Consider the following 144,179-nt stretch of genomic DNA (forward strand, 5'->3'; position numbering starts at 1 on the left):
GGAGAAAGGTACCTCCTTCTTTGATGGCCCCGTTCTTTCCACTGGGATCTCACTCACAGAGATCTTTCATTTAGGTCTTTTTTTTTTTTTTTCCCCCATGGTATCTTGGCTTTCCATGCCTACAATACTCTCATGGGCTCTTCAGCCAGATCCAAATGCCTTAAGGGCTGATTCTGAGGCCAGAGTGTTGTTTAGGACATCTGCCATTCTATGAGTCTGCTGTGTATCCCGCTTCCCATGTTGGATCTTTCTCTCCCTTTTTGATTCTATCAGTTAGTATTAGCAGACACTTGTCTTGTTTGTGTGATCCCTTTGACTCTTAGACCTATCAGAGCCATCAATTGTGAGCTGAAATTGATCACTTGGACTAGTGAGATGGCATTGGTACATGCCACCTTGATGGGATTGTGTTGGAATCCCCTGGCACATTTCTAACTCCACCATTTGCGGCAAGTCCGATTGAGCATGTCCCCAATTGTACATCTCCTCCCTCTCTTTTTCCACTCTTAAATTTAACAGGGATCACTTTTCAGTTAAAATTCAAACACCTAAGAATAATTGTGTGTTAATTACAGAGTTCAACCACTAGTACTAGAACAACAACAACAAATACTAAAAAGGATAAAGTATTACATTGTACATCTAGAGTCAGGACAAGAGCTGATCAGGTCATGGGACATGTACTCCATAGAATACTATACAGCAGTAAGAAACAACGAAACCTGGTCATTTGCAACAAGATGGAGCAATCTGGAAAACATCATGCTGAGTGAATTAAGCCAGTCCCAAAGAGACAAATATCATTTGTTTTCCCTGATTGGTGACAACTGAGCACCAAAGGGGAAACCTGTTAAGTGAAATGGACACTATAAGAATCAATTACCTTTCAATATTATTTCCTTTCTTCACATTTCTAAATATAGTCACATATTCATACATCTTTGTTTTATCTTCTTTCTTTGCTGTGCTCTCTGTTCTAGATCTATGAGTTTATATATTATTCCTAACATGAAGAGAGAGAGAGAGAGAGAGATTAGATATAGACATATACTATTATATCAATGGACATAAAAGGACTTCAGAAAGTTTGACAAAAAATGCAATTAATAGTTAAGTTTATTTTGTTGAAGAATTTTTTGAAATTTAATCACAGTTTTTTTCATGCTCATTCTTCCTATCAAAGATGATTTTCAGAGTTTACATGGGAAGTCATTAGTATTCTACCTGATGATGTTTATTTGGTTCCCTCTGAATGCTTTTTGTTCCATAATTTTTTTGAATGGCCAAAGAAATGTTTTCTTAATTTTTAAAATTTTATTTAAGTTATACAAATTTCATGTATTTCATATTTAGAGATTTAGAAACATAGTGATATTTGCCACTCTGCCCTTCCCCCCCACATCATCCAACCCTTCTTCTTCCTCCTTCTCCCATTCCCATTCGCAATTTTTACAAGGATTTACTTCCAGTTTACTTAATGATCATAAAGTTAACCCTACACTAAGTAAAAGAGTTCAACAAATAGTATGAAAAAAAGAAAAAACTCTTCCGCAACAGAAGAGATAAGGGCTGTAAACAATCATTGAACCTCAAAAAGGCCATTTCACTCTGATATGTTACATTTTAGGTACTTTGGTAGTTCCCTGGGATCAGGGAAAATATATGGCATCTGTCTTTTTTAGGATTAGCTTATTTCACTAAATATAATGGTTTCCAGTTGCATCCATTTTGTCCCAAAAAACAGGGTTTAATATAATTTTTATAGCTGAGAAGTACTCCATAGTGTATATATACTATAATTTCTTAATCTAGTCAACAGTTGATGGACATCTGGGTTGATTCTAAAGCTTAGCTATTGTAAATTGAGCTTTAATTATCATGGGGGTACAGATACCTCTTTAATATGTTGATTTCCTTTGCTTTGGATAAATTCGCTGGAATGATATAAATGGATCATACGTAGATCTATATTTAGCTTTCTCAGGTATCTCCATACTGTCTTCCACAGTGGCTGCAACAGTTTACATTTCCATCAACAGTGGATTAGGGTACTTTTTCCTTAGATCCTTGCCAACAATTGTTGTTTGTTGATTTCTGTATGAGAGCCATTCTAACTAGGTTGAGGTGAAACCTCTTTGTGTTTTTGATTTGCATTTCCCTGATGGTTAGTGTTCTTGAGCTTTTTCTCAAGTGTCTGTTGGCAATCATTTCTTTTTTTGAAAATGACTGTTCAAGTCCTTTGCCTATTTTGTAACTGCTTTGTTGCTGTTGAATTTTTTGAGCTCTTTAAAAATTCTGGATATTAACTCTTGGTCAGTTGTGTAATTTGCAAATATTTTCTCCCATTCTGTCAGTTGCCTCCTCACTTTGCTGAGTGTTTCCTTAGCTGTGTAGAAGCTTCTCAGCTTGATATAATCCCATTTGTCAATTTAGGCTTTAATTGCCTGTGCTTCTGGGGTCTTTTCCAACAAGTCTTTCCCTATGCCAACATCTTGCAGAGTTTCCCCAGTGTTCGCTAGTAATTTGATGGCACCAGGTCATAGATTTAGGACTTTGATCCATTTTTAGTGGATTTTTGTAAGGTGTAAGGTAGGGGTCTAGTTTCATACTTTTACAAGCAGAAAAGAGACTGAAGAGACTGTCCTTGTTCCAGAGATTGATTTTAGCTCCTTTGTCAAAAACAAACCCTCTGTTGTGATACCTTCAATTTTGATTTTGTTGTGTAAGGTCGTGTTAGCTTCTTGGTCTCTCTTGTGTACTATATTAATTTTAGCATCCTTTTTTTCTAAATATGCAAAGAATGTCATGGGTGTTTTGACTGGGATAACATTGAATCTGGAAATTGCTTTCTGTAGTATGGACATTATGATGATATTGATTTTTCCAATCCATTAACATGGAAGAGTTTTGTATTTTATATGTCTTTTACTTCTTTCTTAAATGTTTGTAATTTCTTCATGGAGATCTTTAACATCCTGGTTAAACTTGCTAACTTTTTGTAGCTATGGTGAATGGGATTGATCTTAACAGATCTTTCTCAGCATGGCATGTCTGTGTATACAAAGGCTACTGATTTTTGCATTGATTTTTTATGTTGACACTTTACCAAATGTTTTTATGAGCTCCAAGTCTGTTAGTGGAGTCTTTTGGATCCTCTATATAAAGAATCATCTCATCTGCTAATAGGGATATTTTGAAGTAGTCCTTTCCAATTTGTATCCTTTTGGTTTCTTTTTCTTGCCTAATGGTTGTGGCTAAAACTTCCAGTCATTATATTAAATAGCAATGGTGAGAGTGGACATCCTGGTCTGGTTCTGGATCTTAGGTGGAATGCTTCCAACTTTTTCCCATTCCATAGCATGCTGGCCATGGCTTTGTTATAAATTGCCTTGATTGTGTTGCACAATGTTCCTTGCACCCAAGTTTACATCACAAAAAGATGTTGTATTTTATCAAATGCTTTCTCTTCATCTATTGAGATAACCATATGCTTTTTGTTTCCTAGTCTTAAAAGAACTCTGTAAAGGACACTCATTTTTCTTCAGTTAATTATAATTACAATAGTGCCTTACACTTGGTGGAGATTGCATTAAAATGAATTTTACATTTTTAGAAAATTTTATCTCCTGATTCCATTTCCCACCAAGGTTGAGTCCCCTGATATCTGCAAGTCCGTTTTCTGCAACATAATCCATAGCACCTGAGGAAACGAGTCTGGATGCTGAATTGTACACTACAGCACTGACTTTTTAGTCCTTGAAAATGCTGAATGTCTTACCACATGTTCTTCAAACTTGCTTTATAATCTGTATGAATGCATTTCTCTAGATGGCTAGTTCTTTGTCATATTTAAGCTTTAATTTGGATCAACTTCATGAAAAGTAGTAGAACATTTTTGCTGCTATAGCTAACTTAGCACCATCTCGTCACCCCATTTCCACTTCTTATTATACATATTTACACTTAAATTATAATAATTATAATAATCACACTGTGTGTTGCTTCCTCCAGAAAATATATCCTTTAACATTAGGTCTGATAATTTGTTTACTGTGTTTTATTCTTTTCTAGGTAAGCCTCTAAAATTTTTACCCATATGAAGCAATGTATTACCTAACTAATATACTATAGTAATATGAAAACACTGGCATAACAAAATAGCTATTTACCTGTAATTTTTTGAAAGCAAAATCAAGGGAAAAAATGCAATTGCATCATACTCTAAGAAAGAGGTTGTAGCATCATTGATTTAATTCTTTTTTTTTTTTTTAGATTTACTTTATTTATTTGAAAGAGAGAGTTATATACAGAGAGGGAGAAAGAGAGAGAGAGAGAGAGAGAGAGAGAGAGAGAGAGAGATCGATCTTCCATCCACTGGTTCACTCCCCAAATTGTGACAACGACCAGGACTGGGCCATGCGGAAGCCAGGATTCAGGAGCTTTCTCCCACATGGATGCACTGGCCCAAGGAGCTGGGCCATCTTCTGCTGCTTTCCCAGGCACATTAGCAGGGAGCTGAATCAAAAGTACAGCAGCCAGGACTTGAATGGGTGCCCACATGGGATTGTGGTGCTGCAGGCAGTAACTTAACCTGTAATGCCACAACACTGGCCTCCAATTTAATACTTAATAGGTTTTTTACCGTAAAAATGGATGTCTCCACTCTATATTTATTCAACACACATACAGAAAACCCTAAAAATACACTTATGCAAAGTAAGATGTTGTGGTTTTGCAGAAGGAAAATGTTCCTAGTAGAGATAGTCTTCATTTCTGAAGATTATTTTCTGCCATTCCTATATGATTTTCTCATGCAATTTATGTGGTTAGGAAGTTGAACTGGATTCCTAAGACAAATCACACGAATTTTTCAGGTAAAATTTAGGAAACTATTTCTCATAATTGCTCAACTGTTCTTTGCCTTTTAGCTACACATGTTGCATGAAGTAATGGGAATTATTTCATACTATTGGAGATTACTTTAAAAATGTAATGGTTATAGATTTGCACTAACAGAAATATAGCTAGTGTTTAAATAGTCGGATATGTTCTAACTGCTATAATTGCTTTGAGACTAGCATAGCTTGAAATGATTATTAGCCAAATTGTTTCATTTGTTTTTGTTTTGCTCCATTTGGCATCCTACTGCAAGCTTACATATTTCAACTTGTAAATATGCCATTTATCTGTTCAAGAAAGGAATTGACCTTTTATGAAGGTTATCTCCAGGGAGAAAGAATTGGGGAGGACACATCAATAAACATTTTGGCTCTACGGTAGAATACAGATTACAGGACTATTTGAAAAATTATTTTTCATGACAGTAAAGGGATACTTATTTGGTATAAAAATAAAATAAGATAAAGGCCTGGGCATTCTCTATCAAAATATATAGAGTATTTCTTAATAGGTAATTTTAATGATAGAATGCTTGGCGATGGAAAAATGAAATGTAGAATGAATAGGAGGTTAATCCCATTATTCAAATCCTCAATAGTGTATTACTGTAAACAAAACATTCCATTTTTTGTATCTTTTTAATAATTTAAATTTCCATTTTGTATAACTTGTATATTATCATGGTGATTTTTGTTCCAAATCATTGAACAGCTCACTATACATTTAGATTTATATAGTCCAGCAATCATTATTGCATGAGTATTCTCTCGAATATAAAAAAGTAATGAATAACTAAGAATAAAAATAGACATTCTTAATGAGTAAAATTCCATGTTGTGGACTTGAGGCTTTATTCTAAAACTACGATGTAAAGAACTTTTGTAGAATTATTTGATATTCATAAAATTTACTTTGTATTCTTAATTTTTAAGTGCTTTGAACTTCATTTAACAATATTAGAATAAAAGAAGTTAGATGAGATGACAAATAAGATGCTTAAAACTCAAGTCAGCATGTCTGGAATTGACTCTCAGCAGACTCTAGAAGGTAGCAGTTGATGATTCAGGTTGTTATGATCTGTGTCACACATTTCAGAGACTGGAAATGAGTTTCTAGTTCCAACCATTCATCAGACCATACTGGCCATTTCAGACATCTGGGAAATGAATCAGCAGATGGGAACACTATCTCTGACTCTGTCTCTTTCTCACCATCTCAACTAAATTTTAAAAAGAAGAGATAAAAACAAAAATAGGCATTTATTACTAACCAATAAACAATACTGTATCTTTGTGTCAGAATTAATTCTTTTAATAAATGCTTATATCTAGGTTACAAATGTCAGATAAAAATTTAGATTTATGAAATCTTTCTTTTTAATAGTACTAATATATGTATTTTAGAATTCTTGCTGTGAATACTGAATATTCAGGATATATAGTCTATGTCACCTTTTCACGCTACATTAAAATGAGGCTGATTAATAAAACACAGTAGTATCAGATCCTCCTTTTGAGTTTCTGGTTCATTGAACAAAACAACATAACTTTTAGTACTTGTACATTATCTTACAAGAGAAGATTGTGTGTATCTATCGTAATGCTCATTACAGCAAAATGAATAAGACTTTAATTTTTGATCATTACAAAAAATAACTTTGGTTTGATCAAAAGTTAACCAACTATTGGCCTGTATATTAGGCTTTTATCTTAAGAAAATATTATTCATGTTTTCTGAATATTGAAAAAGAAAAAGATTTTAATATTAGAAACACATTTTACTTGATGAGAAAAGAGGTATATTGATTTAAATTAAAACATTTATCAATATTTTAAAGTAAGTTTGGTACTTACAAGCAGCTCTAATTTGGAGAAAAATGCAAGGTGAGATTTCTTAATTTCTTTAAGATACTTTTTGGATTTTGAATACAAATCTCACAAAATAATTGTAGATGATAATAACTGTATTGGTAAAATAATTTATCTTGTTGGGTTCCATTAAGATGACAATATGAAAAGGCAGAACATGAGTATCAAATTATGTTGAAGTTTAAGGATGTCTAATCTCACCTAATGGCCAGTGTGCTGAACTTATAAGGAAAATATTCATGATGAATAAAAAATGTTGTGCTTTAAAACTTTACTGTTGAAGTGAAATGGACACTATAGGAAACAATGACCTGATCAGCTCTTGTCCTTGTCCTGACTGTTGATGTACAATATAATACTTTATCCTTTTTAGTATTTTTTGTTGTTGTTGTTGTTCTAGTACTAGTGGTTGAACTCTGTAATTAACACACAATTATTCTTAGGTGTTTAAATTTTGACTGAAAATTGATCCCTGTTAAATATAAGAGTGGGAAAAAGAGAGGGAGGAGATGTACAATTGGAGACATGCTCTATCAGACTTGCCCCAAATGGTGGAGTTAGAAATGTGCCAGGGGATTCCAATAGAATCCCATCAAGGTGGCATGTACCAATGCCATCTCACTAGTCCAAGTGTTCAACTTCAGTTCACAATTGATGGCTCTGATAGGTCTAAGAGTCAAAGGGATCACACAAACAAGACTAGTGTCTGCTAATACTAACTGATAGAATCAAAAAGGGAGAGAAAGATCCAACATGGGAAGCGGGATACACAGCAGACTCATAGAATGGCAGATGTCCTAAACAGCACTCTGGCCTCAGAATCAGCCCTGAAGGCATTCGGATCTTGCTGAAGAGCCCATGAGAGTATTTTAGGCATGGAAAGCCAAGACACTCTGGCAAAAAACAAACAAACAAACAAACAAACAAACAAATAAAAACTAAATGAAAGATCTCTGCAAGTGAGATCCCAGTGGAAAGAACGGGCCATCAAAGAAGGAGGTACCTTTCTCTGAAGAAAGGAGAGAACTTCCACTTTGACTATGACTCTATCGGAATAAGATCAAAGTCAGCGAACTCTAAAGGCTTCCATAGCCTTGGCAACTCATGACTAGAGCCTAGGGAGATTACTGACACCGTAAACAAGAGTGTCAAATTGTTAAATCAACAACAGGAGTCACTGTGTACTTACATCTCATGTGGGATCTGTCCTTAATGTGTTGTCCAATGTGAAGTGATGCTATAACTAGTACTGAAACAGTATTTTTACACTTTGTGTTTCTGTGTGGGTACAAACTGATGAAATCTTTACTTAGTATATACTTAATCAGTCTTCTGTATATAAAGATAATTGGAAATGAAAAAAAAAAAAACCCTGGTGTTAAATTCGAAATCGCATAGAAAATTAATCAATTAATCAATTTTTAAAAAAATATCATGTAGGATCTCTGTCTTTAATGTGCTATACACTGTTATTTAATACTATAACTAGTACTCCAACAGTATTTTTTCACTTTGTGTTGCTATGTGGGGGCAAACTGTTAAAATCTTTACTTAATATATACTAAACTGATCTTCTGTATATAAAGAGGATTGAAAATGAATCTTGATGTGATTGGAAGGGGAGAGGGAGCGGGAAAGGGGAGGGTTGTGGGTGGGAGGGAAGTTTTGGGAGGGGGAATCCATTGTAACCCATAAGCTGTACTTTGGAAATTTATATCCATTAAATAAAAGTTAAAAAAAAAAAAAAACTTTACCAGTTTTGGCCAGTGGTATGGCATAGTTTGCTAAGCCTCCACCTGCAATGCCATAATCCCATAGGGGCCCTGGTTCCTGTCCTGGCTGCTCTCGTCCAATGCAGCTCTCTGCTATGGCCTGGGAAAGCAGCAGAAGATGGCCCACGTTGTTGGGACCCTCACCTGTGTGGGAGACCTGGAAGAACTACTGGCTCCTGGCTCCTAGTTCCTGGCTTCAGATCAGCCCAGCTCTGGCCATTGCACCCATTTGGGGAGTGAATCAGCATATGGAAGACCTTTCTTTCTGTTTCTCCCTCTCTCTGTAACTCTACCTCTCAAATAAATAAATAAAATCTTTAAAAAAAACTTCGCCAATTTGCATTCCTTTTGCTGTATTTTATCAGAATTTTGGAAATCGTATGCAATAGTGAACTAGAAGCCCAAGGTAATAATGTTCTTGAACAACTTCAAAGAGAGAAATGATCATAAAGAAGCAAATAATAATAAAATAATTATTTTCCTATATTTACTAAAACTAATGAAAGTGTGCTCAACTTTAGAAATAAATGCTGTAGCAAAGTGTCAAAGAATAAATCATTTTCAGAAAAGCATGTGGAATGATTAAAGTACTTAAAAGGAATAGTGAGAATGCTCAATAAAATGAATCTCTAGGTAAATAATCTCTTGATATACAATATGTTTTGTCAATTTTAAACTCAAAAAAGATGATATCATTAAAACAAGTACTTGAAAATATTCCCTGCACCTACTGAGAAATGTAAGGCATCAAGCTGTATTAACAACATCAAAAATTAGATAAGCAAAAAACTTTGAGAATGCCACCTGCATGCTCATTAATGAAAAGAGAGCAAAAAACTATAGAAGAGCTTAAACATGTAAGAATAAAATGAGATCTAACAGGGCAGAGTGAAGAGATGTACTGAAAGATGTTCCCAGCCAGAACAGGTCATTTTCTTTTCCCTCAAATCATACTAATACACACACTGGAGATAACATCCCATAGCTTTTTTTTTTAGGAAATAGTTCTCACTGGTTAAGTATTCTAGTCTGTTAATATTCACAAGTGAGAGTTATTTGCTATCTGGAACTACAAATAAGAAATAAACTTGATCCATTGCTTATGGAAATAAATGAAATAAACCTACTATTCTAAATTTTATTAAATATATTAACAATACAACATGTGCATTTTTGAGTATGGATTGTATATCATGTAGTAATTACTCATTTATCATTTTTAGAATTATAGTTATTTGGCTCGTTTTCACTACACATATACCCAACTGTGATATAGTATGATTTTTGCTTCATTTTGAGTAAACAAATAATATTAAGCACTTAGTTATTAAATTAGATGTGTTGATCATATTTGTGTTTTCTTTAAGATCACTCCATAGAACCAATGTTTAGCACATATTTGGTATCATAACACTTGGTCCTGAGAATGCACTGCTGAGAAAATAAAAGAGATGTGATATCTTGCCCTCATAAAGTTTATCATCCTTCAAGGAAGACAGATAACCAAAGTTAAAAGTTGTCTAAATATCTTAATATACATATTTGCTTTACTGAGTCCAAGGGTCAGTCCTAATGAACAACCCATTATTTACCTTGAAATATTTATGATGGAATTGAGCATCCCAAATTTAAAATCTCAATACCATCTGAAAATATTTGACTTGTATTTCAGAATAGCATTTACAATTCTTAACACTATATTTGTTTACACACTTTTCCTTGTAATTGGCCTTTTGTAATTTAGAGCAGTTCTCATATTTAATCACTTTTGTGAGTTAAGCATAAAGTTTTAGTTATGTTAGGTGAATACATTCTAGAGATTTGTTATGCAGCACAATGCTTAGAGTTAACAATACAGTATTGTGCACTTCAAAGTTGGTTAAGAGGATAGGTCTCAGTGTTTCTGTCATACACAAACACACACACACACAAAGGAACACACACACAAAAGAAACCTTTTGGGGCGGGCACTGTGGCTCAGCAGATTAATCCTCCGCCTGCGGTGCCAGCATCTCATATGGGCACTAGTTCTAGTCCTGGCTGCTCCTCTTCAGATCAGCTCTCTTTTGCAGCCTGGAAAAGCAGATGGCCCAGATGCTTAGGCCCCTGCACTCGCGTGGGAGACCTGGAGGAAGCTCCTGGCTCCTGACTTCGGATCAGTCCAGTTCCAGCTGCTGCGGCCATTGGGGCGTGAACCAGCTGATGGAAGACCTTTCTCTGTCTCTCCCTCTCATTGTCTGTAACTCTGTCAAATAAATAAATAAATAAAATCTTTTCTTTTAAAAAAGGAAACTTTCTGAGGTATTAGTTAGTTCAATTACCTCAAATGTGTGATAGCATCAAGGGTATTCGCATACCTCAAACTCATCAAATGTTGCAGATTCAGTATGTGCAACTCTATACACCAGTTATTCCACAACAAAGCTGTTTAAAGGGAGTTACAAAAATTATATCTGTTAGTTAAGGCTGAGTGAAACTGGAATACAGTAGTGCTAATGTTGATTTATAGAATGAAAATAAATATGTTATGTACACTGCAGTTTAAAACAAAATATTTCTTCCTGCAGAAATATAATGTATTTGTAGATTGGAAGAACAGATTTTTATGTAGAGCACCAGGTACCATGGACACTCATTCAAAGTAGTAAGCCAAGTTTAGAAACTGCAAATGAGTTGTTCTGCATATTACATCTGTTAAGAAAATAACATATCCAAATTTAGAAATAAGCCAAATGATGTGGTTTATTCTTTTAGTTTCATGCTGATTATTATCTAGTAGGTCTAAATGAAGATTATCTGATTACCTCTGGCTGTGATTTTTTTTTTCGATTTTCTTTGTGTTGATGTTTATTTAAAACAAAGCAACTGATTCATTTCCAATAACAATGTAAGTATTTCTTGTCTTCTACAAAAGATAATAAAACAGGATAGTTTAAAATTCTGTAGGATCTTCACTGTTATTTAAAAATTATTTGTTGGTTAAGATACTATTTGAGATGTCTACATGCCATATTGAATTGCCTTGGTTCAAGGTCCAGCTCCACTCCCAATTCTAACTTTCTGCTAGTGTGTGAACCGTGGGAACCCGCAGTTGATGGCTCAGGTGTTTGTGTTGCTGGAACCCACATTAGATATCTACATTGGATTTCTGGTTCACAGCTCCGTCTTGGTCCAGCACAATTCCATGTTGGCCATTTGTGGCAGAAGATGGGAGTTCTCTGTCTCTGTCTCACTCTTTGTTTCTCTGCTTCTCAAATAAATAAAATAAAATAAATTTTAAAAATTTATTGTGTCATCTGGTGTACTTACCTGTATTCCACCTTCTTAAATAATATCATCTTAATGGCCCCCTCATTAGTAAGTTTGTTCATTTATCTTTGACGTATGCTATTTTTGTTCTTACGGTATTAATGCATCTACCTTTTGTCATTTATAATTTAACACCACATTTGAAACTTTCTTGTCTGTCCAGAAACTTACTCCTTCTTCTTTTGACTAACTGCTCCATCCCCACACTAAATATGTTCAGGAGGTAGGACCTGAATTTCTTGTATACTTTTTTCTTGGTCACCAGAAGACATATGTTCCAGAATATTCCAAATGTAATATTACATTTTACTGGTCTTAACTTTGTGCATGTTAAATTGACTAATGTTTATCCTTTACTGTTCTTTTAAAATTGTTTCCTTTTAGGTGTAGAAGAGGAAAATTAATTTGGGTTACAGAGACCTAAATGAAAATAAGGAATTCCACTGTGTTTTCCTCACTGCCTTGAAAAGTGGAGGAAATAATTAAAGAGAGAAAGGGAAAGAACACATTTGAGTGATTTCCTTAAGTGGATCATTTTTTTCCTGACATTCCTACATTACAGCTGGTTTTCCAAAATCAAGGAAAAATTTTTTTTTGCTAAAAGGGAATCTGAATGACAATACTAAACATGGATATAGAAAATAAATTCACTAAATATGGGCATTTTTTTAAGGGAAAAGGTTTATTGCCGGGTGGTGGAAACCTGACAAGCTGATATAGGCATAATTTTCATGAAACTATAGAGATCTAAAATCATTAAATTCAAAATCCACAAGAATTTTAATGATCTTTTTATCAAGTAGTCAATATGAACAGTTTTTCCAAGTTTTTATTGTGATTTAATAATAAAATTACAAATTATGAGATTACATTAACTACTCTGAGATAATATTAGAAGTTTTGTTGAGAATTAGGAAATCTAATGACAATAAAATTCAAAACAACCAATGCATTAATAATTAGTAACTCAGAAATGTCTTTGGTCATTAAAGATCTTACTATATCATTGGAAGAAAAACTGAATCATGGCCATTCTGAATATTAAAAAAAATCACTTCACTGTAGCATTTCATTTGTAATGGTAGCATAGTATTTCGTGAACAGTAAACTTTTTTAGATTTTGAAGCCATGGTGGTACAGATTTAATTAGAAAATACTAATAAATAAAATGCCAATTGAAAATAAAACATACAACCAGGGCCCAGTGGTGTGGCGTAGTGGGTTAAAGCCCTGGCCTGCAGCGCTGGCACCCCATATGGACGTTGGTTATAGTCTAGGCTGCTCCTCTTCCAATTCAGCTCTCTGCTATGGCCTGGGAAAGCAGTAGAAGATGGTCCAAGTTCTTGGGCCCCTGGACCCATGTGGGAGACCTGAAAGAAGCTCCTGGCTCCTGACTTTGGATTGGTGCAGTTCAGGCTGTTGCAGCCATCTGGGGAGTGAACCATTGGATGGAAGACCTATATCTCTGGCTCTACCTCTCTCTGTAACTCTTTCAAATAAATAAAATAAATCTTTAAAAACAATACAACTGCTTAAAATAATTATGAAAATCTATTTTGTTAAGAGTGTATTTTGTTTTCATTATAAGTCATTGGGGAAATAACTAATGCTAGAACAAAATTATTTATAATACATTTTATTTTATCTGAAATAAAGAATGACAATTTTGCATGGGGGAAATGCTCATTGAATGAATTTTTCTTTAAAACATGCTGAAGATAGTAGAGCTTTCATAACCGCTGTCTGTCTTTGTATCTGAGCCACAGATGAGCTCATCTTTCTGTTGCTACAAATGCATAAGCTAAAACTGTCATCATTGGTTTTAGTTGTGCCTTTCCTCACAACTCAAAAAAAACAGTGAGAGAAAAGGGGCAGGGGGAGAGAATCTTTCTCCAATAGTTCATTCCCCAAATGCCTGCAGTAGCCAGGGCTGGCGGCAAGGCCTATGCCAGCAGCCGAGAATTCCATCCAGGTCTCTCATGAGAGTGGCAGGGGCTCAAGTACTTGGGCCATCACCCACTACCTTCCCTGGGTACATTAGCAGGGCACAGCATGGACAGCAGAGGAGAAAAACAGAAAATAAACTTCCAAGATGGCATGTGAGCCTCCAACGCTGAGGCGTAACCTACTGATCCACTGTGCCTGCCCCAAGGAAAAGTCTCAATCGTTGAACTCTTTATGTGTGTGCTGTTTTTTGTCTTATAGTGGTACAACATTTGTATACCATTAATTCAAATGTACACCTCCAAAACACTAGAATGAATCTTAAAAACATGTAAATTGTATTACCATGATTAATTTTTATGAAGGACTTCACCACATTTTGACTTCTGGAGAGCAAATATAATACATCATTCATCATTTTTTTTTATCCACAAGCATATGTATTATATTATTAAAAAGGTTCTAAAAGCAGGAGTTTAGGCTAATGGGTGAAATGGCTGTGACCCACCTTAAAATACTTGTGTTCAATTCCTGCCCAGGGTTCCCAATTCCACCTTCCTGCTAATGCAGCTTCTGGGAGACAACAGGTCATGGATCACGTAGTTGGGTTTCTGCCAATTGCATGAGAGACTTGGATTGGATTCCTGGCTCCCAGATTTGGTCTAGTCCAGTCCCAGCTGAATGTGAAGATAGAACATTCTCTCCTCTCTCCTCTCTCTCTCTCTCATATATATCTGTGTATATGTGTGTGTGTGTGTGTGTGTGTCTGGCTTTCAAATAAAAAAGTAAAAATAATGAAAAGAGTTAAATTCATCTCTAATTCACTAATTAATCTGTAGTTCTTCAATTTATTCTTCTGTGAGGAGGTGAGCTCTCAAACAGCCAGTCACATTGGACCCCAGGCAATAGTTCATACATGTTATGCTGAACTCTCTTTCCATTCTATTCTTTGGCATACCTTTTATACCTTTTACATGGTATTGCATAAACTAAGGAAAAAAGGGTGATTCTATTATGCCTAGGGGATCTGTATGTTTTTAACCAATTGTCTTTCTGATGCATCTCCTGGAAATCCTTCAACTTGCATCAATAGCTGCTTAGAGAACTAAAAAGATTCACCACAGTACGTTATATAAGATCTTTCTGAAAGCTTAGAAAAGTAAGTATTAAATTTGTTTAAACTGTGTTCAGTTTTCCCACGTTTCTCACAATGTTAAATACTCCTTTAGTGTTCACAAAATATTTATAATATATTTTCTTCCTTTAGTAGTTTTACCACTTGTTTATTTTTATTTCTCAAAAGTTAAAATTTTAGCTTTTCTATGGAACATTAGTATATGAGGGAACATCACAAAGTTAGTGGAAATGGAATGAAAAGGCAAGTTTATTTTGACGTAAAAAAATAAAATCTATGCATTTCAGAGCTCTTCAAAAAGTTTGTGGAAAACACATGTTATGAAAAATCTATACATGTATTTCAAAAGTGTTTGCACCAAATAAACATATTAATTCTTTTCTCTATTTTCATATATCAATTATTTTAGAATGTTCATTACAGAATGGAATATATTATTAAGTGAAAAAACATACAGATATTATATATAAAGATATAAATGTTAAATTGTTTGAGTTTTCAGGTTGTTTGTATTTGTGGCACTTATTCTTTACAGTAATTTACATATAATCTAATTATTCCATAATAATGCTTAAATGTTTTCTTAATATATATTAGTTCCTAACTGGATTTTAAAAACGATTTGTTTATTTGAAACATAGAGCAACAGAGAGATGGGGGAGGGGGAAAGGCAGAGAGACTGACACACACAGAGACAGAGAGAGGGAGATCTTCCATTGTCTATTTTAGTTCCTTTGTGGCTATAACAGCAAGTCTAGGCCAAGTAGAAGCCAGTGGCCAGGAACTCCGTCTGGGTCTCCCAGTGGATTACAGGGACCCAAGTACTTGGGCCATATTCTGCTGACTTCACAGGAGCATTAGCAGGAAGCTGGATCTGAAGCAGAGCAACTAAGACTTGAACTGGTACTCCCATAATGTATGCTGACACTGTAAACCTGGCTTAACTTGCTATGCTACAAAAGTGGCCACTATTTTATGCTACAAAGGTGGCCGTGATTTTTAAATGCTTTTCTTTGCTGATGCATTCAGTATGTCAGTAATTATAATATTTGGTAAGAGTACAACAAATATAGCCTCTTCTTTGATGCAGTAATGAAAATCACTTGGCTACATATATCTTTTTCCTCAGAAAATAACACAGCCAGATGTTAATGCCTCCACATCAAACAGGCTAAATCTTTATTTCTCAGTAAAAGCATCAGCTGGGAATGAAATATTTTACATTACAGTACGTGAAAAAAAAAAACAAACTTGTTATCTCTTCTCAGAGAAGATATGTGAGAGAATTTAAAGACAGAAAGCAGATCTTACTCTAATTGGTATCTCCAGTGCACAGCATATTTTATGGGCACCAAGGGAATTAGGCCCATGACAGATTCCACATATTCACCTGCTGTGTAGCAAATAAAACAACAGCTTAACATTGAGTAGAATTGGCATCACACATAGGCAAGCCAGACAATCTTTTAAGTGAAATCAATTTACTTAGATTTGTCCAAGTCTTTATTAAAAGCTGTCACTCTGAAAAAGAAAAAAATATGCATTCCACGGTTTTAGCCACTTTAGAAGAATGTATTGCTGTCAAGTGAATAATTAGAATTATACCTGGTTCTACCACTAGGTGTCACCTAACCTCTGGAAACGATTTGCTCCCTCTAAATTCCACCCTTGGATTTGATCTCTATAGTTCCCTTCAGCACTAATATTTATGATTACGCATCTAGAACTAACACAGAAAATAGGCCTTTGGATGGATCAATCAGCTTCCCCAGGAAACCTCTTCCTGATGGACATAATCCAAGCAATCTGCAGTTTTGGCACTAATTATTTTCTCGCCTGGCATGTTCTTGCCCAGATTGTCTCTGTAGCCAGCTCCCTCACCAAGAATAATTCCCTGATTATCTGGGTACTGTGTATCCTTGACCATCCTGCATAAAATTGTCCACCTGCTGTCAACCTCTCCACACCAGTATTCTCTGTTCCTTTTTACTATATCCTACCTTTTCAAATTTTGTGACACTTTTCTTCTTTTATTACACTGTATTACTTACATATTAATGGTGGTTATGTTAAAGTATTTGTATTTTGGAGGCTGGCATTGTGGTGTTGTGGGTAAAGCTGCAGCCAGCAAAGCTAGCATCCCGTATGGGCACCCATTTGAGTCCTAGATGTTCCATTTCCCATGCAGTTCCCTGCTAATGCGCCTGGGAAAAGCAGTGGAAGATGGCCCAGGTACTAGGGTCCTTGCTACCCATGTGGGAGACCCAGAAGCTTCTGGCTCCTGGCTCCAGACTCGCCTAGAGTCGACTGTTTTGGTCATCTGGGGGAGTGAACCAGCAGATGCAAGGTAACTCTCACACACTCTTTCTGTCTCCCTCTCTCTGTAACTCTTTCAAGTAAAAATAAATAAACTTTTTAAAAACAAAGTATTTGTGTTCTCCCAAGGAAGAGAATCTTCAATGATGTCTTTGGAGTATGTGCACTGTCTAAACTAGTTCCTGCTCTTAGCCACTACTGGGTAAACATCTATGAAATTAATAAAAGCTTCAAGGGTCATCTTGATTTACTTGTCTATTGCATTTTAAAGTAATCTGAAAACAGAGTACATGTCTTGAAATAACAAATCTATCCTGTCTCAAACAAAAAGAACATGGGAAACTGGAAAATATTTAAGCTGACTTGGATAAATAGAAATGGAGAAAACTGCCTCGTACATATTTTCAATTTAAATTTGCAAATAGAATCCTGTTTTTCCCTAAGGAAGTTCAAAAAAAATTTTGAAGGAGGAAAAATGAAAGAGGCAGAGCATAGGGGATATTTAAAAAAAAAAAAAAAAAAAAAAAAAGCTCTCTCTTTTGGTTGGTGTGAAGATATGGCAAACCTAACTCATGGAACACCTCCATTTCCACCCGACTCTGCCATTCAGGGGGAACTTTGCCATTTCTGAATAATGCTAGATGCTAACAAACATAGCTTGAAAAATGACGTAGGAAACACAGAATGACTTACTAAAGCTGATCCAATATTGAGTAGGGATAGTGATGGGATACTCAGCTAAACTCAGACTTTGAAGGGTTTGATGTATTTGACTCATTGGATTATGATTTTATTTTAAAAGCACAGGTACTAGCCAAGTGATTTTTATCAAACATGCCAATTTAACTATTCATACATTCTAGAAGTAAAGATAATATTTTATTCATTTATTTTTAAAGAAAGAGTTATCTCTCTCTTTTTTTCTAAAGATTTACTTATTTATTTGAAAGACAGAGTTACAGAGAGAGAGAGAGATCTTCCATCATCTGGTTCACTCCCCAAATGGCAGCAATGGCCAGAGATGGGCCAATCCGAAGGTGGAACCAGGAGCTTCTTCTGGGTCTCCCAAGTGGTTGCAGGGACCCAAGCACGTGGGCCATCCTCTGCTGCTTTCCCAGGCACGTGAGCAGGGCGCTGGTTCAGAAGTGGAGCAGCTGGGATTCAAACCGGCCCCCATATGGAATGATGTTGCAGAAGGTGGTGGCTTCACTCAGTATGCCACAGTGCCAACCTTGCAGATAATATTTTCAAAAGTTTTCTAAATTAATGAGGTATCTACGACAATTTAGACAACACAGTTTACATGAAATCTATGCTGTGTATATTAACTTGTAAATGTGGAATAAAGAATGAAAAACCACTGTTTTCCTCAACTAGATTTTCCTAATCACATCAGCCATATGGATTACTATCAACATAGAATAATACAGTATTAAGCAACAGATCACAACATTATTGTAATTTTAATGTTCTAATATTATCAAATGAAGTACTTCCTAGCCATCAAACCTTCCAAATAACTTTCAACTAGACTGATTTACTGAGTGACCAGATCTATTCATATTTTCTGCAGAGCACATATACTTCCAATAAACATTTTATTCTCTGGCTTTTCTATTGACTGCTCTTTGGTCTAAACAAATTACGAATGAGCTGTGATACAGCTCATTTACTTATCTTAGTAGTTTATCTGGACCACTGAGTGATTGATTCACTTATAAAACATTTGTACAGATTGAGTAGAGTGACCAATATTAGCTGAAATTACCTAGGGTGGCATCCAACCAAAACAAGTCTGATGGATCATTTCACACTTAGGAATATAGCATCACCCTCATATATTTTCATAGAAAATATTGAAACGTTTTTTATTGATAGCCCTTTTAATACAATGTGGGGCCAATTGTGTCAGTGGTCATTCAACTTATAAAATTCACTGCATGAAAAATCACTCAAACCTATGCTAAAACAAAAAGTGTTAATGATTAACAGTCACATCAGAATCTACTCTAATCTGTGTTCAACTAAAGTAACTGCAAAATGGAATACTGATGAGCAGAATTCCCTTGTTTGAGAAGTCTATTATCTTCACTTTCTTATTCAATGGCTTATGGAAAACACAGAATTCTGCTTTATGTATAGTTCAAGGGCATACTATTGGCACATACAGCATGCCAATGAAAATTGAATTTTGTCTTACCTGGATTTGAAGATAGTATATTCAAATTTTGATATTATTTATTAATGTAAATTTATAGTGTAAAATTTTTGTTCATACAAACTAAAACATTTTATAAATTTTGCTTAAATTCAGACAATTTGATTTCTAGAAAAAAGAGAAATTCAAAATATTGTCAAGTAATACATATGTGCCTGGCAAATAATAGATATGGGCATAATATCTGCTAATGCAGAACATCTGACATATATAAAATAATATACTTGAAAATGCATACCATTTTAATTTTCATACAGTGTGCATTAATTTACAGTTAATTTAAGATATACCATCAGCTTATCATAAAACTAGAATTGAATCAATATGATGATAAATATGCATTTCACTATGAAATCAGAGGGTTCCATTAAGCCAAATGTTTTTATTAAATTTTACTAAACTAAATGAATAGGTACAATATTACCAAATTCTATATTCAAGAAAAAGCAGACTGTAATCTTAGAATTTTCTTAGAAAATTCTTAGAATGCTCTGAATCATTTTCTGTTTTTAGCAAATTTCATTTGTGCAAGAAATTAATTACAACTTTGTAAAGATTTATTTACTTATTTTAAAGGCAGAGTTACAGGGGAGAAGGAAAGATAAAGAGAGAGATATTCCATTTGTTGGTTCACTCCCCAATGGCTGAAATGGCCCTGGCTAGGTCAGGCTGAAAGACCTGGCCATCTTCAGCTTCTTTCCCAGCCCATTAAGCCGGAATCTGGTCCTTAAGTGGAGTAGCAGGGACTGGAACCTACTCCCATATGAGAGGCCTGCAAAAAATGTTGCATCCCCAACAGAGGTTTAATGATAGAATAAAATTACATCAGTGCAGATATTGATATATCAATAACATTTCATGAATATTAATGCATTTTAATGTCTCTAGAGCTCCACGAGGATTAACACCCCAGGAAAGTTTACACAACTCCAAAATATGCAAAACCATCACCACATGCCAAATGATAAGATCTGAACATTTCCTCTTTTTGACATTCTTTGTAAAACAGTTCCTCATATGAAGAGCTGAGTCTCAGTCATGATTTTGCAAACAGATCATGCCTTAACACTCTTTTCATTCCTACCAAGCTTGCCAGCTCTTCTTTAACTGATGATTTTGTCTCTGAACCTCGCTCCTTCGCTTGCCTGAAGAGGTACATGTTCTGCTGCGGTGCTCTCCTGGGAGCGTCCATCTCAGTCATCTTTGATGTGCGTCAACAGTCCTTAGAGCAGTCCTGCTCTTTGTTGCTGCTGACAAAGTTTCTTAAAATCTGTCTCAGAGTCCCTTTTAATTTAACATCTGCAGAACTGTTTCACATTCCAATTAAGAGTACCCTCTTGATGATAATGTACTGCCACGTATAGTTAATGTTTATACTGTTTGCTTTCCAGTAAGTATATCAAATCTCCTATGGACAATAAAGGAAGAATTTCCTAATAATTTATTCAGTGGCTAGTAACGGACTTCTTAGTTTGGGTACAGAGAGAGCTCTTCCTTCAACAGATACATGCCTGCACTTAGAAATCTGTAGTAAGCTCTTCTCTCTCAGGTGGATTTGTTAAGTCTTCAGAGCAATGCCCAGTTCCCAGTTTAGTTTCCAATTTAAGGGCTGGCTCTTTAATATTATACCTCCACAGAAACCTTTTTTCATTTAGGACTTTAGTGTCCATGGGACTCATTCATCTAATTTACGTATATCTCAGTAGCAAACCAAAGCGGGTTCAAACACTTTCATTTCATCCATGAAAAGCATAATGTGTGATTGAATTTTCATCATTGGAATATCTAAGCCTCAGCCTCAACCAAACCAGAGGCCATGATACATTGACTTTAATGACTTCAGCATTTACCAATGGATACTGTAATTAGCTAGCCTCTGATTTGTGCTGTAAGAAAGTTGCAAATGATACCCTAAGTAGAATTATTTCCAGGTGTGTTAGAACCAGGAGCAGTAGGTGATAATGAGGAATTTTTTAAATAATTCCTAGGGTAACAAATCTTCATTCCTTAGTCTTTGATGATGAGGTTACTAAGACAAAGCACAGCACCCTCCCCCCACAACCCTTTTCCCCAGAAAATTCCCGATGTATAGAAGGAAAGGATTATTAAACAGTCGTGACCATGACATACTGCATTGTTGCATTTGTTATGCGTTTATAGCTTAGGTTCTTAGATAATAAATATATCCTACATTTTACATAGGAATTATTTTAAAATATGATAATTATTTGAAAATGTTAATTTCTCTTCTTGTCTCTCTCTTCAATCTGAAGATTTTTTTGTGTGGCTCTTGGCTATTGGAAGAAATCTGAAAAAAAAAAAAAAAACTAACCTTATGCAGTTGAGAAGTTGATTTCACGAGACAGATTGAAGCTGGCATTGGAGAAAGGTGGCAAATATTGAAGAGATACTGATCTAGAGATAGTGGAGTTTTCTAAAGCTATTTAGAGAAAGGAGCAATTATGGGAACTGTCATTATTAATGCAAATTTTAGGGCAGATAGAGAGGCTTTCCAGGAAATATTTGCTGCTCATTAGTTTCCACAAATTCCTTGGAGCTACAGAAGACCTTTATAAAATTCTCACAATGGTTATCAGTCATTTCTGGTATAAATTACATGCAATAAATTTTACAGAGTTTAAAAGTGCAGCTCAGTAAGTCCTGGAAAATGGAATGCTCTTGTAACTACACTCCAAATCATAATATAGGGTACTTCTAACAGTCATTCAAGAGTTTGATCAAGATGTTTTTCAATCTATCCCATATACTGACAGTCCCCTGTAACCCAGCCCTGCAACACACATGAGACAGAGCAAAATAGTTGTCAGCTTTTATTCTTATTGGTTAGTTTTCTCTGCCAAAGTATCTGTTGGATTAAATTATGCTTTATATACTCTTGTTGACTGATGTTTATAAATCAACATAATAGTATTGAGATTTGTCTGTGTTGTCATGTGTATCAGCATCTATTAGTTGTTAAATGTTGAATAATATATCCATTGCATGGTATACCACAATTTATCCATTTCTTAACAAAACATTGACTTTTCCTTCAAGTTTTTGGCTGTTATGGCTCTTTAATTGTGACCTTTCATGTGTCAGTCCTGTATAGTCACATGTTTTCCTTTCTCATGGGTAAATACCTAAGAGTGCAGTTGTTGAGCTATATGGTAAATGTATGGGTAACCTTATGATAAATTGCCAAACTGTGATAAAAAAAATTTATAAAATTTCCTTTCCATCAACACCATATAAGAATGTATAAGAATTACATGCAACACATCTCACCAACATTTGATACGATCAGAATATATACATATATATATAAATAATTTGGAAAGCAGAGAGAGAGATAGAGGAAGAGAGATCTTCCGTCCTCTGGTTCAGTCCCCAAATGCCTGAAATAACCAGGATGGGAACAGGCCAAAGTCTGGAGAAAGGAACTCCATCCAGGTCTTCCAAGTGAGTGGCAGGGACTTAAGAATTGTGTCATAATTTGCTGCCTACCAGGCACTTGAACAGGAAGCTAGATAGGAAGCAGAGGTGCAGCTCAATCCCGGGTACTCCAGTATGGGATGAAGGCATCCCAAGTGGTGGTTCAAACTGCTGCATCACAAAACTCACATATATATATATATATATATAGACACATATATATATTCAATTTTTATTTAATTTTTATATTTTTATTTTATTTAATGAAATATATATATATATTTAATTTTTAATCATTCCAGACAGTGGATAGTGATGTTTCATTTGGGCTTTATTTTGTATGGCAAAAATACTGTGTCTTGTGTCCCTAATAATATAATTATTTACCATTTACTATTTGTACAACTTCCCATTTAGATGTCTGCTCCAATACTTTGCCCATTTTTTTAAATTTATTTATTTGAAAGACAGTTACAGAGAGAGGCAGAGACAGAGAGGTCTTTCATCCGATGGTCCAATCCCCAGATGGCCACAAGGGCCGGAGCTGCACCGCTGATCCGAAGCCTGGAGCCAGGAGTTTCTTCCAGGTCTCCCACATGGGTGCAGAGGCCCAAGGACTTGGGACATCTTCCACTGCTTTCCCAGGCCATAGCAGAGAGCTGGATCGGAAAAGGAGCAGTCGGGACTAGAACCGACGCCCATATGGGATTTTGGCACTTCAGGTCAGGGTGTTAACTTGCTGTTCCACAGCGCCAGCCTTTATTTTGCCCATTTAAAAAATCTATTTATTTATTTCTTAGATATCAGAGAGCTGCAGACAGAGATAGAAAAAGAGAATGGCAGACAGACATAGAGATTTTCCATTTGCTTTTCCACTGCCCAAGTGGCTACAATGGACCAGGCCAAAACCAAGATCTAGGAATTCAACCAGGGCTCCTATGTGGTCAGCAGGAACCAAGTCACTTAAGGCATTATCTGCTGCGTCCTGGTGTGTTCATCAGGAAGCAACTGGAGTCAGAAGATGAGTCAGGGTTTCAAACAGGTTCACCAATGTGGGATATGGGAGCCCAGGCAGCCCACATTGAATTCTTTACATCCATGATTCCATTTGATATTATGATCATTAAGCTAAATAAATTATTTTAGCACATCTCATGGTCTAGGTCTGGTAGAAACTAGATCCTGTAAACCTCTGTTTTTTTATATTGTCACTATTTGATTTATTTTGAATAGATTTTATTTGGATATAGAAAGCAATGTTGACATTTTCTCCCTTCATCTCCTTGAGCCTTATTAAAATTTTTGAATTAATTATGAATTCAAAGGAAGAAACAAAAATATGAATAGTAAGGTCCCATGCATTCTTAACTCCTTCAAAATTTCAAAATTAACATCTTGACTATTTATAGCACAATATCAAAAGCAGGAAATAGACATTTCTGGAGTCAACTGAGAGTATATTCAGACATCACTAGTTACTCACATGTGTGTAATGCACACATATATAATTTTATGTAACCTTATGCACATTTAAGAATAAAAACTAAAATCATCACAAATGTCCCTTATGCTGTCTCCTTATGGTCATTCCCACTCATCATTCCCAATTCCTGTCAACTCTGAATTTGTTTTGTTTTGATTCATTATAATAATTCACCAGTGCAGGGCACTCAGAGGAGTTTATGCTTGGCCCCTGCGTTTCCTCTGTTCCAGTCCTTGCCCACACAGCCACCCGGGTGGTGAACCAATGGATAGAAGATCTCTCCTCCCCCCCCCCTTCCTCTCCCTCTCTCTTTCTCTCTCTCTCTTTCACCCACTTTTTGTATCCCTGCCTTTAAATATAATAAAATAAATCTTAAGCCTTTATCCAACATGGGATTTAAAGATTAAGTTGTAATTTTGAGCTTAGTTTTTATTGTTTAGAGACTTTGTTATTTCTACATGTATGTTTTCTTACCTAATTCCAATTAAACATTTATGAGAACACTTACTATTGTCCCAGAAATCACTAACACAGTCAGATTTTTGATCATTTTTGTTTTTGATTAATTTGGATCACCCCTATTAATATATCTTCAAGTTTATCAATATTTACTTCTACTCTGTCACCCTTGCTGGTAGGTCCAATGACTAAAAGTGTATTACAGATATTTTTTGTTTACTGCTGGGCCCTGTATGTCTTTCCTTGTTATATTCATTATTTTGTTTTAATAATGAACGTACTAATAGTCTGTATAATTACAGATTAATGTTTCCTATTATCTTTATTTCTCATTTTTTTTCTGGATAATGTTTTATTGCTTAATGTTATTACTGAATCTTACTTGATTATTAAGTTTTATTACTTAGATAATAGTCTTACTTTTAAATTTTCAAAAGTCCAATTTAAAAAAAAAATTTAAATGTATATGTTTGGACCACTAATTAAGTTACTAACAGATAAATTTGACTCTCTTGAAGTTTGTTTCACTTATTTTCTTTTGGGAATTTATGGATTTTAGTAAAATTTATGAAGTAAACAAGAGCTAGTTTTGTCTGCTTAAGAGGTAACACTTTCTTTGATGTCTAATGAATGCCATGTGTTTACTGTTCCATTTTGAGTTGTATGGATTTGAATGATTCACAGGCCTCTATGTGATTCTAGAAATTGTTTGGATTGTGATTTTCCAAATACTTTTTCCTTTGCTTCACTCTGTGGAGTTTACTATGTGGATATCCAAATAGATATCCAAATAGAAAATGTCAGTTAGAATCTCAAGAGGATCCTCTACTGGCTTCAGAAACTGCGTATCTCTTTTGTCTTGCACTTCACTCTCAAAATTCTTGTTGAGTCTGCCTCCTTGAATTCTCTTCCTTTTCACACTAGCTGAAGATGGTCAGGCTCTGTCTGGCTACATCCCCCTCTCTGCCCAGTCTGGAAACCGACTCTAGGCAGAAAGCAATGCCACCCTGACTCCCCTTGTTTATTTTCCTGTTGTCAGTTATCATCTTTTTGATGACGATTACTCCAATATTTGAAAAACGTTATCTAATAGTTGTACAAGTCTCAGGGGCTGGCACTGTAGCATACTAGGTTAATCCTCCGCCTGCGGCTCTGACATCCCATATGGGTGCCGGTTCTAGTCCCGGTTGCTCCTCTTCCAATCCAGCTCTCTGCTATGGCCTGGGATAGCAGTGGAGGATGGCCAGAGTGCTTGCACCCCTGCACCCGATGGGAAACCAGGAGGAAGCACCTGGCTCCTGGCTTTGGATCTGTGCAGTTCTGGCCATTACGGCCATTTGGGGAGTGAACTAACAGAAGGAAGGCCTTTCTCTCTCTCTGTCTCTCTCTCTCTCACTGTCTGTAAATCTACCTGTCAAATAAATAAATAAAAATCTTAAAAAAAGAGTCATGAAGCTAACATATTTCTAAAAAACAGTTGTACAAGTCTCAATATTTTAAACATTATTTTTGAAGATATTACTTTTCTGAAATGAATTTAAACAATAAAGTAACTACATTTATCTAGAGAACTATGCATTTGAGAATATCATAATAAATAATTAGTGGTAGCTCATGTGGGAGATGCAGAAGAAACTCTGGGTTCCAGGCTTCAGTCTAACACAGTGCCAGCAGTTGTGGCCATTTGATGAGTGAACTGGCAGAAAGAAAATCTCTCTCTCTCTTTTTCTCTCCCTCTTTTTGTAACTGTCTTTCAAATAAATAAATAAAATCTTAAAATAAGAAAAAAACAATAATTAGTGTTAGTGACTTAATAGTAATTAGTAATAGTATTAAGTACTACTATATTACAATCACTTACATTAAGTTGTTAGAAAACTATAATCTCAAAAGTAATATGAATATCATAAACTCTAAAAAATAAAAACAATAAATTCATATAGGAAGTTTTTGAGGTTACTATAATTAGGATAATGTAGTGAGAGGATGTTCTGCGGATTGAGGATTTTGAGGAAAGATGGAAAGAGGGAGGGAAGCTGAAGAAGAAAGTAGTAAAGGACATAATGGAACAATTAGGGATGGATGAAGACAGCACAATTTTTAGAACATTATGCATTATTCTCAACATTTAAGCATTTATTGTGAGTGAGATACTTATACACTAGGGTGTTTTTAGAAGAGAATGGGAAAAATCTTTGTTTTGTAGGCCCATTTTCATGTACTGTCTTAATACATATAATAAAATGTCATATGAAATTGAATGAAATGTCAATGAAAAATTTATCAGGAATGAATATATATTTTGAAAATCCATGATCAAGGCACCAGCAGGTGCAGTTGTCTGAGGCGAGTTGCTTTCGGATCCCAAAATATCACTTTGATGCTACTTCTCAGGCAGGGAGGGTGTCTTTGTTGTCATATGGCAGAAGGTAGAAAGGCAAGTCAGCCAAACAATTTGTATAATCTTTAATCCCATTCCCAAGAACTCTCTTGACCTAATCTCCTCTTAAAGGCCCCATGTATTTATACCATCACACTATTAAGTTTTCAAACAAATCCTGGACACATGTTCAAACCACAGCACTAAATGGAACTAAATGAATGGGAGCTGAAGTAGTGATAGCTAAAAAAGGCTGTTGTCATAATCCAGGTTGAGATGAATGAGCTTTATAATTTAGCAGTAATAGAGGTGATGGTTAGAAGTGTCCAAATTATTAAAAAATTTCAAAACCTGATCTTTAAGGCCATTTTTTTCTTACAACAAATTTCATGTGGATTTTCATTTTCTCCCTTACCTTATAATTCCTGCCTAATTATCTGACATACTACTCTTGGTGTATAACTATTTAGTATACAAAAAATGTGTAATCTGCTGAAGAAATGAGTTATTTAATGATGAATTTACATTTCTAGATTAAATTATGTCTTCAAATGGAAAGAACATGCTTGTACATAGACACACATGTGTGTAATTTCCAACATTTTCAATGAGACTCATAAAAGTCAAAGGTAAAATTTTTATTGCAAATTATGCTAGACAAAACGACAAAGAAAATTAATTAGAGAAAACAAGTGGAGGTATATGGGGTTGCAAGGCATTTTAGTGAGTATATAAACCGTAAAACGTTGAAGAATGAATATGAGAATATAGTTGCAAAGACTAATAAACCACATAGAACTCAATGGTGTGAAATCTAACAGGAAAACAAAGCAGCACAAGTGGATGGAATGTGTTCTAGATTATTTCTCTACCTTTATTACTTCATCCAGATTATATTAACCATGAAAGCAGATGTTCTTGGTGACTACTTAGGCAGCCTGTTTTTAGGTGCAATTTCCCAACAAAAATAAGTCAAATAAAATGAGGAAATGAATTATAGCATCTGTCCCACTGGGCGGTTTCCATCAAACATTACAGCTGCTGAAAGGGGGAGAAAATGCCTCTATGTTCGTCTTTCATTTTTCCCCTGAAACTCCTCTCCAGTAATTTTCAAGAAAGTAAGTGAAGGACTTATGAAGGTTGGTGAATGTGGGAAATGCATCTTCTTTTTCAAGATAAAAAAAGAGGTCATTTGGCAATGCTTCAAGAATACTTCTGTTGGTATAAATCGAAGCTGTCATTCACCTTGATTGCTAATCTTGGGATTATATTTGTAAAGTGAAGGCATATGCAAAAACTGAGGCACAGGAATTTTCTATAGCTGACTCATTCAACCTAACCTGTCTTATGTGTTCTCTCCATAATAAAGACTTGGACCTAAACAAATTCTAGACTCCCCTATTTTTATTCTAATAATCTTCATCTGTGCATCAAAAATCCTCTACTAAATCTACACAATGCTCTATGTTCTTGTTCATTTAGAGAAGATGGGGTAATAACTAATGTAATTGGCAGGGTGAAGACTGAAATATTTGAAGTAGGATCTGCTCTCTTAGACTCAGACCTTGCAAATCTGAAACATAATCCTGTGAATAACTATTGTAAAATAATATTTATCGACATTGTGCGGTAGCAGGTTAAGTCATCATCTACAGGGCTGGCAGTCCACATGGGCTTCAGTTCAAGTCCCAGCTGCTCCACTTCTTTTTTTTTTTTAACTTTTATTTAATGAATATAATTTTCCAAAGTACAGCTTATGGATTACAATGCCCCCCCCATAACTTCCCTCCCACCCGCAACCCTCCCCTTTCCCGCTCCCTCTCCCCTTCCATTCACATCAAGATTCATTTTCAATTCTCTTTATATACAGAAGATCAGTTCAGTATATATTAAGCAAAGATTTCAGCAGTTTGCCCCACATAGCAACACAAAGTGAAAAATACTGTTGGAGTACTAGTTATCCAGCTGCTCCACTTCTAATCCAGCCCCCTGCTAATACACCTGGGAAAGCTGTTGAAGATAGCTCAAGTGCTTGGGACTCCACACCCATATGGGAGACCTGGATGAAGCTCCTGGCTTCTGGCTTCTGGCCTGGTCCAGCCCTGCCCATTGCAGTAATTTGGGAAGTGAACCAGTGGATGCAAGATCTCTCTCTCTTTCTCTCTCTCTCTCTTTCTCCCTCTCTCTCTCTCTTTTGACAGGCAGAGTTAGACAGTGAGAGAGAGAGAGAGAGAGAGAGAGAGAGAGAGAGAGAGAGAGAGGTCTTCCTTTTCTGTTGGTTCACCCTCCAAGTGGTGCGCTGTGCCGATCCGAAGCCAGGAACCAAGTGCTTCCTCCTGGTCTCTCATGCGGGTGCAGGGCCCAAGGACTTGGGCCATCCTCCACTCCACACCCGGGCCACAGCAGAGAGTTGAACTGGAAGAGGAGCAACCGGGACAGAATCCGGCACCCCAACTGGGACTAGAACCTGGGGTGCCAGCGCCGCAGACGGAGGATTAGCCTAGTGAGTCGCGGTGCCGGCCCTCTCTCTCTCTCTCTCTCTGTAAATCTATTTTCAAATAAATAAAAAATGCATTTTTAAGAAAATAATATGTATATGTATGTATATAGAATGCTGCTTTTGGAAAACCATCTTTTTGATAGTATGGATGACAATGATAGGACAATTTGATGTATTACATGGGACATTTCTTGTGCTGTTTTGTAGAAAGACAGATTTGCATTAGTTCATTTTTCTGATTTCCTAGGTTGCATCCATTACTGTGAATGCAGCTAAATTGTTGCTTTCATGATGGTATGACTCATTATATTAATTACTCCCCATATTTCCCTGTGAGATTCCTTATGTCAAATCACATTAGTGAAGTCATATGTCAAATATTTCTTATAGTAAATCTGCAAAACTATGGATTAACTGTTTGTGTTACCATGATAAGAAATTTGAGAACATGGCTTGTAAACAACACTTAATTTGAGCTTAATTTGTGACAAGTGTTTTTAAATGGTATTTATATGTATTTATATATATGGTATTTATATATATTTATTTATTATATATAATATATAAGTATATATTATATATATGGTATTTATATTTAAATTTAATATACTTAAGGATCTCAACAAAACTATAATAAGTGTAATTTAATATATTTTATATTATAATTAAATATAGTATATATATAATTTGTTGAATTAAATATATTAAAATAATTATATTTATGTACTATTTTAATGTTGATACAAATAAGAACAAAATTTGAGTTATTTTTCCTACATCTCTCAGATGTTTAAGTATAAAGCTGAAAATTAAGTAAGACAGCAGTATACTCTTCCATAAGAACATCTTCTATATGATCTAATTTTGCAAAATACAATCATTCTTTATAAATTTCATTGTCTACACTTTTGGTAGGAAATGGCATAATCTTCATTCACTTATTTATAACAATTTTATCAAGACACACCTTAATGTTACTGAGTACAACTTTTAAAATTCCTACTTTATATATATATATATATATATATATACTTACTTTATATGAACTCAATAATAATAAATTATATTGTACTGATAATTTGTGCCTGGATTCAAGCATACTTGTATTTAGAGTGTAGCTCCAAAACTTATTACTTACATGAATGTGGACATATGTCATCTCTATTTATGCCTGTAAAATAGAAATAATAATACTTAACACAAAATTTTGCTGTAATAAATGATCTGGAAGGGTCTAAACATAATGAACACTGGTTGTCTGTTTTGATTAGTTTGTTATATAAATATGGTGATGATATTGTACCATACTCCATAAAATCATAGAATTACAAGCTAATTTTTTAAAAAATAATAAAATTTAAAAATAAAATGTTAAGATTTAGTAAATTTTTGCTGAAGTTAAATATGATGACATCTCAAGTAACTAAAGCAATGTTTGCCTTAGAAAAAGTGCTAGTCTGTTTTTTAATTTCTGTAAACAGCTACATGTTTAAACACATAAATCATTATATGCACTTCCAGTGATGGTTCTAAATTAAAACAAGCATATTTCTGAGTATTTAATTAACTGTTTTTGTTACTGGCACTGCATCTATATAATCAGATTAGAATGCTATCTTTCCCACATATTTGAATATAGGCTTTATGCCTTAAGTAAATGTGAATCTCGGGATCCTACTACCACTTTGACAAAATAAAAATGATTTGTGAATTTTATTGTTTCAACCTAGACATTCAGCTGCAAAATTTAAGCTTTGAGTTGCCATGGTAGCATGTTACATCACTCTAATTTATGAAATTTGGGCCATATTCCTGAAGACAGGCAGTATACAGGATTTTGTATTGATAAACTCTAAATACATTATGGAATTCTAAGTACATTTTAAACTTTAATTTCTTGTGATTTTCTCTTCTTTGTATGCCAGAGAGTTCTTCCAAAGACTTTTGCTTTAGCTTATAAGCCACACTGATTTTGACACAGTTGGAACAATGAACATTCATATATCAGATGATTATTTTCTTGGAACTAATGATGACCAAATGTCTTTCAGAACCCAAATTAAATATTTTTTCTCTGTTATTTAACAAAGTGTTTCCTTATGATAAGAACTATTTACACTCATATACAAAATTTAGAAAGCAATTGCTTAATAGTAATTCTACCCAAAAGGCAATTATAATTAATGCTTGAATTTGTCTGTCTAAATATTAAACAAAAAGGAGATGGAGTTGATTATTTCTCTCTCAGATTAAGCACCTAGTTCTTGATTTTTCACATCATTCTCTGGCGAGGCCAAAGCAACTCTGGCTGGCTGACAAGGTCACAGCAGAAGGTCTGCTCAGTAAGGCATGAGAAGGACAGCTGTGGTCCTCTTGGTGGTTTTAGGTTTTTTGGGAACTACATTTTGCATAAGAAAGCCGGAGCTTCCTGGTGGTCCCGCTAATGATTGCTGTATTCCTAATTTTAGGGAAGAATGCTTAGTCTCATAATCCCCAAAATGTCCATTGCTTTCTAGAATTTTAATCAAATCAAATGTTAGTGTAGGAGAAGGGGTTAATGCTTTATGCAAGGTTGAGCAGTTTATGGAAAAGAATTAAAGGCAACAGGCTCCCTGGTATATACTTCCCACTAAACAAAGATAAATGTTATTAAAGCTTTAATTCAATACACGTTACAAATGCAACAATGGTTAAGATATCAAAACTGTAGCACAGATCTATGTGAACCTTTAAATAAGTACAATAAAGAAATTAGAGTTACAGAAAGAGCTGCAAAGAGGGGATACATTTTAAAAAGGGCCTGCTTCGAACTTGGGGCTTCTAGTAAAGATTAGATTAGGAAGGTACTATTCTAGCTTGTGTAGCCAATTTCTGCATAGCTCAACAGCACTCCAGGCCTTGGCTTGTGTGGGCAGCCCGTTATTTCGCACCTGTCTGTGATAGTAACCCATGCTCTGAATATGCCCTTGAAAATCAAAGAATTTCTAATTAGAAAAAAAAAACAGACTTGTTATTGTAAGAAGAAAGAATCATTATGTGACATGATATAAAAATAAAGCCTGGTGCTTGAGAGCCAGAGCCATGCCATCAGTCTTGCTGTGAGTTTGTCTCTCATTTCTTTGAGCACAGACACCTCTTACCCCTTGGGGCCCCTGGACTAGCTGGCGCTGGTCTCCAGCAATTCTCCAATAAATAAAAAACCTTCCCTGGAAAAGCAGATGATTTTGGGATGGAGCTAGTTGGGGGAAACATACAACATGAGCCTGAAGAATCTTGTAGTGTTAGAAAATAAGAGAGTATCAAAAAAAAAATCACGTATACTCTCAAAGAACACTGGAAACAACTGAAAGAAATCTTTCAACAGTAGAAGCTAAAACAAGCTGAATGGCAAAATAAAATTATATTGGATTATAACACAAAGCATAAATGATTGACTAAAAGCATAATTGACAGAGAAGTTGCTCATCTCTGAGGCAGATTTCTGAGTAACTTAACATAAATATTCTGTCTAAAGAGGAAGAACGTCACTCACCATTCCTTCCAAGTAATTTTCTTTCAAAGAATACAATATGAAAAGGGAGAAAAAAGGGTTCCTTGCTATAGAGAAGCCCAACCAATACTTCTTCAGCAATTGCTATGGTTCATCATCAATGATGTCTTGGTTGTGGTACATGGATATCATGGATTTAAAGTAATGCTTTTCCCTTGTGCTCCTCACCCAAAAGCCATATCCTCAGGCTCATCGTGACAAAATCATCAGACAAACCCAGTGGAAGGTCATTTTACAGAATACCTGAGCAGTGTGTCTAAAACCACCAAGGTCAGAAAGCAGGGAGTCAGAGCAGGACAGCGTTGTGGTCCAGCATGTTAAGCTGCAGTTTGTGATACCAACTGCCAATATCCAAGTGCTGGTTCCAGTCTTGGATAATCTACATCTGATACAGATTTCTGCTAATGCGACGGGGAGGCAGCAGGTGATAATTCAAATAATTGGGACCCTGCCACGCATATGGGGGACCAGGATACAGTTCCCGGCTCTTGGCACAGACCTGGCTGCTGTGGACATTTCAGGAAGTAAACCAGTTGATGGAAGATGACCCTCTCTTGTCATTCTGGCTTCAAGTTAATAAATAAAATCATTATGAAAAAATGAAGAAATTCTGAAAAACTGCCTCCACCAAAGAGGAAATGTGCTTCCCTCTGATTTTTATATGAGGAAGTTGCCCTTTCTTGGAAGTGGGTGTTGTGCAGGTTATGCTGCCCCTCGGGACACCCACTTCCCATTTAAGAGTGCCTGCAATAGAGTCCCTTCAATGCTTGTGGTCCAGTTTCCTGCTAATATGTCTGTGTAGCATCAGGTGATGGCCCAAGTAATTGAGTCTCTGCCACCCACAAGGGATACCCAGATGGAGTTCCTGTCTCTTGGCTTCAACCCGGCACAGCCTAGCAGCTGCAGTCAGTTTTGGAGTGAACCAGTTGATGGAAGATATATCTACTTTCAAATAAATAAAAATTAATAAATAAACATAAAAAATATAAAAAAACTTAAGTTTCAGGTATCTGCCACAATTTTATTGACCATTTCCTTAACTAGCATAGGAGATTAATAGTTTGTCATATGTTTAATAGCCAATAGTTTTTCTGCACTTCTGGCATTGCATACATAACAATAAAAAAAAGTCTTAATTGATGAGAATGTTTAAAGAAACACATCAAAGGCAAAGAAAAGCAAGTGTCATTCAATTAATGATAGTTGGAGGATAGAAGGCAATTTCTTATGTGATTAGAAAAGAGCTTTTTATAGGTATACAGTAACTATTCATTAAAGGATATATTGTTTCAAGAACAAATATATTATAGATCCAATGTAATTCACAGAAAATTATAAATTCCCTGTTAGCTATCATTCTTGTGTTATAAAGTTCTTTATCCCCACAAAGATATTTTTCAAAGCAATTATATAATCACAGAAAAAGTTATTAGCATATTTTATAAATTAATTTACTGCTTAAATGGCTATTATAGAAAAGGATGGGTCTATTAAAGTTTATACCAGGGAAAACCATGACAAAGAAAAATAAAATATGAAAATCGGTCCCTTATGAATTTATATTAATGTTTTCCCTTGTTATATCCTATATATATATATATATATATATATCCATAGATATTCCCTTGTTATATATAGATGTGCTTAAATCATGTGGAGTCTGTAAGATGTAGAGATTGTGAAGATGGATTTTTAAACGTTAAGATTATCATTGAATATAATGCATCCTACAATCTTTTTATTCCTTCAATTTTTGTATGTTAAAAATGAAAAATGTACAGATATTGTTGAAGTAATTATTACAAAAATACTTAAAAAAGCATATTTTTGTGAAACAAAAGTGCCACCTAGGTTATTTTTTAATGAGTACTAGGGATTATATAGAAAATGACCCTGAATACATCCTGTTATTCTCTATCATCAAAATATAATTTTGTTTAAGTGCTCAGAGGGATGTGCAAATGTCAAAATATAAAATGTATTTTTGGCAAGTTTAGCTTTATTAATAAAACTAATGTCCTTGAAATATACTTTCTGTCTTCCTTAACAGTTACAGGTTCTTTGAATCATTTCTTGGAACAATAAAGCTTATTTATCTATGTTATCTCTTCATTATATTAGGTGCTGGAAAAACTGAAGGAGAGTCAACACCTATGAGAGTTTGTCAGTAACTAAAATATTAACAAATGAAGTTTTTTTTTTTTCAATATCCTTTTGTCTCCCTCCATAAAGACAGAGGAAGGTGGCAGGATGTGTCCAACCAGATATAGACCACAACACCATAGAACCAATAAACAATGACAATATAATGCAATAACAAGATCATTTATAGTTAAGGAATCATGCAAATACAACTTGGCCCAAAATAAGGCAACAAGCAACAAACACACATAGAAGAAATCAGCTATTTTTGAAAACAAAAATTGGGTGAGAGTCTGGCTCAAGTAGAAATATTAGTCTTTGGCAGGGAATGCACTATAATGTTAAAATTTGCACAATACCGTTTTGTTAAATTTTTTTCAACTTTGAAGTCCAAAATGGAGATGGATATTTTCCAAAGTAAATGCACTGATGTATGTACTTTATAATTGACTCTGTGTCCTAACAAGTGTTTGGTGGGACTTAGAAATATCCTCAGTTCCTAATTATGTGTGTTATATTTTTTCAGAGCTGACATTTAATGTAAATAGAAATAAATTAAAATATCAACAATGTAGAAACAAAAACCTTAAGTAATAAATTGTTTCTCAAATTTTAGAAATCTTTTTGTGTAGTAATCTGTGCATAAAAGCTCCTCATTATCCTTTACTTTTATTGTTTAATATATGCTATAAGGAAATTCCTTTGGGGCCAGTGATGTGGCCAGCTCAAGTCCTGGCTGCTCCACTTTTTTTTTTTTTGCATGTATTTATTTATTTGAGAGGCTTAGTTACAGACAGAGAGAGGAAGTGACAAAGAGAGAGGTCTTTCATCTGCTGCTTCACTCCATAAATGGCCGTGAGGGTCTGAGTTGGGTCCATCTGAAGCAAGGAGCCAGTAACCTCTTCCATCTCCCACGTTGGGTACAGGAGCCCAAGCATCTTCCAGTGCTTTCCCAGGCACATCAGCAGAGAGCTGGGTCAGAAGCAGAACAGCCGGGACTTGGACCAGCACCCGCATGTGATGTCTGCCATGTAGGTGGAAGCTTAATCCACTAGGCCACAGTACCAGCCCCTGCTCCACTTCTGACTGAGCTCCTTGTTAATATACCTGAGAAAGCAGAGGAAGATAATCCAATTCCTTGGGCTACTGCACGCACATGAGAGTCCAAGATGAAGCTCCAGCTCCTGGCTTTAGCCTGGCCCAGCCCCAGCCATTGCAGCCATTTGGGGAGTGAAACAGCAGATGGAAAATTTCTCTCTGTCTCTGCCTGTTTCTCTGTAATTCTGACTTTCAAATAAAGAAATCTTAAAAAAGGAAAATTCACTTATTCAGGGAATACAAGAATATGAAAAGGAAGCATTTTTTTAAAAAAAATTATATTAATATTAAGATAACTAATTCCATGTATCTCATAGGTACAATTCTAAGAAAACAATCATGTTTCCCTCCTTTCCTCTACTTCCCCCAACCCCTCTGCTTGCTTCTTTACTTTTTTGTTTTTATTTAATTTTTGCAGAAACATAGTTTCAGTTTACTCTATAATCACATATTTAATGCACCAGTAACCATAATACATAACAAGCAAAAAGCAGAAAGACCACAGTTACACAGGAGTATAAATGAGAGCTAAAAATAACAATCAAATTAAAAAAAAAAAAACAAGAAAAAAGGGGAATTCAAAAAGTACACATTTTCTAAATACTTATATATCTATGTGATGCCTCAAGTTTTATCACAATTCATAGGCCAGCCAAGAAATTGTCCATTTATAAAGACAATCTCATTCAGTGATCAAAACTGGCTAATAGTGCAGGGACCAGAAGGAAGTAAGGGGGTTGGAGTCAGTTTTGGAGGAGGCTATCCCAATGTGCAGCACTGAAAGAAGTCAGTAGATGTTAGGAAGTGTAGAAGGTCAACTGAAAATCCTGCCTGTGAGCCTACTTGTATGTACGTACATATGTATGTATGTATGTATTTAGTAATAATGGAATACCAGTCTCAGACTTGGGTTATTTACAACTAAATTATCAAGATTAAAAAAAAAAAAAAAACAAACAAGGTGGTTGGCTTTGTGGTGTAGCAGGTATAGCTGCTGCTTGGGAATCCAGCATCCCCTAAGGGCACCAATTTGATTGCCAGCTGCTCCACTTCTGATCCAGCTCCCTGCTAATATGCCTGGCAAAGCAGGGGAAGATAGCTCAAATACTTGGGCCCCTGATCCCACATGGGACACCTGGAAGAAACTCCTGCCTCCTGGCTTCATTCTGGCCCAGCTCCCATTGTGGCCATTTTGGGGAATGAATCAGCCAATGTAGCTCTCTCTCTCTCTCTCTCTCTCTAACTCCACCTTGGAATAAATAAAATAAATCTTTCAAAAAAAAGTTTGAAGGCCACAGTGTTCTTTTTTTTAAGATTTATTTATTTATTTCAATGCTGGAGTTACTAAGAGAGAGGGAGAGACAGAGATCTTCCTTCTGCTATTTCACTCCCCAGATGGCTACAAGAGCCAGGGTTGGACCAGGCCGGAGTTAGGAGCCAAGAAGTTCATACGGTCTCCCATGTGGGTGGCAGTGCACAAGCACTTGTGCTGCCTTCCACTGCTTTCCAAGGCACTTTAGCAGAGAGCTGGATCAGAAGTGGAGCAGGATGTGATCCAGTGCCCATATGGGATACCAGTGCCCATATGGGATACCAGTGTTGCAGGCAGTGACTTAACCTGCTATACCACAGTGCTGGCCCCCAGGCTACAGTGTTTATGCTGAGGTCAGCAATACATGGCCTGGAACAATGTTGCAGGAGTCTGTATTTATTACAATGTTTTTTCTGTGCCAGGTTCATGTCTTGTGTCCACAGAGAAAGAGGAGCATGGACAAGGAAGGGTGAGTGAAAACTTTTGGCTGTGCCTAGAGGGCTCCCTGGAGAAGGGAGCTGTTGAGGCTTGATTGTCTAGGGGTTTTTTATAGGCTCTGAAGGGGAGAGTTCTTATGATTAGTTCAGGAGAGGGATGGTTTTGTTTGGATAATTGGGCAAATATTCTAATCAAGATTCAGTAATGATAACAGAAAACCCCGATGCATAAAATTTTGTTATCGAGATCAGTTAAAACAACACAGAAAAATCTTGGTTACAGAGACTACCACATGGCATCAACATCTTCAGATCCTTTCAGATCCTTTGAGTACCCTCCTCAGATGCTGAGAGAAGGGTTTCTTGGCCCCTGTCTACCTTGATGGGAGTCTTTCTATGTTTCAGCAAGTCATGATCTGCACCCCTATGCTAGGATTGAAAGCTTGACATAGTCAGCTTGCAGCTCTGGAGCAGACATTAGCAACACCCAGTGCCACAATGGCCATTGGGAATACTTTTGATGGAAGTCACAAGCCTGGCATTACAAGGGTAGCTTAGTTTTGCATGGAGGATGTGTTACCAAGGTTACTTGTATAATCATCAGTCTAGACCATAATGGTACTATTCTGAGGAATGCAGTCTCCAGGAGCAGATTGAAGCTAGTGTGTCTCCTTAGAGAATGGTCTTTTACAGTAGACACTCAGATGAATGATCTAGACAATTTTATAAATCACTTTAAATTTCCCCACACATTTCATGGTCTTAGAGAAGGGTGTCTGATAGTTTCTTTTCTGCATGGTAGATCAAAGAGCAATTTGGAAGGACCTAGTTGGAGAAAAATAACAAAGTTCATCTATATCAATACTGGCCAGGCCTATGACAATTACTTTTCCCTATGAGTACAGCAACTTTATCTGTCTTTGATTCTAGACAACTGGCCTGGAAGCAGAGGAGTCCAGTATCCAGTGGACATCACTGCATCTCAGCTTAACCAAACCAAGAGCGCAAGGCTCAGGCATTTAGGGAAGCCTTTGTGTACAGAGGGCCCCACTGAGCCAATGGTTTTTCTTTAGGGGAGAAATTGACTGATTAAGACTTATCCCAAAGGGACTGCTATTAAATTTTCACAAAAAAAAACGAAGTTGTTATTGGCATCAGGTAGGTACCTTTCTTTTTTTTTTTTTTTTTTTGACAGGCAGAGTTAGACAGTGAGAGAGAGAGAGAGAGAGAGAGAGAGAAAGGTCTTCCTTTCCGTTGGTTCACTCCCCAAATGGCTGCTATGGCCAGTGTGCTGTGCCAATCCGAAGCTAGGAGCCAGGTGCTTCCTCCTGGTCTCCCATGCGGGTGCAGGGGCCCAAGCAGAGAGCTTGCCTGAAAGAGGAGCAACCTGGACAGAATCTGGCACCCCAACTGGGACTAGAACCCGGGGTGCCAGTGCTGCAGGCGCAGGATTAGCCAAGTGAGCCGCAGTGCCGGCCAAGCACCTTTCTTAAATATACCATTTCTATTTTACAAATGAGGCTTCTTGGAGCTTTCATGTTATTGACTCTGAGTTTATGAATCCACAAAAGGGGATTTCTTTAGAATTGAAGTCTCGTGGCTGTGTCAGAGAGGGGATGAGACTTTGTATTTTCTTTCTCATTCACAGTGGCTGCCAGCACAGTTTAACCAAATATACCAATAGGTGCCACAGCAGGGCCTATCTCTCTTTGACAGACACTGCAATGACACAAATCATTAGCTACAGAAACTTTTAGCTCAAAAAGGTCATTAGAAGCGTCAGCTCACAGAAGTACGAACTCTTCCCCAATTTTGTTCTGGCTTATTGAGAGTATGTTTTCTCGCAGCTATGCAATTGAAGAGTAAAGGCAAAATAAACATCAATACCAATTATCCATGCAGCTGTGGAAGTCACAGCAACAATACATTGAATTGGTCCAATTCATAGCTCCTACAAAATCACTTTAGATCCTCTTCCCTACTGTGATCACTCCCCAGATCCTATCAGTTAGATTCACACATCCCTTTTCTCCACAGGCTCTGACTGAATGGTGGTTTGAGTGCCTCTAATTGATAGAGTTGTGAAAGTTCATGTGTCTCTTCTGAAAGTTTCCAAGGAAAATACTCAGTTGAGTCTATGTGACAGGAAGAATTGACCCTACCAGTAATCATCTTTCTTTTTCAAGTGTCTAAGTTCAGGATTCGGGATTATGGAAGGGTCCTCTGGCAAGGAGAGACAGTTAGCATGGGTTACCTTTGATACTTATGTTAAGGTACAATATAAAAATATCATCTTCAGGGTCAGATTTTGGACTAGCAGTTGAGATGCTTATTAAGACACCCATGCACCATACTGGTGTATGGTGGTTCAATGCCTGCCACTGGCTCCTGGTTCCAGCTCCTTATGAATGTGCCCAGCCATCCCAGGCAACTGGAAAGACAATCAGTGGATGAGAGTGCTCTCTCTCACTTCTCAATTTTTTTTAAAAAAATACTTATTTATTTATTTCAAAGTCAGAATTACAGAAAGAGAGAGATCGTCCATCACTGGTTCACTCCCCAAATGGCTGCAAAGCCATACATTCCACTCTGCCTTTCCCAGGTCATTAGCAGTGAGCTGGATGAGAAGTGGAGCATCCAGGACTTGAAATGGCAACCGTATGGGATGCTGGCATTGCAGGCAGCGGTTTACCCACTGTGCCACAATGCTGGCCCTCAATTTTTTTTTTTAAATCACTATCCTTAATAAACAAACTTTTATATATTTTTAAAACTCACTGTCTTTAATAAGCGAAGTTTTATACTTTTTTTTTTTTGTTTAAAGTAGCTGCTGGAACAACTTAAACATAATTCTGTTTTTGGCCATCATAAAACACCACATCCTCATTGATTTCTTGATTCCCCAGCTACAATCACATTGCTTTCAGTGGAGATCATGGAGATTGTGCCCTTTTGTCATAGCATCTCTTTTCCTTTCCCTTCTCCAGAGAAGCTGGAGAAAAACAATATACTGATGGCTTCTTTCTGTTCTACTTTTTGCTGTTACTCCTCTAAAATTCCATTAAAAGACAAAGATATAAAAGAGTAGGCCATGATGGCTGGCCTCGTGGCATAGCAGGTTAAACTTCCTGATATGCTGGTATCCCATATGGGTGCCGGGTCAAGTCCCAGTTGCTCTACTTCTGATACAGCTCCCTGCTAATGCACCTGTGAAAGGAGTGGAGGATGACTCAAGTATTTGGACCCCTGCACTCATGTGGGAGACCTGAAAGAAGCTCCTGGCTCCTGGCTTTGGCTTCGGTTTCAGCTTGGTAGACCGTGAGCCTTCATGGTCATTTGGGGAGTGAACCAGCAGTTGAAGTTCTCTCTCTCTCTCTGTATGTATGTATGTGTGTGTGCATGTCTCCTTGTCTCTCTGTAACTCTGCCTTTCAAACAAATAAAAAATAAATCTTGAAAGAAAAAAAAAAGTGGGACATCTGTACCACACCCCCATTACCTCATTCACAAAAACATTTGCTGAAATGCCCGCAGTTCTTCATATCTCCTAAAGTGGCTCCTACTTTCTATCCACAAACCCTTGTTTCTGTCAGCTTCTCATCCTGAGATTTTACCTAACTTTGAGCTGACATTTCTCACTTTCACACACATCAACAGGAGATAGTTTCTTGAATAACAGCAGAAGACAAAAGACAGAAAAAAAAGGTTAGTCTGTTATTCACAGAAACAATATTAGCCTGTGTGTCATCATTTTTACTCCCATTCCCTTAGCCCAGTTCCCCCAACAAGCACAGCAGGTTGAATGATGCCTGTACATAGACTGGGCCTCACGCAGAAGAGGAAGCCTGAGTGTAGGGAAATCATTTTCTCACAATGGACAGTATGTCTGACCTCTGCCCTAGAGTGAAACGAAGTATCAAAGTTGCATTGCACTGATGACAAGCCTTCCCAAGAAAGAGGGAAAATATATCTATTATAGAGGGTGACTTTCTTTCTTTCTTTCTTTCTTTCTTTCTTTCTTTCTTTCTCTCTCTCTCTCTCTCTCTCTCTCTCTCTCTCTCTCTTTTTTTGACAGGCAGAGTGGACAGTGAGAGAGAGAGATGGAAAGGTCTTCTTTTTCTGTTGGTTCATCCCACAATGGCCGCTGCGGCCTGCGCACTGCGGCCGGCGCACCATGCTGAGCCAAGGCCAGGAGCCAGGTGCCTCTCCTGGTCTCCCATGTGGGTGTAGGGTCCAAGGACTTGGGCCATTCTTCACTGCATTCCCGGGCCACAGCAGAGAGCTGGACTGGAAGAGGAGCGACCGGTACAGAATCCGGCGCCCCGACCGGGACTAGAACCCCAGGGTGCCGGCACTGCAGGCAGAGGATTATCCTATTGAGCCGTGGCATTGGCTTATTATAGAGGCTTTCTGCTAAATAAATATCCTTGGAAAGATGAATGGCTTGGAACAAAGCCATTCACAGCTTGGATTTGCGAATCATGTTGAAACATGAGATATCCACATAGACATTTTCCTCCCAACATAAATGGAGATTTAGTGATATAATCAAAAGTTCACAGAGTACATTGCCAACATGGATATTTCTAGACCAAATTAAATTAAACATGGCTACTTTGATCATTTTCATTGTACTCGCCAAAGAAACAATGGGAGCTCTTAAGTTACTCAGGTCTTTAAGCTAAATCTTAACGGCAACTGCTACCTCATCATCTTTGATTTCCGTATTCCTGCACAGTAAAGATGCACATAAATTTATGTGGAAAATTGCTCTCCTCTATTAGAAAAAAATAATACCTAATGAGTGCGAAAAATGCCTTTGCCTCGCTGAAGACAGCTTAGACCTCCACGAGTGAATGTCTTAACTTCTTGGCACTTCTCATTTATCCCTCTGTACTCGTGCTCTCAGATCTTGGGTATTCTGCCTTTCAAAGAAATGTTTCATTGACTAATAATAAACCCAGCATATATTCTAACTTGGTGGCACACACTCTTCCCCCCTTGTCCACCTTGTCAGAGATTGCTGTTAGGAATTCCAAGGTCAGGTCTATGGAAGACCTTAGGCTCTAAGTGTCTGCCCTCTCTGGTATTTCATCTACTGGCAACATAAATGAGACCTCACCAGAAGAATGCCCAAAGCCTCCCAGTGCTGCTGGGACTCCAGCCTGTCTGCTCCCTTCTGACTGGCCGCAGTACATGTGGTCTCTGCTAGGCCTTATTTAGCTTTTAGCTTTTTCTCACAATTCTTTTTTTTTTTTTTTTTTTTTTTTTTTTGACAGGCAGAGTGGACAGTGAGAAAGAGAGAGAGAGAGAGAGAAAGGTCTTCATTTTCCTTTGGTTCACCCCGCAATGGCTGCTACGGCCAGACGTGCTGATCCGAAGCCAGGAGCTAGGTGCTTCTCTTGGTCTCCCATGTGGGTGCAGGGCCCAAGGACTTGGGCCATCCTCCACTGCCTTCCCGGGCCACAGCAGAGAGCTGGACTGGAAGATGCATAACTGGGACAGAATCTGGTGCCCGAGAGGGACTAGAACCTGGTGTACAGGCGCTGCAGGCAGAGGATTAGCCTAATGAGCTGCGGCGCTGGCCCCTCACCATTCTTACAAGCTGTCCTGGAGAATGGCCAAACTGACTTTCTGGGTTCCCTTTAGTGCAACTGCTTCCCATACAAGGGCCTGCAGTACAATTATCAGCAAATACAGTAGCCCTGAAGTCCTGCAATCGGAGTCTCCCCATCTCAGCAGAACCACTGTGCTCTGCCCTCCAGCTCCTGTTCTGTAACCTGGAAATTATCTACAGTAAGAGAGTGTCAAAGACCATGAGACTCACCTCAAAAGCTTCTTTTCCATTAGAACTATGAGTCTTACATAGGAATTATGACAGTCTTAAGCTGCCTTTTGTGTAATTGTTGAAATTACATCTCCTATATTTTTCCTTAGCTTTATATTTGCTTACATGACCCTTTTCCTTACCAGTCACCTCCTTTCCAGTGGCATTACCGTGTGTTTTTATTTTTTAGGATTTATTTATTTTATTTGAAAGGCAAAGTTAGAGAGAGAGAGAGAGAAAGAGAGAGAGAGATATCTTCTGTCTATTAGTTCACTCCCCAAGTGGCTGCAAAGGCCAGGGCTGAAATCTATGTGCTTAATTTTGAAGCTGTGACAAGATATTATTCTTAGGATTATCACCATGTAGCAAGTTTTAAAAACATGGTGTTATATATGAAATAAGTATCATCCCACAGTCAGCAGTATTTTGAAACTTCTAAGTGTTGAAACATTTTCAACAGTTAATTTTTGTATAAATTAACGTATATGAAACTTACCCAGTTTTGTCCATAGTTGCTAATATAAAAATATCCTATTCAAAAATTTAAAAATATATTTCAAAGTAAATGTTTATTCATGCTTATCTTTAATTCTCAGAAACAAGTCAATATATTTTCTAAAATGTTGGAATCATTTTATTAGAGACACGTGTTTAAAAATCAATTAATAACAATTAATTAGATACAGAAGTTTCTCTGTTTTTCTGCCTTTCAAAAAATAAATTAATTATAAAATATGAAACCTCTTAAATGGAGGACATTTTTCTTTTTTGAAAAACATGAAAATATCATGACATAAAATGAACAGTGACATTTAATTCTTTTGGAAAAATGTTTGGCACATAGTAATTTTGTCACAGGTGGAAATTCTGAATTAGAAGTTACCTTTGCAAATATGGAAATCAGGTATGACTATGTAACTCAAAGTGAAATACTCTGAATTTGTTTCAAATACAAAATTAATGTCTTTTGTTCTTAAATAAAATTAGAAACATGGAAATAATAAAATATTGGAGCATTGTAACTACATTTCTGTGTGTAAACACAAAGAATTTTTGATTTACTAAAGAAGGAAAATAATCAAATTGGGTGAGAGTATAGCATATACTACTGAAAATTTACATTTTAAAGAGCTATTGACACACTTAGTTAACAATATAAATCACAATGTAAATGATATAATGTAAACTAACATGCAAAATAAATGATCTCATCTGTCAAATATAAGCACATTTGTATATTTCTGTCTTTTGACTACCAATAAAATTTATGTTTCCTGAAGACATGCTGAGATTCTGCTGTACTGCCTTTATTCATTGGAGAGCAGGTTCACTCTTTCCCAATGTAAGCAGTACATATATTTGATAGATTCAGAGACGGAGACTGTGCATATTTGTGTGTGTATGTTCAGGTGAGATAAGGGATTAAATAAAAACAGTTTGTTTATGAATGATTGGACTGTGTAACTAAATAAATAAATTTAATTTAGAATCCATCAAATACAATCATGTGTTGGTTTTGTGGCTTGAATCTTAATCTTGTATTCCCCAAACATTATGTTCTTTGGATAACTTCAAGCTCCCAAAATTTATGATACTCTTTTGCTGATACCTGTGCTTTTGTTTGTTCATTTGTTTGTTTTGTTTTGTTTTGACACCTGTGTTAACCAGAGATCATTCCATCTGATGATGGTAAAATTAGCATTGCACAAATGAAAACCCCAAATCTTTTCTTCTATCACCAGACATGAGATTACTCAAAACTCCTGGTATATACTTATGCCCTAATTTTCTTCACTTGACCTTTGACTTGATTCCAATGCACAGAATATGGCAAAGGGGATGAGATATCACTCAATTACATCATATCAATTGCTACGCTTTTCTTCCTAGGAGAATATCTGTTTTGCTGGCTCTGTTGAAGCATGTGGTCACACTGGCGAAAATCACACAAGTCAAGGAACTCAGGGTCCCCAGCTAGATAGTATCTAGGGACTGAGAGTGACTTCTGGCCAACAAGAAACTGAGGCTGTAAGTCTGACAGCTGGCAGGGAGCAGAAGACCACCCACAAATACAGTCTTGGAAGTGGATCATTCTTCTGTTCAACCTTCTCATGAGAATCCAGCCTTCATAAAAACTCATGCAAAATGATTACAGCTTTGCAGAGAAAGCCACTAAGTTGTTCTTAGACTCCAGATCCATGGAAACTGAGATGATAGATGTGTTTTGTTTAGAGATGCAAAAATGCAATAATGTTTTTATGAAATAACAGCTAGTGCATCAAATATTCAAAAATGTTCAGTATTGTCTTTTACTGCAACTCAACATAGTGAATGCAGTTTTGCTATAACCCTTGTTTTGAAAGCACAAATTTATTTCAATTTGATTTATCAACAAATGATTTGAGTATGATATGAATTTTATGTTTGCATGTGTGTGATCTGATTTGAGTATGATATGAATTTTGTGTTTGCATGTGTGTGATCTATCTTGAAGAACAAGTCGATGAATTCAGAAAGTTATATCCAACTAACAACAGCAGCATGGAAAGGCTTTCACAGACACACACATTCACTTCTTGTGGACAATGAGCGATACTGTTGGATAAGTTGTGTTAAAACCATCCTCATTTCAGATAGTCCTCCTCTTTCTAATTCATGAGACCTTACTAGCTAAGTTATTTTCAACAAGCATGTGGCCATGAGGCTTCCTGATTTCCCTTAGGCCATTTTGTGCTTTCCCTTTTCTTTAGTATTTTTCTTCCTTTACTAGTTTCTTTCTCCTACCCCTCCTCCCCTCCTCCGTTTTCTTTTCTTTTCCACAGGCAGCCACATGAGCAGGCCAGCAGGAGCGTGACTCATTTCAACAAAAATATCAGGTCCCTGTTGCAGGTAAAATACAGTACTGATGGTATATGTGTGTTTCTTGTCCACTTAACATGCATAAAAATGTGCTTTTTAATGAATTCCTTTAATATGTTACTCACAAACTTGTTAAATGGAAAGTACCTACAAGTATTTTCCCATGAGCTTCTTGGTATCATTGTTTGATTTTTGTGTAGCTTGGCTTGTTTTAGGAATGTATTTGTGAAATTATAATGAAATTGGCTACAGAGATTTCAATAGAATTTGAAATAATTCATACATTCCTTATACCTCCATGCTTCTGTGTTTGTAATGTTTTATTTTTCATGCTGTTTGTACAACCCTGAATGGCTTGGAATTTAATATATACTTAATAAATCTAATCTCTAGATTTATTATTTCATCTAAATTTTTTTATTATACATGACTTATTTCTCCTTTCCATTCTATTGACCTTTTCCCCCCTTATATTTCTATCACCATGTGCTCCTCTCATATATCCTTGATTAAATTTCTGAATGTGGTGTGGACCTTTGGCACAGAAGTTAAGTCAACTTGAGATGTCAACATCTGATATCATAGCTCTTACATTCAAGTCCTGGCTCTGCTTCTGAGTTCAGCCTACTGGTAATGCACATCTTGGGAGGTAGCAGGTGATGGTTCCTGCCACCTACGTGGGAGACATGGATTGAGTTCCCAGGCACTATCCAATTGGATCTTCCAAAATTATGTAAATAAAATAATCTTTATCTCAGATGCTCAGTCTGTTATCCATTAGCTGATTTTCACTTTTGTTTGAAAATCCACTATTGTATAACTCTATTTTTAATTTTATTGAATTTTAATATCTTTATATTGAGAATCCACATTCTATTGGTATCACTTGCCTACTTCCCTGTGAATCTCATAATTTATTAATCAATACCATATATAATTTATTTGACCCAAGTTCAACTAAATGATCCATTCAATATCTTACATCTCAATTTCTTGACCTACACATCCTTAGGTTTATTTTACTATAGTATTCTGAATTTGTCTCAGTATACTTTTTTTTTTACTCCTTATTTAATTTATGGGAACAATGTGATTTTTTTGTAGTCTTGACTGAAATATTAAGCCTGAAGATGGGAGAAATGACTATAAAACATTTAGGAAAGCCCTCTATCCACAGGGGAACTGTCACAAAAGTAATTTTTCTCATTTTCAAAAATGAGAAATACTTCCATGGAAAAGTTTAATTTAATGTATAATTCTAAATAATATTATATCTCCCTGACCATTTGTAAGAATGTTTTATGTGATGTAAAGACGAATCTTCCATTTGTTTATGTAAAGGATTTGCCTGCTTAGATCCTCTGAACAAAGAACAGTTTTGATGCACAGTATTTTTCTCACTCTGTTTTCCATGCAATTTCTTAACATCATATTGGTATGAAATGCTATTTCATTCTTTGAATTTAATCCGATATTCTCATCTCTTATTTTTCGAGTAGACTACACACACTTTAGTTTTCAAACTCTCATCTTCTCTTAGAGTTACAAATTTCTTTTTTAATGTGTGAGAAACTTGAAATAATCATTTCAGCAGCAGAGCAACAGATAATGAAAAGGCCAAATCTGTGAATCAATTGGTGAAGTCATTAATGGATAATTTAGGGAGTTAATAGGAAGTCAGGAGAAGACAACAGAGGAAAAGATTAAGGGCAGCAGTGGTTAATGACACATTTTTTAATATGATCTTGGTTATGTTTTTTAACTACTTTGGAAGCAAAACAAAAAACTCTGAAATTAAATATTTTAGGATTAAATATTTAACCATCACATTAACACAGGATGGGGCTTTCTATTTATAATAAAGTTCTTCTAATTTTCTTATAATTTTTGTGTGACAATTTCCTTCAGAAACCTCTTGGAGAAAGGAGTTTGATCAAATAAACGACTGGTGTATTCTTAGAAAATGCCATTTTGTGGGCTGGCATTGTGGCATAGCAAGAGCTGCCGCCTTCAATATCTGCGTCCCATATGGGCTCCCATAGCAGGCTCAGCTGCTCCACTTTTTATCTAGTTCCCTGCTAATGTGCCTGGGAAGAGAATGAAGATGGCCCAAGTACTTGGGTCCTGCCAACACACCTGGGAGAGACCTGAATGAAGCCCATGCTCCTGGCTTGGCCCAGCTCAGCCTTGGTTGTTGCAGCCATTTTGGGGATTGTGCCAGTGAATGGAAGATTCTCTCTCTCTCTCCCACTCCTTCTCTCTCTCTCCATCTCTCTCTCTATATATAACTGTGTTTCAAAGAAATAAGTTCTTAAAAAAAGAAAATTCCATTTTTATATATAGTATAAACTTTACTCCATTTGTAATTTTTGCCTGGTTAGGGTTTTCAAGCCCCACTTTTTCCTAACCACATCTTGGAAAGTATATTATGGTGTGTTGAGAGTCTTTCTTGGTGCCAGGCAACACATGGGGTAAGAAGTCCCACTGCTGCCACAATGAAATCTCGTCTGATCTCCTTTCCAATTCCTAAATCATTTTCAGACCAGCCTATAAGCCAGCTGTGCTTCTCCCAGAAAGCCAGTTACCCGCTTGGTGCATATGTGAGGTGCTCAGTCTGAACATCTGCACTAAATTGTGTGTGGTGTGACTAACTTCCCTGAAAAGACCACAACAGGAAATATGTGATCATAATTCCACCAAATAAAAATTTGTGCTTTTTGAATGTGATGTGAGTCTGCTCTGAATTTTGATCTAATAGCATTTTTTGGTGATAGCAATACCTGACATATCACTACATGAGTTTGATGGTCTGAAAATCATGCTACTGTAATTTCCTCATGAAAAGCATATAAAATAATTGAAACTAATTATTGCTCTAAAATACAGATACTAATCACCAAAAGGCTTTGTGATGAATAAAGTAGTTCATATCTTCATCCTCAAAACAAATGGAAATATTATCTTCTAAGGTAAAAGCAACTTTGCAGATATGACTGATTTAAGGGGCTTGACAGGATTATCTTGCATTGTGCTGCTGACTCCAGTGCAATTGCTAAGATCCCTCTAAGAAGTGGCAGGAGTATCAGAGCCAGAGACAATATGTGAAGATTACAGTGGAGTACAGAGAGGAGAGAAGATGTTACACTACTGACTTTAAAGATAGACAAGACTATTTGCCAAGAAATGTTAAGTGTTCTTTGGGACAGGTAAAGCAAGGAAATCCATTATCCACCAGACAGTCTATTTTTTAACTTCTCACCTCCAGAACTGTAAGAAAATAAAGAAGCACTGCTTAAAATTGCTGTGGCAGGCCGGCGCTGTGGCTCACTTGGCTAATCCTCTGCCTGCGGCGCCAGCACCCCGGGGTTCTATTCCCTGTTGGGGTGCTGGATTCTGTTCCGGTTGCTCTTCTTCCAGTCCAGCTCTCTGCTGTGGCTCTGGAGGGCAGTGGAGAATGGCCTAAGTGCTTGGGTCCCTGCACCTGCATGGGAGACCAGGAGGAAGCACCAGGCTCCTAGCTTCGGAATGGCGCAAATCGCTGGCTGTGGCGGCCATTAGGGGAGTGAACCAACGGAAGGTAGACCTTTCTCTGTCTCTCTCTCTCACTGTCTATAACTCTCTGTCTCTCTCTCACTGTCTAACTCTGCCTGGCCAAAAAAAAAATGCTGTGGCAATTTGTCACAGTAGCAACTAGAAGTTAATATAATGACAAAAGGAGGGAAGTGACTTGAGATTCTTTTTTTCCCAGCATTGCCTTCAAGTTGATTCATTACTACAATCTAGATCTTTTTTTTTGCTTGTTTGTTTGTTTTTTTTTTTGACAGGCAGAGTGGACAGTGAGAGAGAGAGACAGAGAGAAAGGTCTTCCTTTGCCGTTGGTTCACCCTCCAATGGTCGCTGTGGTAGGTGCGCTGCGGCCGGCGCACCTCGCTGATCTGAAGCCAGGAGCCAGGTGCTTCTCCTGGTCTCCCATGGGGTGCAGGGCCCAAGGACTTGGGCCATCCTCCACTGCACTCCCTGGCCACAGCAGAGAGCTGGCCTGGAAGAGGGGCAACCGGGACAGGATCGGTGCCCCGACCTGGACTAGAACCCGGTGTGCCAGCGCCGCAAGGCGGAGAATTAGCCTAGTGAGCCGTGGCGCAGGCCTACAATCTAGATCTTAAGAGACATTCTTATTTGTGTGCTTCCCAAAGCCTGATTTGACTTTTTATGCAGTTCATTAAGATGTCTCATGTCCTTATGTCAAATTGGATTTTTAATCAAAATAATTATGTTTGCTTTGAATTTCCTGAATTTAAAGACCAGTAACTGACATAAACTAATTTCTTGAACTGTTTCTAAAATCAAATTCAATAAGGCTAACAAGGATTTCAATAAAAGAGTGTCATTTCAGTTTTCATAAATACCATTGCCAGGATTTTTAAATAATGCATTTAAAAAGTTTTAATTATTATGACATATAACCTAAACAAACAATTGGACAATGGCAATCTTCCCACTTACCCAATGATCATTAAAAGAATAATTCCATATTTTTGCAGTTTTTTTTTTTTAGCCAAATAGATTCTACTGCTAAAACTTTTGCATACATATATATTGGAGGCAACAATAAGAAGAAAAAGGAATAAAAAGTTTTCAGAAAGGAGTGACAGAGTTCTTTTGAATATTCTCTCCTGACTGAAATCTTGGTACAATGGTATCAAATTTCACCTACAATCAAAAATTCATGTTAGGATTGTATATGAAATTTTATCACTATACCAGAAAACATTGTACACTGTTCTAAAATTAATCCTAAAGACCCATTTAATGATATGGGAGCATCTCATGATATTAAAACAAACTAACATAATATAACATAATTCATAACAATTTCACAACAAAGAGCATTGCAACTAGATTTATTGATTAGCATATTAATTCTGTCTTCAAATTCTGCCAGGGATTTTTTCTACATAATTAATGCTTTCCTTTTCTTGTTCTTTTTTTTTTTTTAAACATGGATGTATTTACTTGAAAGGAGAGAGAAAGGGAGAGACAGAGAGAGAGAAAGAGACAGAGAGAGAGAAAGAGAGAGAGAGAAAGAGACAGAGAGAGACAGAGAGAGAGAGAAAGAGACAGAGACAGAGAGAGAGACAGAAGAGAGAAAAATATCTTCCATCCATTGGTTCAACCCCCAAATGAACCAATTCATCTTCATAGTGGCCACACTAGGACATAATCAGGAGCCAGGAGCTTCTTCCACGTCTCCCACATGGGTGCAGGTGCCCAAGCACTCAGGTCATCCTCCACTGCTTTCCCAGGCACATTGGCAGGGACTTGAACTGGCACCCATATGGGATGCCTGCGTCACAGGCAGTGGCTTAACCAACTATGCTGCATCCCCAGCCCTAAGTACTTTTCTTTACTTTGTTCTTATGTGAGAGTATATACATTTTTTGTATTACAATGGAAGTGTACTTACCCCAAACCATTACACAATTAAAAATCAGATGTTTTCCTACTTAGACAATAATTTGTTAGTTACTTATTTTGACATGTCTATATTTCAACTGTCATACATCCAAAAGCTTAACCTATAGTGAGCTATCTAGAAATCAATTGCTATAACAGTTTCATAAGTTTATATAAAGTGGATACTTAGTACTATACTCCATAGATTGGCAGTTAAACATAAAAAAAGGAAACAGAATTAATGATGGAGTTTTTAAAAGACATGTTATTAAATCTTGATTAGATGGAGAGACAAATGAAGTCAGAAGCCATAGACTACAAGAAGGTAAGAAAAAAAGTTGCTATCATTGAAAAAGAGGTTAATGAATGGGGCAGGCATTGTGGAGTACAGGTTTATAAAGCCACTGCCTGGGACACCGGCATCCTATATGGGCACTGGTTCGAGATCTGGTTGCTGCTCTTCTTATTTTTCCCTGCTAATGGTCCTGGGAAACTGTGCAGCCCCTGCACCCATGTGGGAGACCCAGAAGAGGCTCCAGGCTCCTGGCTTCCACCTGGCACAGACCTGGCCATTTAGATTGTGGCCATTTAGATTGTGGCCATTTAGATAGCGAAACAGCAGATGGAAGATCTTTCTCTCTCTCTCTCTCTCTCTCTCTCTACCCCTCTCTCTGTGTAACTCTGACTTTCAAAAAAAAATTTTAAGAAGCTTTAAAAAAAGAAGTTAATGGAGATAAAGTAATCCCATTATGATTTAATAAGCCAAGACTGAAAATTCACCAAGATCTTAGAAAAGCTCAGTATCTGATATAGATGGAACTTCCACTGTGGTCATCCCAAAGGAGGTAAAATAAAGTAGAATGGAAACTCACTAGAATTAAAAGTTTAAAAAAGTCTATGAAATAGATATTGGGGAACATTAAAATATATGTTGAATTTTTCAAGAATACTTTTCAAGGGCAAGTGTTGTGGCACAGCAGGTAAAGCCATTGTCTATGATGTCTATGATTGTCTATGATGTCTATGATGTCGGTATCTCTTATGAGCATTGGTTTGAGTCCTTTTCCAATCCAGCTCCCTATTAATGCACCAGAGAAGGCAGCAAGAATGACCACAGTGCTCGGGGCCCCTTCCATCTATGTGGGAGACTTGGGTGGAGTTCCAGGTCCCTGGATCCGGCCTGGCCCAGGCCAGGTCATTACAGTCATTTGGGGAGTGCACCAGTGTATGGAAAAATCTCTATTACTGTGTCAGTTTCTTCTTCTCTCTTATAACTCTGCCATTCAAATAAATGAATAAATTTTTTTAGAAGAGTAATTCCAGACAAATTAAAAGCAAAGCAATGTGGTCTAGTCACTAAAATCACTTTGAAAAGAAACTTGTATTTTAGAATATAGACAGTACCATCAAAAGCAGAGAATGGGAAACACGTGATATATACTACAAGGGGAAGGCACTTTTGAAAAAAGGAGAAGGAAAATGCAGAAAGACAACACTTGCTCATTGCATGTAAGAGGCAGGCAAATTTCAGATAATGTTCCATCCAAGTTATGGAAGTGCAAGTATGAACAGCCTTCAAAAGACTTTAAAAGAACTGACATGTTATTGCCTGCTTTCCATAGTAGTGAGATCATGGGATACTACTGCAAGTAATAAGAATAAAAAGATTATTTTCTCAAAATGGATTATATGGTTCATAGGTTTAGTGGAAGGAGTTATGAGGAAGCAAATAACAGAATTGTAGGAAAAGGAAAAAGGAAACAAAATAAATAAAATCCATGATATCTTCATGAAAGAAGGAAATGGACATGTATGTATATGAAGGCAGGGTATACCACAAAATATTCTGTGGGTCAAGTAGGATAGTGGGCTAAAATGGCTCAAGTAACTGTTTTCAACATTTTAACCATATCTCACATTACAGTTACTGAATCAGGTGCAAAAATCAACTGCTGGTGTTATTGAAGAGAGTATATGTTACATTTCAAAATGTCCTAAGAAGGAAATCAAATAAAAATATTCTTTGCATTTATTTCTTGAACAAGAGTATCTAACTGCGTATAAATGCCCACAATTCTTTGTTAACAATGAAAGCCATTTGAATGAAAATGTTTCCTCTTTCAATGTAGTTAGTAGGAAATATATTGTTAAAATATATGTCCATTTGTAAAGAAGATTTAACTCAGATACTCAGAAACGGCTGGCTTCTTTTTTAAGACTTTGAAAGCATTGAGATTGATCTTTAGCTTAGCACGTAGATGCCTGCATCTCAGACCTGGTTGTGATTCCTAGAACCAGTTCCTACTCCAGCTTTTTGATAATGCTAGGCAGCAGTGATGGCTCAAGTGACTGGGTTTCTGCCACTCCAAGAGAAGAGCTGCACTGAGTTCATGGTCCTGTCTTTTGCTTGGCCAAGTCATTGTAGGTGTCTGAGAAATGGGAAATAATTCAACACATGGGAGTGCTCCCTCCTTCTCTCTCTCTCTTTCTTTCCCAATCTGTCCCTTCTTCCCTCTTAAATAAATAAATAATTTTAAGACTTTGAAAGCATATTTTTATTTTGCTTCCTTTCTCAGCTTTCAAATTTTCCTAATGTTTTATTTTATGTGGCATAAAATCCATCCTGAATTAGAGTATAGTTTCAACAAATAGCTTTCAACAAGCTGTTCAATAGTTTAGCAATTTACCTTTCTGTCTCTGTTTTCAAAGTTTTCTACAACATATCCATATTTAAAAATCAATGCATTTTATATCAATGCCCTTTATCTTACATTTTATGCAATTTTTACCTGTTCTCTGAAATTAAATGTTTATATTATATATCTGTCAAGAGGCACTGTTTGTCTGAAGTTGGTGAGGACAGCTTGGGCAGCAGATCAGGAGCAGATGATAGAGAATTCCAGATCGGCAAAGATTCAGGCAGAGGGCAGAGTTGCACAGTCCTCTACAAACTGGATAGACGCAGAAAGAAAATCAAGAAATGAAATGGGCAAATGAGACAGAAGAAATCTGCCAAGTTTAGAAGTCTTGCTTTCTGACTCATGGATCATGTATAAATAACACAAAACAAGATGGTGTTGTATCAAATATTAGGTATCTAAAATGTAGAAATAGCGTATTGTCAACTTAAAATATATTCTTGGCTTTAATAATCTGTTCTGCTGCTCTCATAACTGAAGGAAAATGTAGAAACTACTGATGAGAAAAAAAAAGACTATTTTATTTTTAGTCTAACCATTCAGGAGCTGTACATGTTAAGAATCCTAGTAGAGGCTGGCGCCGTGGCTCAACAGGCTAATCCTCCGCCTTGCGGCGCCGGAACACCAGGTTCTAGTTCTAGTTGGGGCACCGGATTCTGTCCCAGTTGTCCCTCTTCCAGGCCAGCTCTCTGCTATGGCCCAGGAGTGCGGTGGAGGATGGCCCAAGTGCTTGGGCCCTGCACCCACATTGGAGACCAGGAGAAGCACCTGGCTTCTGCCTTCAGATCAGCGCGGTGCGCTGGCCGCAGCGCGCTTGCCACGGAGGCCATTGGAGGGTGAACCAACAGCAAAGGAAGACCTTTCTCTCTGTCTCTCTCTCTCTCACTGTCCACTCTGCTTGTAAAAAAAAAAGAAAGAAAGAAAAAAGAAAAAAAAAAGAATCCTAGTAGAAATATTATTTGATATAGAAATAAAACTGAAAGTATTAAAATATCTTGAAATTGATCCATTTTTGTTTTAGTTGTTTTAAAAAATATTATTTTTTTTTTTTTTGGATTTGAAAGGCAGAACAAGAAAGAGAGAGAAAGACAGACACACACACAAACAGGGAGAGAGAGATAGAGAGAAAGAAACAGAGAGAGTGAGAGAGGGAGGGAGAGAAAGAGAGAGAGAGAAAGGGAGGGAAGGAGAGCGAGAGAGAGAGAGGGAGGGAGAGAGAGAAACTTTCCATCTGCTTGTTCACACCCCAGTTAGCCTCAAAAACCAGGTGTGGATAAGGCTGAATCCAGGAGCCAGAAGCTCTGTCCTCATCTCCCATATGGGTGGAAGTAGTCCAAGCACTTGGGCCATTTTCTACTGCCTTCCCACGACCATTAGTAGGATGCTTTATCAAAAGCTGAGCCACCTGGACTAAAACCAGCACTGATGGAGAATGCCAGTATTGCAGAGACAATGTCAGCACCTAAACTGACCCCTTTTTTTTAGGCCAAGTCATTTTAACACCCCTTACACAAGTGTACATAGAACATTTCTAAAGTGCCTATTTCGGACAAAGGAATGGTTATTCACTAAATATGTTGATGTTCCATAAAGGGCATGAAACACAAACAACTATTTTTAAGGAGCAAAAATAACAAAGATAATTTCATAAGATAATTGTGAGAGTACTTTTGTGGAATTTGTCCTGTGTACTATCAACAGGTGCTATGTTATCTCAATATATATTTGATACATTTTTCATATTCTTGGATGTGCTTCAATTTGTGCAATTTTCATGTTAAAAAGTTATTTGTATGCAAATATTTAATGGTTTCCATTGATATTCACGAAATCAGTCTGTAGCTCACCTACATTTTCCTCCACAAATTTCTCATGCACATTTCCATCAATAAATATAAAAAAACCTATATTACACAAGACAAGGCTCTATGTTTGTTCTTGACTATTTCTGTATTTTCCAAACGTATCCATAGAAAGGTTCCAACTACACACACATAGACACACACTTTTATTTAGAAAGAAAAGTCTGTATATTTTTAGTTTTATATTTAGTATAAGATAAGATAAGACTCTAACAACAGGTTTATCAAGATTTATCTTACTCTTATTTTTATGTGTACTGTGGGATATGGAGACATTATAAAAAAGCACAGTGTTCATGTATCTATAGTATGTTCTCATTTAACAACTGCAGAATTTTATAATGTTACAGGGAAACTCTTTCCTCATTGTCCTAAGTAAGATATAATGAGCCTACATAAGTGTCTTGATTTAATCCACCACCTAAGGGAAAGAGAGCACTTTTTATCTTCATTGCTTAATGTGATCATCACAGATATTTCCAAAAATAAGTTCGCATAATGCTATCAAACAGTACACATTTCTCAAAGTGTTTTTAACAGGCACTTTTGAGAATGAATACTTGAATAGTCAATGCTTAATCAGCATGTAATTAAAAACTAATTTAAAATGAAACAATTTTTTATTGAAATGTAGGATTGAATTAGGAGATCTTTGCAGGGTTTGACAGAATGTGAAGGAGATGAGTAGACTGCAGGAGGAAGGGATTAATGTTTATTTATTTGGGAATAAAAGGGCAAGCTATAACAATACTCATACATTATTCTCCTGTGTTTACCTTCTCATTTCAGATTGATTCTCAAAGCAAAAACTTCCTCTGCACCTGAAATCCTCTTGGTCATTAACAGATTTAGCTACAGGAACCACCGTAAGCAACAATTTTATTTGTAGATTTTGACAATAGAGTTAATATATCATTAGACATAATATTAGAAATAAATTCTATATATATATATAGCATATATTTTATATATCCTCTCTCTCTCTCACATACACACACATATGCACACACATACACACATATACACATGCTCACAACACACACATACAATTGAAGAAACCTGGAATCTTAATATCCCAAAATATGTAGAATTGACTAATACTTCTTGAACCTATTTCAAATTGATTTAAATGTATGCATGTTGAAGGGTGAGCAGTAGCCTAGCGGATAACACACACAACCCACATTGGTTTGGTAATTGGCTCTGGCTCTGATCCCAGAGTTCTGGTATTGAAGACACTGGGAGGCATCATAGCAAACCTAAGTGGGCTCCTGAATGTTATGGGCATTTGTGAACTGAACTAGCAGATGAAGGATCTCCCTCTATTTCTCTTCTCCCTCGCCTCTGTACTCTGCTTCCAGTACATGAAAATAAATAAACAAACATTTAAAAAGTAAGTATCAGTCTTACAGATTTCAACATCAGAAGATCAAAAACAGGGGACCTTTTGATAGAAACTTACACCTTATCACCCTCACCTGGAACTTTATCTTAGAAATTTAACATGGAAATAAAATTTCTATAGTTAATCTCATATGTTCTAAATTTCACTATTTTCTATGTATTTTAATATGAACAGAGTGGTATTTATTAACAATTAATTATGTATTTTTATTCATTTATAAGTATATCTTCCATTGGGTATATAAAACTTGGCAGTTTATAGTGAATTCCCGATAACTATGAATATATTTGATACACAATTCTGAGAGTAGCATTAACTGAATGAGTGAATCTGAACTCCTCCAAACAAAATCTAGGAATTTCAAAAGGCATGATGTCACATTAATGGGCTACAATAAACCATCAACGCAACAAGCACAGTAATTAATAGGTAGAATTTGTTACCACTGGATCAAAGCACTGTGTGCTTAAGTCCCAGTGAGCAGTTTTTATACTATTTTAGTTAATATGGTAACCTGTGGTCAATCCCTAATGTTTTTCAGAAAAACATGCTGTGCCAACAATTTACAATTATGAATTAGGAAACATGCCAGTTTTATTTGGATATTTTGGCTGTTATCAATCATATTTGTATAACAAACCTGCTTATAAGGAAATATAATGTTTCGTATCATCGCTTTAAATCAGTGATGTTTCCTTCCTACATTAAGGCAGAAACTTCTCACGAAGTTCTTATTTTTTTTGCATCTATCCAATGTAATGTAATAGCTATGAAGAAAAGCAACAATTCAGAAGCACAGATGACATGTGCCCTGTTTGTCAGCTGGGAATTGGTTATCACATGCATAATTTAACATACATTGTACAGGTCAAAACATACCATTAGCACAAAAAAGTTATTAAAGTGATTGTACGAATAGAAAGCATTGGTAATGACTGTGCATGGTTTTATTACCTTGCTTATATTTATTTTTCTAACAAGAATTCCTTGGGAAAGTATGAGTACTTTATTGATAGATTTGAGACACACAGTGAGAACCCTCCAGTTCATGAGTTCACTCCCCAAATGTGTGTAATAGCTGGAGCTGGGCGAAGACTGAAACTAGGAGCCAGTAATTCAATTCCCATATAGGTGGCACAGACTCAATTACTTGAAACATCATTGTTGCCTCCCGGGGTCTACTTTAGGAAGAAGTTGAAATAAGGAGCAGAGCTGGAGATTAAATCTAGGTGTTCTGATATGGGATGCAGACATCTTAACCAGCAGCTTAACCACAAATTCACAATCTCATCTCTATATTAGAAATTTTAAATGTTTCCCAATTACAGTAGACTCAACTCTAAAGAACACACTGGAGAAAACAGGCTTCGGATAAAATAATGTTTGTTCTTTAGACTTCATAAATAAATCCTCTTCTCAGCTTTTCCTTAAGATTATATTTATATATTTTTTGTAGATGAAGACATTGAAGTATTTAAAAATTATAATGAGGAGAGGCATTTGTCTTAGGACTCTTCCTCGGATGCCTGCACACTATATTTAAGTGCTGAAGTTGAAGTCCAATTCGTTCCCAATTCCAGCTTCTTAGTAATGTACACCCTGGTTGGCAGCAGATGATGGCTCAACTAGTTCACTGCCAACCACTCACCTGAAAGAACTGAACTGAAAGAACTGAATTGAATTTCCAGCTCTTGATTTTATCCTGGACCAACCCTAACTGCAGGCATTTAGAGGAGAAACCAGAAGACAGCAGATCTTTCTCTGTTTTATTGTCTCTCTCAGTCTCCACTGTTCAACAAATAAATAAGCAAATAAAAGTTATAATGTCTCATAAAATTCTTTTTATAGAGTACATGGTAAAAGCTGAATATCATGTCATATTCATATCATCTATTTATATAAATTTGGCCTAATTATACCAGTGCTTCAAATCTCTTTTTAACTACAAATGAATTAATAGTTAAAAAACAATGTTTATGGATGAATCTTTGGGATCTGCAGACTGAAAATTTCTTGGAAAATAATATGGAAGTTGTAAGTGAGAAATGTTGATTGTATTATGAAATATGGAGAGATGAAGGCAGGGCTATCTTAGGTTCAAAATAATGCTGTGAAAATAATAAATCACACACTTCTGCCTGCAGCATATAGAAATAAAATATTCCATCATGAAAAGCTACATTCCTTTCCATCTGAAAAATGTAGCAAGTAGCTCTGGATGTTGACATTCTACTTTACCCAAAGAAAATGTCTTTATAGACTAGTTCCAGATTCCACTTGATTAGGAAATAATCTATAAAAAATCTCCATCTCATTTCTTGTTATCCCCAGAAAACTTCCTAAAGTTCTCCAAATTATACTCCACCAAACGACATAAAACATGATGTTTGCCTATGTCATCCTTTTTCGTTGAAGGTGATTTTGAAAACTAGTTCAGATTTTTTTAAGAAAAGATTTCTTTATTTGACAGTCAGATTCAGAAAGACTGAGACAAAGGGAGAAAGAGATTTGATTCACTGATTCACTCCCCAAATAGCCACAAAAGCCAGGATTGGATCATACTAAAGCCAGGAGCCAGAGACATTCACATGAATGTCTAGGACCCAACTCCTTGGACTACCATCTGCTGCCTTCCCAAGTGAATTAACAGAGAGCTGAATTGGAAGCAGAGTAGCCAGAGCTTGAGCTGGCACTCTGATTCGGAATGCAGGTGTCCAATATGTGGCTTAATCCGCTGCACCACTGATGCCAGTCTTTTTAGTTCAGATTTTGTAAAAAAATGTTCCCTGTAGCACTTAATGCATGCTTTTTGTAGATAAAAAAAAATTGGCATTAACTTATCCTATGTTTTGTCTAGTTCCCTAAACATTACTTGTGATGGCACTTACAGAATGCCATTTACCGTATACTAGTTTGACAGAGCGGCAAAATCTTGACAGTGCTCATTATAGAGATGTTTGTTTTTATAAATGTGTTTTTGCTTTTAGTGTTCTATTTGTTGATTTCCAAGACAGCCTGGGTAAAATCCCTCATAGCAGAAGGGCATCAGTATTCATAGAAGCTAAAAAGAAAGGCTTACATTACAGCTGGTTGAGACATAGTGGACATAAGAGCGTAAGACTGTATGCGTGTACAAGACAATCAGTGGTTGAAAATGCAAGCACTGCAAAATAGATGTATTTTAATTGCAATTGTAAATTATTTCCAATGTGAGTGACTGAAATGTATGTTTATTGACTTTATTTTTATATTAGTGAATATATTAAATTTACTTTATTTTTCCTATACTAGATCATTCCTTCCCTCTTTTATGCATCATTTTAAACAACCATTTCCTTGAATTTCCGTATTTTAATTTTAATAATATATTTCATCTCTAAAGAGTGGTCTATTCTTTCTAAATCACTACCTAAATGTGTTTTTTCTTAAATACAGTCTTATTATGATTATTTTAAACAGAATTTTTGGGCTTTGTTTCACTTTTATGTTTTATACATTTTTTATGTTTATCTGTTTTCATCCGCATGAAAGGCAGAGCGACTGAAAGAGAGAGAGAGAGAGAGATCTTCTATCTGCTGGTTCACTCCTCAAATGCTCAAGGCACAGATTGGGATAGACAGAAGCCAGGAGCTAAGAACTCAGTCCTGGTCTCCCAAGTGGGAGCAAGTGGCTAAGCATTAGACCAGGACCATCATCTACTGCTTCTCGGGATGCTGAAAAAAATACATAAAGACATCTATGAAGGCTTCATTTTTGACTACAGGTTCAGAGTGTAACAAAGGAAAGTATATATTTACTCAGTCAAAATAGAGCATGGCAGCAGTTATTATAATAGTATTAAATTGATACATTTATGGAATTTGTTCTATAAATTCATCAAAGAAGACAGTACTTACACATGGAGACTTTAGTGAAGAGGCATCTCCAGGCTTAGGCTTCAAAACGGTGAAGGAACTGCCTGAGGAAATAGGAGGTTGAGGTCAATGGTTACTAAAGCAAATATATATGATGCATAACAATAGGCTTTCTAAAAATTGAAGTAGAGGATATATAACTTGAAGAGGTTAAGGAGGAATGAAAGAGCTACATTTTTAACTTACAAGAGTAGCCCTTGAATCTTTAACAATTTAGAACTGCACATTTAAATTTGTCTGAGCTATGGTTGACACAATTTGAGTGATATATTAAAATTTTATTTTCTCTTATAAATTTAACAAAAATATGGATCTATGTTCAATGAATATTTAATGGCTGAAAATTACTATAAATAAAGCAAAACGACACATTTGCAGTTTCACCACATTACACTGGAGATGTCAGTGTGAAAACGAGATAGGAGTCATAAAAAATTTTAAGAGATATATTGATTTTTTTTAATCTCAAAACTGAAACAATATTAAAATTGGAAGAATAGATACAGAAAGAAGAGGGATGTATGGTTTGGACTACCTCAATTTTGAAACCAGATAAAACACAGCAGATTTTGAAAACAGTACTCTAACTATAGAGAGAATTCAGTACTGGCTACTAAAAAACAAAAACAAAAACAAAAACAAAAACAAAAACAAAAACGTAATCATTCCATCACATGTATTGAATTTTTGAGATCAACAGGAGAGGGGTCCACGCTGTGGTGTAGCAGGTAAAAGCCTCTGCCTGCAGTGCCGGCATCCCAAAAGGGGGCCAGTTCGAGTTCCGGCTGCTCCACTTCCCATCCAGCTCTCTTCTAAGCTTGGGAAAGCAGTGGAAGATGGCTCAAATCCACGGGCCCATGCATCCACATAGGAGAACCGGAAGAAACTTCAGGTTTCTGGCTTTGGATATGTGCAGCTCTGGCTGTTGCGGCCCTTGGGGAGCAAACAAACCAGTGGGTGGAAGACCCCTCTTTCTCTCTCTGCCTCTGCCTCTCTGTAACTCTGCCTCTTAAATAAATAAATAAATAAATTTTAACTCCCCCCCCAAAAAAAAAGAGAGAGAGAGAGAGAAAGAGAGATCGATAGGAAAGAACAGATTTCATGGAAAATAAACACGTGAGGGTGAACGGCAAAGCGCATGTTATCTAAAACTGTAAAAATTGATGTAAATAAAGGAATTTTTAAAAGTAATAGCATAAATTTACTGAATTCTGACCATATACAAGACAGAGTAAAATGAGATCTATATGTACAATTTTGAATACTCACTAGTATTCCTCCTATTGACATAACATTATTTTAATTTCCTTTAAATTATTTTGAAGCTTCCATGACACCAAGATGATAACTATAAAATCCATCTGAACATTTAAAAATTTTAATGTCATATTAAATGGTTAAGTAAGTTAAAATAATATAATTAATTTGCTTATGAAATAATATTGATAAAGTAATCCTTATCTAGCATAATTAAATTATATAAGTATTGATATAGATATAGATACTATGTATGTATGCATACTAAAAAATATCAAAGAAACAAGCCAATGCCTACTTTCTCTGACTCAAGACCTCAAAATTATCCCAAAACATGAAAAAAACTTACCTTTTGGATGGAGAGTAAGAATTTTTATGCCCATATACATTATTTCCCAGTGTCTAGTAAATTTACAAATTGAGATACTCATTTCATGAAATATTAAGATAAGTAAATCTTATTTAGCATCATCTCCATTCATTTTGCTAGTTACTACAACAAAAATTTTAAATTGGTCTTAAAATTCTGTGAATTTCCAATTATCTCTTTATATAAGAGCATTGATCTTAGAATCAAGATATCAATTTCTACTCATAATTATACATACCAGTTACGATAAGCCATTAAATATTTCATTGGCTTTGTTTCTTCATTTATTAAGTAATTTTTGCTCTCATGTGTGAGAAGCCATGCTTTATAAAACAAAGGATATATTCTATTTGCTAGTTGTGTGTAATAGCTTTCACAATCAGCAATTCTTAGCTTATATAACAAAATATAATCAATAATAGCAACAGGTGGCCAACACTGTGGCACAGGGGATTAAGCTACTGCTTGTAATACCAGCATCTCATACTGGAGTATTGGTTGAGTTCCAGCTGCTCTGCTTCCCATCAATTTCCTGCTAATGAGCCTGAGGATGCAGTAGAAGATCACCCAAGTCGAACCTCTATCAACCATCTGCAAGACCATGATGGAGTTCTTGGCTCCCGGCTCCTGGCTTTAGCCCAGCCCAGATTTGGATGCTGAAGTCATTTCAGGAGTGAAATAGAGGACGGAAAATTCTCTCTCTCTCTCTCTCTCTCTTACTTTCTCTGTTACTCTGCTTTTCAAAAGCAGATAAATGAGCAAAGAATACTAGGTTTACATAATATGCATGCTTAAGTTTTATAGGGCTAAATTAAAATTTGTTTTTAACATTAGGTCTATAGCCAACCCTCCATGACACCAGAAAAAATCATTACCCATTTTCCAGAGACCATCACAGTACACAAATGTGCACTGGTAATTTATTTATTTTTTATGTTTTTTTTTTAAATATTTATTTATTTATTTATTTACAGGCAGAGTGGATAGTGAGAGAAAGAGGGAGACAGAGAGAAAGATCTTCTTTTGCCGTTGGTTCAACCTCCAATGGCCGCTGCGGCCAGCACATCACGCTGATTCGAAGCCAGGAGCCAGGTGCTTCTCCTGGTCTCCAATGCGGGTGCAGGGCCCAAGCACTTGGGCCATCCTCTACTGCACTCCTGAGCCATAGCAGAGAGCTGGCCTGGAAGAGGGGCAACCGGGATAGAACCGGCGCCCCAACCGGGACTAGAACCCGGTGTGCTAGTGCCGCAAGGCGGAGGATTAGCCTGTTGAGCCACAGCGCCGGCTGATAATTTATTTTTTAACAATAAAGCCTAGAAAATACCTACGTTGTTATTTTGTATCTTATAAGTACATACACGTATACATACATATAAAGTACAGCTATTATATAATATGTATTCTGCATTCAATTACCTTTTTTATAATAAATATATATATATTTACTTTTATTTAATGAATATAAATTTCCAAAGTACAGCTTATGGATTACAATGGCTTCCCCCCTCCCATAGCTTCCCTCCCACCTGCAACCCTCCCCTTTCCCACTCCTTCTCCCCTTCCATTCACATCAAGATTCATTTTCAACTCTCTTTATATACAGAAGATCAGTTCAGTATATATTAAGCAAAGATTTCAGCAGTTTGCCCCACATAGCAACACAAAGTGAAACATACTGTTGGAGTACTAGTTATAGCATTAAATAACAGTGTACAGCACATTAAAGACAGAGATCCTACATGATACTACAATTACCTTTTTAAATATAAAATAATTATATTTAAAAATGTGATAAATATTAAATAATTCATTGAAAATTATTTTAATTAGTAAATTAAATTACTTAATGTACATTTTATAGAGTCCACTCAGTTTACATTATTATGCAATTATTAGAGCAATTTTCAGGTTTTTGATATCATATTAAATGATTAAGTAAATTGAAATTCTGTAATTTGATTTGCCTATAAAAGTAAGCTTGCTAAATTAATCCATAACTAACTAAATAATAAATAAGCTATAAGTTTTAATATAATTAACTTAATTAAAGTTCATGCTAAAAATTCCATCATTATTGCATTGGATTTACTACTAAAAGTAGTCAAATACCTCTCAATTTTCCATTAACTGTTTGTAGTTTAAGCTTTTTAACATGTAGTAACAATCTAGACCTAAACCTCCCCTTTGTACCCATAAAGGAGTCACTTTTATTTTTAGTTGTTAAATTTAAAACTACCTTGCTCTCAAAGATATCACAGCCTGGTCAGTAGATTCTAGTGGCTTTCATATCTGATTAGAATTCAGAGTATTTTATTGTGTTTTCTATTGTCTTCAAAACGAAATATTTTATACAGCAGCAGGGATTATCCTTGAAGACTTACAGAAACGAAAATCTAGAATTATCTATATCTCTTTCTCTATTAGGGAATTAGACATATTTGGAAATATCTAGACAGTAAGCTAAGACACATACAAAAATGTTCTATCCAAATTAGCAGGGAAAATTTAATTTAATTTAAATTTAAAAATTTAATTTTTAATTTTACCACACCCTAAAGGAAACCACGAATTAGCAATTCTTAATTCTGTATTGACTTTTATTATTAAATTTGTAAAACAAATAATCCCTGATCATCTCCACAGACAATAATGTTTTCATCATTGAGATTGTTGTTCGTATGGTAACATGTTCTTAAACATTGTTATCTTCAGTTCAGGCATCTTTTCACTTTGTGGAATAACTTTTCCAACCAGAAACACTTACTAAAGAAAAGTCAACCATCACACTTGGCTTTGTGACTCGCTGGGAGGAAGTGTAAAGAATAAGGACAGGAATGGTTATGTAAGTTTAGGGAATATAATTTGCAACATTACTTTATAGTTACATTCAATCATATGCACATAACATAAAGGGATTTTGTACATCCCTATGATAGCTAATTAAAATCTATCAGCTCTATCTTAATATGATTCAAACCATTTTATCAACTCAATGAAGATAAAAACATAATCTGGGATTCACTGCAGTTGGTACATGCATATTGAGCACTATATTATTAGTTTCTGTGGGTTTTTCCATCACTATGTTCCTTTCAATATAATGTAAATTGTTATCATGTAAAGGAGGCAATGGAGAATGCTGATTTTAAGAAAACATTCATTCACTCAGTTGAGAAGAAAGTGGTAACTTCACTGCAGATTGATGATCAGGTTAATATGAACTTTTTCTCTGTCAAAACAAAGGGTGCACCATACTACAGAGCTAGAAATCTTAAGTGGAAACAAGCTTTATTTCCATAGTCTGATTACATCATTTGCCAGCAGTTTTCTTTGGGAATTCAGAGGAGTTGTCATTATGCAATCTTATTTATTATCAATTAATCCTCAGATATAAAAATTATAGAATCACATTTAAGAACATCCAATAAAAATTTGCTTCTTAGCTTCAAATTTTTCTGGTGAACTAATAATGGGCACGTGATTGACAAGAAGTGAAACAGTTTTTATAGTGTCCAAAACTGGGGTAAAATATTAAAAATTTTTGCATTTCAAAATTTGGATCTTTATGAGTTCTATGTCCCTCAACCAGTAATGGGAATACCTTTCTTCTTGTGTGTTAGTGAATAATTCTGACTGATTTAGAATTAAAGATTATGTTTGAAATCAAAGTGAAAAATAGTATCATTAGACGAATAAAAGAATGTCATTTAGAATTTAAACACTGTGCTTTATGTGCAATTCAATCTTCATTCCTTTTTAAACATATGGTCTTTATTTTACTTAAAGAGAAATTAGAAGAGTCTTCTCTGTACCATTCACAACTTGAATTATAGTATAGGGATTTCTACATCATCAGTAAAGTCGTAATTTTACAGGATATAGTAAGACAGTATTTTTTATTTGCATATGTTTTAGAGATTCTTTTTTTAAAAGATTTTATTTATTTATTTGAGAGGTAGATTTACAGACAGTGAGAGGGAGAAACAGAGAGAAAGGTCTTCCTTTCGTTGGTTCACTCCCCAATGGCTACAATGGTCAGATCTGTGCCGATCTGAAGCCAAGAGGCAGGTGCTTCCTCCCGGTTTCCCATGTGGGTTCAGGGGTCCAAGGACTTGGACCATCTTCTACTGCTTTCCCAGGCCATAGCAGAGAGCTGGATTGGAAGAGGAGCAGCTGGGACTAGAACCGGTGCCCATACATAATGCCAGCACCGTAGATGGAGGATTAACCTTCTGCACCACAGCACCGGCCCCTTAGAGATTCTTGAGTTGTTCATTTCTAGCTTCAAAGAAGATATGACTAAAATAAACATTTAAGCACCCAATGCCAGAGCAACTGGCTATTTAAAAGAAATGTAAATCGATCTGAAGGGAGGGATGGGAGGGATAAGTCAATACAATAGTAATGGGGGACTTTCATATCCCAATTTCAACAATAGACAGATCAACCAGAAAGAAAATCAGCAAGGAAAGAGCAGAGTTAAATATCATTATATATAAAAAAGTGGACCTAACAAGTATCTATAGAATTTTTCACCCTACAGTTGCAGATACACATTCTTCTCAGCAGTACATCAATGTTCTCTAGGATAGACCATATGGTAGGCCATAAAGTAAGTCTCAGTAAATTAAAAAAAAATCAAAATCATATCATGCATCTTCTCTGACCACAATGGAATGAAGCTGGAAATCCACAATTGAAGAATCTCTAAAACGTATGCAAACACATGGAGACTGAACAACATGCTCCTGAATGAACAGTGGATCACAGAATAAATCAAAAGAGAAATCAAAAAATTTCTGGAAACAAATGAAGATGACAATACATCATTTCAAAGTTTAGGGGATACAGCAAAAGCAGTGTTAAAGAAATGTATAGCAATAGATGCTTGCATCAACAAACTGGAAAGCCACCAAATAAATGAATTATAAATGCATCTCAAGGACCTAGAAAAACAACAGCAAATCAAATCCAAATTAGTAGGAGAAAGGCAATAATTAAAATTAGAGGAGTAATAACAAAAAATGAAACAAAAAAATACAAAAATGAAGAGTGAAATGAAGAGCTGATTTTTTATAAAAAATATACAAAATTATACACCACTGGCCCAATGAAGCAATAAAAAAGAGGGAGGAAGACTCAAATGAATAAAATTAGAGATGAAAAAGGAAATATAACAATAGACACCACAGAAATAAAAAGAATAATCAGGAATTAATACAAAGAGCTAAATGTCAACAAATCAGGAAACCTAGAAGACATGGATAGACTCTTGGATACATATAACCTCCTAAAATTGAGTGATGAAGAGATAGAAAAACTAAATAGACCAGTAACCAATATAGATTTTTTTTTCCAGTTTTTATCTCATCATTTATTTGTAGTTCAATCTGGTGTCACTTTCTCTCTGCCTGAGTACTTAACATTTCTGATAATGCGGACCTGCTGACAATGGATTCTTTCAGCTTTTATATCTTTTGCATATGCAAAGCCATTTTCTTTTAAGATGTATTTATTTTTGAAAGGCAGAGAGCCAGAGAGGGAGTAGGGGAGAGATAGTCTCAGAGAAAGAGAGAGAAAGAAAGAGAGAGAGAGATCTTTCACCTACTAGGTGACTCCCCAAGTGTCCACAACACCCAGATCTGGGCTGGGCCAAATGCAGAAGCCAGGAACTACATCCGGGTCTCCTACATAGGTGGCAGAGATCCAGGTACTTGGGCTACTTTTCACTGCCTTCCCAGGCACATTAGCAGGAAGCTGGATCAGAATTGAAGCAGCCAGGCCTCAAACCCATGCTCCAACATGGGATACCAGTGTTGCAGAAGAGGCATGAGCCTCTGCCCCACAATGCTGGTCCCTAAGACAGTTCTTAATTTGTCTTCAGTTTTGAAACATTTTCTTTGGTGATAAAATTCTAAGTTAGTAGTGTTTTTCTTTAAATATTTTATTTTAATTATGTTTAAAATCTGAACTTTTTTTTTAACTTTTATTTAATGAATATAAATTTCCAGTGTACACCTTATGGATTCATCTTCATAATCTTGAATTGGGGTGTCTTTTTCATTTGGGGGAGTCATAGTGTCTTCCTTGTTCTTGTTACCTTGGTTTTTGCATTTGTTGTTTGGCATGTTGGAGATATTTGGTTTCTTCACTGTGGTGTTTTTTCTTGTTCTTCCCCTACTCTTCCTTGACCCTGCAGTATCTCCACTTTTATTAACCTGTCTCTCCCCTGGACTAATAGTGTGCTCCCTTCCTATTCCGCCATCTTGCCGCTCCCCCAATATAGAAATTTAATCAGTAATAAAGACTATCCCAACAAAGAAAAGCCCAGGACTCAATGGCTTCAATGCTGAATTCTACCAGACATTTAAAGAAAAATTAACTCCAATTCTTCTCAAGCTGTTCAAAACAATTGAAATGGAGGGAGTCCTCCAAAATTCATTCTATGAAGATAGCATCACCTTAATTCTTAAACCTGAAAAAGATACAACGGAGAAAGACACTACAGACCAATTTCCCTGATGAATATAGATTCAAAAATCATCAACAAAATACTAGCCAATCAAATCCACCACAACGTCAAAAAGATTATTCACCAGAACCAAGTAGGATTTATCCCTGGTATGCAAGGATAGTTCGACATCTGCAAATCAATGTGATATATTACATTAACAAATTGAAGAAAAAAAACCATATGACTACCTCAATAGATGCAGAGAAAATATTTGATAAGATACAACATACTTTCATGAAGAAAACCTTAAGCAAACTGGGTATAGGAGGAACACTCCTTAAGATAATCAAGGCAATTTATGACAAATCCACAGCCAGAGTCCTAATGAATAGGGGAAAGTTGAAAGCATTCCCACTAAGATCTGGAATCAGACAAGGATGCCAATTCTCAAAATTTCTATTCAATTTAGTCCTAGAAGTTTTAGCCAGAGACATTGGGCAAGAAAAAGGGATACAGAGATACATACTGGGAAGGAGTATTACTCCTATTTGCAGGTGACATGATTCTATATATAAGGGAATTCAAAAGACTCCACTAGAGACTATTGGAACTCATAAGAGTTTGTAAAGCAGCAGAATATAAAATCAACCTGCAAAAATCTATTGTCTTTGTATACACAGGCAATACTATGGCTGACAAAGAACTTCTAAATTAATGCCATTCACAATAGCTACAAAAAATTAAATACCTTGGAATAAATTTACACAAATAATTAAAGATCTATATGATGAAAATTACAAAACAATAAAGAAAGAAATAGAAGAAGAAACAAAAAATGGAAAAATCTTCCATGTTCCTGGATGGCAAGAATCAGTATCATCAAAATGTACATACTACCTGAAGCAATTAAAAGATTCAGTGTGATACCAATCAAAATACCAATGACATTCTTTTTAGATGTAGAAAAATTCTGAAAATCATATGAAAATACAGGTGACCCTGAATAGCTAAAACACCAATCTTCTTGAAATGAGAATCAGAACGGAATTCCATGTGTGACTTGACCCCTAACACTGTGAGGTATAGGAGGCACATGCTAATCTATTCAGTTTCTTTGTTTGTTTTGCAAATATGTAAAATTTGCTTTTGCTTTTGCAACAATCTCTTTTAAGATTCCTTCACTGAAACACTTGGCAATCCTAGAAGGGATGAGATGACAGAGTTTTAAATGTCCTTCCCTTCCTAGCCCAGGATACCTTTCCCTCAGCTTTCCATGCCACTCTCCAAGTGGGGTGACACACAAGGCGCAGTGGTGCCCTGCAGATTTGCAAGTTGAAACCATGAAGCAACAATGAGGAAAATACCAGCTTCTCCACCAGATTCGAGCCCCAGGGTTAGCCTCCAGGCTACGTTCTTCCCCTTGACTTCTGGAGTCTCTGCAGCTCCTTAAGGCAGCTTCAAGCGACCCCATCTTGCCCAATGCCACCCCGAGGCACTAAATTGTCTACGTTTTTAATATAACTTAAAATATGATTTATATTTTGCTTTTTGTGATGTGTGTGCTTATAAGTCAATAAGAAGCATAATAAGCTTCATAAGAGCTTTCCCATTTATCCCTGCAAAAAATCAGGAAGAGGAAATAAAAATTTCCTCATGTAAGATGCACTAGCATCAAGCAATAAACTTAGAATGGTGTGTGTGAAAAAAAATATATATATATATACTTTGTGTTATATAGATATATATGAATTCATTTATTAATAGTTAGATGATGGTACACTTTATTGAAAATGTACATCTGACCAGAATATGAAAGATATTAGTAATAGTTCTCTATAAGTGTTTAATGGTCTTTCTTTCTTTACTCATTCATTCAACAGATATGTTTTGAAAAACTGCCATGTGTTAGCTGCTAAGTGTTCGCATATTTCTGTTTTATAAGTTATATAGGTGTTACCAGCAGCCACCTTTAACAGCTCTGAAATCAGAAGAAAAATGACACTAGCTTTTATTACAGGCAGCCAAATGAAATCACACCTGATAGCTAAGATACATTTAAGAACCTAAGTTCAATTTTTAATGACTTTTGTAATTCACATTCTTATTTCTGTAGCAGAGTATATTATTTGCTAGAGTGTGAATGTATTTGCCAATTATCCCTTTCTGAATTTACCTAGCTGCCACTAGGTATTGTAGAAGCATTTTAATAATAAATTGGTAATCCTGGTGGACCTTGTTTCTGAAACAGAAAACTTTACATAATTACTTCTATTTTTTTCTTTTTATTTAGGGAATTTGTTAATACATTAGATTCTTTGTTTCACAGCAAATGTGTGATGATTACTACAAAACAATTCTCTTCAGTACTCATGTTAGAATGATATTAAATACAAAGATAACAGATCCAACGTAGTTCATAGCTACAATTCTAATCATATATCCATACTTCATCTCTCTCTCCTCCCCCTCCCTCCCTCCCTCTCCTTGCCACTCTCCCTCCCTTCTTTCTTCCTTCCTGGCTTCCTTCATCTCCCTGTTTATCTCCTTACTCTGTTTATCCCTCCCCTCCCCACCCTCCCCTCCCCTTCCCTGTCCTTTTCCCTCCTTCTCTTTTTGTCCTTTCCTTTCTCTTTCTCCTTTTCAACTTCCTTCCTTCCTCCTTTCATTTTTCTTTCTTTTTAAATTTTTGATATAACATTTTTAATTTACATTATTGTCAAAGGCTTCATGGTCCACTCAGTAAACAGTTCAAGAAGTTAAAACTGAAAGATTCTAGTTCAGTAGAAATATAGGTAAGGGCTATAAATAATAATCAAGTGAATATATGACCATTTTACTCTCATAAATTCACTCTAAAGTATGAAGAAAACCTTTGAAAAAATGACTTTACTTAAGTATTATCTTTAAAAAGTGAGTTACTGTAATCTGCAGGGAATATTCATTTAAATTAAGGTGTGTTATTAATGTGATTAAATAATTTCAATTAAGAGAATTTATAAAAATAGATGATGAAAGTAAGAAAACCTATTGAAATTTCATTGTACTACGTTTGAACAAAATACCAAATTTGTATGTATTCTGATCAAAGCATGTAAAGTTGGTTTATACTAAAGGGCAATGTCTGAAATATGAGTACCTAAGAACAAAGTACTCAGTTAATTTTGTATAGTATTGAACATATATAATAACTTTGTGCAATGCCCAATTCTTAGTTACCTAAGCGTCCTAACACTATTTTGGAGAAAATACTATGATCAGCCCCAATTTACAGATATAAATACTTACAGATTGGTAAGCTGTGTAATTTTTATTCAAAACAAAGCATTCTGGGCTCAAGAATCTACACATCTCAAATAATTTGCAATATAAATTGATTATCAAATTGCTGGATATTTTAAATAATTTCATTAATATAATTTATAATGTTGGACTTACCAGTAAGCTAAATTAGCAAAATAAGTGTAAGTTGTATGAGAACAGCTATAAATTTCTAAAAACATATAAACAAAAAAAGGAATTGAAGAACAATTAAATGTTTCTTAATGAGGGGCACATATTCTGAAAAATGCACTAAGGAGATTTTGTCATTGTGTGAACATAATAGGGTGTACTCATGTAAATAAGATGTCCATGGTGTCACAGGCAATATAATTTTATAGGACCACTGTTACATACCATGAAAATATTAAACAGATCAATAAAGTAGCAGCTATGTTAAAATCCTGTGAAGTGGACTTCAGTTAAAGAAAACTATCAGAGATTAATCGTCATGTTATATACATTTTAAAAATTCAATAAGAAATAGCAATTCTAAACATATACATACCAAACAACACAATAGCAATTCTAAACATATACATACCAAACAACACAGCTGCAACATTGACAAAAACTGATAAAACTGAAAGGAAAATTAGACAAATTCACAGTTATAGGGACCAGAACATCTCCTCTCTCAACTGATAAGATGACTTAAATGTATTAGCAATAGGATAGGATAACTCAATAAAAGCACCAAACAAAAAAGATTGAATTTATGTTTGGAGAGTGCTCCACTGACTAACAGTAGGATACACATTCTTTTTAAGGACTCACCAAACCTTTAAAAACAACAGTATTTATCTTGTGCCATAAAACAAATCTCTATAGATTAAAATAAATTAAGTTATGCAAATTACCAATACCAAAAATCAGTATGTGACATCATCACAGATCCTGCAGATACCAAAAGTATAACAGAATACTAGCAATGACTTTACCTACACAGAATTATTATATGGAATAATCTGAATAATTTAAAGCTATTTATATTCCATGCATAGCAAAGCATTGGAATTGTTTGTGTGTGTAACTCAAAGGAATGGTAGAAACATCTACTTATGATATGTTTCAAATTTCCATTATTTTATCTTGAGCATGATTAATTTTTCTTCTAAAAGAATAACTTCACATTGTTTATATGAGGCAAATGTTAATGTCATTTGAAAGATAAACTTATGTACTTCATTTTATCTTTCTTCATAATTAAATTTGCTTTAAAATGTTTAAGACATTTAAAGCAGTTAAGAGAGAAACAATATTGGCATAATTAATTTTTAAAAGTTATGAATAAGACATTATCCCCTTCCTCTGAGAAATATTCCTTGTTTATTCAATTCCAAAAGCAAAAAAACATTCCATGTAGATCCCACAATGCCCATGCATTCACTCTTTGGAGTATTGTAGAAATATCCAGGGACATTTTAAGTTGTCAGAGAAAATATGGGTCAACACTAGCATTTAGAACACTCTGGGTAGGGATGTCTAATCAATATTTGCATATAATTACTGAAGATTGAAGAGTTGTCCTCTGCTTTGTTATAGACTCTAGAATTTACCAGATATTTATGTTGGTGAAAATTTGTATCGCATGACACTAACTGCATTCTGTATATAGCAATGAAATATTTTGCATTATTTAAACATGTATAGCAAATTTCAGGAAGGCATCAACCAAGAATTGACTGTATTTTCTTTTTTGTTGTCATTATTTGAAATGTTATCTATAAATGTAAAATACATTAGAAATAAGTGCACATCAATTTCAAGTTGAATTCATAACAAGTTATAGAATGCAATTGTTTAAGTTACACTTATAATGGCATTTGAGCAGCCATGTACAAGTATCGAACAGCGCAATGTAGGTATATTTTTATTAGACATGAAAAAATGTATCCAATTCATTAAAACATTACATAGTAAAATATTTAGTTGTAATAACTTTTAGAGCAATTTATGTTTTTTCTTTCTATCTTATTTCTTTTTATTTGTAGTCCAATGTATATCTACCTTTTTAAATATATTCATTAAGTCCATTGTTTGTATTCCCTACCCTAGAATAAGCTCCATTTTTATGACTTCTTATTTATATTCATACTAGTCATTAAAGAACATAATCTTCAAAGTATTTTTGGAATTAGAGACTAAGTGTTTGTCTTAATATGTGCTGAAATTTCAATATTAAGGATGCATTTTCTCTGATATTTTGTCATTATTTCATAATATTTAATACTACAAAAGAATACTTTGATGCTTAACTTAAAAGAAAGCCAAGATCATTAGTAAAAAAAAAATCATGCATCTATGCTTCACAACTTACATACTGTGTAAATTGCTTTGTAAGTTTATCTACATTTTAATACGGTTAGATCCTTTTCCTTTTTATTAAGTGCACATAAGTTTGGCATATTATTACTTCTACTAACAACTCTGCACACCTCTTTTACTTATCACCTCACTACTACGAAATCCACTTACGTTTATAATGTGTTTTTTCAAGTCTTGCATGAAAATTATGTTAAAGTACACAGATATTGATCACACTGTTTAAATCAAAATAATCTATTTTGTTATTCCAATCTATAGATGTAGAAAATTTACTGAATTTTTCAAGTTCCCTCAAAATATTACAAATTTTATAATTTATTAGTTGAAAAACTTGCTTTTGGCTATGATGGACAGGCAGAAACAAACTCACTTGCATAATAAACAACTAGAAAATGGGATTAAATACATGAAATAACACTTCAATAGCATTGTTCAATGGAATTGGTCAATGAAAGAAAAATCATAGACTAAATGCAAACTGGAATCTTGCCAAACATTTTCCTGGAGTCAATTAGTGACCTGAAGTCTGGGGAGAAGAAAATCAAATAGATGAGAGTGGCACTGTTGAGTTTAAAAGTGATCATAGGACTTGTAGGAAACATGAGGTTTAGCTCTTTATCTCTCTCTTAGTTCTTTGCCGAATGCTAAGTCATACATGCTTTAATGTCAATTTCTGAGATGTCAAGGAAGTAACAAATTTTATGAAGTGAATTAATAATCCTCAGAAAAAAACAGATTGAGAGATTTTTGAGCTCTACACAGAATAGAATGCATTTGATGAGCACCAAGGTCATTCTGGAGAGAACTCAGAAATAATAGTCAAGCCTTTTTTTTTAAAGATTTTATTTATTTTATTTGAGAGTTAGAGTTACAGACAGTGAGAGGGAGAGACAGAGAGAAAGGTCTTCCTTCCGTTGGATCACCCCCCAAATGGCCACAAAGGCTGGAGCTGCACCAATCCGAAGACAGGAACCAGGAGCTTCTTCCTGGTCTCCCTCATGGGTGCAGGGGCCCAAGAACTTGGGCCATCTTCTACTGCTTTCCCAGGCCATAACAGAGAGCTGGACTGGAAGAGGGTTAGCCGGGACTAGAAGCAGCACCCACATGGGATGCTGGCACTGCAGGCAGAGGATTAACAAAGTGAGCCACGGCAGTGGCCCCAATATAATAGTCAAGTCTTACTAGTAGTAATGAATAAGCCCAGGTAAAGGTTATTTTAAAACTTCCCTAAGGGAATGATCCCCCAATGATAAACTTTGTTTATAAGAAACGTACCTCCCCTGGAAGGAAACGGAATCAGTTTATGAAAGTGTTATCTGTACCCCATGTTTATAGCAGCTCAACTCACAATAGCTAACAGAAGAAGCAACCCAGATGTCCATCAACTTACGACAGGTAAAAGAAATCATTTTATATACAAACATCTATAATCTTATATAAAATACATTTATATATTTATTATTTATGAAAGTATATATTTTGTAATCATTTATATATGTATATATAAATATGATTATAAATATATATGCACACATATTATATTTGATGGAATACTACTCAGCTGTAAAAAAAATAGAATGACATTCTATTTTTAACAACAAAATAGATGCAATTGGAGATCATTATCTAGTGAAATAAGCCAGTTCCAAAGAGACAAATATCATTTGTTTTTCATGATTTGTGGTAACCAATGTACAGAGTACACAAAATATATAATGCATATTAGCAAATTGACATTTTCAGATTTGATTATTGTTATAGCCTTTGTATATACTTTTGAGGAACAGTTGTTTTTCCACTTACTACTTGTTGAATTCTTTATTTAGTTGAGGGTTAAGCTTTTGATTATAAGGAAAATTGAATCTATGTCATTGTAAAAGTTAAAAGTGAAATAAGAAAAGTGACTCCTGTTGTTGATTTAACAATTTGACACTCCTGTTTATGGCATCAGTAATCTCCCTAGGCTCTAGTCATGAGTTGCCAAGGCTATGGAAGCCTTTAGGGTTTGCCGACTTTGATCTTATTCTTATGTCTCATGTGGGATCTGTCTTTAATGTGTTGTCCAATGTGAAGTAATGCTATAGCTAGTACTAAAACAGTATTTTTACACTTTGTGTTTCTGTGTGGGTATAAACTGATGAAATCTTTATTTAGTATATACTGAATCGATCTTCTGTATATAAAGATAATTGAAAATGAAAAATAAAAAAAACCTGGTGTTAAATTGGAAATTGCATAGAAAATTAATTAATTTTTAAAAAATATCATGTAGGATCTTTGTCTTTAATGTGCTGTACTCTGTTATTTAATGCTATAACTAGTACTCCAACAGTATTTTTTCATTTTGTGTTGCTATGTGGGGGGCAAACTGTTGAAATCCTTACTTAATATATACTAAACTGATCTTCTGTATATAAAGAGAATTGAAAATGAATCTTGATGAGAATGGAAGGGGAGAGGGAGCGGGAAAGGGAAGGGTTGCGGGTGGGAGGGAAGTTATGGTGGCGGGGGGAGTCATTGTAATCCATAAGCTGTACTTTGGAAATTTATATTCATTAAATAAAAGTTAAAAAAAATTAAAAATAATAAAAAAAGTGAAATAAGAAAATAAGAAGTGAGGTGGGAGTGAGGCACTGAGGAAGGGTAAGGTGGGAACAATCTTTATGTTCTTAAAATTGTATATCTGAAATATATAGAATTTGTTCCCCTTTTATAAATAAAGATACTTATGAGAAAAAGAAACTTACTCCCCTATAAGCTAAAGATCAAAATCATTAAATGAAAGCAATAAATTCTAGCCTCCAACAATACAATGTCATATTGTCTAGAATCCAGTAAAAGAAAATTCTAGAGATGAGTATAGGAAAATGTTTCCTATAACTATGAGAAATATGCAACAGTATAAAAAAGAATAAAATGAGAAATGACAGACATGATGTCTAAGAGATTTAAATCAATAATATTTATGCTTATGCTATGAATAATTATCTGAAAGAGGAGATGAAAATGAAAAGAAAAATATAAAAATAGTAGAAAAATTCTCAAGGTGAAAAATACAATATTTTAAATGAAAAGCATATTTGCTCATATTAAGATGAGAAGAGATACTACGGAGGAATCAGTAAATTTAAAGATCATAAATAGAAATGATTCAAACAAAAACACTAGAAGAGGAAAAACTGAAAAAAGAAATGAGAGCTTCAGTAACTGTGGAAATTTTAAGTAATCTAACTTGTGTAAAGTTCTAGAAAGGCTTGAGAAAGGAGCAGAGAAATATATTAAATAAAATAGTAGTAAAAATGTCAAAAATTGGAGAAAAGCATGAACACAATAAACCAAGAAATCCAGAAAGCTCTGGTCAGGATGATGACAAAAAAAAAATCAAAATACCAAGTAAAATTACTGGAAATCAATGGTAAAGATAAAATTATTAAATCCATGAGAGAAAAATGGAAGAGAGATAATAGTAATAGTCCATATCTCAGGCCGGTATTGTGGCAGAGAGCAGATTAAGCTGCTTCTTGAGATGCCATATTGGAGTGTAGGTTCAAGTTCATTCTACTTTGCTTCCTATGCATCTTACTGCTAATGTGCCTGCAAAGGCAGTGAAAGATGGCCCAGGTAGTTGAATCTCTGACACCTGTGTGAGAGACCTGGATGGAATTCCTGGCTCCTGGCTTCAGAGGGCCCAATCCTGGCTGTTGTCTCTGTCTCTCTCTCTTCTTGTCATTCTACTTTTCAAAGAATTAAATTTATTCATTTATTTATTTGAAAGGCAGAGTTAGAGAGAGAGAAAGAGAGAGAGAGAGGGGTCTTTTATCCATTGGTTCACTCTCCAAAATGGCCACAATGGCCAAACCTGAGCCAAACCAAAGCCAGGGGCCTGGAGCTTCTTACGGGTCTCTCACTTGGGTGCAGGGGCCCAAGCACTTGGGCCAACTTCCACTGCTTTCCCAGGCCATAGCAGAGAGGAGGATTGGAAGTGGAGCAGCCGGGACTTGAACTGGTGTCCATATGGGATGCTGGCACTGCAAGCGGCTGCTTTACCAGCTATGCCACAGCGACAGCCCCTAAAACATCTTATAATAGAAAAAGAATTTTCACTTCTCATCAGAAACAGTAAATAGTAAAATAAACAAACAAATAAAACCTTTCAACTATCAAATAAAATCCATATCCAGTGATTATATCCTTCAAACATAAGGCAAAATAAATCTATTTTTTGTCAATCAAATGAGAGCTCCTCCTGGGTCTGAGGCCCAACTGCTATACTTCCCACCCAGCTCCCTGATAATTTGCCCGGGAAAGTAGTGAAAGATGGTCCAAGTACTTGGGCCTCTGTACCCACATGGGAGACACTGATGAAGGCCCTGGCTCCTGGCTTTGCCCTGGCACAGTCTTGGCTGTTGTGGACATTTGGGGAATAAAACTAATAGATGCATGATATCTCTCTCTGTCTCTCTCTGTTACTCTAACTTTCAAATAAATCTTAAAAAAAAAAAAAAAGAAAAAAGGAAAATTCAATCTTCATGTACAAAATGTACAAAATTTCCACTATACAACTGAACACAAATAGACAAAACAAAACAAAAAAAATAAACTAGGAAAGGCAAATAAATATTTGTTAAGTAGACTTAAAAATGAATATTAATTTGGACATCACAAAATGAGGAGCAATTACCAAGAATATATAACATTCTGAAATGTTAATGTACCCAATAATAGAGCTTCAAAATACATGAAAAAAATTGACAAATATGCAAAAGGAAATACACATGCACAAAATTAAAAGTGGATAGTATAGCATTCATTTTTCAGTAATTGATAAATGATTGAAATGATGTCAATAAAGACATTGAAGACTTAAGAACTAACTTTAATGTTTATAGTACATTCTGACAAAAACAACAGAAGAAATGGAATATTCATTAAGAAAAAATCATGTATTGAGACATTTTAAATGATTGAAATATTCAGAGTACTTTTTGACAAAATATTAAATTAAAAATGAATAGAAACACATTTAGAAATTCCTACATATTTTAAATTAAAACCCACGACTAGCTCACAGTAAAAAAATAAATTACAAAGTATAAAATATGTTGAAATAAATTTAATAAAAATATAACATGACACAATTTGAAGGATGTGTATAATGTATTTCTTTTATAAATAAAAATTGTTAGCTCAGAGCAGTATGCAAAATACAACTACATGGTGTTTGTACAGATAGAATAAAAGAAGGCAAATTTTGGAGAAGAAGCCATCATTAGAGAGAGTTGAATTTTTATAACTTATTGTTATTACAAAAATAAGTTAAGTCTTTGTAGATGTTTCTTAACTTGACAACAGTGTTCAACATAATAAAAAGCATGTGTGTCAAAAGTGCTTGGGCCCTCCACCTGCACAGGAGACCAGGAGGAAGCACCTGGCTCCTGGCTTCGGATCCGCGCAGTGCGCTGGCTGCAGCACGCCAGCCATAGTGGCCATTTTGGGGGTGAACCAACGGAAGGAAGGCCTTTCTCTCTGTCTCTCTCTCTCACTGTCTAATTCTGCCTGTCAAAAAAAAAGATTTCTTAATATTTCATGGTTTATGACTAATTCATTTCTGTTATATGGCCCTTCTGCCATTTCTATAAATAACTGAAGTGGAAGTCAATGCCATATATGCTTATAATTTCCCATATTCAGTAGTAGTGAACTGCAACTATCATTAATGGCTCAAAGTGCATTACACTTTATGTATGTGAATGCCAAAAAGGTTGTCACAAGGAAAGAATAGAATTTTCTTATAGTAGTATCACTCTTGGATGTTCAACAATGGAATGAAAAGGCCAAGACGATATGGAGGTTACAATCATTAGATATTCACACAGCTTTGGAATAACTTGGAAAGATTTTAGGTATGATAGCATATATTATATTTTAAAAGTTGAAACTATTGGATTAAGGGTTTAAAACCATTTCTTATTATAAGAATCTATGATTGCAAGATATTTGTCAAATCATTTCTTATCTTCTGACAATGGAGGTGTCAATTTGAGAGATATTTGTGACTCTTTTGTACTTTAAATTCCTATACAACGATTCAAACCCTAAATAATAAAACCATCCATGACTGTACACCTAGCATATTCAATTACATTCTGATTTTCTCTTTTACTCTACAACCTTATTTCTTTTTCTAGCACTTAATTTTAATTTTCTTAGTGTCTAGTTCCTAAGGACCTCCTTGTTTTGAATGCACTCTCATTTAATACACTAAAAAAAAAAAACTCTGGACTCAATCTTTTCAGTCTCCAGTATAAGACTCCATGTGAATCTGCTGCAACAGGCATTTGTTCAGTTTGTACATGTAAAACACAGAAAATTCCATAGCTGCTTTAGTGCTGTGGGAAGCAAATCACACTGAACTAATTTCTAGTTTTGTTGTTATTGTTGTTGTTTCTTGTTAACACTATATTGGGATGGCCCTGTCCATTTATATGTCACCTCTAGCTGTTTTTTTGCTATAGTGACAGAGTTCAATAGTTGCAATGAAGACAATATGGTACACAGAGCCAACAAAATTATGAACTATTTGGACCTTTACGAACTGTCTTTGGACCTTCTCGAACTGTCTTAATGATATCATTAAACTAGTGGATGTTGTTTCACTTTTTACCCGTCCTGTGAAACTGATAAGTGGAAGGAAGCAGTATCACTATGATTCAGAATCCTGCTTCCAGAGTCATATTGCCAGGTTGATATTCCAAATTCTGAAACTTGCTAGGTAAATGTTGTTGAATGACCCCTGACCTTCAATAAAATTATGTGGCTAAATTATAAAATAGATAATAATAATATTGAAACTAATATTTTAAAATGTATGATGAAACAAACTCAACAATAAGGTCATGAGAATGTTATTTCAATAAATGAGGAAATTGAAGTTCACTGTATTTAGGTGATGTCAGTGGTATCTGACTTACATATTGCAGGATACAGCCTCCATTCTGGGCCTGAGCTTCTCAAATCCCTGTAAAATCTACTGAACAGTCACCCTTTCAAGATCAGTCTACATTTAGGGGAAATCCCACAATGATTAAATTGAATATGAAATAGATATGCATCATTCATGTTACAGTTTGACAATTCCATACCTTTTTTAACCGCCATCCTTCTCAATTCTCTCTCATTTAATACACTCCATTGTAGTTCTCAAACACACACACAAATTGTCTTCCCTCCTATGTTACCGCCTCTCAGACATTTGTGCAAATGTCAGTTGCATTTCATAATGATGTTATGACCTGTCCATGTCCTAGCCCACAACTTAAGCTGAATCTGTTCCCTGTTATCAATGCTAAGATGGTATTCTAACAATTAACAGCCTCTCTCTTGTGTTATTTTTTCCTGAGTTTGAGGCATCAGAGAGACACTGAGATATTTTTCAATGAAAACAGAAAGACTGTTTTATAAGTCCATGTATGTGTTTCACCACTGTCACTCATTTTTTGTAGCCATTTATAGAAAATATTCTCCAAATTTGTTTGCATTCACCACCTCTTTACCTGTTTTCTCTTTAATTCACTTAACATGGCATGTGCATCCAATTCCACTAATACTTTTAGTTGTCATCAGTGTATTTCCATGTCACCCAACCTAATAAGCATTTTTCAATCCCATTGAATTCAATCATGCAGTACCCATCAGTAGCATACAATACCGTCTGGGTTCCTTCTTACATAATTATATATTTATTTTCACTTGTTGGATTATTTAATTCTTCCTAATTTGCAAATGATAGAAAATTTTCCCTGGGACTTAACTTCAAAACTCTACTTTATTAAAATTTTTGGTTGTGTGATATTCAGTTTTGTGGCTTTAAATATTATATGTAGACTCTGAGTTTTGTTGACACCCTCAGCTACAGAGTACAATACTAAAATGATGCTTGTAGAAAAACAAAATGACTTTACATGAATTATAGGAAGAAGAGCTTTGCCAGGATCTTATGCCCTGTCTGCTAACTTCATATTAATCATTCTCATTTTGATATTGATAATCAAAAACCAACCCATTCCTTCACTAATATGTTCAGGCTCAATAAATGGCAGTGCTTATTTATCCAGACCTCCAAACGCAATAAACAGTAATCTTTTAAATGTCTCTTTCTCTCATAGCTTGCACCGATCCGTTAATAAGTCTTGTCAGATCTCCCTGAAAACTATTTTCTTAATGGGGTCACGTCTCTACAATTTTCATGCTGTAATAGTCAGCCAACCAAATATTACTTTCCACTATAGTCTCAGCAATTGATTTTGTTTTATTAGTTTTATCAGCTTGTGTTAGTTCTTGCTAAAATTACCCATGAATTCCTATCACCCTGACATCGGGAAATAAGGTCCTACATGATTTGCTGCCATGGTCATCAGCCAAGACTTATTTTTCTATTATTTTGACTTTTCATTCTTTTCCAACATAGTATTTTTCGGTTTCTCAAAATAGCATGCACATTACTGTAATAGAGCATTATTATTTGCAGTTCCACTGACTGAAAAACACATATCTTAGAAATCATCGTTGAGGATCTTGTACCTCATTTTTTTGTTGTTGTTGTTTGAAATAAGTACCATCTGTTGATATTTAATATCTGTTTATACTCTACTCTAATTTTCATAGGACATATGACTTTCTAATATTATAGTTCACATTAATTACAAGTTTTCTGTTATTATAGTCCCCTTAAATTTTAAGTAATATCCCTGCCTTATCAACCAATACAATGATAATACTTGGAATAGTAAATAACAGCTTTTTGAGAAAAAAATGTCGATTAGATGAATAAAAACTTTGTTCACTAAGAGAACAAGATCACACTAGTCTTGGAGAGAATTCTGACCACATTGTAATCAATACTTAATGCAACATTGACAAATGCCTTCTTTTAAAGACTTAGGGAGAAAAGCTTTCATTCTCCTGAGAAAAGCTGATTTGAGTGGTACAAAAAGTCACAAATATTTTTGGTATCTATTATGAAATACAGCATCATTCACTTTGCAAATCCCTTTTTGTGACAGTTTTGTGACCCAAATATTTCATTTTGATAGAAATAATTAGATCTGCTTTATCTTAGCATTAATAGCACTACTTCAAAAAGACTAAATTGCTCATTGGCATTGACAAAAACAGTTGGTAAGAAGCCATAAGTTTTCTATGACACAAATCCTTTGCCCTAAATACCCCACTGGTTTAAATTGTCCTTGTATATGCTTATGCCAGCTGGATATTCTTGTGACATAAATCCCTCTTTAGTTTGACATATTATTTTTTTAACATTCCTGAATCATCACAGTTAGTTTCATTTTAATGTTTTATCTCCTTGTGGGTGACAAGGTGCCAAGATACGAAATCCATATAATCTTCATTCTTCAGGAACTATCACACATGCTAATAGAGCAATTAAAACTGTTCAAAATTATACTTGAATTATTAGAATCAGAAATATGAAACTATTTTAAGACCTTTCAGAAGGAAAGTGGATCACCATGTTTTGTTAAATTTTCATATTTTTAAGTTCTGATCTGCAGGTTTGGCGACAATTAGAGAACTCGTACATATGTGAAAACACACATCTTCCAAATTCATGTTTAACACTTAAAATAAGTGATACAAATAAAGCTATTCTTGGGGTTGTTCCTGTAGAATTATGCAACTGGATATCTTCTATTCCTTAGGAACCCAAAATGATTCTATAAATTCAACCTCTGAATGTCCAAGTACTTAATAAATGTTATTCTTGGATGACTCCCGAACCCTCAAAGCAGAGTGCATTCAAATTAAACACATCTTGAATCACCACTGTCAGCATCTCTGACTTTCCTACTTTTTGAACTTATGTTTCTCCAGTCAAGTCAAGTACAAAACAGTGAATGATTATTTTTACCTTAATATCTTACCTTAATAGCTATTATTTTGTTAAGTATGTAAAATATTTGAAACACATTTATTAGCTGTATTTGTTTTCTATTCTATGGTGACTTTTCCAATGCAAGATCTTATTTCCTTATTTCTAGACTAATGCAAAAGCCTCTAATTGTTTTATTGCCTCTAGCTTTCCTCTAAATCTCCCTGTACACTACAAAAATTAATATTCCTAAAGGATACATTTTTATTCTCAGCTTCCTCAATTAAAAATCCATAATATATAAATGAATAAGACTCAGGCTTCTTAGTCTAAGATGTTACTGCCTTCATATTTGTAATTATTTATTCTGAATTTTATTTGCCATCTGTTCTTAACTAAAAAAGCCCACCCACTCTAATATATTATTAAATTTTTAATGTTTATTAAAAAACTGTATAAATTCACTATAGATATTCAATCCTTATTAGAATCTAATTCTATATTAAGCCTCCTAGAATATGCAATTTAAAAAAATTTTAATAGCCTTATATTTTGAATTTTTGTATTTCATAGTATCCCATAATCATCAGTTGGGTCTGTTACATATACTTGGAAATCAGAACTTTTCTAAGAGATTCAAAATGTTAGTGACATGGGGATTTGCTTCATTATATTCTAAAGAGATTTATTTAATTAAGACATGGATTTCTCTTAAGTAAAATGATATAATGACATACATAATGAGTTTGTCAAAATTATTATATGAGTAGATTATATATATAGCAAGTCAATATAAACCATTTTCTATATTGTGCACATATGAAAGTATAGAATAAAAGCTACACCATTAAAGTTAGAATCATTAATGTTCAAAGAAAAATAACGTAAGTTATTAAAATTTATCCAGTGCCACATCTCAGTCTTATTCATGCTCACAAATCACTATTTTTAAATATCATGTTTATGTGCAGGTAATTTGGTGGAAATTTACAATAGTACAATATACCATAGAACTGGAAAATTCCATTACATTTCTAGACAAATTTATTTCTTCAATCTTTTTCATTTCCATCAATATGTTACATAGGTTTTTAAATTAAAATACACTAAAATACAGGTGATTTTGAATGTTAATTTTTAAATGAATTTAATATACCTAAAAGCATTTCAAATGTATATTTAAAATAAAGGCTATTTTTGTTTAATTAGGTTACATTACTAGATTTACATATAATTTTATGGATAACTTCCAAAAATGTAAATAAAGTATTTAATTGCAAAATATTATGTGATAAACCTATCAACTGTTTATAACTCTGATGTTCTAACAACAAAGATTCTTACAATAGAAATACAGATAGACTCATTTACTAATTCTAGTTGCAATGAAAACAGTTTCATATATTATGATTAAAAAAACATTCTTTAAATTCCTGAGCGTTACAGTAACAGATTAGATTATTTTCTCATAACATATACAATAATATGCATTAGATGATAGCATCATGTTTGTCCTTCAAAAGCAATAAAATTGTCATACTTTGAGAATCTGAACACTGTAGTTTTATAAGGACAAGGTCTATGTCTTTGTTTTTAAATTTTATTTACTTACTTATTTGAGAAGTAGAGAAAAGAGAGACACAGAAAGAGGGACACTGACAGAGACAGAGAGATCTCATCTTCTATGTTAGTCCTCAAAGGCCCACAATGGCCATCACTGGATCAAGCTTAAACTGGGAACCAAACACTTAATGCAGGACTCACATATGAATAGCAGGAGTCCAAACTAGTGGAGCTCTCACTGTTGCCTCCCAGGGAGCATTCACAAGAATCTGGAGTCAGGAGCTGTTGCTGTGCATTTAACTCAAGAATATACGAAACACATTTTAGCCAGTGTATTGATTGCTAGAATAAATGCCTGCCCCAGAAGTGTATCTTTTGAGACTATTTTGATAAACAAGAACCAAGGACAATACAAGATGTATAGAAGGAGTCCTCCAAGATGGCAGAATAGGGAGGGAGCACACTGATAGTTTGGGAAAAGACAGTTTAACAAAGTGGAGATACTGTAGTTTCATTGAAAAGAAGAAAAAAAAAACTGCAGAGGAAACTCTTCCGGAACTAGTGGGACACAGTGGACCTACATGGAGGGCAAGGGTGCCTGTGGCTCGGGACCCTAGCTGCCGAGTCTACACACCAACGCTGGAAAGGGAGGTGAGGCGAAACCTCAGTAGCCCAAGACATTGGTGGGGAAACGTCAGGAAGAGCATAGAAGGAAAGAGGCTTGAAGCCCTGTGGGGGGGAAAGTTCACCAGGCTAACTAGAGGAGAGAAAAAAATAAATAAATAAAAGGGACCAGTACGGACACGATTCTCTCTCTCCACTCATCTTACAAAGGCGAGCAAGACAAAGAGCAGGCACCATTTTGGACATATGTAAAAGCTGCGCCCACCATCAGCTAAGCAAAAAAACCTGACTCTGGTGGGGAGAAATAACAGGAGGTTAGAACCTAGTGAATGTGTGGAGCTAATGATCTGAGACTGTGGAAAAAAAAAAAAAGAGGGAACTCAAGGAGTACCTGAGACATGAGTACTCTTGGGAGATACCACAAACTCTGTAACGTGGGCAACCCAGTGGGAGACTGCAGGGGAATTTGAGCTTACACAGAAGACTTCACAGATCTTTTGTGTGGTCCTTGGGACAGAGCAGACAATATTATACCCACAGGGGCCAGAGATCAGACATTGACTACCTTCAATTCCACTCAGCTGTACGGAATTACCTCCCTTCTGAATAAAAAAAAAAAAAAGAGAGAGAGAGAGAGAGAGAGAGAGAGAGACTGAGAGAGAGAAGATTTACCATGCTTAACCTGGGTGTGTCACCTTTGGCACACCCTTAACCCTGAAGAACCAGAGCTCTCTGGCCACACCCATCATAGCCTCTAAGGATCCATCAATGCAAACAGTCCACTTAACCTAGAGTCACAATATAAGGAGAAAAACCACAACAGTGAGGGGAAAAAAAAGAAGATACCAAAGAATATCTCCACAATGCCAAGCAACAAACGCAGAAACTGAGAAAACAAGAACAAGGAAGACATTATGACGCCCACAAAAGAACAAAACACCCCAATTCAAGGATATGAAGATGATGAGATAGAAGAAATGCAAGAAAGGGATCTCAAAAAATTTATAAGAACATTAAGGAGTTCTCAAAAACAGATTCTTGAACTACAGAAATCCTTACTGGACAGGATAGAAAATCTCTCTCATGAAAATGAAATCTTAAGGAATAATCAAAATGAAATGAAGAAACTAGTAGAACATGAAATTGTGCTAGTGAAGATAAATAAAAATGAAATTAAGAATTAAATAGATCAAATGACAAATGCATTAGAGAGCCTTAAAAACAGAATCAGAGAAGCAGAAGAGAAAATTTTGGACTTAGAAGACAGAGAACAGGAAAGTATACAGTCAAACCAAAGAAAAGAAGAGGAATTAGAAATCTAAAAAATATTGTTGGACATCTACACGATACTATTAAAAAACCCAACATTCGGGTTCTAGGAGTTACTGAAGACATGGAGCGAGAAAAAGGATTAGAAGGCATTTTTAGTGAGATACTAGCAGAGAACTTCCCAGGTTTGGAGAATGGCAGAGACATCCTAGTACAGGAAGCTCATAGAACCCCTAATAAACATGACCAAAAGAGATCCTCAGCACGATACATTGTAATTAAACTCACCACAGTGAAACATAAAGAAAGGATTCTAAAATGTGCAGGAGATAAACATCAGACTACTCTCAGAGGATCTCCAATTAGACTCACAGCAGACTTCTCATCAGAAAACTGTACAGGCTAAGAGGGAATGGCAAGATATAGCCCAGGTACTAATAGAAAGCAATAAAATCTTAAACTGCCAGCCCAGAATATTGTAACCTGCAAAGCTCTCAGTTGTGAATGAAGGTGAAATAAAGACCTTTCATAGCAAACAGAAATTGAAAAAATTTGTTGCCACTCATCCAGCCCTGCAAAAGATGCTTCAAGATGTGCTACACACAAAAACACAGAAACAGGGCCATCAATATGAAAGAAGGTAAAGGAAGAAAATGTCTCAGTAAAAGATCACAGGAAGTTCAAAGCATATATTAGATATCTTTGGGAAATTGGCAGGGCAAAGTTACTTCTAATCAATAGTCACATTGAATGTAAATGGTCTCAACTCTCCAGTTAAATGACATAGATTGGCTGAATGGATTAAGCAACAAAACCCATCTATTTGCTGCTTACAAGAAACACGTCTTTCCAATAAAGATGCATGCAGACTGAAAGTGAAAGGTTGGACAAGATATTCCATGTCGACAGAAATAAAACAAAAGCCACCTTAATATCAGACAAAATAAACTTTAACACAAAACTGTTAAGAGAGATAAAGAGGGGCACTATATAATGATGAAGGGCTCAATTCAAGAGGAAGATGTAACTATTATAAATGTATATTCACCTAATTACAGGGCACCGGTTTATTTCAAAGACTTGTTAAGGGAATTAAAGGGAGACTTAGACTCCAATACCATAGCACTGGGGGTCTTCAATACTACACTCACAGGAATAGACAGATCAACCGGACAGAAGATCAATAAGCAAACAGCAGATTTAATCCACCTTATAGCTCAAAGGGATTTAACAGATATCTACAGAACTTTCAATCCTACATCTAAAGATTTTACATACTTCTCAGCAGTGTATGGAACCTTCTCTAGGACTGACCACATACTAGGACATAAAGCAAGTCTCAGCAAATTTAAAAGAATTAGAATCATAACGTGCAGCTTCTCAGACCACAGTGGAATGAAGTTGGAAATTAGCAACTCAGGAATCCCTAGAGAGTATGCAAACACATGGAGACTGAAGAACATGTTCCCAAATGAACATTGGGTCATAGAAAAAAATCAAAAATCAAAAGAGAAATAAAAACTTTCTGGAAGTAAATGAGGATAACAACAAGACATTTCAAAACTTATGGGATACAGCAAAAGCAGTGTTAAGAGGAAAGTTTATAGCAATAGGTGCCTACATCAAGAAATTGGAAAGGCACCAAATAAATGAGCTTTCAATGTATCTCAAGGAACTAGAAAAATTTCAGCAAATCAGACCCAAATCTAGTAGGAGAAGAGAAAGAATTAAAATTACAGAAAAAATCAATAGAATTGAATCCAAAAAAAATTACAAAAAATCAGCCAAATTAAAAACTATTTTTTTGAAAAATAAATAAAACTGACACACCATTGGCCCAACTAACTACAAAAAGAAGAGAAAAGACCAAAATCAATAAAATTAGAGAAAAAAAGGAAATGTAACAACAGACACCACAAAAATAAAAAAAGAATCATCAGAAATTACTACAAGGCCTTGTATGCCAACAAACATGTAAGTGTATCAGAAATGGATACATTCCTGGACACATACAACCTACCTAAATTGAACCAGGAAGACATAGAAAACCTAAACAGACTAATAACTGACACAGAAATTGAAACAGTAATAAAGGCCCTCCCAACAAAGAAAAGCCCAGGACCAGATGGATTCACTGCTAAATTCTACCAAACATTTAAAGAAGAACTAACTCCAATTCTCCTCAAACTATTCAGAGCAATCGAAAAAGAGGGAATCCTCCCAAATTCTTTCTATGAAGCCAGCATCACTTTAATCCCTAAGCTGGACAAAGATGCAACATTGAAAGAGAATTACAGACCAATATCCCTGATGAACATAGATGCAAAAATCCTCAGTAAAATTCTGGCCAATAGAAAGCAACAAAACATCAGAAAGATCATCCACGCAGACCAAGTGGGATTTCTCCCCGGTATGCATGGATGGTTCAATGTTTGCAAACAATCAATGTGATACACCACATTAACAAACTGCAGAAGAAAACCATATGGTTATCTCAATAGATGCAGAGAAAGCATTCGACAAAATACAACACCCTTTCATGATGAAAACTCTAAGCAAATTGGGTATAGAAGGAACATTCCTCAATACAATCAAAGCAATTTATGAAAAACCCACTGCAAGCATCCCATTGAATGGGGAAAAGTTGGAAGCAATTCCACTGAGATCTGGTACCAGACAGGGATGCCCACTCTCACCACTGCTATTCAACCTCATTCTGGAAGTTTTAGCCAGAGCTATTAGTCAAGAAAAGGAAATTAAAGGCATTCAAATTGGGAGGGAAGAAGTAAAACAATCCCTCTTTGCAGATGATATGATTTTTTATTTAGGAGTTCCAAGGAACTAAACTAAGAAACTATTGGAACTCATAGAAGAGTTTAGCAAAGTAGTAGAATATAAAATCAATGAACAAAAATCAACAGCCTTTGTATACACTGGCAATGCCTTGGCTGAGAAAGAACTGCTAAGATCAATCCCACTCACAATAGCTATAAAAACAATCAAATACCTTTGAATAAACTTAACCAAGGATGTTAAATATCTCTATGATGTGAATTACAAAATCTTAAAGAAAGAAATAGAAGAGGATACCAAAAAATGGAAAAATCTTCCATGCTCATGCATTGGAAGAATCAATATCATCAAAATGTCCATTCTTTCCAAAGCAATTTATAGATTCAAAGCAATACCAATCAAAATACCAAAGGCATTCTTCTCAGATCTGGAAAAAGTGATGCTGAAATTCATATGGAGAAACAGGAGACCTCGAATAGCTAAAGCAACCTTGTACAACAAAAACAAAGCCAGAGGCATCACAATACCAGATTTCAGGACATACTACAGGGCAGTTGTAATCAAAACAGCATGGTACTGGTACAGAAACAGATGGATAGACCAATGGAACAGAATAGAAACATCAGCAATTAATCCAAACATCTACGACCAACTTATATTTGATCAAGGATCCAAAACCAATCCCTGGAGTAAGGACTGTCTATTCAATAAATGATGCTGGGAAAACTGGATTTCCAAGTGCAGAAGCAAAACCCCTACCTTACACCTTACACAAAAATTCACTCAACATGGATTAAAGATCCAAATCTACCACCCGGCACCATCAAATTATTAGAGAACACTGGAGAAACCCTGCAAGATATTGTCACTGGCAGAGACTTCTTGGAAAAGACCCCAGAAGCACAGGCAGTCAAAGCAAAAATTAACTATTGGGATTGCATCAAATTGAGAAGTTTCTGTACGGCAAAAGTAACAGTCAGGAAAGTGAATAGGAAACCGACAGAATGGGAAAAATATTTGCAAACTATGCAACAGATAAAGGATTAATAACCAGAATCTACAAAAAGATCAAGAAACTCCACAACAACAAAACAAACAACCCACTTAAGAGATGGGCCAAGGACCGCAATAGATATTTTTCGAAAGAGGAATCCAAATGGCCAACAGACACATGAAAAAAATGTTCAAGATCACTAGCAATCAGGGAAATGCAAATCAAAACCACAATGAGGTTTCACCTCACCCCCATTCGAATGACTCACATACAGAAATCTACCAACAACAGATGCTGGAGAGGATGTGGGGAAAAAGGGATACTAATCCATTGTTGGTGGGAATGCAAACTGGTAAAGCCACTATGGAAGTCAGTCTGGAGATTCCTCAGAAACCTGAACATAACCCTACCATTCAACCCAGCCATCCCACTCCTTGGAATTTACCCAAAGGAAATTAAATTGGCAAACAAAAAAGCCATCTGCACATTAATGTTTATTGCAGCTCAATTCACAATAGCTAAGACCTGGAATCAACCTAAATGCCCATCAACAGTGGACTGCATAAAGAAATTATGGGACATATACTCTATAGAATACTATAAAGCAGTAAAAAACATTGTAATCCAGTCATTTGCAACCTAATGGAGTAATCTGTAAAGGTCATGCTGAGTGAAATAAACCAGTCCCAAAGTGACAAATATCATCTGTTTTCCCTGTTTGGCGACAACTAACCGAGCACCAAAAAAGAAACCTGTGGAAGTGAAATGGACACTATGAGAAATGGTGACTTGATCAGCCCTTGCCCTGTTGCCCTGACTGTTGATGAACAACTTAATACTTTATTCCTCTTAGTATTTTTTTTGTTCTACTTAATACTATTGGTTGAATTCTGTAATTAACTCACAATTATTCTTAGGTGTTTAAATTTAACTGAAAAGTGATCTCTGTTAAATTTAAGAGTGGGAATCTGAGAAAGAGGAGATATACAATGTGGGACATGCTCAATCTGACTTGCCCTAAATGGCAGAGTTAGAAACATGCCAGGGAATTCCAATTCAATCCCATCAAGGTTGCATGTACCAATGCCATTTCACTAGTCGAAGTGATCAATTTCTGTTCACAATTGATCATAATGATAGGTCTAAGAGTCAAAGGGATCACACAAACAAGACTAGTGTCTGCGAATACTAACTGCTAGAATAAAAAAAGAAAGAATGATCCAACATGGGAAGTGGGATATACAGCAGACTCATAGAATGGCAGATGTCCTAAACAGCACTCTGGCCTCAGAATCAGCCCTTAAGGCATTCGGATCTGGCTGAAGAGCCCATGAGTGTATTTTAGGCATGGAAAGCCAAGACACTCTGGGAAAAAAAAAGACCTAAATGAAAGATCTCTGTGAGTGAGATCCCAGTGGAAAGAACAGGGCCATCAAAGAAGTAGGTACCTTTCTCTGAAGGGAGGAGAGAAATTCCACTTTGACTAAGACCTTGTCTAAATTAGATTAGATCTGACGAACTCAAAGGGCTTCCATAGCCTTGGCAACTCATGACAAGAGCCTAGGGAGATTACTGATGCCATGAACAGGTGTGTCAAATTGTTAAGTCAGCAACAGGAGTCACTGTGCACTTACTCTTCTTGTGGGATCTGTCCTTAATGTGCTGTACATTGTGATTTAATGCTATAACTAGTACTCAAACAGTGTTTTTCACTTTGTGTTTCTGTGTGGGTATAAACTTTTGAAATCTTTACTTAATTTATACTAAATTGATCTTCTGTATATAAAGAGAATTGAAAATGAATCTTGATGTAAATGGAATGGGAGAGGGAGCAGGAGAGGGGAGGGTTGTGGGTGGGAGGGAAGTTATGGGGGGGGGGAAGCCATTGTATTCCATAAGCTGTACTTTGGAAATTTATATTTATTAAATAAAAGTTAAAAAAAAAAACAAGATGTATAGATGATGCTAAATATATTTTTTGAAATATAAAGTGAATCCTTTCCAATACAGCCAAATAACCCTCACAGAATTGATACAGCCTATAAATAAATGAATTCAATATCGGAACTAGTGGGCTTGTTTTAAGTGTTAAATTAGTAATAATAGAGCCCATTCTTCTGTTTTTAATGTTCAGAGTCTATTATTATATAATGTCTAATGCTATTACATCCAGTCTTTCTAATTGCATTATACACTTTATCACTTAGTCTGACACCCATGCACAGAGATAGTCATGCTTTATACAGATCATCACTGACCTCTCCCCACCTCTGGTATCCTGACTCACCATGTGATATCTTCCTTTCACACACTCTGGCATGGTCATGATACCATCCAACAAGCAGTGTTCACCAGAGCCAAGCTCATGCAGAGGCCACGGCCTTTAAACTCCAAATGTCTGAGCTAAATAAACCCCTTTTTATTAACATGACTTATTCTCAGATATTTTGTTATCATGACAGGAAACGGGCTTATGCAAATAAATTTCTATAGAGTCTGATATCCAAGTAACAGGACAAAATACAAATAACAAGAAAAAAATAAGCCCCACATAAAAGAGCAAACGAAAATAAAATCCCTAGGTTTGGATTGCATTTTTTCCTGAAGTAATTGGACTTGGTTCCTGAATAGACTACTCAAGTAGACAGAAAATGGTAATTTCAAAATCATGAAATAGAGCAGGCATGTAGCCTAGCAGTTATGGTGCCTGAAAATCGCATTAGATTTTCTGGCTCTTGACTCCAAGCTCCTGCTAATGCAAACTCTTGGAGGCAGCAGTATTGGCTCAAGTCATTACCCATGCAGGAAACCTGAATTGAGCCTCTTGCTTCTGGCTTTCTCCACAGCACAGTTCCAGATGTTGTGGCTATTTGGGTAGTAAGCCAGCAGATGGGATCTCTCTGTCTCTCTCTCTCTCTCTCTCTCCCCCTCATTCTCTCATAAATCAAACTTTTTTTTCAAAAAGCTGTGACTATGGGGGGTACTGCATATGTTTCCCTCTCTAGCAAGTATCTCAGCAAGGATCTGGGCTGGGTTTCCAATACGGCACCTCAAAGGCAGGAACATTCTGTCTTCCCATGGCAGAAGGTAGATGAGTATAAAGGGACCAAACTATCTCACTATCTCTGTTAAACACTTTTATAATGACACACACTAATTCACAATAGAAGAGCCTGCCTCCATGACCTAAACTTTTCCAAAAGACCCTAACAAAACAGTTTCTTTCATGATTACTTTATAACATGAAGTTTGGAGGGGGACACACATGTTTAATCCATAGCAGTATTCAACACATATATTTGTCTGTAAGGAGCCAAAGTTTATGTGGCATTTCCCAAGGATGAATGTGAGGCTGTAGCTCCTGAAGTTATCCTCAGATATTTCTATCAGTGGAAGGAAAACTATGTGCAATGTTGCAATCACAGACTCATGCTCAATAGGAGGTTCCATTAATGAACTTGTATGTGCTGACACTCACACCAAGGTTTACATATTGTCCCAAAGAATGGAAGCCAACGAGATGATAAAGACGTGCTAATAACACAGAAAAAAATCAGCGAGGCATATATGGTAGCTCTCATACTTAAACTAACGGTGATATTGTGCTTTTACTTTGCACTAGCAGCTAACTTTCCTGCTCTACTCTCCTGTAGTTGAAGCCTAGGACCTTACTGTATGACTGAGGTTGGGAGAGATGTGGTAAAGACAGTCCCTTGGCTGCCCAGGGTGACACAATGTTAGGTCACACCTGAGTCACACAGAACCAGGTCACACACAGATTCATGGTTTACACCAGCTCTGTGTGTTGTAGGCTGAACAAATCTGTTCCACCAGGGTGCAGGTCTCTCTCATGTTGACACAGACCCAGCAGTATCATCTGTGAGTGCTAGCCAGGGTACATGGTCTTTGTATTTTATATGGTATTGGGTCTAACCATGGTAGTGATTTTCCAGCCAGTGTCCCAAGTTCACTTACCATCCTCCTCTGCAGTGGTTCAATTCTTGGTGCAGGATGGTCCCCTGCTGTCTGGCTGTATCAGTCTGCAGAAACCGGTTGAGGGAAGCCATGGGTCTCCAACCAACTCCAGGTTTTGTCAAAGCAGACCAGGTGCTGGGCTTACATATAAGTTCTCAACTTTATTCCTTCTATCTCACCCAAACTGGAAGTTCCTCTTTATACTACTTGGAGCTAAGGAAGAGTGACAATGGCAACTCTCATTTTCCTGCCTCCTTTAATGGATCTTTTCATCTTATTATACTAGAACTAGGCACTGTGTTGTTTCATGAGGCTTCCTCGGCTTTTCTTAAGATGATTTGTGGTGTAAATGGCTGTTCATGTTAGTGTCTCTGTGGAGGGACTGTTAGATCATGTTCTCAGTCATTATCTTGTTCTGGCTCCTCTTCCTACACTTTTGAAGAGCTATAAAGCCAATGAACTTGTACTCTAACTAGCATTCCAATACTGATGCATCCAGATAATTGTCCAAAGAACTGTTTGATTCCTGAAAATTGAAAGTTCAAAGTTCAAAATCATTTTATTTAAAAAATTATTGAGAAGGCAGTGAAGTAAGCTGGTCCCCTAAGTAGATGACTTTACTCTGAGATGATGGAAGTTTCTATGCTGATCACAAAATCATGTGATAAGTAGGAATATTAAGGATAAAGATAAACTTATTTCTGTCTGCAGTAATTCTCCAGAGAGAATTCCACAATTCCTTAGATTCTTCTCCCTTTAATCACTTTTTAAAAATATTTTCCCTAAGAATAATTGTGTGTTAATTACAGAGTTCAACCACTAGTACTAGAACAACAACAACAACAACAACAAAAAATACTAAAAAGGATAAAGTATTACATTGTACATCTAGAGTCAGGACAAGAGCTGATCAGGTCATTGTTTCTTATAGTGTCCATTTCACTTCCACAGGTTTCCTCTTTGGTGCTCAGTTGTCACCGATCAGGGAAAACAAATGATATTTGTCTCTTTGGGACTGGCTTAATTCACTCAGCATGATGTTTTCCAGATTCCTCTATCTTGTTGCAAATGACCAGATTTCGTTGTTTCTTACTGCTGTATAGTATTCTATGGAGTACATGTCCCATAATTTCTTTATCCAGTCTACTGTTGATGGGCATTTGGGTTGGTTCCAGGTCTTAGGTATTGTGAATTGAGCTGCAATAAACAGTAATGTGCAGATGGCTTTTTTATTTGCCAATTTAATTTCCTTTGGGTAAATTCCAAGGAGTGGGATGGCTGGGTTGTATGGTAGGGTTATGTTCAGGTTTCTAAGGAATCTCCAGACTGACTTCCATAGTGGCTTAACCAGTTTGCATTCCCACCAACAGTGGGTTAGTGTCCCTTTTTCCCCACATCCTCTCCAGCATCTGTTGTTGGTAGATTTCTTCTCACCGGGGTGAGGTGGAACCTCATTGTGGTTTTGATTTGCATTTCTCTGATTGCTAGTGATCTTGAACATTTTTCCATGTGTCTGTTGGCCATTTGGATTTCCTCTTTCGAAAAATGTCTATTGAGGTCCTTGGCCCATCTCTTAAGTGGGTTGTTTGGTGTTTAAATTTTAACTGAAAAGTGATCCCTGTTAAATTTAAGAGTGGAAAAAGAGAGGGAGGAGATGTACAATTTGGGACATGCTCAATCAGACTTGCCCCAAATGGTGGAGTTAGAAATGAGCCAGGGGATTCCAATACAATCCCATCAAGGTGGCATGTACCAATGCCATCTCACTAGTCCAAGTGATCAATTTCAGTTCACAATTGATGGCTCTGATAGGTCTAAGAGTCAAAGGGATCACACAAACAAGACAAGTGTCTGCTAATACTAACTGATAGAATCAAAAAGGGAGAGAAAGATCCAACATGGGAAGCAGGATACACAGCAGACTCACAGAATGGCAGATGTCCTAAACAGCACTCTGGCCTCAGAATCAGCCCTTAAGGCATTTGGATCTGGCTGAAGAGCCCATGAGAGTATTGTAGGCATGGAAAGTCAAGATACCATGGAAAAGAAAAAGAAAGAAGAAGACCTAAATGAAAGATCTCTGTGAGTGAGATCCCAGTGGAAAGAACAGGGCCATCAAAGAAGGAGGTACCTTTCTCTGAAGGGAGGAGAGAACTTCCACTTTGACTATGACCCTATCGGAATAAGATCAAAGTCAGCAAACTCTAAAGGCTTCCATAGCCCTGGCAACTCATGACTATAGCCTAGGGAGATTACTGATGCCATGAACAGGTGTGTCAAATTGTTAAGTCAGCAACAGGAGTCACTGTATACTTACATCCCATGTGGGATCTGTCCTTAATGTGTTGTTTAATGTGCAGTGATGCTATAACTAGTACTGAAACAGTATTTTTACACTGTGTGTTTCTGTGTGGGTACAAACTGATGAGATCTTTACTAATTATATACTGAATTGATCTTCTGTATATAAAGATAATTGGAAATGAAAAAAAAACCCTGGTGTTAAATTGGAAATGGCATAGAAAATTAATTAATTTTTAAAAAAAAATATTATGTAGGATCTCTGTCTTTAATGTGCTGTACACTGTTATTTAATGCTATAACTAGTACTCCAACAGTAATTTTTTTCACTTTGTGTTGCTATATGGGGGCAAACTGTTGAAATCTTTACCTAATATATACTAAACTGATCTTCTGTATATAAAGAGAATTGAAAATGAATCTTGATGTGAATGGAAGGGGAGAGGGAGCGGGAAAGGGGAGGGTTGCAGGTGGGAGGGAATATGGGAGGGGGGAAGCCATTGTAACCCATAAGCTGTACTTTGGAACTTTATATTCATTAAATAAAAGTTTAATAAATGAAAAAGAAAATATTTTCCTATAAGGCCGGCGCTGTGGCGTAGAACATAAAGGTGATGCTTGCATCTCTGGCATTCCATAGAGGCCTTGGTTGGAGTCCAGGCTGCTCCACTTCCTGCCTACTTCCCTTGTGTACTCCTGGGAAGCTGTGGAAGGTGGCTCAAGTGCTTGCACCTCTGCACCCATGTGGGACACCCAGATAAAGCTCCTGGTTCTTGGCAGTTGTGGGCATTTGGGGAGTGAACCAGCAGATGGAAGATCTTCCTCTGTCTCTGCGTCACTCTCTCTGTAACTCTTTCAAATAAATAAATAAACTTTAAAATAAATGTTTTCAGAGAATTTATAACTTATTTGGCTACACTGATCAAGTTGAAATGTAGTAAAATGTGCCGAAAGTGAAAGGCTGAGTCAACAGTTGTGGTTAGGTTGGGACCAGGCTCTAACTACACATTGAAGAGGACATGCATTGTTGGGGAAGCCTGGTTTTCTAGCTAAAGTCACCTGCTTTGACAGCCACCAACTAGAACATTAACTTTCTTATCTATGCCTCCTTCATAAAACAATAGAAAAGCTTCAATTCACAGAGAGAATAAAAGAGGTTTTGTTTTTGTTTTCATTTTTCAAGGGAAAGCAAATTTACTTGTTAGTTTTCAAATAACAAAGAACAGGAAATATCCTTATACCAAGTGTTAACTGAGAATGAATGCTTTAGTGAAAGACTTTCTATATAATTAATACAAGGTACTGTATTCTCCAGAGACTATACATAGGGTAAGTGTTTAAAATGGTAGGCATTGCATTCTTAAACTCATCACCCTTCTTTCATCTGAGAAGAGGAATTTAAAGGTTTTTCTATCGACTTTTGACTCTTAAATCAAATTAGTTATAAACACCTATGCTCTTGTTGGAATTTAAACTCATTTCTGATGTCTATGTCTTCCAATGGATATGTTCACAAACTTATTTTTTTTTTACTTGTTTTTACACTCTTTTCTAGAATAAAATGTTGGAAGTCCTCTTCAGATATGCTGTAGAAACATGATACCACTATTTTTACTTATTTATAGCATTGTTAGTTTATTTCCTGCTCCTTTACAGAAAGAGATCTTTACTACATGTTTGTAATTATCAGGAGATTCAAATACATTAACTCAGCAAAAAGGCTTATTTTTTTTTAGGACTTTCTGGCAAATGACCCCAGAAGGCAATGGTTTGCAATAAATCACTCTTGGTTAATTCCTGTTTGGAAAAGTGAACCAAGCAGTAGACATTGCACACTAAATGCATTATTTTCAAAGTGTATTTACAAAGGTAGCAATAACAGTTTCTCCCCTGTTTGCAATTTTTCAGTGGCTTAAAATCTTTACTTGCAATAGAGTCTCAATATTTATGGATTAAGAGTCAAAGAGCTTTCTTATTGAAATTAGAATTACTCTTTCAACATATGTTCAGTGATGGTTCTACTGTTTGAATAAAACAAAGTCTTGAATTCTGAATGTTGCTTTATGTGGTAATATGATGTGGTCCTAGCCTCACACCTCTTCTCTTCCTGCAAGCCACACTAAGTTGCAAGTATCTCTGGAGTGGAACTGTGCCTGGGTATGAGCTCTGGCAGTTGGAAATGCCTATACTCAACATACTCTTCTCTACATGGAATTCATATTCATTGTTTTAGAGTAAAGGAAATTTTCACCTCTTTTGAAATCTCTCTTGAAAATGCATTCAGACTTTGACAATGTATTTCTCATTACACATATGGTTAGATCTCTACAATGTATTTGCTACAATATTTTATTTTACCTATGAAATTTCAAAGACCTGTGATAATACAAAAGTCAAACAGATTAGTAAATGTATGTTCCTTGATCTAAGGATTTGCATGACATAGTATTAATAAAATTGATTACAGTGCCTGAATCTCAAAATCCCTTTTATTCAAATTATTTCCCATGAAATATTATATATATATATATAAAATTAAAATTCATTTTAATCAATAAACGTTTAGCTTCAGTCACTTTTTTCAATGTTTTAGTTACAATTCCTGGGATAAACAGTAAGAAGACAAAGGCTGAAATATTTTCTCACAATTCCCATCAGAATGAAATATTTGTTGTAATGCTCGTATTTCTCGTGATAGACATACATGATTAAAAAGTATTTATTTTTATACATCAAAGGTAAATATATATTTTAAAATTTTTGAGTGAAAATAATGTTTCTGACAAGTTCAAATAATTCAAATGTAGTTTTGGATTTGTTCTTTGAATTTTACATGAGATTTTCACATAGCTTAGGTCCTGAAAGTACTATTTGGAAAGTAGACCATAACATGCTAGCTGCCTACCTCTATTCTTTGTCTCTTGCTTTCCTGAGATAAGACTGATTTTGTTTGAGAAAGAAGAAACACAGAAACAGTACTCATTGCAATAGTCTCCCATCAGTTTAATGATGGTTATGTGACATAATTCCTGACAAAGACATGTAACAGCCATTTCTGATTTCTGGACAGGATTTCCAGACATTCTCAGAGCAAGCAAGGTAGTTAAAGTCAGTAGCACCTACAAATGCAGCAGCAAATGCTAATTCTCTCTATAAACAAAAATAAAACAATTTCACCAAATTGAATGTACTTAAGTAGGAGCTAACCACAAAATTAAGAAAAGCAAGAAAACCTGAAAAACAAAATCCAGCCATAAAACTAAGAGTAAAAGTCAATAGATCAAAAAAAAAAAAAAAAGTAAAATTATGACAGTTGTGCTTCTAAAGGCATAAACTACTGGAGTTAAAAAAGTTTAATACAAATTATAAATATGAATTATCTAGACAAATAAAATTTAATTAAACATTGACCAATAAATGAGATGCTGCTTAAATTAACCAGGCAGATTTAAAAAAATTTCTTACAAATTAAAAATAGAGATATTATCTAAAAACTTCAAGAGTAACAAATATAACACAATGGTCACAGATGAAGAAAAGGTATGTAAATTTCAAAATAGATTAGAATATATTACCCATCCCATATCATAGAAGGAAAGACATGAAATGTAACACATAAAAAGACTGAAAGTTAGATGATAGAAGATACAAGTTTTTTTTTTTTTATTTTAATCAAGGCTACCTTTATTAGTTATAATAGCTTTGGACTGACACACATATCTGAAGAGGAAAAATAAATATAAAGGTAAGAGCCTATGGCTGGATCTGTTTGGCCTGATGTCTGAGGATAAGACAAGGTTGTCTTGCACAGTGTCTGCATTACCAAACTTTGGAGGAAATGGTGGACTAGTTTCTCTTAGTCGAGATAAAGCTCCCACCAGAGAACTGGACTAAGTCTTTCATGGAAGAAAATTAAAACATGACTGCTTGGATGCACATGGTAACCTAAGAAGGATTAGTCATTAGAAAACAAGGGTCAGTGTCGGAGCCAAGATGGCGGAAGAGTGAGGGCATGCACCAACATTCCGGGAAAAGATAGTTTAACAAAAGTGGAATTACTTTAGCCTCAGGAAGAGACTCAGAAAAAAAAAAAAAAACTGCAGAGGAAATTCTTCCAGATCTAGTGGATGTGACACAGAAGACCTACGGGGAGAACAAAGTCGCCCACCGCCAAGCCGAGCCACGCCAAGGGAGCAGAGATGTGAGAGCGGGGAACCAAGGGAGCCCAGCCACAGAATTTGAGTGCCAGCACTGGAACGAGAGGTGAGGCAGGGATCTTTCAGTAACCCAAGACATTGGCGGGGAAAGACAGAATGAGGCCTGAGGTCCCACTGAGGAAAGTGCACCAGGCTGACTGGAGGAGAGAAAAAAAAGCGAATAAATAGGGGGAACCGGCAGGGTCACTCGCCTCCCCCTCCACTCACCTTACAAAGCCTGGAAAGACAAAGAGCAAATGCCATTTTACATATGTAAAACAAACTTGGTAACCTAGGCAACCTGGTGAGCTGTGTGGAATTACTTCCCTACTGAGTCTAAAAAAAAAGAGAGCAAGTGAGCAAGCCAGAGAACAATCTGGGTGAGTCACCTTGGGCATACTCTTAACCCTGAAAAACCAAACAGAGCTCTCTGGCCACACCCATCCTAGCCTCTAAGGATCCATCAAAAGAAGACAGTCCACTGAATCTAGAGTCATAGTATAACGAGAAAAAACACCACAGCGAAGGAAACAAAGAACACCTCCAAGATGCCAAACAAACGTAGAAACCAAGGTAACAAGAGCAAGGAAGACACTATGATGCCCCCAAATGAAAAAGACACCCCAAATCAAGATTATGAAGATGATGAGATAGAAAAAACGCAAGAAGCAGATCTCAAAAAACTGATAACAACATTAAGAAGTTCTCAAAAACAAACTCTTGAACTACAGAAATCCTTAATGGACAGGATAGAAAATCTCTCTCGTGAAAATGAAATATTAAGGAGGAATCAAAATGAAATGAAACAACTAGTAGAACAAGAAACTGTGATAGTGACAAGAAACCATAATGAAATGGAGAATTCAATAGATCAAATGAAAAACATATTAGAGAGCCTTAAAAACAGAATGGGCGAAGCAGAAGAGAGAATATTGGACTTAGAAGACATAGCACAGGAAAGGAAACAGGCAAACCAAAGAAAAGAAGAAGAAATTAGAAATCTAAAAAATATTGTCGGGAATCTACAGGATACTATTAAAAAACCCAACATTCGGGTTCTAGAAGTTACTGAAGCCATGGAGCGAGAAAAAGGATTAGAAGGCATTTTTAGTGAGATACTAGCAGAGAACTTCCCAGGTTTGGAGAACAACAGAGACATCCTAGTACAGGAAGCTCATAGAACCCCTAATAAACATGACCAAAAGAGATCCTCAGCATGATACATTGTAATTAAACTCACCAGAGTGAAACATAAAGAAAAGATCTTAAAATGTGCAAGAGAGAAACGTCAGACCACTCTCAGAGGATCCCCAATTAGACTCACAGCAGACTTTCTCATCAGAAACCCTACAAGCGAGGAGGGAATGGCAAGATATAGCCAGGTATTAAGACAGAAAAACTGCCAGCCCAGAAAATTATATCCTGCAAAGCTCTCATTTGTGAATGAAGGTGAAACAAAGACCTTTCACAGCAAACAGACATTGAAAGAATTCGTCGCCACTCGTCCAGCCTGCAAAGAATGCTTAAAGATGTGTTACACACAGAAACACAGAAACATGGTCATCAATATGAAAGAAGGTAAAGGAAGAAAATGCATCAGTAAAAGATCACAGGAAACTCAAAGCATATATTAGAAAATATCTTTGGCAAATGGTAGGGCAAAGTTACTGCTTTTCAATAGTCACATTGAATGTTAAAGGCCTGAACAGTCCAGTTAAAAGACACCGATTGGCTGATTGGGTTAAGGAACAAAACCCATCTATTTGCTGCTTACAAGAAACACATCTTTCCAACAAATATGCACACAGACTGAAAGTGAAAGGCTGGAAAAAGATATACCATGCCAACAGAAATGAAAAAAGAGCGGGCGTAGCCATCTTAATATCAGATAACATAAATTTTACCACAAAACTATTAGGAGAGACAAAGAGGGGCACTATATAATGATTAAGGGATCCATTCAACAGGAAGATATAACGATTATCAATGTATATGCACCTAATTACAGGGCACCAGTTTATTTCAAAGACTTGTTAAGGGAATTAAAGGGAGACTTAGACCCCAATACAATAGTACTGGGGGACTTCAATACTCCACTCTTAGAGATAGACAGATCAACAGGACAGAAGATCAACAAGGAGACAGTAGATTTAAATGACACTATAGCTCAAATGGACCTTACAGAAATCTACAGAACTTTTCATCCTACATCTAAGGACTTTACATTCTTCTCAGCAGTACATGGAACCATCTCTAGGACTGACCACATACTAGGACATAAAGCAAGTCTCAGCAAATTTAAAAGAATTAGAATCATACCATGCAGCTTCTCAGACCATAAAGGAATGAAGTTGGAAATTAGCAACTCAGGAATCCCTAGAGCATATGCAAACACATGGAGATTGAACAACATGCTCCTGAATGAACAATGGGTCATAGAAGAAATCAAAAGATAAATTAAAAACTTTCTGGAAGTAAATGAGGATAACAGCACAACATACCAAAACTTATGGGATACAGCAAAAGCAGTGTTAAGAGGAAAGTTTATATCAATAGGTGCCTACATCAAGAAATTGGAAAGGCACCAAATAGATGAGCTTTCAGTTCATCGCAAGGATCTAGAAAATCAGCAGCAAACCAAACCCAAACCCAGTAGGAGAAGAGAAATAATTAAAATCAGAGATGAAATCAACAGGATTGAAACCAAAAAAGTTACAAAAAATCAGCCAAACGAGGAGCTGGTTTTTTGAAAAAATAAACAAAATTGAAACCCCGTTGGCACAACTAACTAAAAAAAGAAGAGAAAATACCCAAATCAATAAAATCAGAGAAGAATAAGGAAACGTAATAACAGACACCACAGAAATAAAAAGAATCATGAGAAATTACTACAAGGTCTTGTATGCCAGCAATCAGGGCAATCTATCAAAATGGATAGATTTCTGAACACATGCAACCACCTAAATTGAACCAGGAGGACATAGAAAACCTAAACACACCCATAACTGACACAGAAATCGAAACAGTGATAAAGGCCCTCCCAAAAAAGAAAAGCCCAGGACCAGATGGATTCACTGCTAAATTCTACCAAACATTTAAAGAAGAACTAACTCCAATTCTCCTCAAACTATTCAGAGCAATTGAAAAAGAGGGAATCCTCCCAAATTCTTTCTATGAAGCCAGCATCACTTTAATCCCTAAGCTGGACAAAGATGCAACATTGAAAGAGAATTACAGACCAATATCCCTGATGAACATAGATGCAAAAATCCTCAATAAAATTCTGGCCAATAGAAAGCAACAAAACATCAGAAAGATCATCCACACAGACCAAGTGGGATTTATCCCTCGTATGCAGGGATGGTTCAATGTTCACAAAACAATCAGTATGATACACCACATTAACAAACTGCAGAAGAAAACCATATGATTTCTCAATAGATGCAGAGAAAGCATTTGATAAAATACAACACCCTTTCATGATGAAAACCCTAAGCAAACTGGGTATAGAAGGAACATTCCTCAATACAATCAAAGCAATTTATGAAAAACCCACTGCAAGCATCCTATTGAATGGGGAAAAGTTGGAAGCAATTCCACTGAGATCTGGTACCAGACAGGGATGCCCACTCTCACCACTGCTATTCAATATAGTTCTGGAAGTCTTAGCCAGAACTATTAGGCAAGAAAAAGAAATTAAAGGGATACAAATTGGGAGGGAAGAACTCAAACAATCCCTCTTTGCAGATAATATGATTATTTATTTAGGGGACCCAAAGAACTCTACTGAGAGACTATTGGAACTTATAAAAGAGTTTAGCAAAGTAGCAGGATATAAAATCAATGCACAAATATCAACAGCCTTTGTATACACAGGCAATGCCATGGCTGAGAAAGAACTGCTAAGTTCAATCCCATTCACAATAGCTACAAAAACAATCAAATAATTGGAATAAACTTAACCAAGGATATTAAAGATCTCTACGATGAAAATTACAAACCTTAAAGAAAGAAATAGAAGAGGATACCAAAAAATGGAAAAATCTTCCATGCTCATGCTTTGGAAGAATCAATATCATCAAAAAGTCCAATCTCCCAAAAGCAATTTACAGATTCAATGCAATACCAATCAAAATACCAAAGGCATTCTTCTCAGATCTGGAAAAAAATGATGCTGAAATTCATATGGAGAAACAGGAGACCTCGAATAGCTAAAACAACCTTGTACAACAAAAACAAAGCCAGAGGCATCACAATACCAGATTTCAGGACATACTACAGGGCAGTAGTTATCAAAACAGCATGGTCCTGGTACAGAAACAGATGGATAGACCAATGGAACAGAACAGAAACACCAAAAATCAATCCAAACATCTACAGCCAACTCATATTTGATCAAGGATCCAAAACCAATCCCTGGAGTAAGGACAGTCTATTCAATAAATGATGCTGGGAAAACTGGATTTCCAAGTGCAGAAGCTTGAAACAAGATCCCTACCTTTCACCTTACACAAAAATTCACTCAACATGGATTAAAGATTTAAATCTATGTCCTCACATCATGAAATTATTAGACAACATTGGAGAAACCCTGCAAGATGTAGGTACTGGAAAAGACTTCTTGGAACATACCCCAGGAGCACAGGCAGTCAAAGCAAAAATTAACTATTGGGGTTGCATCAAATTGAGAAGTTTCTGTACTTCAAAAGAAACAGTCAGTAAAGTGAATAGGAAACTGACAGAATGGGAAAAATATTTGCAAACTACGCAACAGATAAAGGGTTGATAACCAGAATCTACAAAGAAATCAAGAAACTCCACAACAACAAAACAAACAACCCACTTAAGAGATGTGCCAAAGACCTCAACAGACATCTTTCCAAAGAGGAAATCCAAATGGTCAACAGATACATGAAAAAAATGTTCAAGATCACTAGCAATCAGGGAAATGCAAATCAAAACCACAATGAGGTTTCACCTCACCCCCGTTCGAATGGCTCACATACAGAAATCTACCAACAACAGATGCTGGAGAGGATGTGGGGAAAAAGGGACACTAACCCACTGTTGGTGGGAATGCAAACTGGTTAAGCCACTATGGAAGTCAGTCTGGAGATTCCTCAGAAACCTGAACATAACCCTACCATTCAACCCAGCCATCCCACTCCTTGGAATTTACCCAAAGGAAATTAAATTGGCAAACAAAAAAGCCATCTGCACATTACTGTTTATTGCAGCTCAATTCACTATAGCTAAGACCTGGAACCAACACAAATGCCCATCAACAGTAGACTGGATAAAGAAATTATGGGACATGTATTCTATAGAATACTATACAGCAGTAAAAAAAAAATGAAACCCAGTCATTTGCAACAAGATGGAGGAATCTGGAAAACATCATGCTGAGTGAATTAAGCCAGTCCCAAAGAGACAAATATCATTTGTTTTCCCTGATCAGCGACAACTAACTGAGCACCAAAGAGGAAACCTGTGGAAGTGAAATGGACACTATGAGAAACAGTAACTTGATCAGCTTTTTGCTGACTGTTGTTGTACAATGTAATACTTTATCCAGTTTAGTAATTTTTGGTTCTAGTACTAGTTGTTGAACTCTGTAATTAACACACAATTATTCTTAGGTGTTTAAATTTTAACTGAAAAGTGACACTGGTTGAATATAAGAATGAGAATAAGAGAGGGAGGAGATGTACAACTGGGGACATGCTCAATCAGACTTGCCCCAAATGATGGAGTTAGAAACGTGCCAGGGGATTTCAGTACAATCCCATCAAGTTGGCATGTACCAATGCCATCTCACTAGTCCATGTGATAAATTTCAGTTCACAATTGATCACACTGATAGGTCTAAGAGTCAAAGGGATCACACAAACAAGACAAGTGTCTGCTAATACTAACTGATAAAGTCAAAAAGGGAGAGAACGATCCAACATGGGAAGTGGGAGACACAGCAGACTCACAGAATGGCAGATGTCCTAAATAGCACTCTGGCCTCAGAATCAGCCTTTAAGGCATTCGGATCTGGCTGAAGAGCCTAGGAGAGTCTTTTAGGCATGAAAAGCCAACACTCTGGCAAAACAAAAACCTAAATGAAAGATCTCTGCAAGTGAGATCCCAGTGGAAAGAACATGGCCATCAAGGTAGGAGGTACCTTTCTCTGAAGGGAAGAGAGAACTTCCACGACTATGACCCTGTCGGAATAAGATCAAATTCATCGAACCCTAAAGGCTTCCATAGCCTTGGCTACTCATGACTAGAGCCTAGGGAGATTACTGATGCCATAAACAAGAGTGTTAAATTGTTAAATCAACATCAAGAGTCACTGTGTACTTATGTCCCATGTGGGATCTGTCCTTAATGGGTTGTCCTATGTGAAGTGGTGCTATAACTAGTACTTAAACAGTATTTTTACATTTTGTGTTTCTGTGTGGGTACAAACTGATGAAATCTTTACTTAGTATATACTGAATTGATCTCCTGTATATAAAGATAATTGGAAATGAAAAAAAAAAACCTGGTGTTAAATTGGAAATTACATAGAAAATTAATCAATTTAAAAAAAAATATCATGTAGGATCTCTGTCTTTAATGTGCTGTACTCTGTGATTTAATGCTATAACTAGTACTCCAACAGTATTTTTTATTTTGTGTTGCTATGTGGGGGCAAACTGTTGAAATCTTTACTTAATATATACTAAACTGATCTTCTGTATATAAAGAGAATTGAAAATGAATCTTGATTTGAGTGGAAGGGGAGAGTGAGCGGGAAAGGGGAGGGTTGCGGGTGGGAGAGAAGTTATGGGAGGGGGGAGCCATTGTAATCCATAAGCTGTACTTTGGAAATTTATATTCATTAAATAAAAGCTTTAAAAAAAAAAAGAAAAGAAAAGGCGGTTCAAATAGGAAGTTGTAATTAAAATTCTGAGAATTTCTCACTATGAGAAGTGAATTCTAATGAAAGACTCTCAGTGGAATAAGTTGTTTAAATGCCTCCAAGAGAGAAATGAACAAAGATCATGTAATCACCAGATCCAGAAGCAGGTTAGCGAAAAACTAAAGTCATTTTCCGTCTGTCTATGGCTGCAATTCTCAAGAAACCCCAAAAGCAATATTAAGTGGGGGAAAATGTGGATCATTCTCAAGTTTTCCACAATAGTTAGGCTTGATGTCCATCTGAAGTGAGAAAGGGTATACATTATAAAACAGATGAAAATTTGGAGTCACATGATGTTATATTGGACTAGTCTGTAACTTAGAGGGGTGTGAATGACTTTCAACAGCGGACAGGACTGATAGGAATTAGAGAAAAACAACCAATTGCTTTCTGCTTGGACCCTGTCTGGTCAATACAGTCTATTAAACTTGTTCTACTGCACCTCACCCACACTGTGTTTGATTCCCATAGAGCGGGCTGGGCCCACAGAGTGGCTAATTCAAAGGACTCAGTGAACAATCTCGATTATACCTCAACCTTTCTGTATCCATGTGAAAATTATTGGCCTTACAATTATTTATTCACTGTGTGACTGCAAATATTTTCTGCTTTAATTCACCCCTAATGATGGCACACAACAAATCCTGGGCATTTTCAAATCAGTCATTTCCTAACTATGTGCTCCAAAATATTTGCCTACCAAATCAAAATAGCTGTTATTAAAAATTAGTAAAATGCTATTGATTTTGTAATGATTTTAAACAGCATTTCAACCATGTAGAATTTACTATTATTATTTTATAGAGTTTTCTTAAAATCTTTTATCTCATTATCACACATACTATTATTTTATGGAGTTTTTTTTTTATCTTTTTGCTCATTATTCCCTGTGTGGCAGGGAAAATAGAAAGCAAACACTGACAATTTCCCTGTAATTGTAATTTCAACAACCACAAATAATCAATATTAAAAGTCTGCAAACATGTTTATGAGGCTTGAAATGCATTTTATATATAGGAATAATTCTATTTTATAATTATCTCTTTTCTCTTACAGATGTACTGTTATTCTCCTATTATTATATGTGCCCCAACATGCTTGTTATGTTATTTATGAAAAGATGTAGCCATTATTTAATTAAATTTTGTTTAAACTTTTGGGTTCTTTCATTTTTCACAAATATAAATTCAAATATGATAGCTATCTTCAATATGTACACTTGAACATTTTGGTTAAGAATTAAACCAATTTTAAATCAGAAAAGATTATTATTCAGGATCTAAGATTTTAAATAATATATTTCTTTTTTTAACTTTTATTTAATGAATATAAATTTCCAATGTACAGCTTATGGATAACAATGGCTTCCCCCTCCAATATATTTCTAAAAGGTATGATTCCCCCAAACCTGCAAATTGACCCATACTTCACAGTTACCCAAGTGGCATGCAAGTCAAACCTACTGCCCCTGAAATACTTTGTATGCCAGTTTTCTTCATTTTGCATGACCAAAAAAATTCTTTGTAATCTCATTTGAAATAGTTTTATTATTTCGTAACCACTTTTAAAGTTTTTTTTCTCATCAATTCATTTAAAAATATTCAGACAATTTTTTTCTGAAAGAATTTACTTTATAAAATCCTGTTGCACATTTTCACCTTTAACCTATTTTTCTTCACTCCAATTTAATTCAAACAACTCATAAAACTGCCAGTGTAAATGCTTTCCATTGATTTAGAAATTTGAAATAAAATTTTCAGTCTACTTGCCTACCAACAGAAATTTAAATGAAACCATCCATATTTAAAACATGTCTCTCTACATATTCTGTTCTTATACAACAATATATCAATATTCCTAGATTTTTTGAGTACTTCACCATTAACACATATTAGTGAAATGTCATTGTAGAGTTTTTGACATGAGTAAAATGAAAAAGCTTATTGCCAACATTATAGCAAAGTGTCATTTGGAGCAGTAGTTCTCAAATTGTTAGCATGCATAAGGATGACCTTTTTAAATACTAGTGGTTGAACTCTATAATTAACACCCAATTATTCTTAGGTGTTTAAATTTTAACTGAAAAGTGATCCCTGTTAAATTTAATAGTGGAAAAAGAGAGGGAGGAGATGTACAATTTGGGACATGCTCAATCGGACTTGCCCCAAATGGTGGAGTTAGAAATGTGCCAGGGGATTCCAATACAATCCCATCAAGGTGGCATGTACCAATGCCATCTCACTAGTCCAAGTGATAAATTTCAGTTCACATTCGATGGCTCTGATAGGTCTAAGAGTCAAAGGGATCACACAAACAAGACAAGTGTCTGCTAATACTAACTGATAGAATCAAAAAGGGAGAGAAAGATCCAACATGGGAAGCAGGATACACAGCAGACTCACAGAATGGCAGATGTCCTAAATAGCACTCTGGCCTCAGAATCAGCCCTTAAGGCATTCGGATCTGGCTGAAGAGCCCATGAGCGTATTTTAGGCATGGAAAGCCAAGATACCATGGAAAAGAAAAAAAAAAAAAAAGAAGAAGAAGAAGACCTAAATGAAAGATCTCTGTGAGTGAGATCCCAGTGGAAAGAACGGGGCCATCAAAGAAGGAGGTACCTTTCCCTGAAGGGAAGAGAGAACTTCCACTTTGACTATGACCCTATCGGAATAAGATCAAAGTCAGCGAACTCTAAAGGCTTCCATAGCCCTGGCAACTCATGACTAGAGCCTAGGGAGATTACTGACGCCATGAACAGGAGTGTCAAATTGTTAAGTCAGCAACAAAAGTCACTGTGTACTTACATCCCATGTGGGATCTGTCCTTAATGTGTTGTCCAATGTGAAGTGATGCTATAACTAGTACTGAAACAGTATTTTTACACTGTGTGTTTCTGTGTGGGTACAAACTGATGAGATCTTTACTAATTATATACTGAATCGATCTTCTGTATATAAAGATAATTGGAAATGAAAAAAAAAAAAAAACCCTGGTGTTAAATTGGAAATGGCATAGAAAAAAAATTTTTTTAACTTTTATTTAATGAATATAAATTTCCAGTGTACAGCTTATGGATTACAATGGCTTCCCCCTCCCATAACTTCCCTCCCACCTGCAACCCTCCCCTCTCCCGCTCCCTCTCCCCTTCCATTTGCATCAAGATTCATTTTCAATTCTCTTTATATACAGAAGATCAATTTAGTATAAAGATTTCAACAGTTTGCACCCACATAGAAACACAAAGTGAAACATACTGTTTGAGTACTAATTATAGCATTAAATCACAATGTTCAGCACATTAAGGACAGAGATCCCACATGAGGAGCAAGTGCACAGTGGCTCCTGTTGTTGACCCAACAAATTGACACTCTAGTTTATGGCGCCAGTAACCACCCTAGCCTGTCGTCATGAGTTGCCAAGGCTATGGAAGCCTTCCAAGTTTACCGACTCTGATCATATTTAGACAAGGTCATAAAAGACAGAGTGAGGATAGTAACCAATGATCCTAAGAGTGGTATTTACCAGGTTTGAACAATTATACAGCATTAAGTGGGGAAGAGGACCATCAGTACACACAGGTTGGGAGTAGAGCCATTGGTGGTAGAGTAGAGGTTATGATTACAAAGGAATGAGGCCCAAGTACGTTAGACAGGGTCTAGAACAAAGGACAGAGTCATTATTAGAGGAGCTAAGAAAGGTGCTGTCTAAGCTACAAGTAATTTTTCTGATTGAGAGGCAAATAGAACCTGACAGAAGGGGCTTGATAATAATCTGGTGGGCTTTAGGCCTTGTAAATTCAGAGGCCCAGACCTATCTATCTCTTCACATGGGGTACATCCTAAGGGAGGTGTGAACCTCCTAGGGGAAGGCACTCTGTTGACTTTCATTACTTGGCTGGCCTGGGAGGAGAGCTGGCCAGGTAAAGGCAGGGGGCATCTCTAACAAGAAATTTACAGTTCTGCCTGCAATGTTGCTGACCCTACTTGACCATCCCCTCAGTTGCAGTGGTCACTTTGGAAGTTGGGCTGAGTGAAGGGCTTTTCAGCTTAGAGCCAATGAGATCTGTGGCTCTGACCTGGGCATCCTTCGACTCCAGGGCAGGTCCATTTCCAGTGATCCAACTCTTGGCAGAGCTGCCAGGGCTCTTCACAAGCTGACTTCTGCTGAAGCCCATGCTTACCACATTGAAAGCCACTGCAGTGGACTGGCCTGTTGGGTCTCCTTGAGGGCAGATCACTGTACAGATCAGCCATTAATAGGCCTGCCACCCATTGCTTCTGATGCCGAGCTTGCTTTTCCTCCTGGTTTGTGTTAAAGCAGACCAGAGGATGCAAGTCAAGGGAGTGCCCGTGTCCCATCTCTAATCTTTGGTGGCCTGAACTACAAGTCTATAGTCACAGGCATGTTCTGTAGTAGTTTTTCTAAGGTAGACAATGCCCATGAGGAAAATTATATTCTCACTTTAAAACTTTCTTTCCCTTTGGTCTGAAAGGGAGGTTTTTTCTACTTACTGTATACTTCGCTGATGGCGAAGTGAATCTAGCTATGAGATTATTATTTAAGTTCTTATTTTGGCTATGCTATTGCAGAAAAATGTTAGCCATCTCTTTTATAAGGTCTAAAGATTAAATTGTGCATCCTACAGATTCCTTCATAATAGAATTAGTTTCCTACCTTGAAGAGAATAGAGAAATGAAAGAACAAGTTGGGCTTAGAATAGAGAAATGAGGGAGCAAGTCCTAGATCGCTTGCTGACAATAGCAATATCACATGAATATTTAGCAAACCGTTTCAACCATTAGATAACAACTTAAGAAAACATTTACCAGAAGGTCCAATGCCTTCTATAAATTTTAAGAATCATGTATTTGAAAACACCTCTTAAATATCTAAGATGGTGTAGTTTGTTTAGCCAGTAAACTTAAGCACAACCATCTAAAATGTTTTTAGTTTCTTTCTACCAACAAGTCTAAAACATATGATACACAGATTCAGGTCCCACAAATTAAAATGTATCTTTGATTGATTTTAGCAGCTTAAATTTATGGACAATCTTATCTATAAGCCATTTAAAATAAAACTCTTAATAAAATTTCCCCATGTGGACATACAATATGTACACACATATAATACAGCATAATAGACCAATATAGCAATTTTAATAATAGCTTTTAAAATCTTTAACTCTTTTTGTAGATTGCCAATTGATTTGAATTGCTTTTTGTTTTTAGTAACCTCAGTTAACCATACTTTCTCTCAGTTGGTACTATTAATACATTATTGGCTTCATCTGTTTACAGAGCCATCCCAAAGTACTGAATACAATAAAAGTGGCTGGAAAAAGTCCATAGGAACCTATAGGAGGACAGCTAAACACAGAACCAACAACGCTTTAGTTTTATGAGCAGCACATCATATATAACTGTGGATGACAAAAGACTTTAAGTCGCCATGTTTAAACTTATAAACTCATCAACCAACAAGAGGCACTTGCTTACTTCACAGTATTTTTGAAAGCACCTGTAGGATTTTACAAGTATTTAACCCTTTAGGCCTCTGGGGCTTTCTCATTAAGATAACTATCATGTCTAGTAACACAAGATCATTAGACTTTTTAGTTCTCAAACATTTGTATTAATAGCATTTTCCATTATAGAAACTTAAAGTCTGGTACCACATCACATCTTGACAGTCCTTCTAATATACTCCAAATAGACTGATTAGTTGGTGTCTCTATAAGATGAGAGACATAGGTCCTTCGATTTTTTCAGTTGGGCCCAAACTGGAAAAACCAAAGTCCAGGATTTACTGGAAATTTTAGAGACCAGATTGTTTGAAACTTTGATTTTTTGAATGCCTGTCAAGAATGCCAAGAAAGCTCAAAATCCAAAATATCTGGTTGAAATAAGATTCCTTAAAATCATGACATAACATAGACCAAATTTGATCATTGTTACAATGTGATTATTCAAATTTTTGAAAAAAGCACATATTTAAACAACCCATAGCTCTTAATAAAAATTCAGCTGTTTTTGAACAGTTAGAATTTAACAGACATCAAGAGAACATAATAGATTACTTTAACACATTGCTTTAACAGAGCATCAGAGTTTAATTCTATGTCAAAGAGAAATTGAGCTTCCTGTGATCTTTTGCTGTGAGGTTTCCTTCCTTTACCTTCTTTCATATTGGTGACCAATATTAAATAATTCCTAGCTCAAACTTTGTCTAGGAAGTGAATACATGTCATTTAAGCAGAGAAAAAAAATTCTTAATAAATAAAGGTCTTCACTTAGAATTAAGTTTTTCAAAATTGACAAATTCTGACATTAAAGAGTTTCATAGGGCCAGGCCTTGTGGCACAGTAGGTTATGCCACCAGGGGGGAGTGTTGGTTTGAATCCTGGTTATTCTGCTTCAAATCCAGCTTCCTGCTAATATGCCTGAGGAGGCTGCAGAATATGGCTCAAGTCCTTTGGCTAGTATTACTCATGGGGGAGACCAGAATGGAGTCTCTGGCTCCTGGCTTCTTCCTGGCCCAGACCAGGCTGTTGCAGTCATTTGGAGAATGAACCAGTGAATAGAAAATATTTCTATATGTCTCTCCCTCTCTCTTTGCTTTTCAAATACATATATAAATAAATCTTCAGAAAGTTTAATTAATAAATTATATTTTTATTACAGTGTAAGCTTCATTCTCTGTATTTCCACTTACAAAGGAAATTAACTTATTCCTGCCTATTATTTTTGAGCCCTCCACATAGTTTTCAAAAAGTGGCAACAGTGGGTAACAGTATATTCAGTTCTTCTATCTATATTATCTATGTTTCCTTGGCAAATCTTTTCCATCACCACATATTTTGGATAAATTTGGAAATTATAACATATTTTTTCACCATTACCACATTAAACAGGCTTCAAAATACTGCTTTCCATCCTTTTATCAGCTATAAATATTAGGGATCACAAAGCTGGTATTTAGGGGCCAGCGTTGTGGCAAAAAAGGTTAAGCCACTGCCTTCAGAGACAGCATCCCATTTGAGCACAAGTTCAAGTCTCACCTGACCCACTTCTGATCCAGTTCCCTGCTAATGGACCTAAGAAAGCAGTGGAGAATGGCTCAAGTGCTTGGGTCCCTGAACCCAAGTGGGAGACCCAGATGAAGCTCCTGGCTACAGTCTTCAGCCTGGCCCAGCCCTGGTAGTTGTGGTCATTTGGAGAGTGAATCAGCAGATGCAAGATCTCTCTCCCTCTGTGTGTGTGTGTGTGTCTCCATGTAACTCTGATTTTCAAATTAAAAAAAAAGAAAAGCTGATATTTATCATAGCAATAATGTGCTACTTGGAATGTCCACACCCCATGTCAGAGTGCCTAAGTTCCAGTGTTGGCTACCAATTCTACAGTCCTGATAATGTGCACCTTGAGAGGTAGTACGTGATGTGTCAAGTACTTGGGTCCTTGTCACCCATGTGGAAGACCCAGATAGAATTCTCCAGCCCGGATCATCATGAATATCTGAGAAGTGAATCAATGGATAGAAGATCTTTTTTCTGACTGTCTTTGTGGGGGCTCTGTCTAACTCTATGACTTTGTTTTCTTATCAATTAAAATAAATCAACAATGAATTTCAAAAACTGCATAATGTACAATGAACAAACATCTGTATTCATGAAAATATATTCTCCAACAGAGCCCATTTGCTGATATCCCATTTGATACCACGTGGGATGGGAACTAATACATTTTGTGCAACAGAATCCTAGATATAATTTGGAATAGTCTCTCTGAACTCAGACAGAATACATTATTTTCTTCTGTCTCCGGGTGCTCTTATTTCACATAAGTTAATGAAGAAGTCTGTGGAACATTTTCTTTCTGGCAATTTTAGTTTCAGTATATAACTTTTCAGAAATAACAAGTCAAAACTTCAGAAAATTCCTGCAAATATCTGATAGCTTGAATTTAATTATTTAAAAGTCTTCAAATCTTATACACTCCTTCCTTCCTTTTAACATGATGCCTTGTAATTGTGTGTGGATTTAAATTTCTACCTAGTTTTTCTTTTTGTAAAATGTAATCACACTGAAAACACTTGCCAAAGGTGAACACAAACATCGAGAAAAATCTTTATTAAGTATACTGACAAGTTTCCTCTTCCTTGGGAAACTTTAAACCAACTCTGCTACCAGGATACTTACTGCTTTCATTTTTTGGAGTGTTATAACAGAGACAGAGGGATCTCAGTCATGTCAACAGAACTCTTCATACTCCAGTTTCTTTGCCTCATCTATTTTCTCTGATTAAATTAAGAGAATGCATTTAATGGTGTTTGTCAATTTCTGGACAGTTTTGACATGCCTATCTTTCAAAGCTCACTTGAATCTGGTTTGTTTTCCTGTAGGAGTGAACTCTGGAAAAATATTCCTTCACTGGATGCTTAGCTATATTCAGGAATTTTACTTCTTAGTAGAATCATCTGATCTTGATTTTTGTCTAGTAACATCGAGTTAACATCTGTTCCTCATAACTACATTTTTTAAAAAAAATCTTATTTCAAATTCTATAGTTTCCTACTTGCTTGCTCTTCTTTAAGTATTTTTTTTTTTGATCAGCTGAAGACATTTTTAGATCAAAATTACCTTTGATTTTTTTTTCTTTCACTTTTTCTTTCACTGTTAGGAAATATTGCTCATTTGGCTTTCTCATCTTTTTCCAGTTGTTTCTCCTATATCCTAGGTTTCAGTGCAAACTTTTTTTTATTGTTCTTTTATTCTAACTGCAACAATGTTTCCATTGTGGAAGGCCATTTCCACTTCCTTTCACCAAACAGCTCTACCACCACTCTCACTGATGAACTAGTTCTAGGCAAACTAAGAAGCTAGTTTTTCTCCAACTTCTTTTTTCACTCACCAGTTAAAAAATAATACCTCCTAGAGAATAGACAATAGCCTCTGTGTTAGCTGTTGCTTGCTAACAATGTCTACACAACTTTAAATGGTTAAAATTGCTCGCATTTACTACCCAGGGGTCAGTAATCCAGGGCTGGTTTAGCTTTGTCCTTTCTTTAGAATCAAAAGCTGAAGTCAGGATCTCAGCCAGAGTGAAAGTCTCACCTGAGGTCTGACTTTGGTAAAGAGGGGGTTCTTAGAAAAGATGGTTCTTTCTTCCTGACTGTGGGTCACTGGTTGTCCTCACTTCCTGTCACCGAAACTTCTCCCAGTGGATGCTGACAGCAACCCCAGTGAGGAAGGAAGATGCCCCACCATTATGGATGTAGCTTCGCTTGGTGTGTATTTAACTTTTTCCTCCCTGAGTGTATCAGTTAACAGAAATACTCTTGAACATCAAGGAAGGGCTCATTCACTTTTCATCTAGTGACTTCAGTAAAGCAACACCATCATCTTATGATCTGAATGAGAGAAAATGAAGCAGTTCTCCATGTTCCTATGCAAACTAACAAAATGTTAGCTAAGGAAGTAGAATTTGGGGGGCTTGGCAGGAATTTGCCTTGGAAAACAATGCAAAACATAAGGAGATAGGATAGGTACTATTGCCTGCAGCTTAACAGAAACACAGACATCCTTAGATTTTCCTTCACAGAATGTGAGTGGAATTGAATGCTGAAAATATATCCATGCTCCTAAAATATTTCCAACTACTGAGTTCTCTTACAGAATCAGACTAAGAGCACAGAAATCTTCATTCTTCCTCAAAGCATCAGCTGTTACTAGAGCTATCAACAGCAGCATCAGAACATAGTAGATAAAGACCTCAGCAAAAAATTGGCCTTGACAATTTATGCAGGGTCCATTTTGTACCAATGAGCTATCACCTAGTTAAGAAGTTATTTTATGGCCTTCATTGCAAGAATCCATCTGTGTTCAAAGTCAGATAGGAGGAGTCAGGAAGAGAGAAACTACTTAGAGGAGTGAAAGCTAAGAGTATAATATAATGAATGATAATGATTACATTCTGCTAAAGAGTTGCCAAATGAGATTCTAATAAGTATGTTACTTTAAAATTGCTGCACTGGTATTACTATATAATGATATTAAACTACATTTAATTTCCCCTTCCTTAATAGGAGTAATTCCTGATTTTATTTTAAGGATTTATACACGGACTTTTAGGATAAAGGAATCTTTATATTGACTCATATTTGAGTAGTGTTTTTGATCAATTCTGATAGAAATCTGTGACTTTTGAACCCAGTGTGAGCAAAGTCTAGAGGCCATACATCAGTATTCTACACTTTCCATGCCATAAATATGTCCTGATCTGGAAATCTCTTCTGTATATGCTTCTTTTGTCATCAATCTAATTAACATGCGCATCACCTTACCAAAGCCCTGGATTTTTTGTGATGAGAATATAAACAATTTCTTTTTTAGCAACTTTAAAATTTGTAATATGTCATTATTGACTATGGTCACCACAGAGTATAATAAACCACTAGATTATTTCTCAATTCTAATTGAAATTTAGTATTTTTTGATTGAAATCTTTCTTTTCCTCACTCTAGCCTCTGGTAATCACATTTCTTCTCTGTTTATTTGAGATTTATTCCTGTGGATCCCACATGTGAGGGTAAATATCAAATAGAGTTCACAATTCTCTGCCTGTCTTTTTTCACTTAATGTCCTCCAATTCCATTCATGTCAGGATCAAGAGAATTTCCTTCTTTGGTCATGCTATTTAGAATTACGTCATGTTTGCATTTCTTTGCCTATGAATCTGTGGATGGATGCTTACGTTGGTTTCACATCTTGGCTGCAATAAACCTGGAAGTGTGAGTATCTCATGAAGATACTGATTTCATTTCCTTTGGATGCATACCCAGTGGCAGGAATGCTGGATCAAGTGGTGGTTCTATTTATAATATAGTGAGGAACCTTCAATACTGTTTTCCATAGTTGCTGCAATAATTTATATTCTCACTACAGTGTGCAAGCATTTCTTTTCCTCCACATTGTGCTGACACTCATGATCATTTGTCTTGTTATTCTAAGCAGCTAGTATTTATTGAGCGTGTTTGCTCATGCTATTTAAAATTTTTTAAATTTTTCTGGGCATTGCTGTATTGAACCTATACCCTTTTAAATTTTGTTTTCTTATTACTTATTTAGTTAGTTAGTTATTTTGAGAGACAGAGGGTGAGGGATAAGAGAGGGTAGATAGATAGAAAGAAAGATAGATAATAGGTAGGTGGATAGATAGATAGAGATCTTCCACAGGTTGGTTCGCTTCCCAAATGCTTGCAACAGCCTGGCTGTTATTAAAATTGGGACTGGGAAACTTAATCCAAGCCTCCCAGGTATGTGGCAGGGACCCAGTCTCTTCAGCCTTCACCATTGCCTCCCAGGTTCTGCATGAACAAGAAGCTCAATTCTAACACCAGAGCTGGAATCAATCCTGATGTATGATGTAGACTACTGAACCCATAGGCCAGATACCTGCCCAAACCACCTTCTTGAGTACTGACAGTGCTTGATTTGACCTGAGCTTTGCACTCCTAGAAAAGAACAGAGATTAAAGGAATGTCCTCAGCCTTTGTATTCAGGAAAATGACTGAATACAAAGAACCACCCTTCCACATAACTCATATCAGACTCAAAGATGCCCCCTTGTTTATTCAGAACAGGACCAAACAGTGCCTCCGAATTACTGTTTTTTTTCTTATTGGGTACTTAGGTGAACTGCTCGTCGCAACTGATCCATCAGAGCAAAATGGTTGGTAGCCAGACTTCATGCTAAGCTACTCTCCCTCCAGGCTCCTGCTTCCATTCAGCCTGAGCCAGCACAAAGCCCCTCCTGAGAAGAGGCTGCTGGCAGTAGCCTGCTTCCCTACACTGCCTCTCTAGTCTTTTCCTCTCATTTGTCTTTGTATCCTACTCATCCTGCCCAGTGTGGCTTGAAGTTGCAGTTCTCTATGATGACAAATGCTGAAAGGTGTTCTTCATGCCTGTTAGATCCCTAAATATCTACCACTGCCATTTCCTTGGAGTGCCCTCACATAAAGGAATGAACACCGGTTGGTTGCTGTCTGTGTTCCCTGTATGGCTCTTTTTGTTTGTTTCTTTTCATCTCTCTGGTTAGAAGAGAATCATTAAGTAGGAAGATCCGCTTTCTGATTATTCTTTCCACCTATGCAGACATTAAATACTCATACTTCCATGTTTAACTACATCCAAATTCTTGGTTTCAAGTTTTTATTTAATTAATTTTATTAATTTTATTTAATTTTATTAATTTTATTTCATTTAATATGACTATGAGAAATTAGTCCCAGGCTCTGTCCTCTCCCTCTTGGATGTCAGAATTTGCAGATGCTCATTCTCAATTTCTTCTCCTAACTTTCTTTCAAAAATCTTAACTGTTTTACATGGTAAATATATATGTATTTACTTTTAAAATTATTTTATTTATTATGAGAGTTAGAGAGAGACCAAAATAGGCAGAGAGAGAGAAAGAGAGAGATTGATTTTCCATCCGTTGGTTCACTCTAAGTAAGGTTGAGGCCAGTACCAGGAGATGTATCCTGGTCTCCCACATATGTAGTAGGGGTCTAAATAATTGGGCCATCTTCCACTGCTTTCCCAGGCCATTAGAAGGAGCTGTATTAGAAGCAGAACAGCCAGGATTTGATCCAGCACTATGGAATGCCAGCATCCTATGCAGCAACTTTACCCACTATACAAAAATGCTGGCTATATGTTTATTTTTCTTCCAGCTATTATTTTTGACTCTTTTTTTTTCCTTTCCGATAGGTGATAGTTTGCATCCAAGCATTTTCAGCAAGTAACAATGAAGTTTATTCCGTTATTTTATACCATGATAATTTAGGTCTAGAAAAATCATTTAAATTTACAATTTTTTTTTAACTAGCAAGATTAGTTCAGACATCCTTGAATCCTCAGTTTCATTCAATTCCAATTTGTCAGTGATACTTCCTTCTTCATTTTTCACAGTACTTTTGTGAGAAACCTGAAATTACAAGCAAGAAGAGGGTCATTTTTAAAAATATTTTATTTATTTTATTTGAGAGTTAGAGTTACATACAGTGAGAGGGAGAGACAGAGAGAAAGGTCTTCCTTTTGTTGGTTCACTCTCCAAATGGCCACAAAAGACGGAGCTGCGCCAATCCGAAGCCAGGAGCCAGGAGTTTCTTCCTGGTCTCCCTCGTGGGTGCAGTGGCCCAATGACTTGGACCATCTTCTACTGCTTTCCCAGGCTATAACAGAGAGCTGGACTGGAAAAGAGGCAGCCGGGACTAGAACCGGCGCCCATATGGGATGCTGGCACCGCAGACAGAGGATTAACCTACTGCGCCACAGCCCTGGCCCCAAAGAGGTTCATTTTTTAAAACAGAAGAGTTGAAGCAAAGGAGATGATCGACTTGTGAGAGGAGAAACAATAATCAACTAAACTACACCACCATAGCAGGTAAGAATGAGTTGATTAATGAGAAAATTTGATAGAATTTACAGCAAGAACCTCTTGCTGTAATTATTAATTCATAATAATGAGAAGCAGAAAACAAAGAATTCTGAAGTGCTCAAAAATAACATGTTTGAAAGAAATTGTTTTTAATAATTTATAATGTATAATGATTTCAACTAAAACAAAATTTTGCTAACAAATTCTGTCAGGCTTGCTTTAAGAATTTGGGGTAAACATAAAGGTTCACATGCAAATAACTGTGACTTCTTAAGAAATTAAGCTAGTTAGATTATCAAGTACAGATTAACCCAATTTTAAGTTAATGTAGTTTAAATAAATGCATACATAAATGAATATAGTGTTTTAAATTATACTTAAACATGCAATTCAAATGCAATGAGGCAGATTACTTATGGCCTGATTTCTCGTACTTCCAGAAGTGAAATTTCCTACTAGAGTTCAGAGAAACACAGTATAGATAGCAAAGCAATACACTCCCAAAGTACCTGTGTTGAGTCCCTTCTCCTATGAAACAAGTCACTGATAGACTCACTTTCATTCTTACTGCCACAAACACTCCCCTCTGTTGATGTAACTCTAGTGACTGCCTGGACTTGCTCTCTCACCCTTTTTACTGGTCCCAGATTATGGGTGCTAAGTACAGGGTTGATTTTGTGCTTTACAAATTAAAACGCTTAATAACTTATTGATATTAAGAATAAAATGAATCTCCTAAGCCAAATATATGGGTTTGTCATGATCAGATCTCATTCTATTCTTCCATCCACTCCTATTATACCACAGTACACTTTAGGAACACAAAATAAGACAAGCACTTCAAATTGTATAGCCTGGAATGTTTTTTAGCATCTTTTTTTCTTTTTATAAATAAGTAATAGGAACAACGGAAATGTCCATTTTTAACACAGTCTGAATGCAATTTTATAGCAGTGACATCAACTGAAGAACTCTGTTCCCCATTTCTAACTTTCAGAAGTGTACACTTTACTTCTAGCTCTCCTTATAACTTTTTTTTTCCTGATGGCTACCCTACCTACCCCAGATTAGAACCATTTTTATAGTTAAGAATAATGTTTGTCATTAAGGAAGAAATACCTGTGATCTCCTTAAGTAATTTCTCATGTATTTTGTTCAATATGATTTTTCACTTTCTATATTTTCTTCTACAAATTCTATCTGTCCTCTTTTATAGAAGAAACTGTCTACACCAGAAAGAAATATAATAGTTGTTATGGTCACTTCTCTCATAAATAACAAATTAAGTTCTATTTTGAGGGTTTGTGCAGATTCATATTCAAATGCTGCTTTCAATTTATTAGTAATAAAAGACGCTGAGAATTTCATGAGTGTTCCAGTCAAGGTCCAACAGAAAAATGGAAAACAATTGTTTAAGTCATAGGGAACTAATTTGGGAAATCAGTCACATAGGATCACAGGCTTCTAATGTAAAAGATCTAAGAATTAAATAAGGCCTGAATCAATAGACAGATTACCATGGTCTTGGTCAGAAGATTTAATTTTAAAGTATCAGTTCTCCCAAGCCTGATCTATCGCATGTATGCAAACCTTGTCAGAATCACAGTAGGCTATTCTATGCAAATGGACAAATTGATTCTAACATCCTAGATCAAAGTGATTTTGAAAAAGGAGAGAAGTAGAAGGGCTTCCACCTTTTGATTTTGACTTTACATAATTAAAGAGGGTGGTTTTGGCATGGACACAGCAAAAAAGGTCAAAGAACAAAATGGAGTACTGAAACATAGTCAACAAGATTATACAACTGATTTTTGGTTAAAATACAGTGAAACGTAGTAGAAAGGGGTTTTCAGTAATTAATTCTGGGTCAAGAGGATATCTACTTGCAAAAAATAAGCAAAACATAGATCTTTGATCTATGATTCATAACATACAAAAAATAAAATAAATCAGCAAGGTAATTTTAAAATCTAAAACCATAATAGTTTTAAAAGAAGACATAGGAGCAAATCTTTGTGATCTTAACCAAGAAACAATTTCTTAAAATAGAATCTATAAAAGAACAAATCAATAAACTTGGCTTCATCAATATTAAAAAATCTCTGCTCTTCAAAGAGCCTATTGAGAGAATGAAAGATAAGCCACACACCAGGAAGAAATATATTTGAATTATATATCTGTTAAGGAACTAGTATATATTCAGAATATATAGAAAATTGACTGCTGAAGTTGAATAAAAAAATGCATAAGAGGACAAGATTGGACAGATATTTAACCTAAGCAGATACATAAATGGCAAATAAGTTCATGGGCAAATGTCCAACATAATTAGTCACTGGTAAATGCAAATTAAAACCAGAAGACACAAGGAGTAACCTATTGGATTAACTATATTAAAAATCAAAAATACATACCAATTTTGACCATATTGAACTGTCACGCACTGCTGATGGCAATATAAAACAGTAAAGATACCCTGAAAAATATTTAAGCATTTTCCTAATATTCCACTCCTAAATATTTATCCTGAGAAATGAAAATATATATGTCACAGCAGTCTTATTTATGATAGATAACAACGAGATACAATCCAAATATCCATCAGTAGGTGAATGGATGAACAAACTGGGGTGTATATCTGTTCATGTGTTCATACATGAGTTCAACCCCCTAGAGATAAGTTTGGGTTCAGAAAGGCAAAAGAATAATTTAAAGCCTTGTGCAAGTTGATTATTCATTATTTATTATGTGTAGGGGTGGGTGAAAATATAGGAAACATAACCTCTTGTCTAGGGCAGCCTATTTATTGCAAGGAGGTATCTGCACCCGACCATGCCCTCCAACTTCTTATATGAGCTTAGAAACAGGTGGCATGAAGCTAATCCATTACAGAACATGGTTGTAAGCAATAGCCAAGCAGGTGGACATACTGGTTATCATCATATTATTTCCCACAAAGGCACAGATATGGGAAGAAAGAGATAAGGGGACAAGAATATAGAGGTATGGGAGTGTGATAAATGCCATCTTCTCAGTCTCATCTCCCTAACAACATGCAATGGAATGCTACTCGGGAATGACTAGGAAGGACTATTAAAATGGGAAAAATATAAATGAATCTCAAACAATTCTGTTAAGTGAAAGAAGCCAGAAAAAAAAGGAGTGCATGCATGATTCTCTTCAAGCAAAATTACAACACAAGGCAAGTTAAGGGTTAGTGATAGTTCAGATTTTGGAAATAATTCAGGATAAGGAATAGATGCAGGATGATATGAAAGGAAGACATAATAGAGGCATGGGAGGAAATTTTTGGAAGTGATTGATGTATTCAACATTTTGATTACAGAGATGGCTTCCTCATAACACATCAAATGTATCCTTTGAAAACGTGGAGCTTTTTATTTGGCAATTTTCTCTCAATAAAATTACTTGTGAAAACATTTCTAATGCTAAACAACTAAAAATAGAACTTACAAATGTAATTAAATATTATTAGTTATATATAATATACTTCATATCTATTATGGTATAATATGTATATAAAATGCCCAAAATTCTGGTATCAATATATTAGCTTCTTTACTTCTAGATGAAGTAAATGAAGTTTGAAAGATACATGATTTTCCTAAACTCATATGATTTTTAAAAGTATCTTTAAATTTTTATTTATCTTGTTCAAACAACATGTTAAATTTTGTTAATTTTTTTTGCCACCTACTGACTGGTCAGTTTTGGTATCTTCTCTCTCATACATGATACTTAATGCTTATTTCTCTTTTTATGTTGTTTCTTTCTTGTCTTTTGATTTTGAATTAGTTTAGCTGTTTATGCTTTCATACATTCAAAAGTTTTTTTTTTCTTTTTATTATTAGTTCAATTAATGATACTACTTACATTAGTATTAGACAGCTACTGTATTTTACTGCTTATCCAGGTTCAATCAGTTTGGGAGCCATGTTCATGACATCTAAATGAATTTTGGTAAGAATCCTATGATGGAAACAAGTTACACCTGTTTAATAAAGGCCATTTGATTAAGGAGAACAAATAATCATACTTTTTCATTATGGAAAATTGCAGCAGAAGAAATATGAAACATAACTGATTGAAGATTTGAGCATGCGAATCAATTTTGACACCATTGGCAAACCAAAAAGTATGGAACAGAAATTCAAAGAAACAGAGAGTGCATCCATGTTTTTGCCTCAGAACCAAAATAATATGTGGGCTTTCTTTACAGAGATTTTGTCAGTATAAAGAGTTGATGAGAGGGGAGGGAGGGTGATAGGAAGGAAGAGGATATCATTATGTTCTTAGAATTGTATCTACAATTACACTGAATCTGCTAAAAACTAATCAAAAATTAAAATAAGAATTATAAAAATATAACAATTAAATATCAATGAAATTTTGCACTATTTTTTCAGCAACTGCACTATTTTTATTTTAGGCATCAATTATGTAATTTTTTTGACATGGAAAAAATAACTAGGCGTCATCAAGTATGTTTTAGTGCAGATTATAACATGAGGATACTTCAAAAACTTTGTGGAAAACCTAATTAAAAGGTTAGTTTAGAATCAGGTTTTGGTGTTGGTAGACATATCAATGGGACAACTGACCATATTAGAGTGCCAGGGTTTGAGTTCTGATTCTAGCTTCTCACCCCAGTTTCCTGCTGATATACAACTTGGGCAACTGTGGCGATGACTTATCTAGTTGGATTCCTGCCACCAATGCTGGAATCCTAGACTGAATTCCATGCTCCCTCCTTGAGCCTCATTCCATACCAGCCATTCTGACACTTAGAGAGTGAACCAACAGATGTGAGCACACTCTCTCTCACCCCTACCCTCATAAAAACATAAAACATAAGCTTGTATGGTATAAAAAAATCTAAATCTACTATACTAAACATATACTAAACATATAAGACAAATCTGTGTAAAATATCAAAAATGTTGCTGGTAGCCTTTTGTGAAATACCTGTTCTTGGCTTCTAAGCATTATTTTTATAATTGTCATTTATATTAGTTCCATTGCCTTTATCATTGTGCAAAATGCTCTATATCTATTGTTTTATTGAGCTGTGATTTTCATAAGGAATAATCCCTCTTATTTGAGTCTGCAAGTGATCAATGGATTAAAAGATATTTGCTAAGTCTCATAGATTCTTTGCCAGACTTACTTCAAAGACCTTGGACACAGCATCCCATGGAGCTCTTAAATTAAATATCAATGATTCTATAAATTATTGATTATGACCTAGATGGGGTTTATCACCATGAATTCAAAGTGTCACTAGTATACTGGTTTTTTTTTTTTTTTATAATTTTCTTTAGTACTCAGAGATCTGGACATAAAAAATGGAAAAGACAAACAGTTGATAACTTTATGGTTGTGTGTCTCTCAGCAGGTGTGAAGATGGGCAAGGACATAATAAAATTTGGAAACATTTACTTCATCAAAACTGAATTTATGAAATTTGACTAGTTTGCATAGAGAAGAATTTGAAGCCCAGGATGCCAGTTTACATAGGAAGAAAATCAAGTTGTCCAGTAAGCAATATGGAGAGTCCAGTAGTGAGTAGCATTGAAGACTGTTAATAAAGCAGTAGTGGACATACTTTTCCTCTATTAACCAGTGAATGGGCACCTAGGTTACAGTCATTGTTAGGCCACTGTAAGTAGCCCTACTATAACATGGAATTGCAGATGTTTCTTTAACACACTGATTTCATTTCTTACGGTTATGTATCCAGTAGTGAGACTGCTGGGTCATATGAAAAGTATATTTGTGATAGTTTGAGGAATGTTCTCACTGTTATATTATACTAATTTAGATTCTTACCGAAAGTGTACAAGCATCCCCTTTTCTTGATATTCTTGCCAGCACTTGTTATCTTTTGTCTTTTTGATCTTATTTAATCTAACCTGAATTAGGGGAAATGTAATTTTCATTGTGATTTGCATTTCCTGATGATTATTCAGAACTCCCTCCCCACCTTGTATACTTGTTTGCAATTTGTATGTCCTTTTGAAAAATGTCTCTTTAGGTCTATTGCCCATTTTCTATGTTATTTATTGCTTAGTGAGTTGGAGTTTCTTATATATGCTGGATATTAACCCTTTATGAAATGGCAGTTTGCAAGTATTTTCTTCCATTCTTTAGGTTCTTTTTGCTGAGCTTATTCTTTCTGTTGCTGTGTAGGGGCTGTTTAGCTTGATGTAATGGTATTTGTTTAGTTTTATTTTCTTTTCACTTCCTGGGTCTTACTCAAAAAGTTCTTGCCCATTCCAGTGCCCTGAAGCATTTCCTTTATTTTTTCTATCAATATCATTTTTTGTTAATTTAGTTTAATGATTTATTTCTCTATTTTAAAGAGTGAATAGGAGAGGGGAGAACAAGAAACAACCACTGGTTCATTCCCCAAATGGCCACACAGTCAAGGCAGGGCTGGCTAAAGCCAGGAGCCATGAGCTTCGTCTGGGTCTCCCACATGGGTTTAGGGGCCCAAGGACTTGGGCCATATTCCATTGCTTTCCCAGATCATTAGCAGGGAACTGGATCTGGAGTGGAACAGCTGGGACTCGAACAGGTGCCCAGGTGGGATGCTGGCATCACAGATAGCTGCTTAACCTGCTGAGCCACAGCACTGGCCCCACTTGTGTAGATTCCTAAATTCCAGATAAATTAAAAACTCCATTCCTGGAGATATTCCAATATAATAAAGACATTTCCTTTCCTTTCTTCTGAAGGTCTGCTTATAATCAAAAGTAGTAAAAGCGATATCTCTAGCTTGACAGGAGGATAGGCAGGATTTCCAGCAGGTTTTTCCCTCAATTAAACTAGTTTTATATTATTAATTTTAAATTTGCAAGACAAAATTGAGAGGTAGTAATACAATGAGTTCCAGCTTACCCTTATATTAGTCATTAGTAACAATGAATGAATCACACTTATTTCCCTCCTGTGTTTTTATTCTAAACTAATGATGCTGGCAAAATGAATGTATATATGTAGCAGAAGGAAATTCATATCTCTCACCATATTAAAAAATCAACTCAATGTAGTTCAAAGATTTAAATGTACATCTTGAAACAAGAACAAGTTTATGCTAGGAACAAAAAAAAATAAGGAAAACACTTTAAGTCATTGATGCAGTTGATGACTTCTTGGGTAAGACCTAAGAAGCACAGCCAAACCAAAACTACACAAATGGGTTTATAGGAAATGCAGAAGCTTCCACACAACAAAGGCAACAATTAATAGAACAAACACACATCAAACAGAATGGGAGAAAACATTTGCAAGCTAAGTATTTGACAAAGGATTAATATGTAGAAAATACCAACAACTCAAAAAATTCTACACAAAAACAACCAATCAAATCGATAAACTGGCAAAGGCCTGAATAGTCAGTGCTCTAAAGAAGGAATACAAATGATCAACAAATATATGAAAAAATGCTCACTTTCACCAACCATCATGGAAATGAAAATTGCAATGAGATATTACCTTATCCCAGTTAAAATGACTATTACCAAAATAGAAAGCAAATGGTGGCAATGATGTGAAGAAGAGGAATTCTTACACACTGTTGAAATGACTATGAATTAGTACAGCCACTATGGAAAACAGTATGGGGATTGTTTTAAAAAGTATAAATGAAAATGCCATATGGGTCAGCAATCCTATTACTGTGCATATACCCAAATGACATGAGTTCATTGTATCAAAAGATTCCTGCTCTACCATGTTTATTACAGCACTGCTCACAAGACTAAAATGGGTGTACACCAATAGATGAATATGTAAAGAAAATTCAGTATATATACACATTGGAATACTATCCAGCTATAAAAAAGAAGTTCTGTCATTTGCAGCAAAATGGATGGAGAATGTTGAGTGAAATAAGCTAGACTAGAAAGACAAAAATTCCTTATATGTGAGAACTAAAATTAAGGGGGAAAATATTCAATCTGTCAGCATTCAATCTGTCAGATTTAGAGTTTCTCAAACTCAGTGACAACAGCATAACCTCTGTGCAACTGAATAGGCTTTTGCATTTCCACAAAGAATAGGGGAACCAATGCAAACAAAATGCTCATGCTCCCTGCTGTGCTATCAGGAAAAGTAATAAACTGTTTAAATTAATGTAAAGGTTTTGTCTCTTATGAGCCAAATCTATGGAAATGTGTCCATATATGAATTTATTGATAGATAAAAAGTTAGATAGATACCTTATATTTTTCAAATGTGATTCAAGACTAGGTTGGCCAAACTCCTAAACTATGATTTCATCTGCTTTGATTCCCAAAATGGTACAGGGGTTATTGGTAATTGCCTAAAATGCAGCCTTAAGTTACATATTAGTAATGTTTTCAAACTCACTTAGAATTTACTTCTAGTAAGCTGTATTTTTGAGTGCCAATAAAAGTGACAATATTATCTAAGGGTTCCACAACCAGGTAATAAAATCAGATTGTATCTCTCATTTCTACATTCATAAACATATCAGTATCACTCCATGTCACCAGAAACTTAAAATTCCTTATTATGAATCAATATTGAAGTTTCATATGAAAATATGAGGCAGATTCCTCATAAAATATATCAGCAACCTCTGAGATAACACTCTTTCTTCAGATTGTTACAGAGATATAGTGAAAAACAGAATGAATTATATCTTCAGTATCATATACAGTCCATTAACTGTCTGCTGCAAATAATATTTTTATAAGAGTAAGATTTTATCATTTTTTTGCCCACTAGGTGGAAAAAATTGAAGATTAATAGATAAAGCTATTTTCACTGCTTGCGTCACCTTAGTTTCATATTGAGGTGTTCATAGATGCTTGCTTTATATGCTTGGATATGGAGCTAAGTAAGAATGGATTCCAAGGTAACAGAGTGGGTTGTCATTAGCATTTCAAACAGTTATCAAATTGCCTGAAGATATCTTAATACTGTTCTAAATATCTTCATAATCAGCTTTGCCCTCAGGCTTTTATCAGTAATATTGAAAGCAAACTATTTCTAAAGGTGATAACTAAAACACTTAGGTTTTCTGGAAGGTGGTGAATTGTAAATTGGTTTGACCTGAAATGTTCTCTAAAATATTTTTTCTTCTTTTTTTGGCTGATGAAACTAAATTTCCAGAATAGTATAAGATATGTTTTTAAATTATAATACATATGTTTTATATGAAAGTGGCCATATTTAATATTTTGTGATTGGTAATGAAATACAATGTTTTGAGGGTATTGTTCATGACCTCCTAGACATTTTTGCTCGATGTATAACTAATTGTAACCATTTGCTCATTTACTCAGTAAATGAATATTTGCAGAAGTTAATATGTATATGAAAGAACAAGGACATAAGCCTCAGCCATTCTAGCTCCTTGCTTGAAAATGGATAAAATAGGAATTTACCCCTTTCCTGTGCATCCTTTCAAGGGACCAATTCAGTATCAACCCCTTGTTGCTCCCCACCCCACCCCCTTCAATCTTCCCCAGGTTTGGAAGCCTCACCAAACTTGAAACAAATTCTCTTCCATTTACTGCCTCCACCTCCCCTCTGTACCCAGAGCCCATCCTAAAAAAGCCCAGCCCTCTGAGGACTGGGTCCTCTTCCATGTGTTTAATCTGTGTGCACTCTAGAAGTTGGTCACCCACCTCTGTGAATTTATATTCCTTGAATAAATCAGTTAGTATCCTGTCTCCTCTCTGTTTTGCCCCTTTTCTTTACAGTATATGTTTAAATATATCTTGTCTTTGGCAGACATTTGGCCTAGAGGCTAACACACCAGTTAGGATGTCTTCATCGTGTTGTAGGCAGGCATACAGGTTAAAATTGACAGGGTTTTCACCGATCAGGGAAAACAAATGATATTTGTCTCTTTGGGACTGGCTTAATTCACTCAGCATGATGTTTTCCAGATTCCTCCATCTTGTTGCAAATGACTGGGTTTCATTGTTTTTGACTGCTGTATAGTATTCTATAGAGTACATGTCCCATAATTTCTTTATCCAATCTACTGTTGATGGGCATTTGGGTTGGTTCCAGGTCTTAGCTATTGTGAATTAGTTGCAATAAACATTAATGTGCAGATGGCTTTTTTGTTTGCCAAATTAATTTCCAAGGAGGGGGATGGTGGGTTGTATGGTAGGGTTATATTCAGGTTTCTGAGGAATCACCAGACTGACTTCCAAGTTTGCATTCCCACCAACAGTGGGTTAATGTCCCTTTTTCCCCACATCCTCTCCAGCTAACTGAGCACCAAAGGGGAAACCTGTTGAAGTGAAATGGACACTATAAGAAACAATGACCTGATCAGCTCTTGTCTTGACTGTTGATGTACAATGTAATACTTTATCCTTTTTAGTATTTTGTTGTTGTTCTAGTACTAGAACTCTGTAATTAACACACAATTATTCTTAGGTGTTTAAATTTTAACTGAAAATTGATCCCTGTTAAATATAAGAGTGGGAAAAAGAGAGGGAGCAGATGTACAATTTGGGACATGCTCAATCAGACTTGCCCCAAATGGCAGGGTTAGAAAAGTGCCAGGGGATTCCAATACAATCCCATCAAGGTGGCATGTACCAATGCCATCTCACTAGTCCAAGTGATCAATTTCAGTTCACAATTGATCACTCTGATAGGTCTAAGAGTCAAAGGGATCACACAAACAAGACTAGTGTATGTGAATACTAACTGATAGAATCAAAAAGGGAGCAAATAATCCAACATGGGAAGCAGGATACACAGCAGACTCAAAGAATGGCAGATGTCCTAAATAGCACTCTGGCCTCAGAATCAGCCCTTAAGGCATTCGGATCTGGCTGAAGAGCCTAGGAGAGTCTTTTAGGCATGGAAACCCAAGACACTCTGGCAAAAAAAAAAAAAAAAAAAAAAAACAAAAAAAAAAAAAACGACCTAAATGAAAGATCTCTGCATGTGAGATCCCAGTGGGAAGAATGGGGCCATCAAAGAAGGAGGTGCCTTTCTCTGAAGGGAGGAGAGAACTTCCACTTTGACTATGACCCTATCGGAATGAGATCAAAGTTGGCGAACCTTAAAGTCTTCCATAGCCTTGGCAACTCATGACTAGAGCCTAGGGAGATTACTGACGCCACAAACAAGAGTGTCAAATTGTTAAATCAACAACAGGAGTCACTGTGTACTTATGTCTCATGTGGGATCTGTCCTTAATGTGTTGTCCAATGTGAAGTGATGCTGTAACTAGTACTAAAACAGTATTTTTACGCTTTGTGTTTCTGTGTGGGTGCAAACTGATGAAATCTTTACTTAGTATATACTGAATCAATCTTCTGTATATAAAGATAATTGAAAATGAAAAATAAAAAAAAATCTTGTGTTATATTGGAAATTGCATAGAAAATTAATCAATTTTTAAAAAAATATTATGTAGGATCTCTGTCTTTAACGTGCTGTACACTGTGATTTAATGCTATAACTAGTACTCCAACAGTATTTTTTCACTTTGTGTAGCTATGTGGGGGCAAACTGTTGAAATCTTTACTTAATATATACTAAACTGGTCTTCTGTATATAAAGAGAATTGAAAATGAATCTTGATGTGAATGGAAGGGGAGAGGGAGCGGGAAAGGGGAGGGCTGCAGGTGGGAGGGAAATTATGGGGGGGGGGAGCCATTGTAATCCATAAGCTGTACTTTGGAAATTTTTATTCATTAAATAAATGTTACAAAAATAAATAAATAAAAATTGATGGAGTTTGTGAGCTTAAGACCACGCCTACAACAGGCCCCTGTGTGACCTCATGCCCCTACCTGACCACACCCGTACAGCCACTGGCCAATCAGGTTAATTAACCACTCCTCTTTGGAAGTGGATTAAAAGCCTGGGACAGGGTGTGCCCAGCCCTTTTTTCCTTCTTTGACTTCTTGCCATTTTGGACCCGCACATGGTCTTTGGGCACTCGTCCCATACTTCCTTACCTAGATGCTCCTCCTCATGGCTGGTTCTTGGTACTCACTATGAACCCAGATTTACCTCCCTTATCACTCTCCTATGCATTTCTCTCACTGAATAAAGGTTAAAAATGTATCAAGTGGCCTTGTTCAATTATGCCGGTACTCAGAATTCTTCTCTGAATATTAGGCAAGAACCCACAGAGGCTTATTTATATTGGGAACTTATTAATAAGCATTTGGTGATACCTTATCGCACCTCAAATTCTGATTTCACATGGTGACTCATATGGAACTTTGGGGGAACTTTAAGGGAGCCATATCCCAATATCATATTTTAGGGGGCCAATTCCGATATCAATCACACACTGGAGTACTGGAATTCAAGTCCTGGCTCTGCTCCAGATTCTAGTTTCCTGCTGACGTAGATTATGGCAGGCAATAGCTCAAGATGCTGAATTCCTGCCATCCACACAGCAGACCTTGATTCAATACCTACTTCAGAACTTCAGTCTGGCCAACCTCCAGCTATTGTGAAGTCTGACTATGCACGTGTGTATTATATATAAATATATATAGTCTTGTATACTGCACTAATGAAAGAAAGGCAAATATTTGATGATATATCCTTCATGTCTACTTAAAATACATTTTCCAGGACACACAAGACAGAGACTTTATATATATTAAGATAACAAATATCTCTTCTATTGATGTCTTCTAAAAGCTGTTCCCAGTACCAGCTCTATATTCTCAATGAATTAGGCAAGAACATCTTCCCCTATCAAACTTTTACACGATGCTAAATGTAGATGAGTGTCTCAGCTTTTTATCACGTAAGAGGGTGCTACATAATTATTGGCTATGGGTAAAGTATGAAAGTATCTTTTATGATTCATTAAAACACAGCGTTAAAAACTTTCTGAATTTGAACAATTTAAATGATCATGTGACATTGACAATTTGAATAACTTACCACCATGACCTACAGGGTCTAGGGCAGTATAGATATCTGTGTGAGTTGACATCAGCTTTAGTACAGGTGTATCTTCCCAGCTGACGTCTTAGTTCTGCAAATACAAAGGTAAAAAATACCTACTTAATTTTCATGACACCTATGAATTTTAAAGTAGAAATTACTAAATTGCTATACTTCTAGGGGTGTTACTTGCTAGATTTTTCAATATCACCTATTGATTTTATAGCACAGAGAAAGGGAAACAAAGAACAATACAACAACTTTGTTCTAAGAAACTTATGTATTTATTAACAAACAGCATTTATAATAAAGAAGGTTAACACTAAAACTGAGTCAAGTACTCAAATTTCTATTATCAAAAGAAAGATTGGAGCCGGCGCCATGGCTCAGTAGGCTAATCCTCTGCCTTGCGGCGCCAGCACACCGGGTTCCAGTCCTGGTCGGGGCACCGATCCTGTCCCGGTTGCCCCTCTTCCAGGCCAGCTCTCTGCTGTGGCCAGGGAGTGCAATGGAGGATGGCCCAAGTTCTTGGGCCCTGCACCCCAAGGGAGACCAGGAGAAGCACCTGGCTCCTGCCATCGGAACAGTGCGGTGCGCCACGCCTACCGTGGCGACCATTGGAGGGTGAACCAACAGCAAAGGAAGACCTTTCTCTCTGTCTCCGTCTACTGTCCACTCTGCCTGTCAAAAATAAAAATAAAAAAAAAAAAAGATTGGGCAGAAATGATTAATAATAATTATAATATTTACTTATGTAATAATCTGTAGTGAGAATGAAAACCTTGAAACATATATAGTTATTAGAGAAATCTAATAAAAGTAAAATTTCCTCCAAAATCAAAATCTGTACACAGAGGTACAGGTAAATGAAAGCAACTTTATTAATGAGAAAAAATTAAATCAGTATGTGAAAATGCAGTAAGAGATTGCAGAGAAATCTTCATCACTTAATGTAGCCAGAACATACATGTTCTCAAGGTATACAATAATTGATCATCAGGTACAATCACTTGAAAGCAACATTTACCATACACAGTTGATCCCAAATCCACTTTCTGATTGGAGAGATTACCTGTATTACTTAATTGGGTTCATCCAAAGGAAAATAAACTTATATATTTCTGAACAGAAGTAGTAGTAGTTTTGAAACTTGGAGCAAGCCCACTACCCTGCAAACAAGAATAGTTAGGCTCCTGAATTCCTTGTAAAACTGGGAGACTAGATGGTTGACAAAGCATCCTTTAGTTTTTTAATTTGCCAAAAGATTTATGATCATTTCAAAGACACACTGAAAAAATGTAACTTGCAAATTTTCTGAAGTAAATTCTCTAAGCAAAGGAGAAAGGAATCTCTTCTCTACTTTTCAACAAAGAGAAACTGACCTGTGTGTGTGTGTATGTGTGTTAATTCCTTTTTAATTATAGGAATAGAAAGAGAGAGGATGAGAGAGAGAAACAGATAAAAAGAGAGATAAAGAAAGAGGGAGGAGAGAGAGAGAGCCGGACAAAACTCTCATTCTCTGGATCGCTTTGCAAATGCCTGCAATGGCCAGGACTGGGCCAGACCCAAACCAGACCTTTGAACTCAATCCAGGTTTCTCATATGGTTAGCAGGCACCCAACTGCTTGTGTCTTTGCCGGCTACTTTCCAGGGGTGGGTGTGCATTGGCATGATGCTGGGATCAGGAACTCAGACTGGGAAACAAACCAAAGTACCCTGCTGTGGAAAGCAGGTGTTTAATTGTTAGGCCAAACACGTTCCCTCTTGATCTCTTATTTTTAATTTGTATTTTATCTTACATTAGTTATCATTACCATTACTTACTGGAGAAGAAAGAGGGTTTTTAAAAGACTAAATAACATACCAAAAGACACATGCTTTTAAAGTGACAGAACTCATTGTGTTTATTAATTAGAACTAATTTTTAAGTAAGTATCATAATCTCATGATACCTAAAGGTGAAATAGACAAATTTCATTCTGGAAATATAGGTCATATCATAAAAATATTGATTATTTGCCTTACCCAAAGAGAATAATTGGTAACAGGGTCATCCCTTCATTTTATCTCTTATTAGTGTTTCTGTCTTTGCCTTGGCTTTATTTTTATTATTGATAATGGAAGGTTTATTTTTTTATTTTTTAAAATAAATCTTTTTAATTAAAAATGATTTATTTACTTATTTGAAAATCAGAGTTATACAGAGAGAAAGAGAAGGAGAAGGAGAGGGAGAGGGAGAGAGAGAGAGAGAGAGGTCTTCCATCCATTGGTTCACTCCCCAGATGGATGCAATGGCCGGAGTTGCACCGATCTGAAGCCAGGAGCCAGAAGCTTCTTCCGGGTCTCCCAAGTGGGTGCAGGGGCCTAAGGCCTTGGGCCATCTTCCACTGTTCTCCCAGGCTGTAGCAGAGAAATGGATTGGAAGTGGATCAGCCAGGTCTTGAACCGGTGCCCATATGGGATGCTGGCACTGCAGGCGGCGGCTTTACCAGCTATTCCACAGCACCAGCCCCATAGGCTTATTTTATTCAAAGCCATGTGGTAGAAGCTGTGGTTTACTCCTCAGCCCACTGGGAGACTGAACTCTGCGTTGCACTCTCTTCTATTCACTTTCATTAATGGAAGGAGTGCTTGCAGAACAGTACAGCATTCACAGCACTGGGTATTGTGCTGTGCTTCTCAAGTCTCCCTTCTAGTCTAAGAAAGGTTTTGCCAAGTTACTTTTAAATCCCTTCAAAACTCTATGGGAAATCTAAGTTTTTCCTGTGGTAATATTTTCTTCCTCTGCCCAAACCTATTTTTTTCCTTCATCTACATGTATTGATCAAAATACTCTCCCTATTAAATTGCCACACAAAACTTCTTCTTGGTGTGCTTACTCAGGCACACAACCTACAACATCTGCAAATACTTGGAACAGGCTCCTGTTCCCAACACAGTGAATTCACACATTATAAACATATCTGCTCCAATTTTAAGAATGTGGGTAGTGGAGGGTTTGCTGCTTCTCTTCCGATCCAACTCTCTGCTATGGCCTGGGAATGCAGTAGAAGATGGCCCGGGTCCTTGGGCCTCTGCACCCATGTGGGAGACCCAGAGAAAGCTCCTGGCTCCTGGCTTCGGATTGGCATAGCTCTGGCCATTGCAGCCATCTTGGGAGTGAACCAGCGATAGAAGACCTCTCTCTCTCTCTCTCTCTCTCTCTCTCTCTCTCTGCCTCTCTCTCTCTCTCTCTCTGTGTGTAACTCTGACTTTCAAGTAAATAAATAAATCTTAAAAAAGGTCAACTGTGTCTAGAAAAAAAAAAAAGAAGAGCAAATAAGAAAGGCAAGTGGTGGAGGCTCAAACCGAGAAGGTTGGTGCTGGACCCCAGTGGACTAGGAGAGATGGAAATCATGGAGCTGCAAATAGCAGTGGGAGGGAGAGCTTGACGAACTGCTTTTGAAGTTCTATGTAGGAAAAAAGAGAAAATATAGAAGAACAAACAGAAATTGGGCATCCTCTGCCCACCTCCTCTCCCCTCTCCCTGCCCGGACCTGCAGCTGGCTGGGAGAAGCCATTTTGTTTGTTTACATGTTTGAATGTAAGCAAGGGGATGCCACCTTTGCCTCCTGTACATATGCCCATCAATTGCAGGGGCCACCTCATTGCAACTCCCACCCAGAAACGAGGACCATAACATTTCAGAAGAATTTCTTCCCCACCACACAAGCTGTACAACAAGAAGTCCTGAATATTGAAAACTCAAGCCTGTTCTATCCACCATTAAAAAGTGAGCTTGGCTCCAGTAGGTGGGGCTCTGTGTTTCCACTTGCAATTCACAGACACATAGCAGCTCATAACAGAGGAATACTTGACAACAGGAAAATCCTCACAGATTAGATGTGCAGTTGGGTAAGTAGGGTGATATAACCCTGAATACACCAGAGACTAACACCAGGGTGTCCTGCAACTGTGAGGAAAATGTTGGGTCACACCAACAGAAGTGAACAATCTCCTCTAACCAAAAAATCAGAGGAAAGCTACAAAGCCCCATAGGAGCCTTGCATTGGATACATCCCCCTCCCCCCAAGAATACTGAAGAGAGAACCAAGGCAACATCCAATACACACCTTTTGGAAGTCACTAAAAAGTATAAATGTCCCACTAAATCATAAAGACAGAAATTAAAGTGAAAAGCAACCAGACAAAAAAAAGAAAAAAAAAATACACAAATGCTGAAAAACAAAGGAAAAACAATAAGTATGAATAAAGAAGATGCCATGAGCCCCGCAAAGCAACACTACAACTCTTCAATAATAGAAGGTAAAGATGATGAAATTTAGTGTATGGACAGAACAACCAGACAGAAAATCAACAAGGAAACAACAGAGTTAGTTGACACTATGGACCAAAAGGTCCTAACAAATATCTACAGAGCCTTGTACCCTACAACCACAGAATATACATTTTTCTCAAAAGTACATAGAACTTACTTTACGACTGACTACATGCTAGGCCATAAAACAATTCACATCAAATTCACAAAAATTGAAATCATACCATGCATCTTCTCAGAACACAATGCAATGAAGCTGGAAGTCAGCAACTCAGGATTCTCTAGAAAAGGTACAAACACATGGAGACTAAACATCATGCTTCTGAATGAACAGTGGGTCAAAGAAGATTTCAAAAGAAAAATTAAAAAAATTTTTGGAAACAAATGAATATGACAATACAACATATTAAAACTTAATGAGATACAGAAAAAAATCAATGTTAAGAGGAAAGTTGATAGCAAATAGTTTCTACATCAAGAAATTCGAAAGGCAACAAATAAGCTGTCAATGCATCACAAGAATCCAGAAAAACAAAAGCAAACCAAACCCAAAACTAGTAGGAAAAAAGAAATAATTAAAGTTAGAGAAGAAATCAACAAAATTGAAACCAAAAAAAAAACAATATAAAATATCAGCAAAATGAGAGCTGGATTTTTGAAAAAATAAACAAAATTGACACAGCATTGGCCCAACTTACCAAAAAAAAAAAAAAAGAAGAATGAAGAGAGAAAACCCAAATCAATAAAATTAGAGATGAAAAAGGAAATGTAACAACAGACACAATAGAAATGAAAAGAATCATCAGAAATTACTAAAAAGAGCTGTATGCCAACAAACTGGGGAAACCTAGAAGAAATGGGTAGATTCTTGGACACATACAACCTAACTAAATTGAGCCATGAAGACACAGAAAACCTAAGCAGACCCATTAACAAGTTAGAAATTTAATCAGTTAATAAAGACCCCCCCACACACACATACCCAACCAAAAAAAAAGACCAGGAAAAAAATGGCTTCACTGCTGAATTCTACATGACATTTAAAGAATTAATTCCAATACTTCTCAAGTTATTCAAAACAATTGAAAGGGAGGTAATCTTCCTAAATCTTTTTTTATGAAGCCAGCATTGCCTTAATTTCTAAACCTGGAAAAGATGTAACAGAGAAGAACTACAGACCAATTTTCCTGATGAATATAGATGCAAGAATCCTCAACAAATTTCTGGTCAATTGAATCCAACTTACATCAGAAATATCATTCACCAGGACCAAGTGGGATTTATCTATGATATGCAGGGATGGTTTAACATTAGCAAATCAGCGGAGGCGGCAAGATGGCGGAATAGGCAGGGAGCACACTTAGTCCGGGGGGAAAGAAAGTTTAATATAAGTGGAGATACTGCAGGGTCAAGGAAGAGTAGGGGATGAAACAGCAGAGGAAACTCTTCCGGAACTAGTGATTCACGGTGGACCTGCGTGGAGAGCGTGGGAGCCCAAGTTCGGGACACCAGCGGCAGACTCAACGCACCAGCGCTGGAACGCGAGGTGAGCCGAATCTCCATAGCCCGAGATACCAGCAGGCAAGCGGAAAGAGGAGGCTAGAGGGAACGAGGCTTGAAGCTCCGTGGGGAAAAGTTCACCAGGCTAACTAGAAGAGAGAGAAAAAAAAATAAAAAAAAAGTGACTGATACGGACACAAGTTTCTCTCTCTCCGCTCACCTCTCAAAGACGAGCAAGACAGAGCAGGCGCCATTTTGGACATACGTCATAAGCAGGGCGACCTCAGGTCTGCACCAGCCCTGAGCCTAGCAGAAAAACCTGACTCTCTGGGGAGGGGTGAAATAACAGGAGATTAGCATCTAACTTGGCAACCCAGTGGGAGACTGCAGGAGAATTGGAGCCCACACTGAGGGCAGCAGAGATTCCCTGTGTGGTCCTTGGGAAAGAGCTTCTGATCTCTGGCTCCTGTGGGTATATCATTTGCCTGCTAACTACCTCCAATTACGTTCAGCTGTGCGGAATTACTTCCCTTTTGAAAAAAAAAAAGAAAGAAAGAAAGAGAGATTTACCACACCTAACCTGGGAGTGTCATCTTTGACACACCATCAACCCTGAGGAACCAAACACAGCTCTCAGTCCACACTCATCTCAAGCCTCTAAGGCTCCACCGAAAGCAGACAGTCCACTTAATATAGAGCCATAGTGTAACAAGAAAAACACCACAGTGAAGAAACCAAATATCTCCAACATGCCAAACAACAAATGCAAAAATCGAGGTAACAAGAACAAGGAAGACACTATGACGCCCCCAAATGAAAAAGACACCCCAATGCAAGATTATGAAGATGAGGAGATAGAAGAAATGCAAGAAGCGGATCTCAAAAAATTGATAAGAACATTAAGAAGTTCTCAAAAACAAATTCTTGAACTACAGAAATCCTTAATGGACAAGATAGAAAATCTCTCTCGTGAAAGTGAAATATTAAGGAGGAATCAAAATGAAATGAAACAACTAGTGGAACAAGAAACTCTGATAGTGACGAGAAATCATAATGAAATGAAGAATTCAATAGATCAAATGACACACACATTAGAGAGCCTTAAAAACAGAATGGGCGAAGCAGAAGAGAGAATATCGGACTTAGAAGACAGAGAACAGGAAAGGAAACAGGCAAACCAAAGAAAAGAAGAAGAAATTAGAAATCTAAAAAATATTGTCGGGAATCTACAGGATACTATTAAAAAACCCAACATTCGGGTTCTAGGAGTTCCTGAAGGCATGGAGAGGGAGAAAGGATTAGAAGGTATTTTCAATGAGATACTAGCAGAAAATTTCCCAGGTTTGGAGAAGGACAGAGGCATCTTAGTACAGGAAGCTTATAGAACCCCTAATAAACATGACCAAAAGAGATCCTCACCACGACAT

This window comes from Lepus europaeus, chromosome 11 (assembly GCF_033115175.1).
Source record: "Lepus europaeus isolate LE1 chromosome 11, mLepTim1.pri, whole genome shotgun sequence".
NCBI lineage: Eukaryota > Metazoa > Chordata > Mammalia > Lagomorpha > Leporidae > Lepus > Lepus europaeus.